The sequence below is a fragment of the Thunnus thynnus genome, chromosome 11, assembly GCF_963924715.1.
Source record: "Thunnus thynnus chromosome 11, fThuThy2.1, whole genome shotgun sequence".
Taxonomy (NCBI): domain Eukaryota; kingdom Metazoa; phylum Chordata; class Actinopteri; order Scombriformes; family Scombridae; genus Thunnus; species Thunnus thynnus.
Window position 1 is genome coordinate 31,321,553 of NC_089527.1, and position 104,305 is coordinate 31,425,857.

The 104,305-nt window shown below is 40.0% G+C and overlaps 3 protein-coding genes across 5 annotated transcripts; 2 read left to right on the forward strand and 1 right to left on the reverse strand.

Moving 5' to 3' along the window:
* Window positions 1–6,801: 6,801 nt before the first annotated feature.
* Window positions 6,802–7,685, forward strand: olig1 (oligodendrocyte transcription factor 1). Its single transcript, XM_067602669.1, has one exon. The coding sequence runs from the start codon at window positions 6,915–6,917 to the stop codon at window positions 7,683–7,685; it is 771 nt and encodes a 256-aa protein (XP_067458770.1). The 5' UTR covers window positions 6,802–6,914.
* A 47,863-nt stretch (window positions 7,686–55,548) lies between these two features.
* On the reverse strand, window positions 55,549–61,708 carry hpxa (hemopexin a). The gene is made up of 10 exons (XM_067604464.1): window positions 61,559–61,708; window positions 60,919–60,941; window positions 60,694–60,771; window positions 60,303–60,454; window positions 58,997–59,150; window positions 58,419–58,631; window positions 57,924–58,019; window positions 56,966–57,096; window positions 56,729–56,876; window positions 55,549–56,075 (listed from the first exon to the last, which is right to left on the reverse strand). The coding sequence occupies exons 1-10, from the start codon at window positions 61,618–61,620 to the stop codon at window positions 55,846–55,848; spliced, it is 1,287 nt and encodes a 428-aa protein (XP_067460565.1). The 5' UTR covers window positions 61,621–61,708; the 3' UTR covers window positions 55,549–55,845.
* A 16,765-nt stretch (window positions 61,709–78,473) lies between these two features.
* On the forward strand, window positions 78,474–101,717 carry ankrd50l (ankyrin repeat domain 50-like). Of its 3 annotated transcripts, none has more exons than XM_067604465.1 (5): window positions 78,474–78,748; window positions 83,975–84,797; window positions 95,891–96,108; window positions 96,935–100,493; window positions 100,869–101,717. In XM_067604465.1, exons 2-4 carry the CDS (start codon window positions 84,349–84,351, stop codon window positions 100,480–100,482), a joined length of 4,215 nt encoding a protein of 1,404 aa, XP_067460566.1. In that variant the 5' UTR covers window positions 78,474–78,748; window positions 83,975–84,348; the 3' UTR covers window positions 100,483–100,493; window positions 100,869–101,717. The 3 variants fall into 3 exon arrangements, with proteins under 3 accessions (XP_067460566.1, XP_067460568.1, XP_067460567.1); XM_067604467.1 differs by lacking the exon at window positions 78,474–78,748 and adding an exon at window positions 79,460–79,773; XM_067604466.1 differs by lacking the exon at window positions 78,474–78,748 and adding an exon at window positions 83,359–83,885.
* Window positions 101,718–104,305: the final 2,588 nt, after the last annotated feature.

The following is a 104,305-nucleotide window of genomic DNA, read 5'->3' on the forward strand; positions in this document are numbered from 1 at the left end:
GACGTATCCCTCTGTTAAAGTTGTTGGAGTGACAGAATCTCTCTGCCATTGCAAAGAGATTCTTTCAGAGAGGAGTTTGCTCCTTCACAGATGATCTTTGGTTGAGTAGAGACACCGGCTTGCCGAGAGCACTAAACCAGACAAGTTTAATTTTGGCACACCATCAAATTACTCACAGAATTAAAAGTGATTGGTGAAAGTGCTGGCTAAAAAGCTTTTGCTGAATGTTTTGTACACTGCTCTTTGCACATAAGACAAAAGAGTTGAACATTAGTGAATCCATACTAATACTAATCTGGCATGAGAACTCAGAGACTCACTCTTACCAGTGTGCCCAAATAATATTTAGTCATCCTTCTTCGATGTAAGAACGTTCACTGCTAAAAAACAACAAACCACACACTGTGTGGTGTTGAAGTCTCTTTTTTAAGAGACACATTCCATGTCCATTCGCCTTTACCCTATCACACTGCTTCACTTTCAGGAACCTAATTTCTGGGACGTGTATCCTCATCCATCATAGTGCTATCAGCTTTCACTTTAACAGTGACTTTGGTCTCGCTGCACCGCCCTCCATACAGACGGGGATAACCTCTGAAAACCCACCCTTGGCCTTGTACCGCTAATAAAACCCAAAAAGAAACATCTCAACCCGCCCCCACAACATTTAGACTTTAACTGGGGTGCCCCTGGCCTTGATTGCTTGGTGAGAAGAAGAAGAAGCTCTGTGTTTGGCTTTGGACAAGGATTCCTGTGGAAGTTTAGTGTCCCTGAATCCATCATTGTCACGGTTAAATAGGATCGGGGTTTTAAGGATACTTTGTGGGGGGACGGGTTAACTAAACTCTCCTATTAGCAGCCATCCTCCAAATCCCTGGTGGCATTGTTTCAGAGAACATCTGCTATAACAATAGACAATCACTAAGGATATGTTTGGAGTAATTGTAAATGACTGCAATGAAAGGTTAGAGTACTTTGGCTTGACTGTCACAAACAAATTAATGTCTTAAACAGTATTTATAGCCTTTTAAAATGGCATACTATGTTTAATTTGAAAGTAACAACAAACTTAGATCTTGCAGGCATACATCCATCAGACACAACAAAAAAGCAAAAATAAATTGACAGAAAGTGTCAGTGGAAGCAGTTAGCAAGTTGAAATATGAATGTGGCAAATGTCCATCTGTATTTAAACAACCGTGACCAACTGAGCGTGTGCAGCTATTGAGAGTGAAGCATTTAGGCTCTCTTTCACAAAGGGCCCGAGGGCTAAAACCATACACCCCTCCCACCTTCATTATCCCTGCCACACTATGATCAGCACCAAATGCCGACTATCCCAGGCCAGTGCTCACAAAGCATGCTGGGAAGGACAAAAGCAGACCTTCAGCCGATTGGTTCCACCTTATTAACAGCTTGTAATCTTCTCATGTCTTTGGCCAGGCCTCACAGAGCAGGAGTTAAGGCGAATAGACCAGTGTGTCCCTCGTCCCTGCTTTGATGCAGAGCAGCCATTTCCCTCTGAAAAGTCCTGCTCTGTTATATTTCCATTGTTGCCGCTGCACCTGTTTGCCCACAGGGACACATGGAGAAAATCAGTCACTGGCAACTGTTAATTTCTCATTAGACTCTCTTTGCACATTGTAAACAGACGACAGTTTGGGATCTAAAGCTCATAGCAGGTGCACCTCCTTGTTTAACGTTTTTGGTTGGCTGTGCTCTCAAAAACTGAATTGTCTGTTTTACTTGCTGAGAAATCTGATGCAGTTTGCAACCTCTTTTGGTGTTATTTCAAGGTCTTAAAAGTGGTTCTGAATAGTTATGTTTTTTTCCTCAAAATTCCTCTCATTTGAAGAAATATTTAGAGACAGGACAAGATTGCAAACCCTTGAAAATATGGCCTAAAATTGGTAGAATTCACATCCTACCCATTACAAGATTGCAAACAGCAGATTACGGACTGCACACCGCATAAATGATGGTAGGCAGGGAATGATGGAATTATGTGGATTGTGCTTAAAGAGGTCCTTATTGTCCAACTTCATTGTTGGTTTGGATCTGCACATGAGATTTGTTTACAATAAGAAAAATATAGAAAATCGACAGCCTTATCTTTTGAGAATTTTGGTGCATTTGGGGGTCAGCGGTGTTAGGGCAGTTGTCCACCTTTCCCAGTTGGTAATAAAGGCTTGGTGAGGTGTCCCGATATAAGAACATAACATAGACTGTATATGAAGATGGACGTAGCAAGGCGTGACGTCACCTATTGGTTTGCAATGGAGCCAGTTTGAAGCCCAGAGTTGCTGCTTGCTATCAGCGCCATCTTTTCCATTTGGAGCCAGGACCTTCCAAATAAGGAGTGCGGGGTGCTTCCTTTCATGCTCTGGAAACACGCCCCGCATCCTCAAATCAAAGCTAACGCTGAGTGGTGCAGACTTGTGTTAATATTAGCTAACTGATACAAATAACATTAAACTTACTAAAATATTGCAACATTAGTTAGCAATTCAATGCGAGTCCCAGAGCCAGGTAGCGAACTGTCAATCACACCTGTCAATCACTATCGTCAACTGTCAATACTATTCGTCTTATATCTTATTAATAAACCAATAATTTCCAAAATTACCACCAGCACACTTATTAGAGGTCCTGAATTTAGAGATTGACACCATAATGACTCATTGGAAAAATGTATTGACGTAGTATATCATGAGAGAAGTTGACACTTTTAGGAGTATTGGAGCCATTTTTTTGAGGCAGCAACTAGTGACCATCAGTGGTATTGCACTTTAAGGGACTTCTAATTTCAAGTTGTGGTTGTTGCCACTTGGAATATAATGGTGAAGATTTAGGTGGCCTCAGTGATAGATTCCTTTTCATCCACAATGCCCATTATTTCCATGTACAAAAAAATAAAAAGGCCGTGTTTAGATCGTATCTTTTAAGGTTTTTGTGCAGTCAGTTTAAGTACATTATCTCCCAAATCTTTACATGTTTTCCACTCCATAGTCATGTAATATATACATCACCAAAAAAACAAAATATTTACATACAACTTTTCAGTTCAATAACGGTTCAAAAGTACATTTACTCTGGAATTAAGGTTAGAGGAAAAAATATAGATGTTCATTAACACAAGTTAATGGCCAAACAGTAAACTACTAGCAATCAGATAAAAGTATTTTCCACGGCTGTGGTGTAAAATGTTTTATAACAATTCAAAAGCTTTTGAGCAACAAGCAGTACAGTCTGTGATTTGGAATGCCTTCTTCAGATATTAACAACATAAGTCCTCCCACAGGGGCAACAAACACATCGACACACAAAAGAGCTCAATCAGACACCTGATGTAAATTGATTCCATTAAGTCAAGATTGTGTCTGTATCAGCAGCCAGCCTGTGGCTTTACATAATTTGTGAAACTCTCTCTTTATACCCTGTGAGGAAGATATATAATTACACCAATTTGCTCTCAATGAATGACCTAATAGAGGTTTTCTTTTGTGTGTTTCAGCAAATAAATGTCAGAAAGAAAAAGTCTTATTGGCTGGTGGTATTTTCAGTTTTTATTTTCTCCTCAAATTAATATGTTAATTTATTGGTGATTATGAATATGAAAAGATTGGATGAATAATTAATAATACAGAAGTGCTGAATAATGTGAAACACTGACCACATTTTTTTTTTTTGCCTTTGTTGTTAGAAGATACACTACTTTGTAGCTGGGAGACATACAACCTGCATTAAAATCAGTTTTAACCAATCTGCCCATTTTAAAAATATGGTATTTTTTGTCAAAAATTGATTAAAACTGAAAATCATGAGCCATAGCAATACTGAAGATTTGTGGGTTCAAAATCATGAACACAAACACTAACAAGGACCCTGCATTTTTGTAACTTTTGCTCATTTTATTTCCCTTGTACATCGGTTTCTTGGGTTTTACTATCTTTTGCTGGTGTGTGAGAGTGTGATTTGCATTTAGTACACATTTCCAAAATGCAGTACAAGGAAAAAAAGAGAAAAATAAATAATAACCATTTTTCAGTGGTATCTCTATGGGTGTACTTTGCATCCTGTATTGGGGGATAAATTGACCCAGGAGTTTGGCTGAGGTGTCTTCCTGTCTGTCAGTCGCAGGAAATGGCTCCACACAGACGAGGCATTTAGTTCCCAGGTGCAGGCCCACCATTGGACGGCCTTACCCAGATGGATAGTACTCCTTCCACCATAAAGACACTAGTCTTCACCCTGCCCTGAAGCCACCGGTACTCCTGCCTTGGTCCAGCCTCATCAAAAGGAGCCTGGAAGCTGGGAGGCGGATATGCTGGGCTGCAGCGCCAAATCAAGCTCACTTTTCTTTCCCTCGTAAGTGGCAGAGAAAAAAGTGGGGGAGGTGCACATTTCTGGTAGACACCAGGTTCTTTATTTCTCCTCTTTTCTGACTTCTGCATGTGTGGCTCCTTGCAGGTGTCCTTTTTTTTCTACACTTTTTTTTTCTCTTGACACAGAGACCGGATCCCAAAATACGGTCAAAACCATCATGGCTCGTTTTCTTTCATTACTTGGTCTATTACCTCTCATTGTTAGACAGGCACTAGAAATCAAATTGAGCTCACAGGCACGCACATAAACACACATACACACACACACACACACACACACACACACACACATGCACACATTCATCCTGGCTGCCCGCACTCTGTTCTCCTGCAGGTGCGAGGGCCATCCGCCTGGCCCTTTTCATGAGGCCCTCCCTTTCCTGTCCGTCTGCAGCCGTCCATTCAGCTTCAATCACAGCACCAACTGGACGCCACCGGACCACTGGCAGGGAAGGGAAGCGCCTCCACACACATCTTTCACTTGTTGAACGACAAGAGAAGAGTGGCTGGGGGAAAAAGAAAGGGTCTTCCTCCTCTGCATCTCCTTCTGCTTTCATCGTAAACAACTTGCTTTCTGTTTGTAACGGTGCTGTCCTTCCCCTCTTCCCCCTGCCTTCCTTTTCTCCTTCTCAGATGGGCTTTACAAGGAGGGGGGTGGGGGAGAGTGCAAAAAGAGGACGGCCAGGCACACTGTGCCATGGAGTGATGCTGAGGTCTTTTTGTGGCTCATGAATGGCACATTTGAGGTTTCCAGCCTTGCTCGGTGCCCCAAGCCAGCTTCACCTGTGGTTGGAGTCAATTGGCCTGTTGTCTGCCTGTCTGGAACGGTGCCCAGCTCTCTGCCTGCCAATTTGGTTAGTGAAGCCACACAGAACTGAGCAACAATAACCTCCACCTCAAAACCATCAATTAACTCCCCACACACAGTGATGTATCCATTCACTGTTTGCCAGAACTGTTGTCTGACACGATTAATACCCACGCTAATACTGCTAATACCTGCTCTCTGTCAGATAACAAAGTACTGATGGTTTTAATGGCTTCCAAGTTGTTAAATGGTTGTAGTGGTACATTCCATTAAGCTCATAATGTTGTATCACATACAAAAACAAGATTCTTCAAATGTGGTCAGGTGCTAACAAGCATCTACAGCCATGCTAGTGGCTTTGTGAAGTTGTACTTCTGTACAGCAGTGTTTTGACCAAAATGCTAACATGCTGATGTTTAGCTGCTATAATGTTTTCCATATTCACCATCTTAGTTTAGCATGTAAGCATTGCAACATTTGCTAATTAGCACAAAACACAAAGCACAACTGAAGATAGGAATGTATTAGTTTAGTGGATACTTGGTCATAATCCAAAGTTTAGACAAATATAAAGTTTGACCATCTGAATGAAAAGTCAGGGGATCACCAAAGTCACTATGCTTCATTCTGTACAAAATTTCTTGTACAGACATTTGTCAGCGCTATGATAATATTTATTAATATATTTTTATCTTTACTCACCTGCCTGTTGTGTAGAAACCCACATACTGAGAATCTGACTTGTCTGTCAATCCTCATCGCATCTATTAAGTACTTTTGTCCTGTACAATCAAGAAAATGTATTTTAATGGTATTTCTCTTCTATTTTGAAAACTGCATTTTTACATTTGCTACCTAATCATGTCAAAAACTCAGTAAATATAAACATTTTGCTCAGGTCTTCTGCTTGTTTGTCTATAAAAAATATATATATTGTCATTCCTGTAAATATTTTATTTAAAATTTTATTTAACCAGGAAATTAAGTTATAAATAGTTCCCTGACTAAGGTAGCAGCAACATCAAGAACAAAGGTTCCAGTACAGCCTGAAGAAAATGGATGGACAGTGTCAATTAGATATGTTAATTGTGTGTTTGAAATGTGCTTGTGCTTTTAGCTTTCTACATATTCTTGTGCACAGGTTGAAACTACCTGTTTAAATACAGAATTTACTGTCAAAACCATCTCTGTTAATATACTCACCATCTACCATTTATTTCTCAGTAGAACTTTTTCTTTTAAATTTTAAAAAGTCAACCATGCATTAGTGTGTTTCTAAAGAGCATATCAAGTCTTGGGGAGGAGTTGAGCTGAGGTGGGGGTCTGTGAGAGGAGCATTTAGCTCACTTTTCTAACGTGTGAGCTGTCATTCCCACCACACGCAGCTGTGGAAATGAACTAAAACTGAGCTGCCACTTTAGGAACCTCTCACTCACTCACTTGTGCAGCCAGCCACCAAAAGAAACCAAAATTAAAAACACTCGTCATTGTGCTGGATGGAAGCTGTTTTTGGCCAACAAAAGGAAGATCATCAGGTGGAGGAAATGACATTTTAATTGTTTTACTATTTGTGGATTTTTTAATGAGCAGAAGTGAAATATTTTTGTTTTTACAGACCTTACAGACCTATTTTTTATTTAAGTTAACTGAACTTGTGCTGAAGAAATTTAAGCATTTTAGTGAACCTCAACCCTGAAGACCAGTGCACCTCTGAGAAGACTATGAATGTGCTGTCAAACCCCGTGATCAGGGCTCAGGAGCAGCCTTTACCTCTCTGTGGCCCCGGGTCTGTCCAGGACTTACCCCACTGCCCCCCGGGCTTCAACCTCAGCTCCCGGCTAAATCCTGCACCCATGCTTGGCATCCAGGGCAGCCAAAGATCAACCAAACCTCAGAGGGAGCTGAGCCCTGAGGAGCAGCAGGAACTCAGGAGGAAGATCAACAGCCGGGAGAGGAAGCGGATGCAGGACCTGAACATCGCCATGGACGCCCTGCGGGAGGTCATGGTGCCTTATGCCTCCTCACCTTCGTCCACTTCCTCCCTGCAGTCCCACCAGCCAGGTGCTCCTCCGGGCCGCAGGCTCTCCAAAATCTCTACCCTGGTCCTGGCCAGGAACTACATCCTGCTCCTGGGCTCGTCTCTGCAGGAGATGAGGCGGCTGCTGGGGGAGGTGAGCGTCGGCATGGGGGTGAACACAGGGCCAGTCCCCCGGCTGCTGCTCACAGGAGGGTGGCCCCTCATCTCTGGCCCCGGTCAGCTCCTCCTGACCCAGGAATCCCTCCTCACCTCAGCAGCCTCTTCATCTTCTTCCTCCACTTCATCATCACCAGCTGGTAAATGTCCACTGCTGTCTCCAGGCCCCATGGAGGCCTCACTGGCCCCTGTTCAGTGGAGCTCAGCAGGGCCCTCAGGAGGGCCCCTGTGCCCCTGTGGAGTCTGCAGACTGCCCAGATTCAGTCACTCCACTCCAGCTCCCAGATTCCCAAAGTGACACCTTGAAGTTGAAGTTGAAGTGGATTTCTGAAGAATGGATTTGATGACTATTACATGTATGCAACATTTTTCATATGAATTGTTATTTTTCTAACATTTTTAATGTGTTTATATAACTTGGTATAACTGGTATTACTCACAATTATCTTTAAATGTTTTTAAACTTTATGGATCTATTCTGTATTTTATAAGACAATTTCTTAATGACGTAAATCTAATAATCCCCTTTTGTTTCAGAGTTAAACTGCATTCTGTTACATCTTTACATTGGAGACAGAGAAACAAGTAACTGCTTTGATCATTCTTGTTGAAAGTGTCTTTGCATATGAAGTGTGAACTGTAATGACAGTATGCATGGTGCGTTTGACTGCAGTGTTGTAGCCTGTTAAGTAAAAAATGGTGACAATTTTAGGAGCCCACAACTGGAGAGGAACCAAATAAAGGGCTCTTATGGAATAAAAATTGTACCATTTAAAGGCTTTGAAAACCTACTCGCTAAATCAACCTCTTAATATGAGTTTAAGGTCCCACATAAACACATAATTTTCTGTTGGAAAACTATCCCAAGAGTTGGAACAGTTTTTGTTTATTTCCCATGAGAGATTTCTGTATCTGTGTTTTTGTCTGTGCTCATTGGTTTGAGGTAGAGAGAGCTCAGCTGAAAAAAGGTGATGTCACATATGTCCAATCAGAATTGAGCAATATAAGTATCTGAATCTGATGACAGTTCTTTATTACCTGCTGATATTACCAAACCATACAGCCCTGACGAAGCAGTTTTTGAGTGTTAAACTCTTACTGAATAATAACAAAGAACGTTTTTTTTCATAACTTTAAATGTAAGTGTTTAATATTAAGGAAAAATACTTTGGCCCATAGCAATATTTTCTCAGGAAGCCCAACATTTTTAGCTATGCCCTTGTTTGAATGTTCAAATGAATGTATTTTACTATGTGTTTGTGTGTGTGGGAATGAGAAAAAAAGAGCATACAAGTGTGTGTCAGTCAGATGGATGTAGATGAATTATGTGAAAAAGAAAAAAATAATTGACCCAATTCCATGCTACACACTATTTCTGAGCAGGTATTGAGTATAGGGGGCAGTGATGGTCTATAGGTTAGATAAGTGGCCTCAGGTTCAACTCCCGGACAAATCTGGGTGGGAAAAGTGAGGAAGGCACTTAACTCCTAGTGAGCTCAATTGCATCAGATCAGCCTGCAGTTGGACTGGGCAGCCTCCAAGTGTGAATGTGTGTAATTGTGTGTTCTTAAAAAGAGAGAATTGTTCTCAGCAATACTTGTAAATAAAGGTTAAAATGTAATGTCTGATTAGATGACAAAACGATGTGTACTCGTTTAATTGCTTGATTTTAAAAAAAAGATGGGCTACATTCATTTCATGTATACTAACATAGAACAGTAAGCAAGTGCTGTTTACAGTTTGGAATTTGGATACAGTGAAAGTGTATCACAGTGTGAATTCATGCAGGTGTAGAGCTGCGAATAATGATAAAGTTTATTATTGATTAATAGTTTTGCATGCAAAATGACTGAAAATAGGGAAAAATGACAAATGAGAATTTCCCAGAGTCAAGTGTTACATCTTCAAATGTTTTGTTTTGTCCAACCAACAGTCCAAAATCCAAAGAATTTACAATCATATATGACAATGAAAAGCATTAAATCATCACATTTGAGAAGCTGAAACCACATTTTTGCCACTTTTGCTTTAAAAAGGATGAAAACAATTATTCAATTATGAAAATATTTGCTGATTAATTTTCTGTTGATCAACTAATCGATTAATCGACTAATCCTTGCAGCTCTAGATGTGTGTGCAACATCTTTCCACCTTTCTCACTACAGTTGAGTCAATGCTCACAAGTGGAGCAGGTAGCTTTCTCCTTAGCACCTACGTGTAAATAAGCAACAGACCACTTTCCCCTAAAGTTTTGAGTTGACTTTGTGTCAAGCAGCACTTATTTGTTTCTGTGTGTAATCTTGGAGGGGAAGGACATGAAAAAGAGAATTCTTAGAAGTTACAACAATGTTCTTCTCCTCCACAGACATTTAACCCTCCTGTTTCGCCTCTGCAACACCGTTTTTGTCCGTTTTTTAGCGAATCACCTCAGGCAAATTTCTCCCTCGCTTGTATAAAGCAAAAAGGTTTCTACTTTCAACTCGTCCTTTCTCTCATGTCGCTGATCAGACCCACTTCGCCTGCTATCCCACAATACTTTGAGAGGTGATTCACCCCCATCCCACAGAAAAAGAATAGAGGCAAACTTCTTGTGTCACTCCGTGTTCACCGCAATAATTTCTGATATACTTCAGACGCTTACGAGATGCTGAGCTGAAAAGCTTCTTCCACCCTCCATGCCACCCCAAAAATAGTGAAACAGTCCTCATCTCTTCCCCCCATTCATCTCTCCAACAAGCAAAAGATCAAAACCCACCCGTGTAATTACTGCTCTACGGAAAGGAGGCCTTTTGATTATTAGCCCCCTCTTTCTGCTCCATTCTCAAATTCTTGATGTTTCTCTCTGTTAAGGAGCCGGGACGGGTGATTTGGCTGCTACTCATTACACTCACTCCACAATATGTTCAAACGCCCAGAAAATGTGTCTCCCTGAATGGGGTTCACTCCTGCAAACTCGCCGCCCCTCTGGAATAAAGCAGGCAGCTTCATTCTGAGCGAGAATAAGAGGCACTGGTAGGAGGGAGGATATTCTCAGCCACAACCTGGCCCTTAGCATGGCCTGCATGAATAATAATAATGAAAATAATCATAATCATAATGCTGATAAAATACTCAAAATAATTGCTACCCCGTAATAAGAGGATTATGGAGGGTAGATATGTGAATAGTGGTGAGTGAAAGGAAGGGAATCTGTTAGCATCAGGGAGGACAAAAGAGGAGCTGGATGCCATTAAGTGAGATTAAGCTAAATAAGGCTTGATTTTCTTACAAGGAAAAAGGAAGGAGGAGAAGAGGGCGAGAGTGAAGGAGGAGAGGAGGGGGAGGGAGGGAGAGCCTGATTCATAGATCAAAGTAAGATGGCCAAACTTCACGGCTTTCATTTACATATAGCTGCTTTATGTCTCTGGAGGGATTAGCTACCTTGCTATTTTCTCTGGGTTGCTCTCTATTCTGCTACCTTTGCCCACCATCCACTTCCTCCTGCTCTCAGGACGGTTCAGCCTTTTCTCTCTCTCTCACTCTCTCTCTTCTTTTTTTCAAGTCGGGCTCCTTAATTTCTCCCCCCTCTCATTCTCTGGTCTTTCTCTCTGTTTCTCCAAGAGGCTCTCACTTTCTCGTGTTTGGTGGTGTCATTGTTGCAGCGACGCAGGGGTCTGGTCAGTCTTTGTGTTAGCACTTTAACTCATCTCCATTTCATCACTGTTGTTCAATGGGGCGAGGAGAGCTTGTAAGACAATGCACACACACACACACACACACACACACACACACACACACACACACACACACACACACACACACACGCACGAACACACACACATTCACTTTGGACAACGACCAGAATGTGGACACTTTGGTTGGATCAGCAGATTTATCACTTCTTACTCTCGTTAAAGCAATAGTAGGTCTAAAACCTGTGTCGCTGTTTTCAGAACAACTGTTCTCCATCTTTTTTTAAAATTTTATTTAAGCAGGTAAATCATTGAGACTGTGGAAAAGTAATCCTCACACAGCTGTACACATGTGACAGGGGTGTAGAAGGACACAATTGACAGAGCAAAAAAATAAAAATGATATCAATAAATAATAACAAGCTTAATTACTTGGAGATCAGTTGGACATGTCCCTGTTATTTCCTTTAATTTTATCTTTTATCTCCAATGGGACATCTCTGTGTTTTATATATGTTATATATTGATTTATCAGTAAATTCTGTGTTTCTTCTTTTTATTTTTCCAGCTTAAACCTTCCCCTTTGCTGCAGCTATGAAGAAAAAAGATATAAGACAGGATTATGCCTCTTTTGAGCCACCATACATTGGCATCCAAGTTGGCGAATAGAATCATTAAGGTTCCAAAACTTGCCTGTCAGCTGTGACTGAGCTGTACGTTGTGTTTTAGGGCATTCATAGCTCTTTTCTCTACTCCACATGTTTGCCTGTGGTAAGTGGCCACAGCCCAGTATCCCAAGAATCATTGTCTGTATTGGATAGTCATGTTCACCTTTTTATTAACCGTAACCACTATCTGTCCCCAATGTTATCCAAGTGTTATAGTTGACTACCCTGAATCATACTCTATTGTATTGCACTGTAGAGAGAAAACAAAACAGAGCAGAGTTTTGCAGAATCATTTAATATCAGCATGCTTGTCTGGCGATAGGATTGGTGGCCATTGTATAAGCGCAATAAAACACTCGGAGATGTCCTGAGAAAAGAAACTGACTCAACAAAGAACACAACACTCTGCTACATGTTGTTGCGTTCTTTGCTCGATTATTTTGGTTTATCAGGACACTTCATTATGTACTTTTTTTTGCTTATATAACAAAGACTGAAACAAAGTCAAACCATGTTTCACAAGTATTTTCTGTCAAGTCCTTACACATACATGTCAGAAGATAAAACATTTTTACCATTCAGTAAATCAGCAACTGTACAGAGTCAGTGGGGGCGGGGCTTTGTTCTAATTCTCAGCTGCTTTCACAAAATTTGGTTCTCAGACTTGCAAATATTTGCTAGCATCCAATTTGCCAAAGGGCAAAAGTTGCAGCACATTTGAGTATTTTGAAAAGCACCATTATATTCTCATGTATCCATCTGGATTTCAGTGGGATTTGGTGTGCACCCAAATAGTCACTTCAAACTCCAACATATAGCTCTGCTATCCTGCACATTGTCTTCCACTGTCCCTCTCCTGCAGCCTCTCATCTCAGAGTGTTGTTTGCCTCCAGCCTTTGTTGTACTGTTTCATAGCACTTAACCAGTCAACGTGGGGAGTCCTTGGCTTAGGAAGTCCTGAGCCATAAATTTCATCTCCACAATGAGCAGAGCACAGGGGCTGGTCAGGACCCCCATTTACTTTCTAACCCAGCTTTTATTCATTCCCTCCCTAAATAACATCAGGCCCTCCTGTGCTGTCCCACCCTGAAATTCCCGATCCCCTCTGTCACCCCTTCTTTCTCAGACCGAACCAATACAACAGGGTTACTGCTGAGCCCGCCGGCCCGCTCATTAAGCATCGTGTTCTCTCCCACCCATTCCAGCCCTCTGTCCTATTCACACCATGGCCCTCATTACAACTTTACAGGCCACCATCAACCGTCACCTCATTACCCCAATCCACCGGCTAAAAGACGCACTGAGATGGTGTGTGGTCACAGGAGACGTATTGTCTTTACAAAAATCTGAAATCATCTCTAAAGTTTTGCAAATGATTTGGTTTAGAGGTGATTCGAAGCTGATTATAAGATGAAAAGATTGGACAGTTGAATAATTTACTGTGTTAATATCGCTGATAGTAACAGTGAAATAATCAATAAACAGCAGAAAGTATGATGATCCCTGCCACCATCACTACTGAATGTGTTTATTTAGAGAAACTAGAATTTTTTTTTTTTTTAAAAAGAAATCTGTGTGAAATCTGAGTGGGGTAACAGGAAGTTCTAATGTTTTAACAATTCCAAATCCCAAGCTTTTTTATAGTAACCCCCAAATGTTTGACTTGTTGTAATCGGTTTTATGAATTTGTTACAGCACTCTTAAATACCCTATTTTATACCTAAAAGTATTTGTAAAACATGAACACAGAAAACCACTGAGGGCTCCATTCAGCTTCCTTCGTCTGCTTTAAATCACCAAAAGCATCATGTGATGCTCTTGTTTTTATACATTATTGCTGTGTAATTATACATATGTTGGTACAGTCGGATATGAAACCTCTGCAGTGCATTGCCACTGGGGTCATTATGTTATGATTATTCACTTATCTTCTTCAGGAAACCGGAGCCGTTCCCATGATTCAATGTGCAAAAGGCAGGAGAACTTTTTAGTTATAGACAGCTCCATCAGTCCACTGCACCTTCATATTCTAATACAAAATATAAGATCAGACATCCACAGAAAAAACAGGAAACTATCAGAAGGGCATATGACTGTCAAATCAGATTAAAATCTTCACTTGAGTCAGTTTCAGACACCAAATTGTGTCCCCAGTCAGTTTTTAGGTGTTGGGGGATCACATTGTCACATTTTAAACGATGGCTCAACATGAAAACAATGTAGTACATAGCACTATTGCGTTGACGTATTTGTGAAAGTGTATCTCGTTATGTGTAAATGCAGTTTGGCAGGTGTAAGCTTGCAACAACAGCATGTTGCATCCAAATCAGATTTTATTTGTGATGATTGAAACTCAGCCCAGTGGTGATGATTTCTGAATCATATCACCACATGCCTCACACATATACTGCGCAGTGTACCTGATGCGTAAACTTTCCTACAAAGACAATCAGGTATTTTTATTGCACCTTTATGAAGATAATTAAGGTTTGTTTTCAGCTCTGAGACCACACACACAAACCAGAATGAACTCCATCTTTCTCTGGATTGAAATGTATATGATATGATCCCACACACTGTTCTCTTGGTTTTGACCAGTGAGCAGCAGGATACACAACTGCCAACCAACGGATTACTTCTGTGCCACTGGACACTGTTTTAAAGCACAAAGAAAGAAGCAACAATTAAAAACAAAAAGAAAATTATACTTTTTGTTTTGTGTATTTTTAGTTCATTTCCACACTCTACAAGTCAATTTTAATACTGTTCTACAATGAATGGAGCATAGAGGACACTGGAAAGTGGGAAAGAACATTCAAAAATCACTAAAACCACTATAGGAGTCTTTGTAAGATGGGCAGCAGTTATGAAAAGTCACACATGCAGTTGGAAAATAGGCTAAAACATGCAAAAACATTGGTATAGTCCTTTAAATGTGTGTGTGTGCATGTGTGTCGCTGTGGTAATGAACCCCTGGCCCTCAGTTTGCCCTCTGAACCCTCGGTGGCCTTGGAAGCAGGAATTCCAGTTAACACATCACAGATCAGTTTTCTTTTCTCTCCTTTTTGTGTTTCTGTCGCTTCTCGCCAAACGGCGGCTGGGTGTCGACGAGGCCTGACAGCCACCAGCCCTCAGCCTCCTCTGTTTTCCTGTCTTCTTTCTTCCCTTCCTTTCTCTCACTCCTCTGTTTGGGCTCCTCTTTCTTGCCTCCTTTTCTGCTTAATTGAGTTGTTTGGCAGGCGGGCTTGTCAGACAGCACCGTCTATGTGGGGAGTCTGAGGGGCAGGGGGGGCAACGCCATTGTGCTCCCAGAGACGGGTTAGTTTTTCACCGTTACTGCTGCATGAGTGCACATGGCCCAGATTAGTAGCAGGGGGGAGCTAGAAGGAAATTTATGAAATATCAAGAAAGTCTTTGGATATTTTTACTACATTCTGACCATGTCCAAGAAAATCTATTTCTGTTTTAGTCCTCCAAATTTTGCAGAAGCTCATAAAAACTATTTTTATGCAAATGCTAAGTTGCCTTTTCAAATGTATATACAAATGAAAATGTATCATTTATTGCATTTGTAACCACAACCAACAAATAGTCTCAGCACACATAAGCAAATGAATCACACAATGCCAATGCAATACAAACATGCTGTATAAATGATGCTCATTTATTAGAAATATTTTAAATATAATATATCTGTATCCATAATTGATGTTTTGACTTGGAGTGACATGAGAGTCTCCTCAGTTTTAAGTGCTCAGCAAACCCATAAATATCTTCTCCATACGAGAGGGTAGAGTGGTCTGAAGAAGGCAAACACTGGCTGTGTGTGGAGTCATCAATCATCAGGGCAGAGCCAAGTGAGAGAAATGCAGAGGAGGATTCTCATTTCACCTTTTCATGGCGATGAGCATGTTAGTCAAGTGATCCTGCAACAAGCTTGGTGCTAAAACTTGAAGTGCTAGTTAAGTAGTAGCTGGAGCTTTTCATGAATAAATGATCATTTATTTTGTATGGCTTGTAACACAATCTTGATTCAACTACTTGTGAATAAATGAAAACCTTGTATTTGCTTAACTATATTTTTTCTGTGCTTCCAGGTTTGCATCTCTCCATTTCAGTACACTACAAGAGTCAATTTACAGAGAATGAGAGGGACTAGAAGAAGAACTGGATAGTTAGTATTAGGGGTGTGCCCGAATACAAATACATTATTCGGCAAAGCACAAATAGTGGGTTTTATACAAATATTTGTTTCATACAAATATTTAAAAAAATATTTGTTGAGAGTGTTCCCCAGAGATAAAGCTCAGCTACTGACGCAAGCAAAGTGCTCCCAATGGACTCTCCATAACCTGTTGTTCCCCTTCTCCTTTCCTCAAAGTTAGGTTGTAAAAAGTAGGCAATAAATGAAAAGTGCAAAGCAATAATTGCCTTTGAAGTTCCTCCCTACACGTTACACGGTGTGCTGTCTCTGTGTTACGGGTGTATAAATAGGTAGAGGTCTGTCTGCAATGAGTCGATGAGTAAAATTTTAGTTTAGTAATCAGCACAGTCGTCTATGATCTGGGAGACTCCAGTTCAAGACCCGGTGTGGGGACCTCCTTCATAAGGCAGTTAAGTCATGAACACTTATTGTAACACTTTAATTTTCTAAAATTAAAAGTGTCATAAAAACAAAAACAGGATTTTTAAGCCTCTCTCCACTTTTATTCTATTAGAGATACAAATAATTTTGCTGCCTCAACAAATACAGATACAAATACAAATACTGAGATCTCTGCACATCCCTAGTTAGTATTAACAGTGATACTGCACCAGCCTGACATATCGGTGTAAGCCTGACTCAGCCTGGTTCATTTAGGCCTGAGCCTGAATTAACAGGAGAACACAATGACAAAAAATGACTTCAAAACGTTTTTCTTTGCCAATCTGCTGAATACTCAGAGAACAGAAACTCTAGAATCTAAAAGTTTTCTCAGTTACATATTTTACTAGTTATTTATTCCACATGCAGTAGCTCTGAAGAAAGAGTGGATAAATGCTGAATCACACTGCAAAGTGTTGTAACTCTCAATAGATCATGTTTTACTATTTTTTACATTTTAAATATTATGAATCAGTCGATTATATGTCGCAGTTTTGTGCAGAATCACAAATGTTACTTTTTTAAAAAAACAGCCCTTTGAAAAATTTTGCTTTGCATGTTTTGCTTTTGAAAAAAAAAGGCTTATATATTATAAATAAACAAATAATATATAACTTAATGTATGTAATTTATTTGGATTATCCAGGAAGAGAAAACAGAACTTCTCTTTTATCAAACTGTAACAATAATAGAGAAAGAAACTATACTATTTACCATATTGATAAACTATATTTATGTATATGTATATTTTATAATGTTGCTGCCTAAAACTCCTTTTAATGTGGAGCCTGACGCATTCGTCTCTCTGTTCAGAATTACTGAAAAATGAAGCTTCATTAAGACACAAAGTCAAACTCTGTTTCTAACGTGATGTGAACAAAATATCAACAAGAAATGTTGATATTTTGTACAAGTTGGTGGTTTACTTACTGAATTAGTTTCACTATTAAATGAATGTCTTCAAGGTTATTGACTTTATGCAGGTAGGTGTGAGGGTGTTAACATAGGCTACTTTAATTTATTATTATATTGAACTTCCTGCTGAGACTGCAAGTAAGTCACTGAAACTGAAAGTAGCAATGCAGCGCATCGGTACATACGAACATAAAGTTTTCTCTTATTATTTAACAGTTCTTGTTGTGTCTGTTGTTTTGTTACTGTAAAAGAAACACACACTTCTTCTCTTCCCCCGGGTCCATGAACCTGTCCATCTGCTCACACACACACCAACACAGACAGCCAAGGGCAAAGGGGAGTCTTTGTTTGTGTGTGTGTGTGTGTGTGTGTGTGTACGTGTGTGTGTGTTATATCTTTGCCCGTTTTTGAAGGGTTGGGTGTGTAGTCATTTTACATGGTACAAGGTCTGGACCAGAGCCACTAGACTTCAGCTCCCTCCCTGAGGCTGCCCCACCTCACCTTACTTTTAAATCACACACACACACACACACACACACACACACACACACGCACACACACACACACGCACACTCAGGCCTGTTCTGACAGTTACCCCCACCCCCCCACCACCAAACACACACACACACACACACACACACTCGTGCCATCACACAGCCGTTCTCATTCTGCTGACCAGCAGAAACCCTGGACACCTCAACCCAAGGACAGTGTGTGTGTGTGTGTGTGTGTGCATGTGTGTGTATGTGTGGTTGCTGGGGCCCACAGCTCACTCCTCCTCTCTTCCAGCCTGCTGGAATGCCAAAACCAGCCGGCAGGGTCAACGTAGGAGTCAAAACACTTCAGAGGAACGAGGAGAGGCCAAGCAGCGTCGTGCATTTTTATCACACAGGTACATGATTTTGACCCACTGAACAATAAATCTAAATGACTTTACTTTGAAGCCTGGAAAAAGCTCCACCGTAAGTTAAAAGGTGGAGAACGTGTGTTGGCTGTGCTGCTTTGGAGGTCAGTAATGAAGGAAAAATTCACCTGGATGCACTTCAGCACTGATAAACAGTGCTTTTTCTGCCGTGATACTCAACAGTCATGTGAGCAGAAATCCATTATAGAAGAAGTGTACTTCTAATTTATACTGTTTTCAGTCAAACACAATGCAATGTGAGCACAGCTTACACTTCACAACAGCATCTTTGGATTCTGAGCCAAATCAGAACTGCATTACTGATGATTTCATTCAGCCACGGCATGTCATGATACAGTGTTGAAAACTAGTTTAACTAGCCTCTGCTACATTAGCTGCAATGATACAGACTTGTGACTGAGCCACAGCTGAGGGATCGCTCATTCGCATTAGCACAAAATCTAACACAAATTCATTCATTCAGTCGGCCTGTCAGTTGGTTCAACACATTGGTCCAGACTGAAATATCTCAACTACCGAATGGATTGTCCTTTAATTTGGTTCAGACATTCATGGTCTTCACAGGACAAATACTGACTTTGACACACCCCTGAAGTTTCCAGTTTCTTCTTGTCCAAATCTTAACCCTCAGCCTAAACATCAGCTAATATGTTCAAATTTAAAAGTTTAACGGACCTGATCAGTGGAACGAACACACACCAGTTCGGTAAATATTGTCTTCACGGTTAAAAGTTCTGATGGTTGACTGTGAGTAGTGGACATAAACCAGGTATCCACTGTCCTGCTCCAAACTTCTCCCTCAGGATTCAGTCAAAGCTGCATCTATAACAGCAACATTTTGGAACAAAATCAATTAAATTTAAATTCACCAAACCTCTAGTACCACTTTTTTGCAGTGGTATGACAACGTTGCATCCCTTACTTTTCTACTTACTGTAAACACAAGTTGTTTTAATACAAATCATATTTATAGAGAGGACAGAAACACTTGCAGCACATACTATGTTTCTGGATTTTTTGCAAACTACTAAACATCATGTATATTCACAGAAAGAATATAGATATTCAGAAAACAGACGCATGAGGCTTTTGATGGTACATTTCCATCTGTTAAACAGATTATGAGGTTTATACCCTTTAAACTGTGAAAATCTGTTATCCTGGATATGTGGAAAAGTAAAAGGCTCTGTGTAAAAGCAGAAACTCAGGGGTAATGAAGGATCATGGGGCGTGTGTGTGTTGGACAGTATACCCACCATCCTGAGTCCTCTGTTGGGAAGGGCACGGTCCATTCCTCCTGTGTGCAGGTGTCATGGCTGGACCTCTTCATTTGCATACATTTGCATGCTGTCAAACGGAGCTGCTGCTGACAGCTTCCAGAGCCGACTGTCTTCCTGGACCCCGGCCCAATCCTGTCGGCATGGTTACACGGCACGGCAAAGCGTGCCGCAGCAGGCTCGCAGCCAGGCCGATCAGCTTCGATGAGAGCTCCAGTGAGATGTCTTTCAGTGGACAGACATCAGCTCACACCAATGACCTCCAAATGTCACTGAGTGAGGGCATTAAAATAACATTTATGTATGTTGGTATACGGCAATGCAGAGACGCTTTGGGCCCTTTTCGACTGAATAGTAGCAGGAACTAAACTAGTGACTAAAAGTCTCTTTTCTCCCAAATCTGAAGGAACCAATTAAAGAGAGAAATGCCCCTTTTTTTACAATAACACAGTCATCACATTACTGTTACTGCAACTCTGATATTTAAATGAGTGTTGGAAAGGAATCATGCAGAGGTTGAAAGGGAAAACGATGATGGCTGAAAGGCGAGCTGCCTGTCTGCAAAATAATGACAATGTTTTCATTTTTGTACATAATGGCATTGAAACAATTAGCAAATATAATAAATATTTTCAGTTTTGCTCGCTCATAGGCTGCATTCAGACTGACTTGAGCCATGCTTGAAAAAAATGACCTTTGACACAGTGGGGGTGCCGATGCAGAGGTGACATCATCACATCATTGGCCAGTCACATACATGAAACATTCATTCCTGGTGCATTACTTTGTAACATGAACCCAATCATCTCCACAAAAGATAAAACAGTTGCTGCCATGTTAACTTGTTACCACTGCAGCTTGTAAATTGTATAATCCTGTCTGTGAGTATAACAAACCATGGTATAGTGTTTTAGTGTCTGACAAGCCTTCAAACACATTCATCTTTACCTTAAAGGGCAACTTCACCAGTTTTCCCAGTTGATTCCTATGGTTCTCATTTGGGATGTACCTACAAATGAATGACATTAAACTTTCCTCTATCTTCACTGTATTAAAATATCCCTCTTCATCCAGCTGCAAAAGAGATGTGCCTTTTCCTCATTTTTTGTAGCGGTGCCTGTCACTCAGGGACCAAAACAATCCTTCTGTCATATTGTTTTATCACCAGCATAAGGGGAAAGCAGGCACTAAAATATCAATATATTTGGAAGAAAACTGGTTTCATGATGTGATGTTGGAATCAGAGATGTGGTGCTACTGTTTCAAGGCTGAATATTGTGCTGTAGAATCGACCACCAAAGCTACATTACAGCTGCAGCTGAAAGACAGAAACTGCAGCCAGAGTGGCTTTGCAGCATCACCCATTTTTCTACTACACAGGTGACCTAGTTTTGTTTAGAAAAATCATCCTGGTTACACTGTTAGAATATCTCTTTAAATATCTTAAACAACATGCCCCCACCAACACAGCTGCCTTTTGATTAGCCAGAATGTACAATACATGGTTTTGTTTTGAATGTCAATAAACAGCACAAGGAATGTCCTGATTCTAACATTGATACAACTGGCAACCAAGTTCTAACGGCCTTAAGGTTTGTGTTTGACCAATCAGTGATGCCCAGTACAGTAAACTCACATCAGAAAGTTCCTTCCCCAAGACAAGGACTTCTTAAGAGGGTAGACACTGATATTAGTTATCAGTTTCTTCCTCAAAAACTCTTGAACACCAAGCCTTCATCAGAATTGCATGATAAGCATCCTTATATCAAGGCCATTGGAAATATGTATATTAAACTGAGTGCTTTATTCTAAGCACACAAAAACATGATCTAGAAAATAAACACAATGGAGGAAATTCAGTTCTATGCCCCTGCTTGTCTGTTATTTTCATATATTAAGACAGTGCCGCATATTGCTTAACTTGTGTCTTTCTGAATGTTACCTGCTGAAACACAAATTATTTAATCCACATAACATCTATTGGTGTAGAACTGGGGCTGACTTTGCTCTTTCTTTCTGAGATTGAATTTCATCAGGGTTTTCTCTTGTGTCCCTCTACTCCCTCCTCCAACCTTAAAGATTAAAAAAACAAACTGAAGGTGAGTCGACTGCCCAGTCCCCCTCTCTAAAATAAACTGCCCTTTACCCCCCTCCTCTCTCTTCCTTCTGTCTCCATCCATTCTACGTTTGGCAGTTGTGCCGGGACCTTTCAGAACAACTTGTTTGGCCCCAGATTTCTGGACATTAGGCGCCAAGAGACACAGAAGCCAAAGAGTCAAAATGGGCTCTCTCCTCAGTTCCTCCCGCCCTCTCATCTTTGCCTCCTCGGCGGGTGTTTGTCATCCCCTGCTGAGCCAAACAGACGTGTGTTTACCAGTTTACTGTAGCTGGCCGGGGAGGCTTGTCGGTGTGCAGGCCAGCGCTTTGTCTCTCACACTGTGAAACACAACAGCAGTTAGACTTCTCCCTGACAGCATGCTAATCGTCTGATTTAACTCTCCCATGTTTAATCATGAGGGGAAACGCAGGGAGAGAGAGAGAGATTATGATAATTGGTTCAAAGTTCTTTTGTGTTGGATCCCATCTGTACACTTTTAGAATGAGGTGTCACTTTCAACATGTCTGTTCCTCCTCTGTGCAAACACACATACAGAAGACTGTAGCTTGATATCGCAGGTTCTGGGAAATAATGGACATTTTTTCACTTATACATTTTTCTCTGAGCTCCGATGATGTGTCTTTCTGTGTGAGGTGCTAGTGTATAAAGCATTAGTTTGACATAAATCTGTTGAGAAGTAATGGATGTGTTGTGATGTAGGAATCAAGCTTCATTCAAATAAATTTGAGGTTACACTTTGTTGTTGTTAAGTTAGATAATTAAAAACTCTAGGTTTGATAGTTAGGATTAGGTGGGAAACTAAGTAGGAACTAGTGAGGTCAGAGATTTTTTGGTACAGCAGTGCAAAGTGCAGAGTGCAAAAGGGCTGAGTCAGGTGGAATATCGATCAGAGGGTGTGGTGATGAATAAAAACAGTCTTGATCAGTCAGATCACCAGGGCCAGCTCTTACTATGTTGGTGCACTAGGAGAGATTTTCAATTGAAGCCCTAAAAGATTTAGATCGGAGCCCCCAAAAAAGTACAAACTCCAGTCCAAGAACTTCAGATATGAATTTGCACTAAAATCAATTGCCACAACGGTACCTCCAGCCCAGACAAAGTCCTCCCAGTCCTCCAAAAAGGCAAAAAGGCGAGTGGGGGTCAAGGTGCCATTCCATGAGTGTTTGGTGGCATTGCCTGAGGTAGCAGATGAAGTTCAGTGGCTGTGGCTAATGGGGCAAAACGCAGAAAAAACATTAAGGAAGAACTTGTAGACTACGTATTTCAAAAACACCCACTTCCCACTCAGTTGGTGCCCCCTCCCTCATTTGGTGCCGTAGGCCAGAGGTCCCCAACCTTTTTTGCGCCACCGACTGGTTTAATGTCAGACAATATTTTCACGGACTGGCCCTTGAGGTGCAGCGGATAAATACAACAAACTAAAATGATACGACTGGCATAAAAACTGTGGTATTTTCTAAATATTACAATAAATCTGAATCCACTGTGTACTCGTATGCAACTTTATTAGCAGCGTCCTCGTAACATTGTGCCAACAACATAACATGAGTAACATCCTCTCTGCCCCCTAACACTCTCTAGTCGCTATGGCAACATTTAGCGTGACCGGATGTAATGGAGAGAATCTGGTCATTTTTCAAAATAAAACATGGTTCAGACTTAGATAATAAATAAAACGGAAATAATGTAAGTTATTTATTCTGTCTGTGCGGCCTGGTACCAAATGACCTGCGGACCGGTACCAGTCCGCGGCCCGGGGGTTGGGGACCACTGCCCTAGGCGACCGCCTATGTGGCCTATGCCACTGGCCAGCCCTACACACCACTGCTCTCATAGCTCTGAAATAGCTGAGCCAATCACAGCCTCAACATCACATGACAACAAAAGCTCAAGAAATCAAGAAACAGAAATCATATTGCTGTCTAGGTGGAGCAGAGCGGTACAACGAGAACACACAGCACCACAAATCAGCTGCCAGAAGCTGATGGTGCAAACAAATAAACAAATAAAAACATGCCATGGTCAGTAAATCATGTGGAGATTTTGTCAACAAGACTAAACTAAATATTTGAAACAAATTTGCAGCAGTAACAGAATACCTACAATAATTCTGGTGATTTTTTACATTTTCCTTATAGTCACGAAATCTGATGTGCAGATCCAAACAACAATGAACTCATCCTACTAATAAGTATTGTGTGTGTATCCAAAGTATTCCTCTGTGCCGTAGACCTCCATTGTTGTCCAAAACTACACCGCTGCACTGGGTGACACGTCCCATCATCCATGAAGAGTTTGGTTACTGTAGCTTCTTTACAAAGAGTAAAAATAGCAATAAGATTGTAACATCAGGAAAAACGTTCCTTGTACAGCAGACAACACTGCATTGATGCGTTTTTCATAGTTTTTGTACAACAATGGAGGTCTACGGCACAGAGGAATGAGATATATCAGGCTTTGGGTACATACACAATACGTAAGTGGGATGAGTTCATGGTTGGTTTGGCTCTGCACATGAGATTTGTTGACAATAAGAAAATATAGAAAATCACCAGCCTTATCCTTTAAAACATGTTTCAACCAGTCAATGCATTTTCCTGCAAGTCTTTGCAACAGGTCATAATCTAAGGGCCCTTTCACACCTACCTCATTTGGTCCGGACTTACGGACTTTTCAGTTTGACCGGATTAAAATTACAGGTGTGAAACCTCGCTTGGACCACAGTCCAGACCAAACAGCTGAACCTTGGTCCGACGAAAAGAGGTGGTCTCAGTCTGGAAACATTTTTAGGATGGTTCGGACTTTTGGACCAAATACAGGAAGTTCTTATAGGCTATTGTCAGAACAGGAAAAGGAAAAAATGAGCCACGGTAGCACATGGGGAGAGAAGGAGACCAAGTTTTTAATTGAAATTTGGTCCAACGACATTATAAAAAGTCATCTGGAAAAAACTCATAAAAATGCTGACACTTTCGGAGAGGATGAGAGAGGATATGACAGGACGGGAGAGCAATACCACCTGATGATAAAAAAACTGCGGCATCAGTATACAAAGGTGTGCAATGACATTAGAAAAAGTGGAGTATCGACCAGTGATAACAAGCTTGGCATAACAAGCTCACCCATTAAGGTGGTGGAGTCTTCCCCAGCTTCAACTGGTTGGCCATACTAATATTATTATAGTGGCAACAAAATGAATCTGCTCATTCATTTTTCATTCATTCAAATGGTGATAGAAGGCTACTGAACTGAAAACATGCTGACGCCAATGTCAAGTGTAGGGAGACCAACCCACATAGCTAATGACCACAGGATGTATGTATGTCATGTAAAGTTCTTTAGTAGGGATGTGCAGAGGGTCCAGTATTTGTATTTGTATCTGTATTTGTTGAGGCAGCAAAATTATTTGTATTCGAATAAAAGTGGAGAGAGGCTTAAAAATCCTGTTTTTGTTTTTATTATGCTTTTAATTTTAGAATATTAAAGTGTCAGTAGCTCCAGGAGTGATGTCCAAATAAGGAAATGTGCGTCATGTAGCAGGTGGATGTGACTCCCCTTGTTGAGACCTGCTGATAGACGTAACAGTGGAGCAGAGGAGAGAGATTAAGATGGAGATGTAACTGACCTGCATGCTGGTTTTGACTTTTTTTTTTCCTTCCCAAAAACAAATCATTTAAAAATATTTGTATGAAACAAATATTTGTAAGAAACTCACTATTTGTGCTTTGCCAAATAACATATTTGTATTCGGGCACACCCCTATTCTTTAGTGCGCTCACATAATTGCAAGTGAAACTCTGGTTCTGACTTTCAGGTGTGAAAAGGCCCTAAGAAGCAAAGGAAGAATGAACCATGATGCTGTTATACTGCTGCAACAAGCTTTAGGGAGCATGCAAAGCATTTGACCTCAACACCAGAGACTAGGTGCATGTCCCATCTCCTACCAACAGCCACTATTGATTTCATTTAACAATGCAGGCCATCTGTGTCTGACCATAACCAAGTCATTTTTGTTGCATTAAGTGGCAGATCAGAAAACACCCATAAGAGTTACATTTTCTTGTTTTTATTGTTTGTTTGTTATATGAGTCCTTTTGGAATGCAAAGACAAAAGACCCGTTTCAATATGAGGACTAGCTGGAATATTTGTTACAAGGATTTTGGATGACTTCCCCTACAGCGATACTTCTAAAGTAATCTACTGATTTCACAGACTATGTAACTTTAGGTGTTTAAATAGGTCACAAAACATTGAAAATGGGGTCTTTAGAATAAAATTAAAGGTCATGTTTGGGGAGATGTCGAGATGCCACATCCATTATAGGTTGACATGATTGTTCAGCAGGCAGAAGCCTCAGTATGAGAAGTAGAGTGAGTTTTGGTGTTCAGAACATGTGAGATTTACAGACACTACAGTGTGACGGGCCGCCACAACAATCCGCTCTCTCTGTGACACAGACAATGGTGGGACTGTTCAACCACAGACATACAAGTGTCCCGGCCATCTGTCTGCATACCCCCACAGTACAAACATTGTGCTACACACACACACACACACACACACTGCTGACACCCCCAAACACACAGGCACCCCACTGTTGTACATGAACTCATACACTACACAGCAGAAAAGTGATTTAAATTACATTCTTATTTTTATTTTATTTCTTCTTTAATCAGCAGAATGGATTAGATTGATCTGTTTGAATGAAATGTAAAGTTATTTAGATTCATTAAATGACATCATCTTGATACTCATTTGGGAAAATTTGTAATCTCCTGAGAAAATAAATTTTGTGACACAACTCTAACATTTTGCCAGAGCTATTCATGTTTCATAAGTGTTGGTATTTGGCTACATGACTTATAACTAACATTATAATGCTTCTATTTTGCATGTAGGCAAACGATAAGTCAATTGACAAAAAATTGATCAACAATCATTTCAATTTTAATAATTTTTTGATAGCCAATTTGTCATTTTAGCAAATTTTTCAAGCAAAAGATGTCAAATATTTGTTTGTTCCAGCTTCTCAAAAGTGAGGATCTCCTGTCTCTGTAAACTGAACATCTTTGGGTTTTGGACTGTTGGTCGTATAAAATTGTGACAGAATTTTCCAAAAGAAAACCTTGAAGACCACAAGTGGCTTAACACAGAACAGCGACAGACAAGCTACACTAACACATGAAGAAGATTAATGAAATATTATGGACAATTTTATAGAAAATTAATTGAGGAAAATTATCGACAAATTAATCAATCATGAAAATAATAGTTAATTCCAGCTCTAACTCACTGACAGAGGTTGACACTATAACAGTGACCCATTGTAGCACAAAGTAATTCCTCTATTAGCAATGACATGATGAAGATCAACTAAAAGCAATGTCAGGATCCCCCCTGTGCTCTCCTACTGACACACACACACACAGACACACAGCTTTAAATCTAAAGAGACTATATAAAGAGTAGAGACAAAGGGTGTGTGTGTGTCTGTTTGTGCACGCGTGTGTGTACCAGCAGAATAAGATCGGGTCACCATACAGTCTCAGTGACAGTTGAGTATTGAAAGGCTGCTGCAAAAGAGAGACGCCTCTGTGTGTGTGTGTGTGTGTGTGTGTGTGTGTGTGTGTGTGTGTGTGAGAGAGAGATAGAGAGAGAGAGAGAGAGAAAGAATAAAGAAAGAAAGTCTGTAGCATTCAGACACATCCTCCCTCACTGTCTGAGGCATCACATGTGTGTGCACTCTGTGTGTCATTCTGAATATTGTTTGAGGTCAGTAATTGTACCTTTATTCAAATGTATTTTGATTCAGCTGAAGCTTTGTACTCTGGTTTGCTTGTCATCCACACCCACATTACAAGGTTTAATCAACTCAAACTGTGATTACACAAATAATCACAGTTTCCAAAAGTGATTCTTGTACGTTGTTAAAATTGTGTGTTGTCTGGCTGCAACTTTACTGTTTTGGTTCACTCTCAGCACTCTCATAGCATCATTTTCAGCAGCAGCAGGCAGCTGTTTTCTGAGAAAAAGCTCTAAAAAGCCACTGTACACTACCTGCTCAGCACCAAACGGCAAACAGACACAGTTAGCAACTAGCTGGCGAACATAGTGGAGCAACTAGCAGCTAAAGAGCCAGATATTTCCCTCAAGAGTTGATGGAGACCAACAACAGATAACAATATTGGACTTATATTCATCAATGTAAGGTGGACAGAAACACGACTCCAAATGATTGATAATGTTGCTCCGTAACTGCTGGATCAAGTTCAACATATCAACTTAAAAGGTGATGATATGTCAAAGTTCTGTTAACTACTTGTTTACACTGCCCCCAAGTGGCCAAAAAAAACCAGTTATTGAAGTAGTACTAGTAATTTTAACCCAAACCACAATGTTTCCCTAACCTTAACAAATACCTTATTTAAACCCAAATCATGATCTTTCCTTAAACCTAAGCAAACCTTTTCAGAAGGCACAGACAAATGATATTGTCCTGCTGATAGGGGAGTCAGGTCAGAAGATGCTTCTGTGTGACACTCTGGAGCGCCTGGACCAACAAGGTGAGCTGAATGCGGCTGAGAAGCACTCTAGTTGTTAAGTTAGGGGGAAATCCTGTGCCATCTTTGATTTAACATGGGCTGTATTGATATTAACGGAAATTAGCAAAAATATTTAATTCAGTTCGTACGTATGAGAAAACAAGTCACATGTACAGCATTAAAATTGCACATCATGCCTTTTGAGGCATCTGTAAACATTCACTGAACTTATGTACACATTCAAATTAGATTTACATTGTCCTCAGTAGGACACACAGAGACCGTCTTCATGTTTTGACTGGTGAACACAGGCTGGTTTTTGTGTGCGTGTCCTTATTCAGCGTGTCACACAAAGACAACACAGCCTGGGAGACCAAACACACACCTGCATCCAAACCCACAGAGGAGACACTCATGTAACAGTCTGAATGGTGTCACTTCTTTCTTTATTTCATTTCTTTCTTTCTTTCTTTCCTTCCTCTCTTTCTTTTTTTCTAATACTATGAGCGACAGGCTGACCACTATAATCTGTGTACTATCAGCATACTGTATACAGAGACGTCCGTGTTTTCAGTATGAGAGACAGTTGGCGCTAACAGTGTAATTCACAGTGAGTGCTGTCACAGTGAGGGAAGCAGAGACACATTCACTGTGTAACAGATGGCTCATACATGCTGCTGAGGCTGAAAACCTTCTATTCTCACACTCAGACTTTTCAAGGAGCAGCAACTGTCTCAATGCTTGCCTGTTTCAAACTGAATTGACAGAAAACACATTTTTGGTTGGAAAAATCGTGTTATATTAGCAATCACTGGACAATTTCACTTTGCTGATTTGGAAACAGAAACAGCTGGATTTGGATACATTTTATGCTCAGATATCCTTTAACATAACCATTTAAAAACCATATAAAATAACATGACAAATACATGTATGTCTGCCCCCATTGTTTTATTTGCCTGTGAATTTTACTATTCCTGACCAAATAAGAATGACATGATTTCCTCTGTAGCTACAAGGTCATGATTAAGGAAAATAGTTAAATAATCTACAGCATACATACTCAGTAGGAGTATGTATGACTCCAGTCCAGACCCAGAACGAATAAAAACTTAATCTGGACTGGGAACAAAATTTCACCACAATCTGACCCCGGCCACTTTTTTTTTTTTTTTTGCACAGTAAAAACAGAACAGCATAAAACAACACAGCAAAAGAGAAGAAACAAATTGTGCAGGTGAGATTTAGAAAACCCCTAGAGACTTATTGGAGTAATCTCACCTCATGACACATTATAAACAGATACAAAAGTCATGTGATCTACAAAAATAAACAAAGAAGCAGCCACAGAATCAAAAGCAAACATAAAGTAGGCAGCACAAACCAAGCAAAGAAACAAAACAGATAAAATAATGTAATGAGGGTGTGTGTGTCTTGGTGTAATGAGTGAATATGTGATTGTGTGTGTGTGCAAGTAAGTACGCACATGAGAGCGTGTGTGCATGCTTACTGAAGCAAACTTGTGTTAAGTCAACTCCTTATGACAGAGAGGGAGAGAAAGGCCAATTATAATTAGATATGATCAGTTCAAATGGTTAAGTTTGGTTCATCAGACAGGTCCTAAACTTATATTTGAAATTCTTGAGAGAGGTAGACTGAAATGCAATTTGAATATGACTGTTCCACAGCTGAGACCCCCTATATCTAATAGAGAATTGATAGAGCCCAGTACGGATTATTGGGAGGTGTAAACATTTGGCATGTCTTGTATTGTAGTTGTGTACATCACCGTTAGGCTGGAAAAATGCTTTACAAGGGAAGGGAAGAGAAGCAGGCTGATGCAAAATTTTAAAAATAAAAAACGCAAGTCTGGTATTTGTTTATGTTAAAAATTGTTAGGATCTTGAGCTGATTGAAGAGGGGCTGAGTGATCAGCCCTACTGCTAAATGTAGCAATTCTGCAAAACTTTTTTTTTTTCAAAATATAAAGCTTACGAAGGTAGGTGGGATAAGTAGATCCCCAAATAATATTGCAATATATGAGGTATGGATAAATTAGGCTGTAATAAAGAGTTAATAAACACTTCTGATGAACCAAACCTCGAAATTTGCCGATGATGCCGATAGATTTGGACATTTTATTGCAAACAAAATGAATATGAGTCTTCCAGCTTAGAGTTTCATCAATCAGGACCCCAAGGAAACTCGTGGATGATACCTGGGTAATTGGGTTATTTCCGATGAAGAGAAAAGAAGACAAGAAGATTTTTTATTTTTTGATGTAAATATGATAAAATTGGATTTTTTGACATTGATAGATAATTTGTTTAATTTGAATCATTTGGAAATATTTCCTTAATCAGAATTAGCTTTGGCCATAAGTACAGAGAAATTAGTATGTGAGAGAAATAAATTAGTATCATCGGCGAAAAGTACTGGGAACACGGAGGACAATGCTACAGCCAGGTCATTCAGGTAAATAAGGAATAGGAGTGGTCCTAGGTTAGATCCCTGTGGAACCCCATATGTTAAAATGGCACTATCCGATGACCATCCATTCATGATAACAAACTGTTGTCGATTATTAATATAATTGTAAAACCATTTATAAGTGATTCCAGTAAAACCATAGTGTTACAGTTTTTGGAGTAAGATGTCATGATTAACAGTGTCAAAGGCTTTAGATAAATCAGGAAATATTCATAAAGCATATTCATTGTTATTCAAAGCAGTATGAATTTTGTTAACCAGTTGAAGCTCCACCATTTCTGTAGAATAATTTTTCCTAAATCCATATTGGTGTTCATACAGAATGTTCCACTCCTGCAGATGTTTCATCATTCTGTTGTAAACCAACATCTCCAGAATATTTGAAAAGCATGGAAGGACAGAAATAGGCCAGTAATTTCTTGCTTGTAAAGGCAACCTATGATGACACTTTTAGCATCAAAAATATCACAGGAGGGTATTTCAAGGAACAGGGATTCAATGTCATTACACTCAGAACTGAGGGTGAGATCATCTCTATGCTTATATTGAAATTCATTATGTAAATATATAGATACATCTCCACCAGTTCTTGCCATCCTACAATGATGCAAAACGTGATAATTTGGGATGCCATAGAGAGATGTCAAGACAACCAAGTTTCTGAAAGTGCTAACTGAGAATTCATAATTTAATGAAGATAAAAAGTGATGAAATAAATCATAATTTTTGGAGAGACTACGAATATTTAAATAAAAACTTGAGAACTGCTTTGGCATGTCAAATAATAAACTATTAAATCCATTAATACTGAAATAGTCACAGGATAAACACTCAGTAGTCAAAGACATAAAAAAATTTGAATCAGGGTCAAACGGCTCCATAAATTTAGTGTCACTATACAGACTCGAATCAAAAGGATTGAAAAACATATGATTTGAAACAGTTGGCATCCTATAATCACAATTTATATCAACAACCAAGTCATCATCATCAATGTCATAATAAGGAAATATGGAGACACACTTAGAACAAGTCCAAGAGCTCCATTCATTCATTTCATATTCACTGATAGATGTGCATCTCAGGTGGTAACACTTCTTACAGCAAGTACAATAAACAGTTGGGTTTGAGAGGATGTTGTGACAGTGAGAGAGACAAAGACAGCTGTAGACCATCATGGGCATAGAAGTGCACATTGGTAGACCAAAATTTTGAGTGACAAATCACTATCACAGTGTTATTTTTTTTCCCACCCACATTCTGCATAGACTTGATACTCAGCCGCTGATTGGACCTTTGTATATAATGTATATATGTAATGTCTATAAATATGGACGTCATGACAGCTCCCCAAAAGTGAAGCCAAAACATCTTGATCGCCTCCTGGTGGCTGGCTGCAGTATAGGTCATAAGTTCCGCCCCCCCATGTTAGCATACAAGTAAAATAATTTTTTCCCAAAGATGGTTTCTGTCATTTTAGGTTGTTCATATCACACTGATACTTGTTAAAGTGATATTTTTTCTTAATAGTTTGTTTTAATTAGTTATTTGATGATATAAAAAGGGGATGTGACGTAATGATTGACAGCTGTGACAGCTGCTCTCAAACCTCCGTCGGACGCTGGGATGGACACCGCTGCCTGACTCTACTGTGCAGAGTCTGACTCTAAATGATGCCACGCAAGCAAGATGGCAGCTCCTGGAAAGGAGATATTTTGGCTTCACTTTTGCATAGCGGCAGGAAGTGGAGACATGTCGTCAATATTTACATACAGTCAATGGCTCTGATCCTGATATTTTTACCCTAACCCTAACCATCTCACTCCTCATGCTTAAATCTAACCAACCAAACCAACAAAGGCAACAAGTACTAGCCAATCAGAGGCAGAATAAGGCAGGTCTTTGCGGAATATGAGTGGGAAAAAACATAAGCCACATCACTTGTCATCATTTAGCTGCCCACAAGTCGCTGCAGTTAACAAAGCTGTTGTCGGATGTTGCAGCCCCAGTTTAAAAAAGTAAAATGTCTTGTTCAAAACTAGCATATACATTAAAAGAAAGGTTGACACTGAAAACTGTGTGTTTAGGGGCAAGAGGACTAAGAAATACACATTAATTTTGCCCGAGGGAACATGAGACCATTGTGCTTAATTTGCAATGAAACAGTGGTCATTGTGAAGAGCGAGAACACAAAATGCCACCACAACACAAAACATGCCTCTTTTGAACAAAACTATCGTAGACAACGATGAATACAGTGAAGAACGCACACTGCAGCAGGCTCACTATTGACCATTTACACCAGTGTCCTTGCTAGACCATCACACCTTTTGAGCCCAAGTTTAAGGAGTTGATTACTCAATGGTGTCACTTTTCCCATTAATACAGAAATGTTGTTCATATCCAGAGTTCTTCAAAATTTTACTTCAAGGGAATCAATTACATTATTTTTCTCTCTCTATCTATCTAAAGCTCTCTCTCCAGGGTTCTGAAATCTGCAGACACTCAGTGTCTCTCCACAGCTGAGGAATGAATAAATCTCCCAACAGCTCTCTCCTTTCACACCTCAGAGGGGAAAACAACAGACTAAAGTTCACTTATCGCTGTGAAGAGAGGCGCTGTGCTCTGTGTGAGCTCTCTGGAAGTGATATTGGTCAAGGAGAAAAGCAGCGTATCCATTCAGTTACTGATATGAATAATGTTTTGTGAACAAGCTGGGGAAAAAATCATTCATCTCCTGCATATACGGGGGAAATATGCATATCACTTTTGAAATCCAGTTTTCACCAAATCACTTTTTAAAATTCCAAAAACAACACAAATATCCCTTCAAGAGATAAGCCTGATATAAGCAGAGCCTCTGTCAGATTTAGCTTGAATTGAAATAACCAGCTCATCAGCCAATAAAAAGGCCTCCAGGGCGGACAGGACAAAATAACTAACAGCTGAACTGAGTGTTTTCACAGGCAAAATATCAGGTTTGCCAACCAAAAGAAGTGTGTTTTTCCTTGATTGCTACAGCTGGAAAGCCTAACCAGTTTGTTGCACAGCCTAGCGCATGCTAAACAGTGTCATGTGATTGTTTTTAAATACATTTCATCTTATTTTGTCTTATTTCCATAGACTTATACTACTTTTATGGACTTTTAAAGCACATTTCCAGGTCTATATTTATATTCTGGGGTTCTACTGGAATATCTTTCCATGATTTACTGTTCGAAACTCCTTATTTATCTTATACTGGCCCTTCACACAGACTCTCAGTTCAGCCTCTGTCTGAAGCTCCTGTCTCTTTAAGGGATTAGGGTTACGGTAGGATTTCACTTAGGCTATTTTTCTCATTCTTTACTCGAAATGGAAACTTCTAAAATACATCCACCGAGCCCGATTCTGATCCACAATATGCGAGGGGACACCATGAATAATACATGGAAAAACCTTAGCAACAACCTTATCAACAAAGGCTATGGAACGGATGGCTGTTTATGGGCATGCACAAACAATTTGACATAATCATGAGGAGGAAGATGACATTGCAAACAAAGTGTTCAGAGCAGGCTGAAGCCTTGGATATTGACTTTCAAGCAGCATTTTTACATACGTTCGCCTCAGGTTTTAGATCTTTAACCACACTTAACATAATTATCTGACATCATAACAGCATAAAAATAACAGAAATCACAAAAAGCATGATATGTCCCCTTTAAGGAACTTTTTAGCCACTTCTTTATTGACTCTTGAGCTCCTTCATCTTTAGCATGAGAACTACTAAACAAGAGCATATTACACACTACTTTGAAGTATACTGCCAGCCTAGAAGTGTGCTAACGCAGGAGACTGAGCCATAGGCTGGGAAGTCCACTTTTATAAATACTCCTAATGGCAGTCATACTTATCTTCTGGTATCAGCTTGCATATTGTTATGTTGTGTTATGTGTAACATCTCAACCCACATGTATTGTAACACTTCTCCAAGCAAATAAAAAACATATTGTAGGCTTGGAATGATGTCGTGTACTGTGAGAATACATACATTTGCCACAGCTGCACACAATCCTCTACATGTTATTGAAATATTGTAATTGTAATATTACTTATATGCCTTTTTTTTCCAAATTAAATGTCAAAATACATTTGTTATTGCCCTTCAATTGAACTGACGCCCCTGTCAGCAGGATGAAATAATTTGCCAGGGCCACCAATACTGTTACAAATCACTGTTGCAAAACTAAAGCAATTTGTTCCTCTGGCAACACTGTGGTTAAAGTTTGTTTAAGTTTGAGCTTGAAAATGACTTGGTACAGGTTAGAGAAAGATCATGGTTTGGGTTAAAATAATGACTTAGTTAAGGTTGGGGGACATTTGTCACCATGATTAAAATAACACATAAATAATAGTAGCTACTAGGGGTGTGCCCGAATATAAATACATTATTGGCAAAGCACAAATAGTGTTTTTTTTTTTTTTTTACGAATATTTGTTTCATACAAATATTTTAAAAATCATTTGTGTTCAGGAAGAAAAAAAAAATAGCAGTCAAATAGCAGCGCACAGGTCGGTTACATCACTATCTCAGTCTCTCTCCTCTGCTCCACTGTTACATCCACCAGCAGGTCTCAACGAGAGGAGTCACATCCACCTGCTACATGACACACATTTCCTAATATGGACATCAGTGAGCAGCTGAGCAACTGACACACTCCATACTCCATAACCTGTTGTTCCCCTTCTCCTTTCCTCAAAGTTAGGTTGTAGAAAATAGGCAATAAATGAAAAGTGCAAAGCAAGAATCGCCTTTGAAGTTCTTCTCTATACGTTACACAGTGTGCTGTCTCTGTGTTATGGGTGTATAAATAGGTAGAGGTCTGTCTGCAATGAGGCAATGAGTAAAGTTTTAGCTCAGTAGTCAGCGCAGTCGTCTATGATCTGGGAGACTCCAGTTCGAGACCTGTTGTGGGGACCTCCTTCATAAGATAGTTTATTCATGACCACTTATGGTAACACTTTAATTTTGTAAAACTAAAAGTGTAATAAAAACAAAAACAGTATTTTTAAGCCTCTCTCCACTTTTATTTGAATACAAATACAAATACAAATAATTTTGCTGCCTCAACAAATACAGATACAAATAGAAATACTGGGCTCTCTACACATCCCTAGTAACTACATGGTTACAGTCAGGGAACAATCATGGTCATGGTTAAAAGAAACCAACATTGACTGTTAGTAGGAAACAAGATAAAAATAGGTCTGTGATATCCAAGTCCAACATCATGTTGACACATCCAACCACCCCGATCTCATCCCTCTGCGGACTTTGTGCCCCTATAACAATGTCATACCATTTCCGCCTTTGGGGGCTTTGTTATTTGAACATAAACATTGTTGATGCTTTAGTTTTTCTTGAGAGAACAGTCTCTTTTTTTATTCAAATGAGGTTAATAGTTCATGAGAAAATAATGAAAATGGTTTTAAAAAAAAATGTTGATCCTGTCCAACCTGTGTCATTGTTCTAACTGGGTCATGACCTAATTTTCCACAAACTTTAATCACATACTTTTTGAGATATTCTGCAAATAAACCAAAAGAAAAAAAAAGTGAACTAAATGGCCCCACAACACAACCTTCTTTGCAGAAATCTGGACCTTGATTCAATATCTAAGACCGAGTGAAGCTGATGTGATCATCTCAACTCGTAGCTGACAGATCAGCACTTCCTCTGTAAGAGACTATATACAATACATGTCTGAATATTGTTTCCCAATTAGCCAGCACAGCAGTCATTTCTGCAGAGACTGTTGCCAACATCTGAAACAACAGCCAGTGTATTTAGCAATTAGCCGCAGTGTGGCCCGATGGGAGTGGGAGTGTCCTGGCAGAGAAAGAAAACATCAGGGACGAACCTGGGGACAGGGCAGGGTAGAGACAACTAATTTCCCTCAGGAGGACTCAGACGCACACACAACCACAATCGCATGAATACGAAATGTATAGGCACATACAGACATATGCACACAGACTTGCATTTGGCCACAAACACACACACACACACACACACACACACCACCTCTCTCTGTCTTTGATAAAATCCCAGGGGAGCTCAGGGTTGTAGCCAGTAGCTGAAGACTGAGTGTTGACCAGTGTGTTGTGTTCTCCCTGTGTCGTGTATCTCTTGTCTAATGAGGAGGTGCCAGTCCCAACAGTTAATTTACCAGAAGACAATCGCACACTGACTCACACTGACATTTATAGGCAATTAGGACCTGCCTGAGAAAAGTGTGTGTGTGTTTGCATTTGTTTGTCTGTGCGTGTTTGTGTGTGTGTGTGTGTGTGTGTGTGTGTGTGTGTGTGTGTGTGTGTGTGTGTGTGTGGTAAGTGTAGCAGTTAGGTCAACATTTTTATCAGTTCAAAACTGACAGAACATCCCTGTAGCTAATTTTGTTGCATACCGATAATGGGAAGACATTATTTTAATTGCATCATGACTTGTAGACATTAGATTCTGTGTATTTTACAAGGCTTTAATCAGGACAAGTATCTACTGGGGCATTTTTACACATGCTGATACACCGATACTGCCCAGATAAATAACTTTTCTATCATTGCATTGGCTTGTGTAAATATAATATCCAATTCAAATAACACTGTAAATGATTACTTGATTACTTGAGGTATTTTCTATTTACTTATGTGTTTTTTTGCTAACTCTAGTAATATTCAACATGTTCAAATGCTGTTAAGAAAAACATTACTAGGATGTGCAGCTGTTTTAACCCTTTGTAGTCAAAAGTTTTCACTCAATTAATCAATCAAACTTTGACAGTATTTTTCATACAGGTTAGAGCAATTTAAAGTTACTACAAGGAACTTTTAACTGGTTATGAAACAGTCTCATGATGCCTCTATATATCCATCAGCAAAAAAGATTGGCTATTTCTATATAGTTATTCTCAATGCCAGCCACCGGGTCAGATTCCCCACGAAATCAGATGAAACGATTTAGAAGAGCCTATGTTTATATTACATGTAGAATTGTAGCATGAGGGAGTACAAGGACATTACTAGTACGAAGGGAGTACATTTCTCTCCGTTTGATAACATTAAAAGACAAAATATGAAAGAAAATATCTTACTGAATCCACAATAAGTTAGAAAAACATTCTGAACAGACATATGAACATATAAATATCAGATCAGTATATATAGATCAGTATTGCATGTATTTAAGTTTCAAATATGGCGTCATCATGCATGTAAACACTATTTAACTTTTAAGCACAAATGACCAGAACAATAAAGAAGGTAACTGATTTGATTCTTTTAAAAATTCTTTTATTTTTATTATTATTTTTTATTAACGTCATTATTGTTACTACAGCTAGCCAGTAAAGTAGGCCAAAATAGCTTAATCTTATTACTTTCTACAGACATTTGATGCTCCTCCCCTGAAGAACGCAGGCTACAACTTACCAACAGCCATAAGTAACACTGGAGCCATGTCCATTTGTTGAATGAAGTAGCCTTTACTATGTTTGACCTGCTATCAGTTGTGATACATACTTGTCTGTCTTCACTCAGCCCCCAAGAGGTGAGTGCTTTAATCATTCCTGGGGAAATAACTTTGCCCTAGTGGCCTTCAGGAACCTAAGCTGTTTGGAGGCATTTGCTCTGAATATTCCAGTCTTTGTCTATAAAGTGAATAGTGAGGCTCATATAAGGCTCAGTTGTATGACTAAACAAAGCTGCCTTTAAACAATTTTAGAGCCTCCACACCACCACGCCACATGTAACAAAGAAAAGGAGATGTTGTAGTTTTACCAACAGCCAGCCAACAGTTGGAAGGTATTTACTGACCATCAACATCTAGCTTAACATTAGCCCCACAGTCAGTATGAAGTACAGTTCTCTCAGTGAAGCTGTTCTTACAGCCTCCAACTCTGATCTAAACCAGCTGATTCCTGTATAAAGCCTACCAGTGGCTGAAGTCAGCAAGTCACCTAAGAAGACACAACATGTAACAACATTCAAGTAACCTGAAGTTGCATTTCTCCTCTTTTGGTGGCAGGTAAACCAATATCTCTAGTTCCTGCACCAAGCTAGCACGTACCAGACCAGTCTATCCACTGAACGCACAGACACCAAATTGATATCAACACTCCACCAATTGAGCATTAGTAACTGTAATCTAATGACTTTACACACTCTTTACACAGTGAAGAAACAGATTTGTGCATAAATTTGAGGAAAAGAACTGATGATTATTCCATCCATCCATGCATTATACCCATTTATCCTGGAGGAAAGTGGTGGGTTGAAACCTATGGACAGCAGGGGACTGGACATACCCATTTGCTTACAGATTCATATATACTTACTATATAGGAAATTTACAGTTGCCAGTTCACCTTATTTGCATGTCAGTAAAAAAGTATTGGAACAACAAAAAAAACTACAGAGGACAAAAAAAAAATCAATAGACTTATCAGTAATTGCTGCATAGCACCAAAGTGATAAAGCACAATTACTGGTGAATATGAACTGGAAAAAAAATGCTGTTTGCATTAGTGTACAAAAAGTTAGAATTACTATTACACTACTTACTCTTTCAAGGATCAAATTCATTTGTTTTACACTTTAAAGTGACCAATCTGTCCATATGTCACCTTATTGATTTTGAAAAACATTTTAAGGTAGTTTTCCTTTTCATGTACAAAATTATGATAAGCAAAATCGCAAAAAATACCTTGAAAAGCCCTTATATCCCCCAAAAATCACCATGTACTTCAAAACCTTTGGTATTTAAATTCACTCAGTCACATTGTGTGTCTCAGAGATATGTAAAACTAAGTTTTGAGGATTTAAAAAAAAACAAACAAGTAAGTTGTATTTTCAGTCCTCAGATGACCCCATAGAATCACTTACAACTAGTCAAAGGTCAGTAAACAGCACTGAGCGGTGTAGACGCGATCGCCTGAAGAATCATATGTGATGTAATGCTGCTTGCATCACACTGTATCTCCCCCAGCTGATGACAGTCAGGCCTGTTTCCCCTGCCAGCACATCCCAGCTGCTATGAGGCAATGTAGTCTGCCAGGCACAATACGGCGTGTCAGCCCTCAACAATGCAAGACTTGTGCTCCCTGGATGGCATCATTGTCACAGTTTTTTTTTTTTTTTTTTTTTTTTTTTTTGGAGGGACGGCTTTGTGAGTTGTTGTTGTTGTTGTTGTTGTTTTAGCTAGATGTCTCACTAGGTTAGCCAGTTATTAACCCTTGCATTGTTGCCTGGCAGACAATAGATGCAGTGCGTGATGATGCACTGCTCACACACTGACTGGATGTGGGTCATGGGAAAAGGACAGTGTCGTGGGAGAATCTGTATTTTAGGTTTACCTACAAGGCAGACCAGGGGCCTGTACCACAATGGAGAGTTAGTGTGTTAGCTGCGTAAAATGTAAAAAAAAAACCCAAAAAAACGGGTGTAGCCACTGTGACATCTGTGGACTGTTTTGAAGCTTCGAGTTTGCATTTTGGCCGTCGCCATCTTGGTGTTTTGGAGCCAGAAGTTACCATATTTGGACCAGACAGTGACGCTGACCCTAATGCTAGCTGCTAGCTTGGTTATTACAGTGCATTTACAGTCTATGGTTAACTGTGATAATGCTTATGCTAATGCTAATTTTTGCTAGTTAAAAAAGTATTAAAACAAAATGTATTTACCAGAAAAAAACTGAACTTCCAACTTTTTTAGGTAACCAAAATGTTACAATTAATTTTCATGAGCTGAAAACACACTGAAATAGCAACAGCTACACGTATACTAAATATGGGGTTATGCCAGGGTTATGTTACCTAACTAACATAGTCACCATGGTAGTGACCTGTCACTCAAAGCGGCCACGCCCTTAATTATGCATAACTTTAAACCTTAATGAAATTTAAATGAGTGAGTTATATAAAAAAGAAGTCCAACTGGGTAAGAAGCATAAGTAGTCAAACAATCATGCAGGTGAGTACAATGTTATCATAACCAATAACCAATGGCTAAAACTACAAACCTCAGAAAGTACACTTTAAGACTCCAGTAAATCTAAATAATAAATAACATGTGGTAGAGGAGTGACTATTATAACTATTATATAGTTATATAGTGACTGTTATAAAGTCGGCAATCCACAAAGATGTGAGCATATCTTCTGAATGAAAGCTGGGGAGGATCTTGAAATACATTATTATATGTACTAATGTGGGGCTTTAATAATTAATAAATTTGCATCATATGAACCAGAAGCACACTTATTCATTTTATTCAAAACAAAATTAACAAGTTACACAAAATCCTTGATGAGTAGTTTTTTAAGTTGACATTAAGCAACTTAAAGCCTTGTGTTACCTTGAACATGTGAAATTTGTTTAGTTACCAGCAAGGAACTTGTAGTAGAAGAGACACATTTCTTAGTAGTTAATAAGAGTAATTTTAACATCCTAACTCTGGAGTAAAATCTTTTAAATTGTTAAGGAATCGATGAGTTCTGACTCAATGGAGAAGTTACTGATGACTTGCAGTGACAACTGCACTGTGTTGTAGTATAATTATGGAAGTGTTAATACTCCACAGGGAGTCTTCTACCAATATGAGTAACAAGCCTCGCTTACATGTAAACAGGTTCCTCTTAATGACACAGATGATTGCCTCAGGCCAAAATGTTTGCAGAATCTCTTTTCCTAAATGATTAATTAAAAGAGAGAAATACCTTTAAGTCTTTCTAGGTGTTCTAGATACATCCATACCTCTCTTTTTCAGTGCTGTATTATAAGTATATTATCTCCAGAGTCAGTGGATACTGAATTTACAAACATATTATGTCACTGCAAAGTTTCATTTTTTAAATTGTTTATAAGCACTATGGATCAGCTGTGTTGTGTGTAAAGTGCTATATAACACACACACACACACATATATATGTATGTATGTATGTATGTGTATGTATGTGTATATGTATGTACATATATATAAACTTAGCACAAAAAGTAAGGAAACCAGCATTCGTCACAAGTCAGCCAACGTGGTTGTGTTGGTCACTCTGACACGAACAGCACGCCCAAGCTGATCCCACAAGTGTTCAATTGGGTTGAGGTCAGAACTGCTGGCAGGCCAATCCATCCTCTCCACTCCCAAATTCTTTAGGTAGTCTCTGATAAACCCCACAAACCGACAAATGCTGGTTGAAGAATGGGATGCCATCCCACAGCAGTGTGTGACCAGGCTGGTGACCAGCATGAGGTGCCAGGCTGTTGTGGCTGTGTCTGGTTCTTCCACACGCTACTGAGGCTCCTGTTTCTTGAATGAATAAATTGTTAAATTGCCAATATGTCTTGTTTCTTCAAACTTCAATCATCCAATCCACCAAACACCAAACAAGAGTCAATGGCAGAATAATCTGTTTGGCATTGGCAGAGAAGATTTGGCAAATTTTTCATGGGCGCAACCCACATACTCAGCTCTGCTGCTCATCCCACAAATGCATGTTCCTTACAAACGTGGCACCATTTAAAAGGGAAATAAACAGGCTTTCCAATCGTATAAGATTTATTGCCAAGAAACATTGTTACAACAAAGAAATAATCTACCAAACACAAATTTCCTTACTTTTTGTGCTAAGTTTATATATGACAATGTCCTATTTCTTTCAAAAATTGCAAAGGCTATAACAAAAGTGTGCATTGGTTTCAGAATGGATTTACAAGTTTCTTTTTAAACAAATAAATGACATGATTTCTTATTATTGCTTATTATTACTGAGCTATCAACCCAACAGCAAGTACAGCTGCTGATCATGTGCTGCTGGCAGCCTAAAAACACGGATATACTTGTTTTTTACTACATGTTCACATGCACATTTTGGCTAGCCCACGTATCCTTTGTTCATTCTGAGCATTGGTTGTGCCTGGCCTCAGGAATGAACTGTATGCATCCACAAGATGCATTGAAGAATGAATGGTAGGTGCAGTATATCAATATTTGAGGTAAAGTCAGCAGGAGACTGAACAAACAACAACAATGGCGGAAGGTTTTGAAGAGAAACTAATAGATCTTGATGCAAATGCTGCTTTCTCTGCCATGATCTCAACATTAAAGAACAGGTTCACAGTTTTTCCAGTCTATCTTAACAGCAGTCAGGTGTCCATATGAACAGTGAAAGAGGTTATCTCGCTGTAATCCTCCTGTTCATAATGGAGTTATTATTATAACAAAGGTTCAGGAACAAGACCACGCCGCTCTCTCTCACTAAATTCAATCACCTGTGCTTCACTAATTCAATCATCCGTGCATACCTATATAAGCGTGTCTAACCCCTTTCTCTCCCGTTCGTCTCAGTTCTCACACGACCTACGACACGCTTGCATCGCAAACACTTACCTCCTGCCTGTGCTCCGTGATCCACGTTCCTCTGCAACATACCGCCCACGACTAGGTCCAGAAGTACCAATGTGATATCTCCTTCACCACTACATCCACATGGAACCCTTCTCCTCCAGACGCCGCGCTTTTGATCAGCTGGGATCCAGACACTCCATATGCATCCACGCAATGGCCCACTCGGACGCGGCTCTTTTCCAAGCAATTAACATCTTCGACTGGATGTTTGCTCACCTCCTGCGAGCTCTCAAGGAGACGGTCATCCCACTCCTACGAAACAATGATAAAGACAAACTTTCCAACTCTATGCAGACTCTACTTTGATCAACTCTCTCGCCGGCAGCTCAAATCTTCCCGCTTTTCTGGGTTCATTGTCCGCCGCCGGGCCGACGCACACTGATGACGTCACAACGCCGCCTACTACAACAGAGCCTAGACTTCTTCAGAACTCCAGGTACAAATCCCGTTTCGCCGAACCGACAACAAAGCCAGCTTCTTCCTGCTCCTCTCTGCTTCCACCTCCACCACCGCTCCGGACGGCCGCTCACTTCCAGGTTCCCCACTCAGCGCCACCCGTACGCCGCACGTCGATGACGTCACGATGCAGCCAACTGCTTCAGCCCTCTCGTAGGGCCAGGTCGTATCTTCCCCTGTGCCTGCTCCCTCCCTGTCTGATCTGTCTCATGTTTTTCGTCTTTTCTCTCATCCTTGTCTCCACAGGCTGCATAATCAACCCCTGCACATACATCTCCTAATCTCTTCACTTCCTTCAGCTACAGCTACGTCTACGCTTTTGGCTCCACCCGCTCCAGCAGCTCCTTCTTTTATGTTTCTTCCCTCAGCCGCCTCTGGTCCTGCCATTACCACAATAACTGTTGCACTGAGCCACGATGCAACAGTGGATTGCAATTTCCTACTGTTCTATCCCTGTTCCCCTCCCTTCCCCAACACCCAAATGTTTTTTTCTGTGTCTTCAGCACCCCCCCGCCACCAATTCCCTCGCTCCAGCCGTCGTTAACATTGTGCCTGCGAGCACTTTCAGTCTGGCTTCCGCCACTCCACGCCTCCATGGTCTACAAAGCCAGGCTTTCCAGTTCTGCACAGCCTCCAGTTCCAACACCGCTCCAGCCGACCACTCGCTTACGGGTTCCCTACCCAGCGTCCCCCGCACTGGCACACCGATGAGTCCATCCTGTTGCCACTACAGCGTGGCAACAGACTGCTTCTGCTCCCTACGTCTTACTTGCCTTGTGTTTTCGTTTCATCCCTGCATTTATGAGCCGCACATCTTACCACTTCACACGCATCCCTTCATCCCTCACCCCTCGACCCTCATCCCTTCATCCTTTACCCCTCGACCCTTATCCCTTCACGCCTCACCCCTCGACCTTCATCCCTTCATCCCTCACCCCTCGACCTTCATCTCTTCTTCCCTCACCCTTCACCCTCGACCCTCATCCCTTCATCCCTCACCCCTCGACCCTCATCACTTTATCCCTCATCCCTTCATCCCTCACCTTCATCCCTTCATCCCTCACCCCTTGACCCTCATCTCTTCATCCCTCACCCTTCGACCCTCAACCCTCATCCCTTCATCCCTCACCCCTCAACCCTCAACCCTCATACCTTCATCCCTCCCTCAATCTGTCCTTTATGAATCATCCTGGCTCTCCTCTGTCGATTATTTGTTTACAGCACCCCTTTTCGCTTCCTCCTGCCACAGCTACTGTAGCTCCCTCAACTCACCTGCTTCTTTTCATTCATTCAACCTTTATTTACATCTCAAGGTATCATTGAGGGCATGCCCTCATTTTCAGTGACATTGACTGACTGTATCAACTGCTTTGCCACAGTGAACAATTTTCATTGCAATCGCTTCACATCTATTCATTGCGTCAGGGAGCCTGGTTTTCCTCATCATTAGTTGATACGTAAGGAAGCCACAGAGCTCCCTCCTTCCTAACCCCCTCTGTTTTGTATTTGTTTTCGTTTTCTTCTCATCCCTGTGTCCGCAGGCTGCACAATCAATCCCTGCACATACATCCCCTCATCCCGGCATCCTTTCCTCTTCCCTTCCCTCAGCTGCAGCTACCTCAGCGCTTTCGGCTCCACCCACCCCCGCAGTTCTTTTCTTCTCTTTCTTCCCATAGCCACTACTGGTCCTGCTGTTACCTCAGCCACAGTCGCATCGAGCCACGGTGCTCCCTCTACTGGACCCACTCCATGTCCTTCTGTTCTATTCCTGTTCTCCTCCCTTCCCCACTGTCCTCAGGGGCACCATACCTAGCCTTGTTTCACGCACACTTCAGCATGTTATCTGTAAGTCCAAACAACATCTTATGCCAAACGTTCACCCCTCACTTCAGACTTCCTGGCCCACTACCAAACTCTCCACACAGGCAACCTGTCTCCCCACATCGACAAAGTCAGGCCACATTCCTAACTGTACTCTGGCCAATTCTTCCACACTGGAGCTACTTCAACCACTTCCAAATAAGAAATCCCAGACCACCTGTTAAAATTAAATAAATAAAATTCTCGACCACTAGTCTTCCCAAGATTCCATACCTACCTCAGCGACATTCGAAGAGCCCGTTCTCACTTAGTCCAATGAAGTTAACTTTGGGGGATGACGAAGAAGAAAGCTCTTCGAGACATGTCCCCCACCCTGAGTCTCGACCCCCGGGTTCCTAGATGCTCCAACCTCTTTGTGATTCCATTCGCTCCCTGGTCATCCCCATGCCATCAACCCCCTTCATCCCTCTCCTTGACCCCCAACTAGCCCACCATACACTATTCTCATCTAATCCTGAACCCTCTTGACAATCCAAATAAAACTACTTTTTATACCGTTCAAATGGCGTGGTCTTTTATTAGTGAGCCGGCTATTAAAAGATCCCTTTCAAATGTGCTTTCAGTGTAAGGCCAAAATCCACAGTGTGTCCACACAGTCATTTTGTGCAAAAATGTATTTAAAAGTTGATGTGAAGCTTATATGAGGCTTCAGCAGTCTGAGTTAATCATATCAAGTGGATATATGCTACATTTACAGTCTCTTTAGCATCAAATTCCCTCTTTGTGTTTCCTCGGACAGTGTTTCCCTGTTGAGCTGAGAACCATTGTAACAACAAGAGGACCTTTGCAACTAAAAAGACTGTAACATTGAAAAATATCTACTTCATTTGACTCATTTGGACGACTGAAGCTTCATATTAGCTTCAGATAAACTTCTAAATACATTTTTGCACAGGAGGACTGTGGATTTTGCCCCCCATTACTTATATTGTAAGTGCATTATGGAGGGATCTTCTAATGGTCAGTATGAACAGGAGGAATGATTACAGCAAGAAAAACATGTTTCAATATTCATTTGGGCTCCTGACTGTTGTTTTAAGACAGACTTGAAAAATTGTGAAGCTGTCCTTTAAGTTCTCATGGAAGATATTCTGGTGGGTGCAGGGATGATTTGGCCCTCATCTGACTGCCACGGCAATGGATATAATATGCTTTAATCCTCCAAGAACACAAGTACACATTTTAACCCAAATCATTGTGACATCAAACATAGCACTGTCACATCAACAATGCATTTTGTTGTTTAATTTCAATAAAATGTATTACATGAATCTTGGAGTCGAGGTCTTCACTTGCAAAATTTTGGACCTGATCTGAAACATACCAGTGGAAAACCTGCCCACACCCAACATGCATAAAGAGTACCAATACATGTCTTTTTCCCTGCTCTTCACAGTTCACCATCTCCATCTACCTCAAAAAGACACATTTTTCTCCAGCAATGATGATGCACCACCTGATCAAAGCTGATAGAAAGTCTGTCCAGATCTGCCTAGGTATTACTCATATTGATACACAGATCTGAGTCCCACAGCAATAGATTTTATCCAACCCTATCAGACTGAATATAATTTGGACCCGGCCCAACTCAAGTCCCAGATCAGATCTCAAACTGAGTGGACCTGTAAAGACCCATGAAGAAGAGTATCTGTCCTCTCTTGTTATTTCAACCTCACATATGCGCTGCTGTCACAAAGTAACTCCTGCTCTGCCCCCTCCTCCTCCCCCCCAGCTCCCTGATGTAGAGTTAAAGTCATAATCCCTCCTCCCTTCCTCACCCCTCCATCTCACCAGGTCCCTTGAGCTTTGCCCGTCCTCATTAGTGGGTATTTTTCCCATGTTTGTTAATTGTGTCCTGCTTTTTTGCACCACCTGCCCCTCCCCCCTCCCTCTCCCTTTCTTTTCCTCCTCCACCTCCTCTTCTTCCTCCTCTCTCTCTCTCTCTCTACTGCCTCACATTCGCCCTGCTCATCTGTGCTCCCTAACAGCCACTAATTGTCATCATAAGGCTGCGTTCCCTGTCACAACTGGAGAACAGACTGTAGACCGACAGTGTGCATCCTGGCTCCTCTGGCCCCTGGAGGCCTCTGCACTGGTGCCTTGGGGCCTGGAGGACCTTGGCAGGCAGGAAACCTCCCACTGCAAGTGTAGCTAATGAAGACAGGATGAGAATTTCACCTGGCTTAGAGAGAGAGGGAGGTAGTGAACTCAGTAAGGGCAAACTGGGAATTAATTGTGCAGATAGGTACAGTGGCTGCTTAACAAGGTATGACTATGTTTATAAAAACACATACCACAGTGACAGAGCATACTCAGAGCATAACTCCCAATGTTCATGATTTCATCACTCAGTTTCAGTCAGAATTATTGTTTTTGTAGATTCATTCCAGTCTTCCAACTTGCTCAAACCAAGTCCTCCTAATTAAATGACCTCCAATGTTGTTCCCTCGATCTCCTCCCTAACATCTTTGTGGCTTTGCATTTCTTCCCATTTGTCTTTTCTCACACTCTTTTTAAATTTAGAAAACCGTGGTTCCATAGCTGTATGACAACATCACATACCGTGTTTAGTTTCTGTTTGTTGCGAGACTTGATTAATTATGAGACTTACACTGAGTGACATATGTAGAGCCATGATGCCATGCTTTTTTGACTGCACTAATACATAAATCAGAAAGTTCTAGACATCTTGTTAATCCTTGTATATATATTCAGAATTGGAATCTTTGGGATAAATGCTAGAGTTTGAAATAACATGCATGTATGCATGAGATTGTTAAGAAAGTTAAAGTACGATAGCTGCTGGGAAGATTTTAGTTTGTGAAATATGTTTTCATTAATTGTACAAATTCAACCAATTCTCACATTTTTTTCCACAACACTGGTCACTCTGAAAGAATGCTTGCTGGTTTTTTCAATCATTGCAATTTTCCGCATGAGGAATCCAATAAAGAAGCTCTTTTACAAGCAAAACACAAAAAATGGGAGGGACACATTTCCCCTGAGCTTGTCTTGTACTAAAGTTATGAAAACTTAAACATCTCTTATTAACAATTTTTTTCATAATCGTAACTTGTAGGAATTTGGTAGGAACTACTAAATTAATTCAGTCCAAAAAAAAAACGGAAGTCACAGGTTAGTGACTACAGAAAGAAGTAGTTTTTGTCTGATAATTACCACAGGCAAAAAAGGAATTTTTGAAAGCATATTAAATGACACTAATTAAGAAACATTCATGAACAGGATATTCACAAGACCGTAGTAGATTCCTATAGTTTTACTCTCACTGGAACGTATTATGATTATTAATAAGTTCTCTAAAGAGTCACATTTTTTAAAGTGGACTTATCACCACAATATAGCATAAACATTATTGAAAATCTTTGCACATTCTTTTGGAAAAACCACTGCAAATTTCATTTTAATTTTTGTAAAACAAAAGTGCAATCTATGCACTCTGTGCATCACCTGTTGGCATCTATGTTCTATCGGACTCAAACTTAGCTTTATAGCACTTACTTGTGTTGTTCTCTCCTGACTAGATCCCTGCTTGTGTTGTATCAGCTCTCAGATGTACATCACTTTGGATAAAAGCGTCTGCTAAATGAAATTGTAAGAATAGGAAGAATGATTAGCTAACTCAAAAATGCACTGCAATACAGCTGAAGAATTTTTTAGTTTGTGTAAAGATGACAAATACCCTTGTACCGTTGAGAATGTTTTTCTTTGAAGTGAAGTGAATGAGTGCATTGTGAGTACACTACAGATTGGTGTTTATATGTCCATTTTTGTGCTTGTGTCTATGTGGAGGCAAGTATGTGTCTCTGTACATTCACATGATCGTGTGTGTGTGTGCGTGCTTGTTTGTGTGCAAGTGGGAATTTGTGCTTTGTGGCATGTGTGCTCTCAGCATGGGGCCATAGCGGGCCCCGTGCAGGCCAGCTGGAGGCTCAATCTGTTGAGGGGGTCCGCCGCTCAGTGGTGGGAGGTCGGCCGGACCCACAACAACGCCCCGACCATTTGCCCCGGCTTCCCCTCTGACCAGGACGTGCAGCTTGGCAGGCCCAGCCAGGGACTGACAGCTCCGCACAACCCAATCCACAAGACACTGTGGTGGAGGAAGAGGGGGAGGAAGGTTAGGGATACAGGAGAGGAGAGAGGTGATAGGAGGGGATGTGGAGGTGGTAGCAACTTCAGGGAGGGGAGGAGGTTGAGGCTGCTCACAGCAAGGCAGCAAAAAACAGCAACAGAGAAAAGTCCAGGCACAACGCCAACTGCAGAGTGAGACAGACACGAAGGCAGAGAAAAAGTTTAGAAGTAGACACAGATGAAGGAGGGAGGAGTGGAAGAGAGGAGAGAGGTAGAGAGAAAGGTGAAAAAAAGGTTAGAGAAGAAGGTAAGAAAAACAAAGAAGGGACGAGATAGAGAGGGAGTAAGAAGGATAAACAATAATCACAAAGGTTGTATCTCAGAAGTGCTGTATCAGTTACTTAACAGGTGGTAAGCTGCACTTTAAATTTGTGGAACAGATCACACATTTAGAATTCCTGACAAGAAAAAACAAATAAATACAGTGTTTAGTATACTAATGGCTCATATTTAACTGATAACTCCTTTCATACTCTTCAACAAGCCATGTCTAATACAACAAACTACATGAGTAGTAAAATAGTAGTAGTAAAATAATGAGAAAGAGTAACTGATACAGTTGAGTGGTCTAAATGGACTTTTCCCTGAGCTTTGTCCATATCATTTGGTTGTGTAGGCGTGTGTGTGTGTGTGTTTTGGGCCTTTCTGTGTGTCTTTAGCAGACTGGTTCACTGCTCTCTCTGACAGTTTGATGCAGGGCACCAGGGTTACATCTGAGGGAGTGTTTTTAGCGGTCACCAGTCTACAGAGGGGACGCTATAGCTGGCACCATCTGGTCATGAGATCCAACGTTTATCTGGCACAGTCTTGGCCAATGTCCATACCTGCTTGTTCTTCACACACACACGCACACACACACACAGACACACTGGGGTCAAGCTACCCTAAACGACAGGCTGAGAGCAGATGTCCGTCAACCCTCCCAGTCCAGTTAATTAAGCAGCATCACAAACAGGGAGGAGACAACATACACACACGCACAAGCATGCCGACAGCCGGACAGTCCAACGGCTATTTGTCCTCACTGAAGAGCAAAAGAATAGACACATAGGTAGTCATAAAGGCAGTTTTTTGTTTGTTGGTGTGTGTGTTTGTATTATAAGGAGCGGGATAGGGTTAATGGTGACAGATGGTTTGAGGTGATTGCTGTATGATGATTCACACACTTTCACAGGTTTATCACATTACACGAGGGATCACGAGGCTGCAACCAAAGATGTGTCGAAATCAAACTTACTGATGATTGTTTAAGCAGATCTGAGTCGTCAGATGTGACTGTGATGAGTGTCACCAACTGTAATGCTGGGTATCTTTATATGCAGACATCATTAATGTTATCAATTCCACCTGAGCTTTTCCTGCTTTGACAAGTCCAAATGTTTGTTGTGAAAAGGCCCTTGATCCATTTATTTGCCAAAATTTCATCATCGCTGTCCTTTAGTCAAAATTTCATCATCGCTGTCCTTTAGTCAGCTTTTTGCCAAATCGTCTATTGTTCACTGTAGTGTGGCAGCCTTCTTGTCCTGGTATAGTTCCTGCTTTTTAAGATTTTTGCATGCTTGTTTATGCCCTTTTGCCTGTTCTGACTGCCTCCACTGTTGTTTTTGACCAAGTAAACCTTACTTTTACTTTATCTGTTTTACAGGAGTCCACACCCATGTTACTGAGCCGTTACAGTTCTCCAGTCTGCACTGCACTGCCTGTTCATGATTACACTGGATACTTGAATCCAATTGCAGACTAATAAAATATTAATAGTGTATATAATATAATTATAGTGGCCATTAACTTTTTATCTCAAAACATATTTTTCTCATTAGACACATTACCCTGATGTGATGTATGCGTGTTGTTGGGCTGGCAGCCTCTGTAGTTGATTGTGGCATCATATCAGCGCTGGTGAAGGGCCTCAGTGTTTCTCCCTCCTTTGTCTTCCCAGCAGGCAGTGGGGTGAAGTAAGGGATTGTGTGATCCAATGAAGCGTGCTGTTATCAGAGACTTCAGCCCCGGTCATGAAGCTGACATCACCCCATTGCCTCAGTTTAGAGCTGAATGATGCACAGCAGGTCACTGAGGACGGAAGGGTGAACCCCAAAGTTCAATCCACAGCTTGTGCTGTTGTTGCTTTTCTCTCTCCTTCCTTTCTCTCCCCTGTCCTGATGGCACAGTACCTCTTACTGTTATACAGGCTTTGTTTTGCTGAAAATGAGCAAATGAATTCATTATAAACCACCATTTCATATGTTGATTTCAAATCTGTTACTTTATGAGCAGGGGTTAAATTGTGATCTGTGAGGAGGGGGAGTTAAGGAGGGGTTGAGTACAAGTGGGTGGTTTCCAAAGACCACACTGTCTACAGTCTACAGGGACTATTTCATCAGTAGAAAGTAGTTCCAATGAGAACTGTAGACATGATGTTGTGTGGAGTAACAATGACTCTGTTTCGGGAAAGAGATGCTACTGTTGAATTCTCTAAATATCATTTAAATGCTGAACCATAAACTAAATTCCACTCAGCTCCATACTATTGAGTAATATACCAGAGACAGAAATCTCAAATTGAATCTAAATGTTCAGATAGCACTAGGGAGACATTTTCATCACATTTAGTTATTCATTTATTTATTCATTTGTAATTAGAGTGAAGCAAGTTCACCTTTGAAGTACTGTGAAGTCCCAATAGACAATAATACAACACCTCAAATATATAGGCCAATACACCCGAGGGTGTAGGTTTGGTTTCAGAAGCGGAGGGGGTACAATGAAGTTCAAATATCAGTAGTCGTTGTGCTTTCTATATGAATGGTAATATAACAAAAAATAGAATTGTCATTTAAACTTCTATATTGTTGCACTAACTACTTGAAAATGACCTAATACTTCATGACAATATAATATAGCTAGTAATGCTAGCTGGTGGTAAAGAATCTAAGCACTGGCTTTTACTGCCCTTCTATGATCAATGTATATCAATGTATGATTGATGCTTTTTAGTAGAACATTAACTGGTATGAAAATATAGATTAAAAATACATTTTACAATCATGCAGAGGAAGTAAACAATTTTCTTCAGCTCTGAGTAGTGTCCGCAGTCTTCCTTTTCAGGCTGCATACAGCACCAACACCCTCCAGCAATAATGCAGGGCAGCTTGTATGTTAGCCTGAGAGGCGAAACTCAGGGCAAACAGTGTTCTGAGCACTTGCTGCTTCTCTTTTCTTGCTGTGAGCTCACTGTAATAAGTGAGGGCGACTCAGATGAGCACATAAACATATCATCTCAGGTCTTCTGTCGTCTGGATTTTGCTGGTTGGACAGTCAGAGGACACATTTTAGAGAGAATTGGATAAGAAAATCAACCTGAACTGTAAAGGTGAGGGGGCTTTGCTGGTGCTGGATTTTGTTACCAATGATTTCACTGTATAAACTTGGAATCAGTGTGTGAAAGGTTACCTGAATGCTGCACAGAAAAGCATTAGGTTAATAGGTCTATCGTCAGAAGAAGATTTACATAATTAATGAAGTTACCATCGCTGTGCCAAATGCATAAATTGTGCACAGCCGCCTCTCCCAATTTGGAGACACTACAGATGCTGCTGCTGTTTGACAGCGACAGCTATTTAATAAATTCAAGGGAGAAGCATGAAACAGTGCCTGAAAGTGGATGTTTCACACCAAATATGTGAGAGTTGGCAACACTGTGAAGGAGACAGAGCTGAGCTCCATGGGCTCCAGCCCAATTTAACCACTGCTTATGAGTAGAGCTGTACATTGAAGGCTTGAGAGTTGAATCAGACTTAAGTGTTAAAATAAGGACTTGAGACTTGACTGTGTTGAGGTTTGACTTCCTTGAGACTTTGCTTATAGACTTCATCAAACATTCATTGGAAGATTAACCATAGTTCATTGCAATATGTATGATATAATGTAAGGCTGGACATGTGAATTCAGTTTGCTCTGACTTGACTACTCTAAATGATTTAAAAACAATTCAGCCTCATGGCAACCACATATGACTCTTTGTTATTATTCTAGACGACCCCTAATTTGAGATAAGAAACATGGAAGATTTTTCTAATGTTACTTAGTATTAGTATTTAGTAGTAAGTATTTCGATTATTGGATAGAGGGTGAATGTCAGTATCATTAGATGCTACATGATTATGGTGATGTTACAATGTAGCTCATGGATGCACACATTCCTCTGGTTAAAGTTCTGTTGGGTTATATTTATGTACTAACTTTTACTTACTTTTCTGAGATTCATATTGAATCAGTGTTTAGTGTCTAATATGAAATCTCTGGATAATGTACAAGGATCGTCGTCTTTGCATAATGGTTTGATTCACCCTGTCAGGACTATGATCAAACACAGCTTGCTGTACTCAAATCGCCCCTACATTCATTTGTGGAAATGTGATTCTGATTGTTAAATTTCTAAATCCTATGGCTGTTGTTTCACATGTATTCACTCCACAGTAAAGACATTTGTTAATTTTGTCATTTTCTGATCATATGAAACCACAAACAAAAACACCCTCTGGAAAAAAAGATGTTACCTCTTAAACTTTTGATTTTTCCCTTGAACTTCCCTGAATGTACCTTTGAATTTCTTATAAAAATCTCAAAATGTCAGCTTGACATACCATCTTTTGAAACTCCGGGATCTTGACTAGAAGTTAAAATGAAGGTACATGGGTTCGAACAATTCCTGGCCACACAACATGTTTGAAAAGATTGGATTACTGCCTGTTACTTCAGAGTTAAAGAGGTTAAATCACTATAATTTGGCAGAAACATGCACTGAATATTTCAACTGCTTATGATCTGTTCACCAGATAGAAAGTACTGGTTTCTGTCAACCAAATGTTGTGTTCCTATCCACTGCTGTGGGTCTGTGACTCACAGACAGTAGAATAGAGATTTCCTGCATTTTAAAGTAACACCAAAGCTCCATGTGGTAAATTCAGATCTCAGTCTAAGAGTATCCCTCAGATGAACGGGGATGATATCACACCTGCAGTTATCTGTGCTGCCCTGCTGAAGAGAAAACCGCCAGAGACAGAGTGAGAGGGAAGCCAGAAGTTAGCAAGTTCCTGAAGTGAAACTCTTGTGCCCTCTACTGGTGAAAAGTTAGAAAGGGTGTTTGTATTGGCTGCAAATACTGTGTGCCTGAGCTCCTCAAAATTCTGTAGGAATTGTAAATATCTCAACATGTAGTAAATTACAGGTTTACTTAACAGGCCTGATAGTTGTCTAGATTTTCTTATAAAGGAACTGATATATAACAGTAAATTCATGATAAGCTTCTTTTAAAGGACTACATTTGGTGTATTGTTATTTACCTGTATTATTTTAGGGAAGATAGAGACAGTGGTCAATCAGTGCACTTGAAATGAATTAATTTCAATGAACTGCTAACTTAACCTATAGAGCCTTTTAGTCTACTCAGCAAGTCAGTAGAACATGAAAAAATGTTAAAAAAATAAAAAATAAAAAATAACAATAATAATAATAATAATAATAAATCGTCTACAAGCAAGCATACAATGAAATACACTGGACAGAAAGATTTCCTGATTAGAATTAAAGTGGAGCAGTTATTTCAAGGAAACCCCTCCATCAAGAATAGCTCATAAACTCAACACAACTAACAAACATAAAAGTATAAATAAATAGAGTTAGAGTTATACTGATGTCCTCTTGCACTATTAGTTTGTTTGTTAGTGCTGGTACTGTAGTGGCCTGTCTGATTTGTTTCTTTTTTATTTGTGCACACAGGTGACAAAAACAAGTTAACGCTCTATTATCTATTAAAATCTAAACTAATCAAAACTCAAATAACTGTCACAGAACTTACTACCAAATGACATAGTTCTTTCTAGGAAACTTCCATGGTAATTATTAGGAAATTACAGATCTATGAACTAAAGCATCACCAAATACCCTATCAGTGTCCCTCTATGCAAGACAAAGTAGACACATTATGTTGTTTGTCGCCACTCATCTTTATTCACATCAACACTGTACAAATTGAATCAACAACTCACCACAGAGCGTAATTATGAAAAGAATCCCTCAAAAAAGAAAAAAAACAGAGAAAGGGTTATTTTGAGGTAAGACACAGGAGGGGAACAACTAGTATCATCATCCTCTGTAAGCACTTGTAGTCAAAAGCTTGGCGACTTGTTGTTAGAGGCCTCCTGCACGATGTTGTTGGTGCTGTTGTTTTTCCAAGTTTTACTGTGTTGTATGTGATTCAGTCCTGTCAAGCACGCCTCTTAGTGGTCACAGCCGAACAGCTCCATGGATACTCTGTGTTGCTCAGGCAGGGCCTTGCCAGCAACAAGCAACATGGGACTGTCAAAGTGGTAGAAGTGGCTGCCTACGATCACCTTAACTCCCCCAGCACCGCACATGGCAGCATCAACCTTCTTGAAGAGGGCAATTGGACGCTCATCGCTTGCAGTGTGAGGGCTGGCCTTCATATCCACATCAAAGATATGATCACCTAAAGGACAAAAAGCAGGAAGAGATGTGAGTGGGTGTTGTATCTATTTATCAGTTGTGGAAGGATCCAGTACGATAAAAGTGATGCTTTGACCTGGTCTTTGTCATAGTGTCAAAGTATTTCCCAGTAAGCATTGATTTGGAAATTTGTAGGTCAAAAGACATCTGAAACTTTTCTAGACCTCAGGGTTAGATATAACCATTGTTTCAACAGCTTTTAAAAGACTAATGGTTCAATGTGAAACAGATCTTTGCTACAGTCATTGGAATGCTGTTAAAACAATATATAAAACAATATATATCCCAATAATATATGCCAGACATTGAAAAAAAAGACTTTCACATTTCAACCAAAATTAACATGGTTTTGAAGACCTCTCTTCACCTAACCATCACCAGTCAGCTTCATTCAGAGCCATCACTGTTTCATTCATCAGCTGCTTGGCTACCAGCTGACTAGTAGCATCCAATCATATTCATGCTGGTGAACACTTCTCGCTGCTACTCTGCTGATACCTTTACACGAATGTCATTTGCTGTTTCAGCTCCCTCCACAATCCCAACCTACTAAAACAATCCCACAATTCATTCATGGGTTGTCAACTCGAAGCAATCAGTTTTGTGTATTATTTTAGGTGCTGTCTGTGTCTTTACCTTTGATGACATGTGCAATATGATGATCTCCACACATAAATGCAGCATCAATGGGACCCTCAATGCCCAGCTCCTCCTTCACAGGTTTGGGGTACCCATCCAAAAGAGTGTGGGGCTCACCGATTTTGTAAACAAAAACTTCTTCATCCTGAATGGAAAAAAAGTTGTGTTTTACTTTTGAGGAAAAGGCGATGACAGGATATAAGATGTGTGTGTGTGGTTGCTTCTGTAGTTTACCTTAATCATGTAAAGGTGACTTTCATAAGTGAAGACAGCATCCACCTCACTGTGTAGCTCCTTGAAGTCGCTCTCGATGGTGTCAGCCTTCAGTGTGTCATTGCCCTCTTCTTTTTCGATGAAATGGTGGCCTGCAAGACAATCCAAAGCTTTTTGTTTTCTCAGGTCTTCACTAAAATAATACCTACCCAAACTCAATATGTGTAAATTTTTTCTTTAAAAAAGACAAAATCCGATAGGGGCCCAAGGAGGTTAAGACCCGGTCTAAATAGACCCAAGTATACTTAGACCCAATTCACGATGCATTTCACCTGAACAGAGCTGCTTGGAATGCTCTCACTGCGGTATTAAACATATTAAAAGAGTACTCCATCAATTTAGGATTGCACCCTGTAACATTGTCGGACTATCAACTATAAATTGTATCAAAAAGATAAGGTATCAAAATCGCTGTAGCAGAGCTACAGATATTGTCTCTTTTATTCCATGCATTCTTCTTCCTTGTCAGAGCTTGTTATGCTAGTAGTGGCTAATGTAGCCTCAAGCTGCTAGCCTTGAGCAGAGATGAGGAGAGGGCTACAGAGGTCTGTTATCACTTTCTCACTCCACAACCCCAGAGTTTTTTCATTTTCAAACTTGTAGTCTTCAGCCCTAACCAACACTGCCACAAATGACATCACTTGAGGAAATGTATCAGATTTTACACAACTAAGAAAAGGAAATACAATTACCAAAGTTCAAAAATTCACCTTCCAGCACAATAATTAACACATTACATCTCATTTGTTTAAATACTAACAGAAACGTATAGATGAACAGCATCCAGATGCAGTGACTTGGGCGGCAGTTCGTAAAGAAATTGTTCCAGCACATACCTTTCCATAAAACTATAATGCCGGACTAAAAGTAATGGGGAGCCGTTCCTCCCCAAAACTAGTCAGGTGTTGTCAGGCCTCACCTCTGAAGGCATACATGTTTCCAGCGTCGTCAGTTGTGATGGCATCCAGGTGAACACGGCTGCAGCGCTCTCTCTCCACATGGTCACTGTCTTCACCTAAGCAGCAAACAAGAGATACATTAGTTTGTACATTTATATTTATCAGCTTTGTCTAACATGGCCCAGTATGGTTTCTAGACCCACTCAAACAAGCTTACATGCTTTATTGTACAGTATTTTCCTTTTTTTTTAACAGCCAAGAACAGATGATGGTAAACACAGATAGGCGTTCAGAGTTTCTGGCAATGGAAGAGAGTGGAACGAATATGGCACAAATGGAAACAGTGAAGAAAAACACACAAGGGAGAGGGAGGGTAGCCATCACCACCATGGTCTCATAAGTTTATCAAAGTATCACATCAATTATACATTGATATATTGGTGGCTTAAAACAATACATACAACTGTTTAAATTATGTCTGTTTAATCAATAAATGTTATTGATGTTTTACTTACTGAACTTAGAGCATCTCATGAAGTAGTCACGTGCCTCTTTGGGGTATCTGCCGTGGACCTCGCCGGTCTTTGGGTCAAACTTGGAGAACATGTGTCCATGGAAGCAGTAATAGTGTTCCATAAAGCGGAGAGCAGATGTGCAGTTTGGCATTGACGTGAACTCCTTCTCTTCTACAGCCTTGGTTTTGACGGTGTAGTGGTAGATGTCATCTCCTAGAGAAAAAAATGACACACATTGTTGAGGTATATTTTGAAGATATGGATATATTCTGCAGATGCCATTAATACTGAGCACTGGCTTTGGTGTGTTAAGGCATAACACTTTCAGGGTGTTTGAGGTGTTTAGCATTCATATTGGGTGAATAGTGAAGGACTTGCGGGAGGTGGGGGGTTAGTATTTTAACCTCATAGTCATTGTTTCACTTCAAATATAATGTAAAGGAGTGCAGACTACAGAGGCACAACAAAACAGACTGCACTACATATGCATGACATCAGGGGGCCAAATGTAATTATCAACGCATGTAAGACATATTTAAGGTTTTCTTGCATTCAAGTCGGTGAGAATGTGCACTAACCCTTGAAGAAGATGACAGAGTCTTCATCACATTCTGGCTTGGGACACTCAACGGCAGCATCCAGGTGGTCGGGGATTCCAGGGAAGACTTCGGAGATTGCCTTGGGGTAGCCATCCTCCAGCTTGTGTTCGTGATAGCTGAGCACCTTGTCGTCCTGCATCAAAGTATCACCACAGATTAAACTGACTGGTGAGTGTATGTGTGGGTTAGGGTACTCAACCCAAGTTTTTCATTTGAAAAAATGCTCCAGAAATTTGTGATAATCTGAAATATTTGTTCAACCAAAAATATCACCCTAGTACTGAAGTGTGTCATAAGCACAGTAGCCTTTGGATGCAAGCAGAACAGTCTGTTTTCATTGTAAATTGATTCTTGAAAATAAGAGTTGAAAATAAGATTTAAATATAGACCATGTCGTGCTTAATCTTCTCTTGTGAAAGTCTAGCTCTTATTTTTTGACAAAACTCTTGGATAATATTTCTTTTGAATAATGGTTCTCCACTGCCTTCAGCTCACAGATAAAGTGTTCCAAACTACACAGTTATCTCAAGGAAATCTGTAACAGGGAAGCACAAGCGAAAATGAGAAAAAAAAAAAGTTTAAATTGAAAATTGAATCAAATCATGACCTTAAAATTGAAAGTCAAATCGAATCATGGATTTGGAGAATTGTGACACCCCATTTACCTACTCTTTGGCCACACTAGTCTGCCAGATCGTCTGTTGTGCCATCTTAGATGTAGCATTCCAGCCTGTTTAGTCTTGTTATCCTGCCTGCTTTGTTTTTTCACCTTTGCTGGCCTCATTGGATTTCTGTAAGCAAGCCTATCCCCATTTAGGACTTGGTTGTCTGATCTGATTGCCTGCCTCTTGCCAAACATGACCATGCTTTTATTGTACTTGTTCTCACTGCATGTTGTGTGTTTGTGTCCCTGCTTTTCTCTGAGAGATTATACAAAGGCTTAGTCATTCATAAAACAGCCTATTCTTACATCTGGTTACAGATGAGTAAACATCATACAATTAGGACTGCTTTTTAGCGAAATGGTTAAATCAGGGACATGAACTTTTATTACACAACAGTCAATAATGAGTGGGCAGTGATGAGATCAGAAAATATTAAAGTCAGTCTATCATCTCCATAACAACTTCATAACAACAACAGCTCAAAAACAGCTGTGCACAGCCGATATCTATAATCCGTAACATGTTCTGGGGCCCCTGCTCAGCAAATCCTTAACCCATGTGCATTTTTCGGAAGGAATGATAATTGAGATAGATCAGAGGAGTTAAAGGCTGAACTGTACCAGGAAGAGGAACATGCGTTGGTGTTCAGTGGGTTCGTCCTCGTAGTGCATGAGGAAAGCAGCATCCACGTGGTGGTGATGGTCATCCAACTCAGGGAAGGACTCATTGGACAGCTCTGCTTTGCCATGGAAGCCCTTGAACAGGTGGTCATCTGATAGGAAATACAAGCTTCAACCTTCAGATGGAACAATACACATTTCCTTCTTAACTTGTGAGTTGAAACTTCATGAGGTGAAACCAAAACGTGGAATGATTTCACAGAAAGCAACACATGTATTAGTGACTTGGTGTGCTGCCATCAATTGACATGTTTAATGTATTTTGAGGACATAAGATGAATATAAGTCATGTGATTAATGCAACCTGTGATTCTTAAACATTTAGACTTACGGCTGAAAAAGAATAGTGTTCCGTCCCCACACGTCGCAACAGCGTCCATCTCAAGGCCCTTACAGCGGTCAGGTTCAGCTGCAGAGTATCATGGTTAGGAGGATTTGACAGGAAAGCTTTAAATAAAATGTTAATATTTATCACCTGATGAGATGTGTCTCCCTAATGGCCCTGATGTCAAACTAGTGATGTTAAAATAAGTATGAATGCCCTACATCAACTCACCGTCATGTGTATGTTCGTGATGCCTGGGTGAACAGAACAGGAAAAGATAATGATTTGCATTTCATTTTGTAGAGAGTAAAAGCTTCTTCACATTTGGGTTTTAGACATGCTGCAAAAAGTAGCCCCAAATCTAATAGCAAAAAAGCGACGTGACTGACGTTTTTTAAAGTTTCTGAAGACTGAAAATAAAGCTGTGAACTATTTTTTCCGTCATATTTTCTCTCTAAATAGCTGTAAAATTATGTTTAAAAACTATCATGTAGTCCATCATTTTATGTTTCCCCATAAATCAGCCTGATATTGTATTTAAAATTTCCAAAGTGTGCAGTAGTTGCTTTTTATTACTAATATGTTTTCCTTCCTTCTAGGCAGCCATTGTCATACATATACTTAATGATGCATGACAATGCAGTACAGATTGCTCAATTATGAACTTTAGACTGTATTAGCAAGCAACAGTGACATAACATGATGTTCAATGTGATGGATTACATACGAGAAGCAAGTTTTAAGTCTGCACTGAAATAAAGTAAAATCAGCAGCTGCATGGAGGGAGAAAGAATACATAAAAACATTAAAAAGTCTACCGCATGTACAACCACTGGTGCAGTCCCTTCAGGTAAAGTGCAAGGCTACTTACGCGTCAGCCCATCCCATAGCCAGAGCCAGGCTGAGACACAGGATGTGTGCGAGCAGCTTCATGGTGAGCAGTCCTCTGGTCCAGGGGAGACTGGAGAGGCCTAGAAAGAGAGCAGAGCTGAGCAAAAGGTACCCTGGCTGCTGCTGCAGCAACCGTTTATATTACAGCCCAGTTTGCGTGGGCTACATCATGTTGGGTAGGCTACCAAAGGAGGAGGGGCTGATAATGTGCTGGTACACTGCATTCATCAAAGACGCCCACAATGTTTGACGTGCACTAAAGCTGACACCCACAGAGTTCCACACCAGTCATCCCACTGCTCAGACCAGTTACTAGGAAAGTGAATCCTGGGGCAGCAAAGATTCATAGAATCAGAAGGCTCCCATTTCACCATGAAAATGTGATCGATAGATGTGTATCAAGCAACTCTGCTGTAACTCTGCTGTTGTCACCTTTAAACATTTGACACAACAACCTGAAAGCTTTTTTAATTGTTAATAGATGTAATGCATCATAGATCAACATCAAATATATCTATGGCAATAGTAAGACCTACTGTCGGTAGAGAATATGTGTGCTTCCCTTTGATGCATATGTGTGCCCAAAATTTAAAATAAATATCCTATATATAATAGGATCTTATGCATAATAAAAAACTTTGAAGATTGATGTTTTTAGCTGTGATATGAAAAACTGTTAAAGAAAAAATTATATATACTGCACTGTATGAGCCATTTCAACATAATAACATTTGTAATAAACATGCTCATAGAAATCTGTTTCCTAATCTATAACAAACAGAACATTCTAGAAGCCTTCCAAGCCTGATCTGCATCTAGGACATCCAACCCTCAGAGGTGACTAACCCAGTGCACCAACAAAAATAAATAAAAACTGCTGACCACTGCACTTCACAAACCTCCAAATCAATGTTGTATAATATTTGTATGGTGATCATTAACAGAACATAGTAGGTGGGACTTGTTGCATGTAATACTTATCAGTGAAATTAGAAGTATTCCACTTTGGATAGCACGTACATGCTACAAAAGTATTTGTCTGTATATTTCCTGTTTATAGAATATGTAACATGCAGCCTTACAGAACTTTTTTAGCACCTTTTAGCTCCTAGTTGTAGTTAACAGTACATCAAGTGTTTGCAGCAGCCGCATGCTGGTGGACACACACACAACCCCATTTGAATTCTATGTTGCTTTGTGTCTATCGGATGTGTAAATAGGCAGCTGTCCACTAACATGTTAGCCACAACAGCTTTATATGGAGAAAATAAGTTAGATGTTCTTGTTCTTGTTTAGGTCACTGTTATGTCACTACAGTTTTTTTTAAGGCAACAACACACAAACTAATTAAAGGTGCTAAGAACAGCAGAATAACATTTAAGTGAAAAGGGTGAAGATTATCAAATTGGAAGAAGCTCGATATTTCTTGAAATAACTAAAAAGCTGATGTAAATTCAGCAAAGTGAATTGGCCCTACCAATATTTTTAAGCAATCTCAAACAATGTAATATTAACTTGCAAGATCTATAAGAGTTCTAAGGTTTGTGCATTTTCACCAAGACATGGGGGGGGGACCTTAACCAGATGATCAGGCAACCCTCAGGCTAGACATCGTTGGCAAGTTGCTGCACTGTGTGAGAATGAATGATGGTGAACATGAAATTGTTGGTATTGCCATTTTATACAACTGACATATAACAAAATTAAAAAATATCTTTGCTGGATATAACTAACAATTGATTTTATATTTAGACTTATTAGTGTTGGTTTGCTAATTTCTGTGCATGCAATCACTTTAACATCAACTAATTTATTACTGCAGTCAAAAATGTTCCCTAAAAAGAGAAAGAGGGGTCAGATCAGGTCCTTTTTTAAGAAAACCTAAAAAGCCAAGCTAAAAAGAATGCTCTGTAATCAAAGTTTAACAAACAATGATCATGTTTGACATCAGTATTCTTGTGTAACCATACCTGCCTTTTCACAAGTGGATCAGTTGTTATTATTCAATGAGTTATTGTATAATCATATACATTATTTACTTTATTTGCAGTTTGTAACAAACACAAACAAAGTAGTTTTTCTGTGAATGCCATAGTGAAATGTCTGGCTGTAAGTTCATAGCGTGATTACAAAATACATACTATTGTACATTTTTGAGATGGTTTAAAGATTCGCTCACAGAGCGAATCTGACGAAGCCACATGTGAAATGTGTGGTTCACCTCTTTTTGTTTTTAATGTAATATGTTAATAAAAAGTGTCGATCCTAGAATCCTGGTGTGCACTGGAATATTGATTTGTCGGTTTACTGTGATAGAGAAGCAGGAGACTGGTTAATGATTGAGCCTTTCTGTGGTTCTGTCAAAAATGCACCTTTGAATTAACAGCATGAAACTCTTCAGTTGTTTAGCTTAAATCAACAGACATGGACTCGACATTGGAGCTACTGTTCAAATGCCATAATAGTGAAAGTCATTAGATTTAATTTGTCTACATTATACATCAACTCATCATTGAATTATCTGAAGGAAACACAGTTCATAAAAGAAAGTCATAATTGACTTTGTTCGCAGTGCAAGGTTTTACAGATGTCTCATTTACAATGGTGGTCTATGAGGAAAATGCTTTAGGGCGGCAGGGAGATTTTTTGTTGCAATACTGCAAGTGACCACTGGGAAAAATTGGCTGCAAGGCTGAGCGACAGCGTCCTATCCAGCTCTGATTATACATCCATGCCGGGACCCCACTGCACGTCTGCATGTCTCCCTCCCCTGCCCCCTGTCCTGCCACACTCCTCAAATTAAGGCAGCCAAAAAAAAAAATCTGAAAAAAACCCAAAACAATAAAACAATAATTAATTGTGCTCTGATAAACTTGATGCATGATGCATTACTTGTATGTAATGTATATATAATAATAATAATAATAACTTTATTTGTATAGCACCTTTCACACAAAAAATGCAGCTCAATGTGCTTTACATCAAAAGGAATGACATGCACCAAGTGCTTCACATCAAGAAAGATATAAAAGTAATATAATATAATAATATAATATAATATTAATAATAGTGGAGAATAATATTCTGGAGTTCCCAGTATTCTCTGTAATAATCTTGGAAAAGTAATCCTTTCTTGCCAGATGTATTGTTATAGACAGTCATGGCTTCTTTGTATATATTACAGTGACATGTGAGTCTAGTTTTCCTCCATTTTCTTTCAGCTGCCTGACTGATTCTCTTGGTGTCATTAACACTGTTTTTGATTCTGTCAGTCAAACTTTAGTGGAGCAACAGTATTTAAAGTAGTTGACAATGCGTTGTTGAAATTTTCAACCATGTAATTTAAGGAGCTGTCATAAGTGTATGGCTCAAATGATCTCATAACATTAGTTAACTAGGAATCTCTTTTGAACCAAAAATTCCCTTTTAGTCTTTGTTAAGGTTACATTGGTATCAAAGAACACACAGTGATGATCAGAAACAGGTAGTTGAAATACTGAGACATTATAAATGTTTAGCCCTTTTGTTATTACTAAATGTAGAGTGTTACCATGCTGATGAGTGGCTTCATTTTCATGTTGGGTGAGTTCAAAACTGTCCAGTAGATTTACAAGCTCCATAGCTTTGGAGTATTTTTGTTAATACAAATGTTCAGGTCTCCATACAGGATTAACCTGTCATATCTAGTGACACCAAGAGAGATCAGTTCTGAGAATTCCTTTAGGAATAGTGATGAATATCTTGGTTGTTGATATAATGTAATGATAAGTACAGTTAATTCTGCTTTGAGTTCCAAAGCAAAATATTCAAATGCTGTAAATTTACCCAAATCAATGTCATCACCATAGACTGTAAAAAATACGGATGTAGCCACTGTGATGTCACCCATTGGTTTGTGAACTTTGATTTGATCAAATCAAGGGGGGGGGGGGGGATTAGAAAAGTTCTCTACTTCATTCTACGCCCTTTTTGAACATTGAAAGGTTATTATTTGTGTGGCTTACTGAAACTTTGCTGTTATTTTTGGGTTTTTTGTTTTGTTTTGTTTTGTGTCATTGCCTATATATTTTATTTTGTTATTTTAACATGTTCGAAATAAAATAATCTCCAAACTGCCATTTTGAAGCCTTGAGTTTAGTGATTTGATCATCGCCATCTTGGATTTGACCATCGCCATGTTTGATTTTTGGAGCCAGAAGTGACCATATTTGGACGAGAGGGTTGAGCTGACCCAGAGCCGTATAAAGAGACTCTTTAAAGACACCCTAAAGCATACGCTGCTTTATCGTCTATTTTACTCTAAATGGGACCATAATTTACAAAATGAACATCATGCTGTATTGAAGAAGACTTGAAACGAGTGATTGAGACCATAAACTCATTAGGAAACTGTTTAATGAAGTAATAAATCAAGTGAGAAGTAGGATCATTTTCTCATAGACTTCCATACAATCAAACCTCTTTTTGCAGCCAGTGGAGTTGCCCCCTGATGGCCATTAGAAAGAATGCAGGTTTAAGGTAACTCTGCATTGGCTTCATTTTTCAGGCAGGGAGCTACCCGCTTGATCATCACACACAAACTGTGAGAAACTGGCTGCAATCCCTCCTCCTCTCCTGTTTAGCCCGACTGACTGATAGAAATTATGATTTGGAGGACAAGCCTCTATCAGTGTTGCTACACTAGTCGTGCTGTTCAGGCAGGTCTCAACTAAAAACATACAGTGCAAATTCTTTTCATCTACCAGATCATTAACCAAGAAGGATTTGTTAGCCAATGATATGACATTTAAAAGTGAATTTCAGCTGTTTGGATTCTGTGAAAGGAAAGGAGACTGGTTGTGGCTGAACATTGACCAAGTTAAGATTACTGAGACAGGTACCAGATGGTCTGTGATTGCTACGATGTGTTTGACCATGCCACCAGCTGTTTAAGATTACTGTTATGTTTAATTAAGCGGCATGGGGTCTGTCTCATCTCCGGTGAACACCTGAGTGGTGATGACTGTGGTTCTTGCTGTTCAACAGTTCATCAATTTGACTGAACTTCAGCCTGGCAGTTTCAACTAACTTCTTTAGTGGAGAGTGTGGTGGAGGGGAGGGAAAGGGAGGTTGTTGGGTCCCTGATTGGAGGACAGCATTCAGGGACAGCCGCCAAATTCCTTGAGTTATATGTAGCAGAGGGTCAGGTGAGGAGGGAGAGATGCAGGCTGTTTGCCTGTGTGTGTTGTCCTGTGTGCACTGTGAGGGGGGGAGGGGGGAGAGATACAGGCTGTCTGTCTGTGTGCACTGTTCGTCGCGCTCATGCCCACATTTTTGTTTGCGTTTAGTGTCCCAAGGGCATGACGTAGATTGGCGCCAAGGAGTCTGGATCCAGTGATGTTCGGATGAACCCCATCAGGTCTAAAGCAATCTTTATGGTTACAAAGGATTTGGAAATTGTGAATAAACTATATCTCATGGGTGAGGCACACTGATATCAGCTATGTATTCAGGCCAAGGAGTCTGCTGGAAGATTCAATTCCTGAAAAAGATCCAGTGTGTATAATAATGTTCATATCACTTGGATGTGCAGAGAGGATAGTTGGCAACATCTCTGTTAGCTCCCTGACAGATGTCCCCCATCAGGATAGTGTCTTGAGCAGCGTTTCTTCCCTCGGCCCTTGGCCTAGCAGTGGTTTTTGGGCTATTTCTTAGGTTCCAGTTAGCCTTAATGTTAGTGGTGTGATCAGCTTCCCTGTGCTCAACGTAGTTAGCCATATTTCTCCTGGCTCTCGGCCTAGCATTGATTTTGGTGCTATTTTTTGGGTTTTGGTTAGTCTTAATGCTAGTGATGTGATTAACTTCCCTGTGTTTAACATCGTTAGTATCAGTCAGAGGATTGTACCTGTTATGCAATGAGGGTTCAGGTGGTGGCGTGAGTGTTGGTGCTCTCTTGTTTAATGTCTTGCTGGACTTGCCTCTGGGGAAGCTGACATCAGACCAAGTCGTAGGAGTTGATGCTTTTGGTCTTACACCGGTGCTGTGACAGTAAGAAGCAGCAGGGAGGGCTGGTTTGGGAGCCTCCACACCTAATCCAGGGCAGTGAACAATGTCAGACCAAGTCCTGGCTAGAGTTGATGCTTTCAGTCTAGCACCGATGTGGTGCTAGTATGAAGTGTCATTAGGGAGCCTCCACAGCTAATCCAGTGGTGTTATGACATATCCAGGGGAGCATGTCAGCTAAGTCCCCAACTAGATTCTCCAAATCTGATGCAATCCTATGTATAATAGTCTGCCTCTGTCCGTTAGCATTTGGTAACTCTGTACTTTGTACAGCAGCTGCTACAGAGTCAATGAATTAGTTGCTCTCACGTATTTGATGCAGCATTTCAATCTTCTTTTCAAGCTGTGTTATCCTCTCAATGAGATACCACACTGTGTGCAGCTTGCTGACTTTGCTGGCTTTGGAGACATAACTTTTACACTGTCCTTTGCTGGTCTCAGAAGCTTTATATGCTGGGCTAGGCTAGGCTAGGCTAGACTAGGCTAGACTAGCAGCTGAGTCTGTGGTAGGGCTCTGAAACTTTCCGTGTCCCAAAAGTAAACTTTTGTTCCATTCCGCAGTTCAACTATAGATATTTTCTTTAGCGCCAGTGAAAGCAGTAATAGCTCTCTTTGGAATAATACTTAGGAAGTTATAAAATGCAAAAAGAAAGTGCAAAGCATATAGCTAGCAGAGAGCAGAGGAAAACACATCAACACTGCAGCACAACCAGAACTGGAGATTGCACATTAAAACTCTGTTGTGACAATTGAGCCGAACTAATCACGAAATCTCCTTATGGAGTCTAAGTGTCAAAGACTTTTGACAAGACTTAATCATCAATATCATCTGTATAATTAACAATTAACAATCTGTGCTTCATTCATTTGTCTCTCCTGATTGAACTGGAGCAGAGATTGCAGAAATAGCCGTCAATGTCATTTTGAGATTGAACCATCCCATATCTGGATTATGTGGTCAAATTTATGATGGTAAAGCCATCATAGTATACAGGAGCAAAGTCAACAGTGAAGAGAAAGCAGCCATTTATGTGTGCTGTGATGCACACTGTGTAAACCTCATCATACAACATGCTTGCAATGCATCTCATTTAATTCAGGACTCTTTACAGCCAGTTCATGAGCTCAGAACTCTCAGTAACGAGTCAGGAAAATTCAAGGCAGTATTTGAGGGGCAGTGAAACCTCTGTGTGTGACCATATGGACGGTTCAGGAGAAGGCTGTTACTGCTGTTCACGGTCAGTATGAGAGTGTGTTGTCAAGCTGGGAGGAGATGGCCTGTTGTGGTTCAGACACTGGAATGAGTGCAAATGGTCTCCTAGACCATTTCCAGAAAGGGAAAACTGTTCCTGGTCCATTTCTAGCATCAGAGGTGATCAGGGAGCTAGAATGTTTCAACAGGTCGCTGCAGAAAAAAACACAGACCATTGCAGGCTGCAGCGGAATATGTGAAACACTTTCAGGGAGTGTTTGACAAGGCATCATCTATGGTGCACTCCTTGAATATTGAGGCTAATCAAATCCCTCACCAAAGATAGACCACCAATAGGTACACTGGTGGAGGAACCCAGCACAGGCCAAAATCACCAGAAGAACACTATTTTACAAATTGTTAGATACTGTGGAATTGAAGTTCAAAGAGCAGTGTTATCAGATTCACAGGCCTTGCACAAACTAGAGAATGTTCTCCTTACTGGGGAAATGAACTGAACTGAAATGATGTTGTCTGTCAATACCCAGAGCTTAACAAAAAGAATCTGAAAGTCACCCATGTTCATCTCAAAGAACAAGTACTGGTCCAGCAGTGAAGCTGCACAGGTTAGAGGCTTGTTTGATGAGGTTGAAACTCTTGTTGGCTGCTTTTGCCTCAGCTGAAGCCGAACAAAGCTTCAGTGCACTAAGGAGACTGAAAAACTAGCTCAGGTCAACGATTTCACAAACGTGCCTCAATAATGTTGTTGTTGTTCGCCTTGCCATCAAGAAAAACTCGATGCCATTGACCTCAGAGCTGTTTGTCAGCAATTTGTGTCAGTAAAAGAGAGGCGAAGGCGTGTGTTTGGTTGATTTACATGAAAGAGGGCACAGTACTGGAATGCAAGCAGTGTAGGAGAAATCAAGAGATAGAGTAGCCTCTGTTGACTATAAATAAAAGGCTGTTTTTGTGTTGCTTATTTGGCTACAGTAATTTGATGGTAGATTTCAGCTAAATACTTGAAACCACCCATAAAGTGATGCCAGAGCTACTCTGTTTTGAAATATTTCTGGTTTGTTCCTACCTGTGATTGTTCAAACTTTGTGTGAACTTTGCATGAACTGTAGCTGTGAACATCTCTAATGAGTAATTCCAGTGCATCATGAAAGTAGTAAGATTCAGAGAGCCTCACTTTATTGACACAGTTTATTGATTTCCGTTTGTTGGTTTAAGCAGAGTAGCACACTCTCCACTGGTTATTTTTATTTATTTTCTAGTAACATTATTACAACAATCTGTCATATGTAAATTTTTATTCAAATTAATCTAATTTAATTTGAATTAATTTTAGTTTCAGATTTACACATATAAAATAAATAGTAAGATATATTTTCAAATACAAGTTAGCAAATACTTATGTAATAAAGCAAATGTTTTACAGAATGTGTGCATGCACGTGTGTGTTTAAATTAATCTCAGTTTATTTCACTGCAGCTCAGTGGGTTTTTTTCTGGAAGCTCCATTGTAGGAATTTCAGAAACTGCCTCCTGTTTCTCTCCAGCTTTCCCTCCAGTTCCAGAAGCTCCCTCATGTTTCTTTATGCTCCTTGCTCTTTATCTTCCTCTCTCCAATGCTTACCTTCTCTCTGTACTTCTCTCTTTGTCATCACTTCACCTTTTTACTACCTCTGTCTACATTTTTCTCTTTGTTCTTTTTCCTCATCTTGAAATCAATTGTATTTTTCATCCTTGTTGGAGGAAAGCTGCAATATTTTCACGTGAGAAATAATAATCTGGTGTCTTATTACAGGATATCACAGTGTAAACAAGTCACAGTGGAACCGAGACACCTTTTTTTTATTATTGCACCTGTTTTGCACTGTCTAGAATTTTCTTTTTAAGTGTTTACCGAGTGTTACAAGAGGCCATGTTAGTCAGGGACAGAACTACACAAACATGTTGGGCAATAATACTATATAGAGGTTTGTACACAGGAGCAATCAGAGTGTTGACTGGGCCCAGGGCCTTAACCTTGACTGAGGCATATAATTTCCATGTTAGTCACGTTGTGCATGCGCTGCATTCAATAAACAGCAACACTGTCTTGCTCTTTTTTTTTTAAATATGTGAAAAGTCATTGCAGGACACATGCTCCCCTTTCAACTGATTAGAGTTTAGGTTGTTTTTTGTTTCTCTGGGAACTTATTATTTTGGATACTAAGTCAGGTGAAAAAAACCAGAGCAGCAAAAATGTATGTGTAAATAGGATTATCATGATAAAATTTGTTCTAACATTCTGTAGTTGTATTGATTATTTTTCAGTCAGTCAGAAGTGCTTAGCTGATCTGTGGCACAATCAGTAGCTTTTTGGTGTTTCAGCTACATTTTCTCTTTATAGTGATAGCATGAACTGAGCTAATCTTGCTCTGAAAGGATCCTGATCATTGTAAAAATGTAGTGAAAACACTCCTGATGCAGCATGAAATGTGGGAACTTGGGATGAAAAGCATAAACTTTTCTACTTGTTTTGAAAAATCAGGGTATGCCTTTCAACTTAATGAGTGCAGGTGAGTTCCAGACATTCTTCTGTCACTTTTTTTCTGGCACTGAAAGATGATGTCAGCCTACAGTGCAAAGCTCTGATCAATAAGCACAACACCAGACCTACTCGAATTACTGGAAAAAACTGGAGATGTGAGCAACAATTCAGAAGTTTGAAACCATCAAGGCTAGGCCAAAACTACAAAATAAGATCCATGTTATAATAAACCACTGTCATCTTTTTAAAGTCAGTCACATTTTTGTCCTCTGCAGACACAGATGTAATTCTTGTCATTCCCTTCATTCGTGCCCTTCAAGATCTTGATTTACCTCAATCTACCCTCCAAAAGTCACCTGGGTGAGAGACATATTCAGGTATTTGCCATCACTTCTCAGAAACTTCTTACTCTGCCCGTGTATCAGCATATCAGCATATCCTGTTACCAGCATTGCTGATCCATGATAGTCTCTCATCACTTGTCAGTCTAGTGGTTCCCACCACTAGTAACCAGCCAAATAACGTGCACTGACTACTGACTAATCATTTAAATTTGAACCCAGAAATCAACTGCACAAATTTAGATATCCTGCAGTAAATTGAAAAAATAATTTAGAAAGTTATTTAAAATTGATTCACTACATAGAAAAAGGCCTTGGAGGCAAAAAAATCTTCTAAGCAGATGAATTCTCATTCTTCTGAGATCAGAGCTAGTAATTTATAGAAGATCATTATCGGCAAAACCGCTGAGGCAGAGAAAATCAATCTGCACATAGAGCTCTCCGGACAGATTTGTAACAGCAGAACAAGTTTTGAGAGCGAGCACAGACAGCATCCTGAGCACGTTTTTAATCTGTTCTGCATGTTCTCAAATCTTGACATGCGGAATGCGATAACTTGATTGTACTCAGTAGTTTTGTCATTAATGAAGTTCTACAGTTGTTTAAAATCTTTAACTTCTTTTGCTTTGAGAGCAATTTGCTGAATACATCAGGAATGGTCTGTTTGCTAACTGCAGCTTACATTAGAGAATATAAACACACTTTTTAACTCACTCTCTACACTTTCTCTCCTGTGTTTTTGGTTTTGGAAAGGATGCAAAAAAAGACGCCACCCTCTAAACTCTTTAAATGCGGAGTATCACTATTACTACAGCCCCTTGCACACCACCTCAACATGTGGAGAAATCCAAAGACTGACACACATGCTGTGCCTACAGTTCTAGTTGTTAAGCTAATTGCTGTTTGGGGGAGAGTTAAGTGAACTGTCAATTGTCCCCAGTTCTTTCTGCCAGTCCCCAGTCACGTCATCATCACCTGCCTGCTACCGCTTTTTGGTTTTTGATTACCTGCCTGCTCCCTTTTTGGACTCAGCTGCCATCACTCACCTGTTTCCAATCCTTTTTCTGAATCAAGATCAAGTAAATTCCATTTTTACCTTACCTGTTTAAGCATCTACACGACTCTTACCAGATTTGTTACAGATACCTGCACCGTAGCTGGATATTTATGCTCTTTTGAGCTGTGTGTGTGGCAGTCTTAGCTTGTTTATATTATATTGCATACTGTATGTATGTGTAGTATTCCTGTATTTTTATTGGGGTGCTTTGATCCCTTTTTGGACATATATTTCTTGAAAAAGATATTTTAATCTCAGTGAGACTTTTACTTGGTCAAATAAGGAAAAAAAGGGTAGCACACGATCTGTTGGGGTCAGATAATTTCTTGAGTTTTCTCTAATCTTGCTTACGGTAGTTCTGTTGTTTTTGTATTTGTGTCAGTAATCACTCGTACTAAGGCTTTTCCTGTGTGCAGCACATTACACTTTGGTTTGTTATTTGGTTATTTCTGTGGTTAGGAATATGATTGAATTTCTATCTCTTACTGAATAACAATGGATGCATGCATACAATTATTCAGTTATGGATAAATTCTGCCTTAGATTACTATTGATCATTGGCTGTCTTACATAACTGTGACGTGAGTGTGTGTATGTGTGAGTATTTGATAACACAGACACAGAAGACAGAAATGAGAAGAAACAGTGATATATAAAAACACAAGTGTACAAACCACAACAAATAAAGTTATGAGATGATGGAAAAAGTCAAAGATTACAGATGAGTTAAATTCTTTTTAAAATGTCTCTGATTTGACTTTGTAATCCTCATAAAATCTCATTTTATACATCATAATCACATTAGGTGTACTGTGTGCTGTCATATAGTCAGAATAATAATAATCTGGTAAAACTGTACATTTGGTGTGCATGTGAATAAAGTCAGTGAACATTAATCTTAATAGCATCTCTTCCTGTACTTTGTATATAACATTGAATGTCTTGCAATATGATATTCACAAACTGATCACAAGGTCTGGTATTTATTGTCGGTTAAATATACAGTGAAATATAGTTGTAATAGTAGCCCATGAGTTAACATTTATGTCCAAGAATTATCAATAACATTTAAATGAGTTTAAACATAAAATCATGGATATTTTGTACATTACTGTTATGTTCTTGTTTCCCTCTTAATTACTCTGCTTTGTGTCGGTTTGCTGATTCAGTGTTTGGTTTCGTAACATAATTATGCTGCAAACCATATGGCAACTTTCTCTAACTGATGCTAACGTGTTCTGGCTGTTGAGTTAATCACTGCTGAATGGGTCTTGGTCATGACCTCTGCCATTCTTGATGATGGTGACAGCGATGAAGGCTTGATGAATTAAAAAGTTTGGCTGTTTATGATTAATTTTCATGTGTAAGTAGGATATCTTGCACTTTTTTGTAATACCACAATAATATTGTGTCCTGCACCTCATCTCCTCAAACACAGAAAATAAAATAACTACCTTAAAGTTTTCTTGCTTGGAGTCGTGTTATATGTAGATCTGAATAGGTTCTCATTTTCTTTATTTTTTTTAGTTTTAGTTTTGAGTAGTAATTTGCATCTTAGTTTTTCCAACAGCAGAACTTTCTTCAGGCTAACGTTAGCTACACTAACATGTACACTTACAACAGCATTGGTAATTCTTTCCAACAATTAAAACTACCTATGTTAACGCTTTACGGACAAGGTCTTTTTATAGACCGGCACCCCAACCTCTTAGAGCGGAGGTTGGAATGTTGGTTTCTTTAAGCTAAGACCTCCATCTTTCCCAAACCTTAACCAATTTGTTTTAACCTAACCAAACCTTAAAGTCCCCCTCCACTCAAAAATATGTTTTTCTTCTTGTTCCTACAGTTGGATGTTTGAGCTTCACTGTGCAGAATGATGCATTCGCAGAGTTTGTTTTCACATTTATCTGCTGAAAGTGGAAAGTTTCTCTGAGTTCATTCAGAATGGAGAGAGTGGACTACAGTGAAGTAGGAGACATCTTGTGTCCATCAGTTGAACTGTGGAAATTAAAAATATTTGCATATTGACAGATTCTGGAATTTTTAATGAGTGAGAAAGAGTAGATGTAATTTTAAGGATTTTAACAAGATAATTTCACTTTTTTGGTGGAAAAACCATATCAGACACACATTATTATTCAAAGTAGAGTATATTACATACATCTTAAAACATATCTGGAAGGAATATTTAACTATTATGGTGAAAGATCAGAAAACAGTCATATATGCCATTTGACAATGTAACAACAACATATTCTGATACAGTTGGATGACTTGTTTTTGTGATTTATCTGTATTGCCTCAAAACAAGGCATTAAATGTATCCAATATCTGACACATTATGAAGTATTTCCTTTACAATGTACCACATCAGGAACATATTATAGTGACATGAATGACTGAATGTGTTTAATGGGTTATTGATTCTTAATTTTGTTATGCAGTCATGTCAGCTTCAGTTTTCCTCTCCTTCATGATGGTGGAGAGATTTTTTTTGTTGACAATCACTTCTTATCTATAAAAAATGCACTGACAGGATGAGATAGAAGCAGACAGAACAGAAGGAGACGTAGGAGTACAGCTCTGAGAGACAAAATTTTTTTTTTATTTATTCCCTGTATACATAAAAAAATCTTCAGTGCCCATGGGTCAATGTGAGCTGTTTTCAAGGTCTCTGCTCACCAAGCTTGAGCCTTTCTCATTGCATTTCAGTAAATGAATACAGGGTTCAGTAAGATGACTGGCAGAGCATTCAAGAGCAAATCAAAGTTTTAATGTTCTGACTAACAATGTCATCTTTTTTTTTTTGTTTGTTTTGACTGTTTGATTTTCAGATAATGGATTCTAAAATTATGCAAACAGAAAACAGTCTCACCATAAGGTCCATTCAGTAGTTTTTCCAGAGCTTTCAATCATATCACATGATCTTCCTCAGGGTTAGGATTGGGTTAGATGGAGTTTGTCCAGCTGTCATGGGATTCTATAAATTCAAGTTTCCGTTTTCTTCCATGTCAGATTAAAAGCTGATCACACTTCATCTGCTGATGAAGATCATTTGATATGATCAAAAGCTCTAGAGCAGCCACTAAATTAACCTTGTGATGAGATTCTTTACTCAACTGCTCTGTCCACAGTCAACAGTAAGTATGAACCTCAACAAATGTAAATGTAATGTCAAGCTTTTCTTCAGTATCATGCATGATTATTATTAATGTGAATTTACATGACATCATTATTTATCTTAAATATACAACTTCCTACATGCTCAAAGATGTGCATACTGGGTCTGAGGACTCCATAATTATCAGACAAAAAAGTAACAAAAAAAGCAAGGCACTTTTGGTTGGGAGAAGAATGATTTTATCAAATTGGAAAGTGTGTAAAGCCAAACTGCTTTGCAATAGCAAACTGGCGACAAGAATTTTTAATATTTTGATTTATTATGTATTGGAATTCCGACTGAGCACTTATTTGACTCTAACAATCATTCAGTTCCTTTAGATCAGGTTGAAAATAGTTTATTAGCTCACATATTTTGATTTCATTTAATTTATGAAAATGTGTTATTGTGAAGTACTCAACTCACAGTGATATTTTGTGTGTGCTTCCAGTATTTTTCTTCTCTTAAAAGATGTTTGTAGCAGAGTTTTTTGACATCATTAAATACAGAGTGATAAAAGTCAAATATATATCTAATATGTAGTCCAACTAGACATAGATCTAAATTCACTATATGATTATAAGAACTTTTTTTTGAGACATGTATCCTTCAAAAGTTGATCACCTTTCTCTGTAATGTAGACACCCTCTTCATTGTTTGTTCATTTTTTTTCTGTATCTGATGTGTACATTTTTTGCTCTAAATTGTATTTCTCTCTTTATGTTATAATGAAAAAATTGTAAATAAGGAAATAACATCGTTATTATGTCATGTCCTAATCAATGAGTGTGCATGTGTGTGTGAGATATCTGTAAAATCCTGAAAAAAATATTATAATAATCAATTTGTGACAACTTTTTTTTGCAAAAGGCTGTTACAAACCTTTTATTGAAATGCATATTCTGTGAAACTTTTTAAAAAAAATAGATAAATATATGCTGTATGTATATAGTGTGATTGATCATCTTCAGCTAAATAGCTGTAACAGAAGTCTGTCGTTACCACAGATATCCAGTAGAGGTCTCTACTGCAAACACAGTGAAACAAGGCAGGTCAATACATAAGATCCTGCATTGAGCTTCACATATGAGAGCTAACACAATACAGGTTGTAATACTTTTGGATTTTTGTTTAAGATTTAAGACTATTTTACTTACTGTAAACTTCTCTATTCAACGTTTGTTGTTTCTGGGACTTCGCCTTTGCAAGGTTTGAAACTATCATAACACTCTGATTTTACTGATTGGATTTTTTTCTGTGTATACTGTACTGTATGACAGTTACAAGGCCAAAAATCAAATAACTACACTACGCCATTTCAGGGAAATAAAAGTGAAATCATTTTGAATTTAAAAAAGAAAGGATTTGTGTTATTTATTGTTCAATAAGTGTATGCCAGAATGTGGACAATTGGCCAACAGGGTGAAAAGGTCATTTCTCATTTCACTGTGAGTTCAGTTGTGATCGTGGGACAGTTTGGGGTCCTGAGTGGCTTAAAGCAGGGTTTTATATAGTTTGGACCAAACACATGTCCCTCCACATCAGCTGTGGAGTCAGCTGCATTAATAGGAAGAATACTCCTGACAAAGGAACGGTGTTACTGGGAAAAATGAGTAACTTTAGACTGAAGGAATACGCATGGTATACTGTACATTTCCAAGGTGTTACTGGTCTAAGAACACTTCTTCCTTCTAATTTCTCACACCACAATTAGTACATCACAAACTGAGCAATGTTTTCCTTTTCTGGTGATTCAATGTCCTGGAATAACCTTTTGAATATAAAGGCCCAGTTGATATTTTTTTAAGTATAATTTTGAGGCACATCCACACATTGATTATGCATTTATGTGACTCTCAACTAATAAGAAAATTCAGAAATATATTCCCATTTATGTGCTCTACAGTATTTACAAATGTAAACAAACCTACAGTATCAGAAAACAAAAGTAAACCGAAGCCTATTTCTACAGTAAAAAAAAAAAAAAAATTAAAAAAAACTGTAAATCGAAATAATTGAGATATCTACATATTGATTTAATTAGAATCTTATAATCTTAGAAACTTTTTTAACTTAGAAAGTCATAATTTAGATTTACTAAATCAGAGTTATGAGGCTATAAATCCAAATTAAGAAATAGTAACTCAGAGGTATAAAATAAAAACATGACTTTTGAAAATCTTGAAATACCATGTCAAAATTATGACTTTATAAATTAAAAATAGCTGACTGAGTCAAAATTATTCAAATTACTAAATCAGAATTATAATATTTATTAAACATAAATCACCAAAATTTTGATTTAGAAAGCAATATAACCTGCTTACTCATAAATTTGATTTATATCACGTTTAACTTAGGAAATCCAAAATTTGCACTCTTTTGACGTTGTAGGCCTATTCTATCATTTTGATTTACCATGAGAATTACATTTTTTTTTAACCATCAATTTTTGTAATATCTTGTTATGAATGAGTCCATAAGCATGGACCTCCTTGTCTGAGAGTAAAACTAGTTCTGTAGTCCAGTCTAACATATCCGTGTCAGTCCTGCCCTGCAGAGGATGCCATCAGACACCGTCCTTCAGTTTTTTTCACCAACATCCTTTTTGATAGTCAGCCAGGAAGCAGAGAGAGTAGATCTCCTGAGAGACGGAATGAGACAAAATATCAGTCTGTGAAATGCACAGAACACATTTCTACCAGAAGTGTCTCTTAACCTTCAGTGTGATGCTATAGGAGGATTGTGGGAGAGGATACACGTGACTGAATCCGGTAAAGTGCTGCGGTTTGTCGGCAAGGAGTCGAGCAGGGAGACAGAGATGTGAGCGGTCCTGTCAGGTAAGATCACGTTAGCTGGATTTAAAACTCAAACACGGCATGTTGAGGGGAATTAGAGCTATGTTCGACTTTCTGGGGAGCTCGTCTGTCGGGGTCTAAACAAACTGACAAAGTATTTAGTCAGTGCTCTCTGTTTTTGTTTACAATGGCGTCGAATACTGCGTCTGATTATCGAGGTCAGTCAGTAAAAACACACATTAGCATATAGATGATGGTTTTATTGCGCCTGTAGTTTCGTGTGTGATCAGACAGGTGGAGGGCTGACGGGCTGCAGCGGATCACCTGTAGATTCCGATAGTGTGAAAAATGTGACAATAGTGAAGCCAGGAGCTGATTGGCTGTGAGGTTTATGTAAAATAATACATATTAGCCTGCAGTAAGGTGAGTAATTTATGTTTAAAAAGCGTGAAGCAGGTGATCCGTGGATAAAAAAAAAATAACATAGCCTAGAAGTAAATAAAAAGGTAAATCGAAAAAATCATTCTTTTAAACAGCAATACCACTGGTGTGCATTAAAGGATAAGGCTGGTGATTTATATGTTTCCTCTTGTCAACAAATCCCATGTGCAGAACCAAACCAACAATGATTTAATCTACTTATAGCCTAAGTATTGTGTGTGTGATGATCTTATTCCTCTGTGCCGTAGACCTCCGTCGTTGTCCAAAAACTATTAAAAACATGTCAAACAGCCACAACGCTGCACTGGGTTCCTTCGTCCGTGAAGGCAATGGTTACTGCAGTCTGTTTAGAAACGGCTCCAAAGACTAATAACAAAGTCCTTTGAGAAATTTACAGGGTAGTAACCTACAAAGTCAAGAGGTTGTGATATGTAGCACAACAAGCTGGCAAAGCTCTGTAAACAGAGCTGTTTGCACATCCTCAGTGGTGTCTGCCGTACAAGGAACTGCTCTCCTGAGAGTGAAAATGTGATCGCTGTTATTAGTCTTTGGAGCTGTTTCTAAACAAACTACAGTAGCCATTGCCTTCCGGGTCGAAGGAACATCACTCAGTGCACACAATACTTGTAAGTAGATCAATTCATTGTTGGTTTGGCTCTGCACATGAGATTTGTTGACAATAAGAAAAAAAATATGATTATCTTTGAAGTATGGAGCTGAAGCTGGGAGGCTGTTAGCTTAGCATAGCTTAGCTGGTGGAGAGGAAACAGCTATAAAGACTGTGAATATTCAATATTCATTAGATGGACACACAGGAATCTTAATAAATGCTAATGTAAAATCCCTTTAAAAAATAAAATAAATGCCACAAGATATATGAAATTATATTTAAAAAATATAAATATATTTAATAATATGTAAACAAAACTAACATTTAAAGGAATAGTTTGACATTTTGGCACGTATAGGGCTGACTCCCCCTAACATGACATATAGTTGTTTTTACATTACTATTTGTGTATGGATTAAACAAACAAGATGTGATTATTAGTGACCTTTAGGGCTGGTAGTAGGCCTATTATCTAGCTGTTTCCCCCTTTTGCGAGTGTATGCTAAGCTAATCTAGTCACCACCTGGCACAAGCTCCATATGGAAAAGTTCAGTGTCTGGGGAAACACACTTTTTCACTCTGTTTCTGAGAATTAGATGAGAAGAGCAATACCATCCCCATGTCTGCATTAAGAATGGAGCTGAAGCTTGGAGGCTATTAGCTTAGCAAAGCTTAATTGGTGGAGACCAAAACAGAGCTAAAAGAAAAGTGAATATTCAACAAACACAACTCCTAATAAGTGCTTATGTTGTGATGTCTGCTTAAAATAACACTTTTGGAGACAAGGTGTCTCCTACTTCACTGTGTAGTCCATTCTCAGTGTCCTGGGGGCTTCAAGTTTCCACACCTCACTTGTGTAAGTTGCACACTGGATCACGACTGGCTCCAAACAACTTGTGATGTCACATAATCAACTATGATTTAATATAAGAAAAATCTGCTTTGCAAATGTTTTTATGAGGAATGAAATGGATTTGACACGTTTGTCAGACTTAAAGAATACACAGAATGATTTTAGGTATTTTATATTTACATTCAGTAACAATGAATGTAAAAAAAACCCTTCTTTATGTACAAGAAAGTCCAAAGGGCACCTTCAGTATGAGTACACCCTTTGAAACTTCCCCCTTTCAGTAGATGAATGTGTCTTCTAATGTCCAACTCTGACACAAACATTTACTGGTCCCATCCTCTTAAATGTGAGGATGTGCAGCTTTTCTCCATTTTTTTTTCTCCGTTTTGAACTGTTGGTCTGAAAAAAAAAAAATCAAGATGTCACCTTGAGGTCAGAGAAATTGTGACTTTTTTTTTTTTTGCTATTTTATGACATTTCATAGACAAAAAATAACTGATATATTAATTGATAATAAAATAATTGTTAATGGCAGCCTTAGTTGTTGGTAAATCAGTAGTTTTACAAACTGAATTTGAGAAAGAAAAACAATGGATCTGTTGCTTTGCATCATCTAAGTAAGTCATGACATCACTGCTTCTTCAAAATTGTTAGTTATATATTGTGACTTATCCAAAATGTTCTTAGTTTTTTTTTCCATTTTATTATGGATGACTTGTACTTTGTGAAGTATTGAATGGTTGCTTACAGTTTGCTGAAGCAGCACTGTGGGCTACAGTTTAACTACTTAAAATGGGAAGTAAACTGTTGTGAACTGTTGAACTGTGACTGTGGGTTAGATAAATATGACTCCTTCATAGACAGCATATCAGTGAAGCTCCATAAAGACACTGCTGCTGCTGCTGCTGCTGCTGCTGCTGCTGCTGGCTGTGTTTCCTGCACCAACGTCTTTACAGACTACATGCCAGGTTTTGAGGGCTTTGTAAATACCACAAGTAATGAAAAGAATGTAGACAACTTCACTGCCTGGTGCCAGTTCTCCTCATTACTGTCATCAGTGCCTTGCTAAAACAACACATCTCTTCATTTTCCAGTTCATTTTCAGTATTTGGCACTTCCCAGTCAACAGCGTACAACATGTGTCATCCACCTGTAGGAGGGTGTATGTTGGTCAGAGAATGGTATAACCATACAGGCTAAATGCTACACATGGCCATCATGTTGTAGATGATGTGCACAGAAGTCATAATCTGACAGATTCAGCTTAATTTATCTGATGTATGATCAGTCACTGGCTTGAAATGTGGAGCAGTGTGCACTTTCATCACTATGTTAAGTTTGACGCTGAAGCCTCCGACAGTCCTCGTCCGGATTTCTCGAAGATTTTTATCAGAAGTCAAACCATCTTGTTTGGCTTTTCCCTTTCCATTTTAAAAGTTAGTTTTCATTTTTTTTTCTATTTTTACTTTAAATGATCTCATAGTATAAAAGTGATGGTAACTCTGAGTGGTATGAATGCTGCTATTACGTCACCAGCAGGCTTTTATCAGATTCCTTCATTATAACTGTGTGATTCATCTACAGCACACCCTGTGTCCCAATCAGTGTGTGCACACTGGATACATGATAAAATGAAATACAATTATGGGCTTTGCCTAAAAATACAACACAATGTGGAAATTGAGCAGTTACTAACAGCCGATTATATAGTGGGAAAAAAATGTGGAGTTGTAAAATCTTTTCTGATTTGAAATTGGCCCCAGTTTCTTGAAGTCTGGATTTTTTCAAGAGGGAAATTTATAACTAAAATTTAAAAGTATATAAAGTATAAACATGAAATTAAGGCAAAGAAAGCAAGGATTTCATGCTGTTTGATGAAATGAAATTATAATGAATAGGTGTATCTTTAAATCCAGCAGATGGGGGATGTAAAAACAGGACTAGGTCAAAACCCAATATGTGGCTAGACAGTGTGTGAAACGCTAGAGGGCTTTTAATTTGAAACAATGGAAGGAAGTGGCGACATGAGATGACCAAGCCCCTAGGAGGTGCACCGGGCTTTGACTGAAGCCAACTGGCTGTGTTTGGAATTGCATACTAACGTACCGCCTACTACATACTCAGTCAATATGTACTGCATACTGCCTACTAACTGAACAATTAAGTATGCCATTACCAGCAGACTGTTCACACTGAACTATACTCAAGCAAGATGGTCATGTGACTGCATCACATAACTGTATTGATCACAACATCTGGTCTCACCCATCCAGTGTCCCTTCACATCTGTGAAAGCAAATTCCCAAACAGGCCTTATTTGGATAAACTGACCACATATTGGGAATCTAAATGGTTACTTTGAAAAATTATTAAAACTTAATAGAGTGACATATTAACAGTCCTACAATGAAAATTACAAAATATTAATCTCTGCCATTGCTGACAGTTGGTGCGCAATGCATTCTGGGATACATAGGTTTGGCAGGCCTTTGGCCAGCCACTGGTGTAACCTCATCACTCAGTCAGTCAGTCAGTCAGGGACAGACGTGTTTGTAGGGCTGGCCCTGCTGTCGCAGTCCACCAAAAAAAATGCAATTAAATTTAAAAATATTTAGGGTGAGAAAAAATAAATTGCACCAAACTCCCTTAATTAGAAATAAATTCAGAAATAAATAAATAAATTCATAACTTAAAGGTGATGTCTTCAGATTGCTTCTGTTGCCTGACCAACAGTCCAAAACCCAAAGATACTCAGTTTACCAATTAATGAGTGTAATGTGGCTTTGCCTGCATAAATCACTTAAAACTAAAGCTTGAGGTGTAATACTGCCCTGTGGCTGAACCTTGACCCCAGGTAAACCTTCCCACCTGTCAACTGTGGAATCGCTCCCAGCCACCAGTCCTCTCTCTCTCTCTCTCTCTCTCTCTCTGTCTCTCTCTCTCTCTTTCTCTTTCTCTTTCTCTCTCTCTCTCTCGCTCTCTCTCTCTCGGACATGTCTTGACAAGCCGAGAAACACCAGGGGAGGGAGGAGACAAGAAAAAAAAAAAACAAGAAAAACCGGAGAGCATGAGAAAGAAAGACTGAGAGGGAGGTGTGGGGTTTGAACAGAGGGAAGGGAAAGAGCCGAGGACATGAGAAAGAAAGGGGAATTCCATGCTGAAGCTGCAGTCTGGGATCGATGCTTGAAATCTTTAAGAGGAGTGAGACAGAAACTGTGAGGAGAGAAGACTGTAGCTGTAACTGGAAGACAGAGGACGACTCAGGCAGGGGAGGGGTGAGATACAGTGTCATTATATCTGTGAATAACATGCTGTCAGTTCCTCTCTTGACTCATTCTTTCCCCGTCTTTCTGATTACTGACAGAACAAGATCTCCAGGAGAGGCTCCATGAATGGTGGTAACTGTGAATCCTCCTCTTTGCTTTGCGGTGTCAAACCCAGCAACAAAAAAGTCAAGACAAATCCAAATGAAGAGGTGAAGCACTAGCTGACTTAACCTTTCGCTGACTCCTCTTCTTGTCAGCCTTACTCCTCTAGACCTGCAGGGGAAGGACAACTACTGATAATAATCACCTGATGCAACACTCTCGGGAACTGACAAACTGAGGAAATATCCAGGTCTTGTCCAGAGCTGTCACAAACTAGAGCTATCACCAGCTGCAGCTCAAACTAAAAGTTGGAGTAAAATTACTGAAGGAGTATGGGACGTGGAGTTCCGAGCACTGAGTTGTCCCCTGGATGTCAGACGCCCAGGAATCAATGAGCAGCAGCGGACTTGGCAGCAGCTCCAGCTTGCTTCAGGGCCGGCGTTTCTACTGTCGGGAATGGGTCCTGGACAAGCTGCGGCGTTGCCTGGACGCCCGCTCCATGCCGGGCCAGATGCCTGGGCTGCTGGTGACGGGGGGCCCCGGTGCTGGGAAGACTGCCCTGTGCACCGAGGTGGTGTGGCCCACCTCAAAGGCAGGGCTGGCAGTTGGGCTGGCATCTCGCTGCCTGGCATCCCACTTCTGCCAGAGGGAGGATCAAAGGAGTACAGTCCTGTGGAGGTTTGTCCTGGGCCTGGTTGAGCAGCTGAGGGCCTCACCTCTCCTCCCTCCTGAGTACAAAGAGATCCTGAACAGCCCATCTGTATCCTCTGCTCTGGAGCCTCTTGCCTGTCAAAGAAACCCTGATGACACCTTCAAGAGGTTTGCATATTTTTTAAGTCTTCACTCCAAAATTCTCAAAATGAGGATGTCATTTCTACCTTTTTTGATGTGACGGTAACAAGCTTGATCTTGAATAAGGTTTTATTGAAGCAGATTTGAGGGAAATTTGAAGGTTGTCAAATGAGAGGGAAAGAGGAAAGTTGCCAAAGGTGCACGGCGTGTACGTGCATGTTCAAGAGAGCAGCTTGATACAGCAAAATGAATGTGCAGTATCACCGAAAACCTGCGCCACAAGTTCTTGTTTTGTAAATGCTCTGTTTTCAACATTCGAGTGTTGTGACCAAAAACGTCCGGTGTTTGTAGTCATTATAGACATGATAAATAATTCATGATGATGTAATCTCATCTATTGTCAGCTTTAATCCGAGATCACTTTGATGACCCAGTTTTGTTACATATGCACTCACCTGAAAATCTTAACTGACTACGGTTGAAAGTAGGGCTGGGAGATATTTTAAAACAGTATCGCAATAAGAATAATTTTACACTATCAGTATTGTTGGGTAATATGTAACTGATAATATCCGATGAGGCGTAAGTTCCATGATTTAATGAAGTCATAAAACAACACAGCCGGTTATTATCCTGCTTATACGATGGCTAGTTATTATCAAATTAGTATATCAGTCATTTTATTTGTTTATTATTATTATTTATATTATTTTCATTATTGATTCATCTATCATTATTTCTCGATTAATTGATTAGTTGTTTGGTCCATAAAATGTCAGAAAATTGTGAAAAATGTTGATCACTATTTCCCAAAGCCCAAGATGATGTCATCAAATGTCTACTTTTGTCCCGACCAACAGCCCACAACCTAAAGATATTCAATTTACTGTCATAGAATACTAAAGAAACCAGAAAATATTGAGAAGCTTGAATCAGAGAATTTGGAAATGTTCAAAAAAATTGACTCAAAACAATTAATTGATTATCAGAATAGTTAGTAATTTAATAGTTGGCAATTAATCAATTAATTGAATGATTGTTGCAGCTGAAATGATCTTTTATCATTAATTTAGAATGGCAAACAAACACCTACCTCATAGGTCTACACTTAAACTGAGCAGTTTCTTAAAGTTAATCCACACCTTCTAGCCAATCAGAATCCTGGATTTTCAGTGGCCATCGATTATGACACTATACACTATGAGAAATGGTGTCAACTGTCAGAGATTCTGCTATAACATTTATACCGAGGTAGATATCTTCTTTTTGCATCAATGTGACGAAGTACTTACATGTGTCAGGTATTTAATTTGCTGAATCGGCCCAAAAAATGTTCCTTTGTGATCAATTTGTCCATAAAGTGTTTCTTAATTGATTTTCATAAACTTACACAACATATAGTGATATCACAGCATACACATTCACATATTAACACATATCATGGAGGCTTTTATCCATATGACCTGCTCCTAGATACTGGTATATATTAACATATAGAGAATGTATTAAAAAAAATCATGTATAAAATCAATCAAACTGATGCATGAAAAATTTTTTGTAGGTTGTTGTAAAACTAAAATAATTTGTGAGCTTTTATTTACAGTTTGACATCACTAATATGTATACACTAATGATCAAATTCCACTGAAAACTGATAAACAGATTAATTATCAGCCACAGTATCAGCAACACTGCAATAAAACGCCCATGTAGATAATTATAAAAAGCTCTGCTCTCTGCCTAGAAAAATGAGTGAGTGAGTGTCAAACACATTGGCAGCTCCTGCTCATGTCGTGGTAAAAAGCCTGAACACTTTCCTAACCCATAAAAGCTTTAAGGCTGAAACCATTTTCTTCTAAATAGAGGTGATTCTCTGCAGGTGTTTAGACTGTCAACAAGCTGTCAATGTAAAGCCATGTGGTTCACTATCAGCGAAGTAAAGACAGGCAGAGACAGTCACAGGAAAAAAGACTGCACCACCTATTCTTCCTCGTCTTATATTTATTCCTCCTCTCATAATGCAGCCCATTCACTGCACACACAATGGGCCTCCAGTGTGAATGAATGCTACAGTGTTATTTACGACACAACATCCTTTCAGAGAGGGGGGGAAAAAAAGAACAAAGAGGTGAAAAATGCCTCCCCTACCCCGGTGACTGTCTCAGCTGCAGTCAGTGAGGTCACCCTCCTCACCAGGACTTTTTCACTCTCTCCCGGTGTGTTTACTCTGCGATGAGTTGGAGCCCTTTTACACTCCTCCCGTGTTTGCTCTTCTCTGGTGTGAAGTACCGAGCTGGATTCCACATTCCCCTCAGACTGGCTCACAGCCAGCAGCTGTTTGTGTTTGGAGCTCTGCGGGCGAAACGCCGCCATGTGAGAACAGCCGTTGACAAACTGATGAAACACAGGCTTGAATTGGCAGTGAAAGGGCGTACATGGGCCGTATGCCTTGAGCCCGTTGGTAGCTCTCTGTAGTCACCAACTCGTTAACCCTTCGCTGAACTTAAATGTAATGCCTGACCCTTTGCCTGGAAGCTTCTGCCTTTAGATTTAAAGTTCAAAAGGTTCCTCTCTTTCTGGGAGTTCAAATCATAACGGCAGAAACTCTTGTGCTTTCTCCTCTGATTGTTGATTTGGGTGTGATACAGGTCACTTTCACACCTATACTGTAGTTTGGTAAATCTGGTTCATTCTGTGAAGCTTCTTTCTTGCAAAGAAATAATTGATTATGAGCATAGTTGGCAAGGCTACAGCTGGACTTCATACTGTACAGTATGTGATAAATAGTGATGTGAAAATCCTCACAGTCATGTGCTGACATACATATCTGATACCATGGCTACCATGTGATCTTTCATATTTTTATAGATTGCTTATTCAGATGGTTTTCTTTTAACTTCACAGCAGTTGATTAAATAATGGTAAAATCACATATCTACTATCATAAAATTTGGTAGTTGGACTATTAAGCTTTCACACCACAAATGATTTGCACCAGAGTTTGCTTAAAAGGGTACTCCACTGATTCAGCGTTGCTCTCCTATAACACTAAAGATAGTCTTTTTTATTCCGCACATTCTTCTTCCTTGTCAAATCCTGGCGCATACATTACCCACACTGCTGACAGTTTGATTGGTGATTCGGGTGTGTTATGCTCGTAGTGATTAATATAGCCTCAAGTGCTAAGTTCAAGCAGAGATGAGGAGCAGGCTACAGAGGGCTGGCAACCTCACTTCTTTCTAACTTCACACCTCGACATTTTTAAAAAAAAAAAAAATTTTTAATTTTCAAGCTTGTAATCTTCAGCCCCAAATGATGCAAGTTATCAGATTTTCTACATCTCCTCTGGAGCTACAAAAGGCTTTATACAACTTTTAGGCAGTAGTACACCTTGAGACCTGTAAACAAACTTTGATGGGTAAAATTGGTGGTGTTCTCCTTTTAACAGCTATCACACCAGCCTAAATGAACCAAACCAAACAGACAAATGCACCAGATTTTGTTTGAGCTACAGCTAACATGTTACTGTAGGTGTGAAACTCACCATTTTGTAGACTCTCCTCCTGCCAACTCTGCTACCTGGCTCGACGAGGTTTTCAAATGTAAACATTGAAGAGAAGGTGGAGTGTATGAACACCAGCTATGATCCCAACCACACAGACAAGCTGGACCATGTCTGTGTTCATCTCTGCATCCATCTCAACATCGGAGGAAACACCAAGGTAAACGTAGAGGGATTGAACACAAGCTGTTATTCTGGCCACATGGAACTTTTCTCAAGCATCCTGCTAGCCACTGTACAGGTGTTGGATAATAAACCAGATGACCTCCGTGCACAGATCAGTTGCCAACAGGATATCAGGAACTGTAATGTCCTTTGGTTCACTGAAACTTGGCTAAATCCTGGAATACCGGACAGTGCCATTCAACCAGGTGACTCTTTTTCTGTATTTGACAGAGGATTCTGGCAAGAAAAAAGGAGGAGGCGTGTCCTTTATGATGAATAAAGATTGGTGTGACAGTGGGAATATTGAAATGCTAACCCATTCCTGCTCACCTGATCTGGAGTTATTGTCAATCAAATGCAGACCGCACTTTCTACGAAGGGAATTTACATCAGTCGTTATCACAGTGGTTTACAACCCACCACAGGTGAGTACAGAGGCTGCCCTGTCGGATCTTTGCCGAGACTTGAACTGCTCACAGATTGGTAATCCTGATGCTGCGCTCATCATAGATGGAGACTTCAAACAGGCTAACCTTTAGAAGGTTATGCCAGACTTCCATCAACATATTGACTGCGCCACAAGGGGAGTAAACACTCTGGATCACTGCTACACACCATTCAAAAATGGCTACAGAGCAGAATTGCTACCCGCGTTTGGGAAAAGCGACCATGCAGCCATCTTGCTGAGGTCAAACTATGTAAACAAACTATGATGCATGCCCCCAGTGATGCGAGAGGTCAGGAAATGGTGAGGCCAGTCAGAGGCTGCCCTACAGTCTGCACTACATAAGCGGTCTGTAGCACGTTCCAGGACACCACTGTTGACATCACCGATGACATCAGTGGATTCACTGAGTCTGTGGTGGATTTAATTTGTGAAACAACAGAACCAACTGTACAAAAAACTACAGTTAAATCATTCCAGGACCAGAAACCATGGATTACCAAAACCATCTGGGATGCCATAAACACACACACTGCAGCCTGTGACTGATGGACAATTATAAAGCAGCCTACAATGTAGGAAGAGCAGTAAAGGAGGCAAAAGGGGACTATGGGAAGAAAGTGGAACTACAATTCCAGGAGGGCAATCCCAGAAGCATGTGTCAAGGTCTAAGAACTACAATATGACAGATAGTGGACTTTGGGAAGAAGCAGGGAAGGAATTATGCCCCCCTCAATATCAACGGGTCCTCAGTGGAGAGGGTGGACAGCTTCAAGTATCTTGGTGTCCACATCACTGAGGGGCTGACCTGGGCACTGCATACTGACTTGGTAGTGAGAAAGGCAAGGCAGAGACTGTTTCAACCCAGACACTTCCGGAAATTTCCAGGTATCCCCTCAAATACTGAAGAATTTCTACTGCACCATTGAGAGCGTCCTGACGGGGAACATCACTGCCTGGTACAGAAACAGCACCGAACAGGACTGCAAGGCCCTGCAAAGGTTCGTTCCGCTGAACACACAATAGGCGGTGCTCTACCCAGCCTAAAAGATATTTACACCAGGCGCTGCAAGAATAAGGCTAAGAGAATTATTAAGGATCCCAACCCGGATAACGGCCTTTTCTCCCTGCGGCGGTTGGGAAGAAGGTGCCGGATACATCAGGCCAGCACTGAGAGGCTCAGGAAGAGCTTCTGCCCTCAGGCTACTAGGATCCTAAATGAGGTCACTGCCTAAGACTGCCCCCCCCTCAATCACATACATATATTTATCACTATTCCTATTCTATTTGAACTCTTGCACAAATTGAAGGAACTGACATTTACTTTTAGTATATAACAATGAGTCTGTGACTCATTGTTAGTGCTGCCTATCTTGACCAGAGCACTTTTGAAAAATAGATTTTTTTAGATTTCTTTCATCTGAATAAGGCTCTCCTGGTCAAGTATAGTTCAAATAACAATGGAATAATAAAATACATGCATATCATTAAACAGTGTAGTGTTGCTAAAAAGGAATTTTATTGCCAGGTCATCTCTGCCTGTAAAAAATAAGAAATAAAAACAAATCTATAGTTTTCTCACTGATCTTCCCTCCTGAACTTAGCTCAATAGCAATGCAATTTTATGTATATAAAACCTTAAAATGCATGTAACATGTATAGAAGAATATAATAGATTAATTACAAGAAAAAGCAACAGTTACAAAAGAAGAAAGGATACAAGACAACCCCCCACCCAGCCAAATACAGTAAAGAACCAGACTTGCACAGATACACATATACAGTCAGGTGCACACAAACAGTAAGTCTTCATGAGTCTGAGGAAACAGAAAAGCTTTTGTTTTGTTTCTTGAGAACAAGACCAAAGTAATCTGGGTCTAATTCTAGGTTAGAAGTTAGAAGATGACTTAAGAGGTGTGACTTGGCTGTAGTCAGTGAGCAGGTCAGAAATAAAGTGGGCAAAGTTAATTCTGTGTTGAACTAGGAGCCAGTGAAGTGATTTAAGTAATTGAGTGATATGTTTGGCAGAGAGCCAGCCTCCTTATTTTGGGAGGTTTGATTGTAACATGCACCTCTGCACAAGTCCAGATAAAGCTGAGGGTCACCCACAAACCCACAATCAGGGTCATGTGGGCTAGATGGAGAGGAAAACCTCTAACAGCAATAAAAGGTTCACTTCCTCTTCTGTAGAACTGAGTATATGCCTGGAGAGGGAGTGTCACTTTAATCAGATGACTAAAGCAAACAGAGGTATGATAAGCTTGTTGTGACCCAGAAGTAGCTGTGACCCAGGGCAGGGTTTAAAGCTGCTTTTAATTGCAGGATATGCTCAATGATAAAAGTCAAGGCTATTGTGTTGTTTAAGTAATGAAATGATTCACTGACATTAAGGCTTGGTCTTTAAATATTCTCTAAAGAAGTTTAATGTGTAAGTAACTGGCTAAAGAAACATACTATACATCAGGATGAATCACGTTTTGTACTGAAAAAAGTAAATTATTTTAATTCATTATATAAATTAAGCAAACATGTCAAACATTTGCTGGATCCAGTCTCTCAGATTTGAATATTTGTTTCTTTTCTCTGTTTTACGTCATTGTGAATTGAACATCTTTGAATTTTGGACTGCTGGTCGCATAAAAAAGGCCATTTAAAGACATTACCTTGGAATGTGGGAGCTTGGGGTGGGCGTTTTTGGCTGGACCGCAACAGCGCGGCCAACCCTATAACGCATGTCCTTGAGTAAGTGACTAAGTGAATGATGAAGTTACTTTGATCTCAGTTTAGTGAGGGGCGGCTGCTCTGAAGGTGAGCTTGATTTTACTGTAACTGCGATAACTGGACAGAGGTACGCCTCCTGAATTTGCGCCCAATTTATAATTTCCACTCGACTGAGAAAGAGGCAGAAAAAAGGCACCCAGAGGCATGAGAGAGAGTTAAAGCACCCCAAATAACAATCACTCTAACAAAACACTCAATGCAGAGTGAAAAACAAGAGACATCCGCAGAGTGAAACAGGTGACAGAGCAGAGGGAGTTAATAATAATTAGAATAGTTATAATTAGAAGTAAAATCAGTTCTCTTTCAAATCAAACATCCCAAGATATGAGTGGAAAGTGTTGTTCTTGCAACTGCATTTATAACCTCTTTTTGACTCAAATGTAGCTTAACCATGTCATGTGATATGTTACTTCAGTACACTTTAACAATAAATATTACTGAGACCACAACAGAAAATTCTAGATGAACATTTAATATCCAGGAATTCACATTATTGACACTACCACTGACTGTCCCTGTAACACACTGGCCACAATCACACAGCCATATACTGGGTTTTGACCTAGTCTTGTTTCAATTAAAAAAAAACATATCAATAGATGAATCAGTAATGAAAATATGCTGCCAAGTAGCCTCAATGAGATTTAAAAAAATGTTAATCGGAAGTGTGAAATGACCACAGTGGTTCCCTCAGTTTTTTTTATAGAGGTGGTGGGCTACCTGGCTTGAAAGACCACCTCTACTAACATCATAAAAAAAGTAAAATATATTAACCTTCAGCAGAAAAGCCCAGAGGCAATATATCACATAGTTAATGTCATATATTTAAAGAATGTGGCTGTTGTGTAGGCTGTCATCCAATGACTAAATTCATCGTGAAACGAGATGCGTCAGGATATGGGTGGCTCACCGCCTCTGCTGAATCATTTCTTGGTGATATCTTATCACCAATAAATGATGCAGCTCTTCCTAACAAGTGACATTAAATTACATTTCCAGTGTGTGGGAGTCATATATATAAATTGTATGTATGAAGTTGAATGGACCTCATTGTTCTTTGAGTCTTTCAGATCGAGGTGCAATTACTAATGTAAGAATTTTGATTGCAACTCAAACAAGGCCGATTTGATTGAAGTATCATTTACATTTGAAGTCTGAATCATTATGGATGACTCATCTTACTGTACCTACTCCCTATGCACATGTTAATCCTGAAACTGATATGTAGTTATTGACCTCAGCGTGTTCAGTTGATGATCCTGCAGCTTTAAGTTACTCTTTCAGTTTCACAGCTTTCCACATTAGCCAGCTAACGTTTTCATGTATTTCTGGCATAGCAGCTTTGTTTACAGCTCAGATGACCTCTTTCCAGCGCTTTATAAACACTTCTGGAGCTGTTTCCTTCCTGCTAGTGTAGCCGCATATTCTGCTTTTACAAAGTTGGAAACTTTGCTCATTTGGATATTATTAGGCATTAACATCCCATATGCAAAATGCTCTGTTGATCATTTTTAGGCTGAAAGTCTTTTTTCATACTATGTTTTTCACAGATTGATGGTTGTTTCATTTTTTCTTTTTAATCTTTTTTTGGTGACTAAAGGTGACTGGACCCTTTAGTCATTCTTAAACATAGACATTAACACTAATAACAGTACACATACACACACACCCTGTGTTTATTGCAGGATAATTGACGGGAGTTCAGCCTCTATGTAACCCATTTATACCAGACTGCTGTCACAGTTTAATTGCTGTTTGTCACCTTTAAAACAAGATCCTCTTCTGCATGTGTTCTGTACAAATCACTGCTGAACAGAACACAGAATTAAATCAGAGTCGGTGCACATATATTAACTAAACATGTAGTTGACTTTCTAGTCAGTAAATGTGATGTTTGTAATGGAGAATCAGCATGTCACTGTGCTGTAGGTACAGTGGTGTCTATTTGTTTATTGACACTAATATATTCATTAAATGCAACGTATCAGATTTTATAAGGGACTCCGTTGTTATCTGTGGTGTTTTTACAGTCCACCAAACTCTACCAAGATGGACAGTCAGTCCATGTCTGACCTGAGAAATACTGGGAACTAACAAATAAGAAAGATAAACATCAGGAAATTTAATATTTTTCTTAATTTGTTCATTTCATGAAAAGGTAAAGCAATGTTCTACAATTATATTTCACTATCTGTTACATTCTAAAAGCTTTGATGCTTGAGGATGTTAGAAGTCAATGTTAGTTTTCATTATAGGATTAGAATCAGTAATCCATTAATTATATCTTCTCAACCCTGACCAGGTCTAAGATCTCCCACTGCTTAGCTTTGTTAGGACAGGGTGAACAGCGCTTTCTATAATAACTAGGATTACTGCATACTCAGCACCAGTGTAGGTGTTATAAAACAGTTGATTTTTGGTTTTGGCTCAGGCACATTTCTACTGCAGCAACAGTGGCCATCCGGCAGACGTTATCTTCGTTCTCAAGAGCTCCCACTTCCTTCATACAACTCACACTTCCATGATGTTGTGATGAAGTTTTCATTCTCCAGCAGCTCTGTACCTTATGTTAGCTGCAGGATTTCATTCTCCTCATTTAAACTTGCCTCAGGTCTTAAGTCTAGGTGTAACTGGAATCCAAGAAACCCTTTGTTGTTTGTGCTTCTACACTGGGTTCATTCATTCATTTTTACACTCAGGACTTGCATTGCTTGTCCTTCCGCTCTCTCTCCCTGCCTTTCCTGCCCCGGATCTGTCTAACAAGAAGCAGGAAAGACAATTCTGTAAACTAAGATAATCAGTTAATCAGTGAATTCCACCTGCATTATATACAATGTATGTATTAAGTTTTTATTTAATTATTGTATTTTTTTAATATTTTAATTGTTTTGTGAAGCGAGTTTAGGCTGCAACTGTGCATGAAATGAGTTACTATTATTATCTTTGTTATTTGGTCAGGAGTAAAAGGAGTTACAGTAGTGTACAGCTAAGTGAGAGGAAATAAAGCTTTGACTAACTCGAGCATGTCACACTGAGGAAGTTTAGGATTTAAAGGTCAGGAAATGAATGTAGTCTGTGGGAGGACCTCAAAGAGAGACATAAAAGTATGCAGTGGTATGTGAAGATTGTGTGTGTGTGTTCATAACCTGTGTACACATCAACCCACGTGTGTATGTGTGTGAGTGTGGCCAGGGTGAAGCAGGACATTTCAGAGGTTCCATTAACCTGAGTCACCATCAGATCACAGCGGGACGTTGGTGCTGATTATGCTCAATAAAGACAGTTACACTGTGATTTCATTTTTTGCCAAACTTAGCATTTGTTTCTGTTTTTTCTTCTTCTTCTTCTTTTTTGGCTGTTTCAGTGCTTCTCTCTCAGCCAGATCTGTCTTGAAAAAAAGATTTTAATCTCAACGAGACATTTACTTGTTTAAATGGGGGAACATTTTAAAATAAATTAAATCATGCTCTAATGTTTAATTGCAGTAGAAGATATTACAGTATTTTACATCATAGCTGTTTTATAAAGTTAAAGGTTTGAGATAAATGCTCTTACAGAATCTCTCACAGTGCCCTCAGTAAAAAGGAGGGTGCCAAATTCAAGCCATCACTCGGGCTAATGTCAGTTGTTAATTTCGTAAACTATAGCTGATAGAAGCATCTTGCATTGATTGTCAGTTGGCCCTCTTGTGATGTTTGTTCGACCGGAATTAGGAAATTAGTGTAGTTCTGTGTAGAGTTGTTTTATGCTATTCACACTGACTGTATCTAAAAGGCTGAGAGGTATGCTAAGATTGTTTCTAAAATATCTTAAATGGAAAATGAAAGTAAAAAGGCAACAATACCTGTCTGTGCTTGAATTGGAATTGCCTGAAGTCATGGCAAAACTGCTGCCTGCATAGTGATGGAATGATTTCATGTAGTGTCACTGACTTTATATGCGAGAGGTTTGACTTGCTGTGTTTATCTGTCATGTAATCACACTGCAGTCAGTATAAAAAAAAAAAAAACAGTCAGTTTATGTCTTTTCACTCTCTATCGCTCACCCACCTCCAATTTTTGACTTTCATCTCCCTCATCTGTCCACGACTCCTGCATTTTTTTATACGGATGTTTTAAATCTTTAATCTCTTCCTCTGTTTCTGTTTCTTTTCTCATATGTTCATAGATCAGTTTTGGAACCCCTGTTGGACCTTCCTCCTCCTGCCCAATCGCTGATGCTTGTGGTGGACTCCCTGGATGTAGGATATGGGATGGGAGAGGGAGATGGAAAGAGCGGCTCTATCGCAGAGCTCCTGGCTGCCAATCAACACCTGCTGCCTGGCTGGCTGCTGCTGGTCTGCTCTGTCCGCCGCCACAACAAGGCTATCTGCAAAATGTTTTCAGGTATGAAGAAAGAATGACTCATCTTATAGGGTGTTGCACTTTAAGATAATATATTGTAAATATGAGTCTGTGAGGGGATAGTCACGTATGTGGTAGATATCAGGCAGTCATGATCAGACGGTGAAATCACTATTTGAAATGATTGTTTTCTTATTTGATCAAATTTTATCACTTATCAAGTCATTTTTAATAACTATGGATCGACATACAATACACAAACAATAGCTCTAAAAATTACTATCAAGGCACACGGGAGATAGCCCTGATCATGATGTCCACATTCTGTTTTACTCATCATGATAAAATCATTATTGCAGGTGATCGTAACATTCACATTAACTCTGCATCCAATGGTTGTGCAACTACTGATTAAAAAATACAGTTATAGGCTTAAGCTAAGGCTTAAATCAGTGGCTACAGTTCTGATGAAGCAGGTTTGTGTACACATCCACATTTTGAAAAAAATGTAATGGCCTTAAAAAAAACAGAAGATGAAAATACCATTATATGGTTGTCAATAAGAAATGGATTAAGAAATGGATAGAAAGGCCATGCTAGGCAGAATGAGGAAAGAAAAAGCAAAAATGCAGATCCTAATGTTATTTCATACAGTAGATTCTTGTGATTTTAGCATTCCCTGTGCCATCTGCTTTCTTATTTTGGTAGTTTTGAACAATTTGTTCACAGTATCACATGGTGATTATCAGTGAGAGACAGATTGAAAAACCAAATTAGCATAATGTAGGACTGATAAGAGTCTATACCAGACAAATATGCAAAACTATCTTTCTGTTAAAAAAAACTGTTGCTATCTCCTTTGTTGTAGGTTTTCGTAAGCTCTGTCTGGATGATCTGCGGAAGCCCCCACCGGTCCGCGATGTGCAGCAGTATATCCTCTGCCGGCTGGATGAAGAAGCAGCACTTCGCCGCCAGCTCACCCCTGACACTGCTGACATGCTGAATCTGCTGCACATCAAGAGTGGCGGCTGCTTTCTCTTCCTTGAGCGTGTGCTGGACGGCGTGGCAGCTGCCCTAGTTGGTCTGCGGGAGATCCGGGACATCCCCGGGACTCTCAATGGCCTCTACCTTTGGCTGTGCCAGAGACTCTTTCCCCGGGGGCTCTTCATCTACATAAAGCCACTCCTTAATGTGCTCTTAGCTGCCCCGAGGCCCCTCACCCCCCAGCAGCTGTTCACAGCAGCCTGGACACATGACACCTCTCTCAGCATCCAGGACTTCCAGAACAAGCTCCGGACACTCTCTCCACTCTTAATTGATGGCCCTGGGGGCAGCAAACTACTTTTTCATGCCAGCTTTGCTGAGTGGCTGACAGATGTCAAATATTGTACACAGAAGTACCTGTGTAGCAGAACAGAGGGTCACAGCATGCTCGCCATGGCTCTGACTCTGCAGGGACCCCACCTGGACATTGAGGACACTTGCCAGCTAGCCACACATTTAGTTTGCTCAGGTCACCATAAAGATAATCCTTCATTATTGGCACTGTGGATGCTGTGGGCAGGTGTGCCTGCTGTTACTCCTAGCTGCAGCAGTGCCCTCAGTACATCCTTAACTCAGCCTCCTGTTGTGGTCAGTCAGGAAGTCCTCCAGCTGTTAATGAGGAGTGGGCTCATCTCTACAGCCTGTTTTACAAATGCACACCCAAGTGTTGGAGTGCTTTGTATAGGTGAAGATGGAACTAATGGACAACAGGTATTTGAAAGGGAGGGCTCTATAAAGAAGCTGCTGGACAGTGGGGTGTCTGTAAACCAGTTTGGTTCTACAGATGGACAGAACTTGCTGGCCAGTGCAGCCCTCGAGGGTTCTGCAAATGTAGCCAAACTTCTCCTGACACACGGATCTGATCCACTGATCAGTGATCATCAGGGTCAAACGCCACTGACCTTGGCCTCCAGGCAGGGCCATGTTGAAGTTTTGTCTGTGCTTCTGGAATGGGCCAAGAACCAGCAGCCAGACACTGCAGTGCGGATGATGGAGCATGTCGACAATGAAGGCTGGACAGCACTGCGCTCTGCAGCTTGGGGAGGACACAGCGAGGCAGTTAGGCTTCTGCTGGATGCACGAGCAGATGTGGATGGATGTGACGGTGAGGGCCGGACTGCTCTCAGAGCTGCAGCCTGGGGGGGTCATGAGGAAACAGTCCTGACCCTGCTGGATTATGGTGCACAGGTTGACAAAGCTGACAGCAAAGGCCGGACACCGCTTATTGCTGCTGCTTATATGGGACATCATGAAGCTGTGGAGATATTGCTGGACCACAATGCAGAAGTTAACTTAGCTGATGGAGATGGGCGCACTGCCCTGTCAGTTGCTGCCCTCTGTGTCCCTACAGCAGCAGGGGTCAAAGGTTATGGGGAGGTAGCAGGTCGGTTACTGGAGCGTGGAGCAGATCCAGGACACAGAGATCATGATGGAATGACACCACTGCTTCTTGCAGCCTATGAGGGCCATGATGACATAGTTGAGCTTCTGTTAGAAGCTGGTGCTGACGTAGATGAGACTGCTGGCCCTGATGGCAGTGCCCCGGCTGCAGCTGCTGTTACTCCCCTGCTGGCTGCTGCAGCAATGGGCCACATGAGGACAGTGTCACGGCTGCTTTTCTGGGGAGCAGCTGTGGACGCCATTGATTGTGAAGGCAGGACGGCACTCTGCCTGGCAGCAGCAAGGGGCAGCACTGAGGTTGTCCGCGCCCTCCTGGACCGAGGCCTGGACGAGAACCACAAGGATGACCTCGGCTGGACTCCACTGCATGCTGCTGCCTGTGAAGGTCATCGAGCTGTGTGTGCTGCTTTGACAGAGCGAGGCAGCATGGCACGTGTCGGAGAGATGGACATTGAAGGACGCACTCCTCTTATATTGGCTGCCCAAGAAGGTCACTGGAGCACTGTCAGGCTGTTGTTGGACAGACGTTCTCCTATTGACCATAGGGCATACGATGGACATTCTGCTTTGAGTGCTGCTCTGCTGGAGAGCCATGCTGAGGTTGCAGAGCTGCTCATGAGGCGAGGGGCTGACACTGATGTCCGGGACGCTGAGGGACGGCCTTTACTCTACCTCCTGGTGTTGGAGAATCGTCTTGAAATGGCTATGCTCCTCATTGAGAAAGGGGGGGTGCCCCTGGAGTCCCGAGATTCTGAGGGCCGTACAGCGATTCATGTGGCCTCCTGGCAGGGATGTGTGGAGATGGTAGACCTACTTTTGAAGCATGGGGCGAACCCCAATGCACAGGATACAGAGGGGAGACCACCAATGCATTCAGTGGCTTGGACAGGGCATGCTGAAGTGGGATGTTGTCTCCTAGGAGCCAGTGGAGTCAATATAGACCTTGCTTGCCACCAGGGAGCAACAGCTCTGAGCATCGCTGCCCAGGAGGGACATGCTAACATTGTTGCAATGCTTCTGGAAAGAGGTGCAAATCCCAACCACATGGATAAATATGGCCGTAGTCCAGTCAAAGTGGCCGGGAAACACAGGCACTTCAATATTGTCAGGCTTTTGGAGAACTATGGAGCCAAGCCATACCTAGGCCTGCTGCCTCACTCCAGTACTGTCTCCCCTGCAAAACCCAACAAGATCCCTTCCTCAGGCATCTCAGAGAGTAATGGAGGTGAAGCCGCAGCTGCTACCTCCTCCTCTTCAGTATCTTCTCCAGGCTCCACTGCAGAACGATTTCACTCCATGCAGAGCTCCCAGACCTCATCTACCTGCCACTCGCTAGCCACGGTGCAGACAGTTCCAGCTGACAGCCTCAGCTTTATCCAGCAGATCCAACAGCACTCACTGCCCCGCAGTCGTAGCCGTCCGTCTACCCTCCCTCCAGGGAGCTCAGGCATGGGCAGCCTCCATGGAAGCAGCCAGAGGCATCCCAAAGGCAGCCCTCCCCCTACTGTTTGCACAGTGACTGCCATAGTGCACAACTGTGAACTGCCTCAGAAAGGCTTGTCATCTGGACTTGAATATCATGACAAAATGAACAAACAAAACTTAATAACAGCAGACAGGACTACTTACACTGGTGGTAAATGGCACTCAGTCATGGCTTCCCTGGGGATAATGCCAGGGCAAGACAGCCCTGCAGTAGGTGCTAAAAACAGAGAGAATCCCCCTCTTGGCTACCCATACAGGTTACAGAGCCCACTTCAAGGGGAAGCTTGGGATTCTCTACCCCAGAAGAACATTTTGTCACCTTCTTGCTACAGTTTTACGCCAGCCCCACCTTGTAGTGCCTTGCCAGAGGATGTTATGGTCACTATGACAACCACAGACCCCCAGCTTAATCTTAAACAGGCCATCAAACTGCAGTTTGAAGGTCCCACCAGTTCAGCCTTATACAAAAGAGAGACACCCTTGTGACTGGTGCTCAAGTAAGTGACTTAAGTTAGTCATTGCTATACTTTCTTCACATACATTTTTCTTTTACTTTGTTAGAATATGTGGATTAGTGCTGAAACAATTAGCTAATTAATTAATTGACTGCCAAATACTCTCTGGTTCCAGTGTCTCCAACTTGAGGATTTGCTGCTTTTCTTAATTTTAAAAATGATAAATTAGGGTTGAGTGATTTAGTTATTTAGAAAAACGTAATCAATAATGAAAATAATCACTAGTTGCAGTCCCAGTGTTGTTCTTTACAGGTAATTTTGTGGTATCAAAACAATAATAGTTTTCTCTGGTGGCATACATTCAGAGCATTCTTAGGAGTCAAATATTTAATGACATTATCTTGTTTTTTTTCACAGTTAAGGGGAAGGTGGTTTTCACCATGTACAATGACTTTATGGGTTCAGATGAGAGGGGAAGGAGAGAGGTGATCTCTTTCTCCACCCACCTTCAGAAAACCAGAGGAAGAACGAACTGAATGACATCAAAGCTTACTTACATTCCTGCCTTTCCATTGCCTGTTGTATATGTTGAACAGGGACAGACAAGATGATGCTGATTTGTTTAAAATGTAAAGCACAACTGTGTTCATTTTCAATGTGGATCTTATTTTCCCTTTTTTGTCATAGTGTCATCAGCACCAGAATGACAAAAAGACTTTTTCTTATTTTGTTTTAATTTATTTGGCCCTAGAAGACTGAGTCTAGAGCCATATGTTTTTAACAAGACACTGTTAGCTCTATAGTGACTCACTGTTATGGGGAAAAGTCTCCAGGTTATGTTCTGAATTGTTCAAGCAGTAAACAACTTTGTTTAAGAGCTTTAAGCATGTGGCCTTGATCTTTATTGAAGCCTTTGATATTTACTATAAACTGGATTACATCCCCCATACATCCTTTGCTGACAACCAAAAACAGTTTGCAGAAAAGCAAACCAACCAAAGCCCAACCCAGTGCGGGGTTTATGATACAAACTATAAAAGACAGCCAAGTTTACTGAACCAACTTGGCTCTCTCACAGTGTGCCTGTGAGCAAACTGGAAGGAAAATGAAAATTGGACTATAAAAACTGAGGGTGGATGTAGGAGGGTTGTTAATTCCAAACTCGTATGTGGCCTAAAGACATTTCTAGTTCTTTATCATTTTTCATTGGATTAATATTTAAATACATTCATTAATTAAAATGGCAAACTGTGCCGTAATTATCTACTTTGCCCTGTGTGCTTATTTGAGACTGCATGTGCAAATGTGTACTCTTATTGTATTTCATGCACTTTACTACTAAATGTCATGGAGGGCTTCTGATGTGGTAGCACCAAGCAGAGATGAAAGACTGGCAGCGGGCTGATGGTAGCCACCTGGGATGATACAACAAGCACTTCTGGACAGTTTTGAAACTGAAGAAAGGAAGGCTCTGGGCACAGGTCCAATAGTTATTCATCCTCAGTTTTTGTGATATTTTGTATCAGTAAAACCTTTTATATATTTGGACCTTTGGAACTACGTTTCAGAACTGCATTTCCCATGTGTACTTGCATGAAAAAGTGCAGGTGTGTTCTATTTGATGTCATTAAAAGGTTTAAGTTCCTCTTGTGTCAAACATTTGCCCTGCCCAATAAAAGTTCAGCTTTATTATTTAATACAATGGAAACCGCTTAAAGTGATCGCATCTGTCCGGCTCAAATTGATCACTATAAGCAGATGATTATTATAACCAAATCTTTTTTCTTTTTCTTTATTTCTCATGCAGATTGCCATCTAATAGGCATTTGTATATTAATTACATGAATATAAAGTAATGAAATGGACAGCATCGCTATTTACTGAATTTAATGACTGTTTCAAAACACAGTACAGGTCTCCAACTTCCAGTGCACCAAATTGGACAGTAATCTGGTTTTTTGCCAAACTCTGATTATAATTCTTGACTTTTTTAAAAGTTTTCTTGCTGAATATAGGAAATGAATGCTGTTTTTAATGACTTTTAAGTCTTTTTAACTGATCATTATTTGCTTGGCCTGATCTTGGCAGTTTGAGCCGCTGACAGCTTCTATGTGGACGCCACTGCTGGCAGAGCTGATGGCTGGTGGAGCTAATGGTAATTGCTGTATTACAGCTGCTGGTTGTCAGAAATCCAAGGCAGTGTCTGAAATACAGTTGTGGGTTATCCTCTTGAGAGACTGTGTTTTCCACAGATATGGTGACAGATCCTGAGCTGTCTGGGTTCAAGGCAGAGCTCTTAACCATTGAGAGCCTGAAAAGCAAACCACTTAACCGGCAAGCTAAACTGCACTCCCACCTAGTCGAGCTGGAGACCGCTAGACAAGACGCAAAATGAGCACTGTAAGCAGACTACTTGATTACTATAAGGAAATTATTTTAACAGCATTTGTATAGGAATGATTCTGTCCCAAGCTTTTTGATCCATATAAGCGGTTGATGACTGCAACAATGATCACTATAAGTGGTTTCCACTGTACTGGTATTGGACTGAAGTGTGCAGAGCCTTTCTTTCACCATATTTGATGCTTTTGCCCTTCCTGCACTTGACATTGTGCCCTGAGTGCAATGATCTTCTCAAAAGGATAAAGGTGAAGTTGAAATACTGCTCTTAGAGTCATATCTTTTCACTTATTTACTTAGCTCCAGCACAATTCATCATACACAAGAGATTTTTACAGTCAATTGTACATATGACCTGGTCAGATCCTCTGCTTGGTCTCAGCACCTACTCTTAATGATGAATTATTTTGTGTTTCAGAATAGCCTCCCCAAGCTTTCAAACCTCCCCCTTACTTAGCCTCTTGCAAGGCTCTGTCCCGCTTGTAATTCTGTATATTTCTCATTCATCAGTCTCTTTGAAAAACTGAAGCTTTTTTCTGAGGTAAAATTTGAAGACCTCATCACTGTAACTGACAATTACTTTGTTAGTCATCCAGTTAACATTCCCCACAGTCCCAAGAATTTGGCCATGTTAGCTGTAGCTTTTGGATGTGAACACAATATGAATTACTATTTTCCAATAATGTGTCATTTTCTGTCCAGTACTGTAGTAGATACCCATTTAGCTTAGACTAAATGACTATATGAGAAAGCAAATGGACATTGCACAAATATATTATAATGACTGATTGAGGTTCATAAAATGCTCCTTGTGAACCCAGGCTAACAGTAATGACCTATATTTAGACCCTTAATCAAATCACAATTTTACTGCACAGCTGTCTGAAAATGGGCATGGCTTAGCTAATACAGTGCGATGGAGCTACAGAGAGAAACTGAGCTGTAGAGGACCGTGGCCTCCACACACACTTCCCTCACCCGTCCTGCTAGCTACTATAACCCACAAGTAGTCAAGTGCAGTTTTATATCTAGTTGCCCAAAATCACATTTGCCTGGATACATTTTTGTATAATTTACATGCCTGAGGACATAAGAGAATCAGAAAATAATAATAATTCTATTTGTATAGCACTTTTCAAGCTAGGTGCACAAAGTGCTCTCCATAGACAAAATAAAAAACTATCACAAATATAAAACAACAAACACAAGAACAGCTAAATACAAGCACACAATTAAAAAGACTTTAAAAGAAATTTACAAATAAATCATCTAAAAAAAAGGTAAAAAAAAAACAAGTGAAACTATTACAATAAACATAAAATCAGGTGGTTGCACAATAGAGCTGTGTTATGTAAAGAAAAGAGTAATTGTCATGCAAAAGGAAAGTCTGTAAAAATGCGTCTTACAACAGGATTTAAAAGCAGCAACAGTGTCAGCAGACCAAATACTCACTG

What these genes read in the sequence shown, in the direction of transcription:
- hpxa (XM_067604464.1), bottom strand. Translation starts at nt 61,620, where the DNA reads ATGAAGCTGCTCGCACACATCCTGTGTCTCAGCCTGGCTCTGGCTATG. An exon ending in GCTATGGGATGGGCTGACGC is followed by an intron (nt 60,942 to 61,558) that starts GTAAGTAGCCTT and finishes CTGTTCACCCAG; the next exon opens with GCATCACGAACATACACATG. An exon ending in TATTGCACATGTCATCAAAG is followed by an intron (nt 56,076 to 56,728) that starts GTAAAGACACAG and finishes TTTGTCCTTTAG; the next exon opens with GTGATCATATCTTTGATGTG.
- olig1 (XM_067602669.1), top strand. Translation starts at nt 6,915, where the DNA reads ATGAATGTGCTGTCAAACCCCGTGATCAGGGCTCAGGAGCAGCCTTTA.
- ankrd50l (XM_067604465.1), top strand. Translation starts at nt 84,349, where the DNA reads ATGTCAGACGCCCAGGAATCAATGAGCAGCAGCGGACTTGGCAGCAGC. An exon ending in CCTGATGACACCTTCAAGAG is followed by an intron (nt 84,798 to 95,890) that starts GTTTGCATATTT and finishes ATATGTTCATAG; the next exon opens with ATCAGTTTTGGAACCCCTGT. An exon ending in TATCTGCAAAATGTTTTCAG is followed by an intron (nt 96,109 to 96,934) that starts GTATGAAGAAAG and finishes CCTTTGTTGTAG; the next exon opens with GTTTTCGTAAGCTCTGTCTG.